Here is a 144,179-nt window from a genome sequence, read left to right on the forward strand (position 1 = left end):
GAGGGGGTCTCATTCAGGGGTTCTGATCCCGGATCCCGCTTACTGTTTTGTCAGGTTCCTGTATCCCGCTTACACTATGTACGTAAGCAATTCTCATTTTTTGGTAATTTCCTGTGTCCTGGGTACTGAAGGGTGTTAAAATATCCATATCTACGGATATGAAAATAGATAATGAATTGATCTCCGGTCTTAGTCTAAATCTGGCGATTTTTAGAGAAATTTGAAAAAAAGTTGAACGTGAAAGTAACGTTTTTTTCGTTTTTTAAATATCTTTTATTGAAATTTGGGATTTTGACATATTTTTAACGGGGTATAGGGTTCTACCATGAAACTAAGGAAAACGCATGTGAATTTCCCGATGTAAATAAATGGGTAGCAACGTCTGGGATATGGGTTAGCAACACTCAGGGGCTATGGGTTTTGTAACAACATGCGTTAACCAATCAAACTCCTAGAAATATACTAAGCTGGGGATAATGTTTGTAAATTGTAATTCAGTTTACTTTAATATTTGTTTAATAACTTGGTGATTCACATACTTATTTCTAGATGGAACAGTTCGACCATTATCTAGTCTGGCGGAGCTTCCAGAAACCCATCAGATGTTACAGAAAACATGTAGAGATTTTGCTGACAATGAATTAGTTCCTATTGCTGGAAAGTTAGATAAAGAACATCAGTTCCCACTGGAGCAGGTTTGAGTTTTATTTACCTTGTGTTTCGCTTTGTTTAGTAACTAGTGTATGAACTTAAGATTATGAACCATACCCCTTTTCAACTGCTTTTTTGTTCTAAACTATATATAGATTGTTTAATTTTGTCCTTAAAATAATTTTCGTGAATACTTAATTTTGTGTTTACTCGGGGCCCTTTCTAGCCCACTTCACTGGGTTTTATTAAGAATGATTTTGAAATTTACTGGGTGGACATAAATAAGGAAATATCAAACTTTTATGTAATCACAACTATTTATATTCGCAATAAAAGCCATTATTTTTCAAGTTTCGAAAAAAAAAGTTGATCACAAAAATTAGGTTGTTTACATAATTTTACATTCAGATGGGGAAACTAAGTGATCTTATTAGTTTGTGTGTAGTATATCCATTGAACTTCCAGATGGAGGAAATATGAATAATTGTTTATTTTTCAGATAAAGAAGTTAGGAGAACTTGGCATTATGTGTGTAGATATACCAGAGTCTCATAGATAATTAGATAATTGTTTATTTTTCAGATAAAGAAGTTAGGAGAACTTGGCATTATGTGTGTAGATATTTCTGAGTCTCAACGATAATTGTTTATTTTTCAGATAAAGAAGTTAGGAGAACTTGGAATTATGTGTGTAGATATTCCTGAGTCAGAAGGGGGGACTGGTTTAGATTATCTTGCCTATGCTATAGCTTTAGAGGAAATCAGTAGAGGTTGTGCATCAACAGGCTGTATAGTCAGTGTTAATAATGTAAGGATAATTCTAGTAACTTTTCAAATAACGCTACATTGACAAAAACACTTAAGCAAACTGCGTCTTTTATTCATGACATGTTTCACCAATGAGATTGTCATCCTCAGGACAAAGTATACAAAATTAGGACCTCTAAGGGACGACATAAAAAAATCAATGAAGGATTAAAAACTTAATTCAAATAGTTTGGGGGTGGAGGGGTCAAAATTGCTGCAAGTTTTGTTTAATTGACATCGATTTTATATATATCCTTATTGGTCAATCAATTTTTCCCAAATTAAGTTAAGAGGGGGGCAGCGGGGTCAGTGAAAAAAATATATGAATTAAGTATTTTATCCTACATTGAACTTTTGATGTCGTCCCTAAAGTACCAAAATATGGTATCTTGTATGTGATGTGATAATTGTCTATTGTTGACGTTGCTATAGGATACTCTATATCATTAAATGTAATGTTGAACAGAAAATGAATCAAACATAGTACAATGCAAATGAAGTTACTACATTTAGAGTTAATCTATAATTGTTCTAATTGTCTTTATCTTAAAAATGGTTGTAAACTTTACTGGTGGTATAAAGTATATAAATAAAATGTGTTTTTAGAAGTTCTTTGGGATTTTTTTTAAGGGTATCAATTAATGGATGAATTTGGTATTCGTCAGTGAGACAGGAATCAACACAAATAAACAAATAAATGTTTTGAAGTCTGTGTACTGTCTGCAACAACAACACACAGATAATTATTAGAATTTTCCCGAACACAGTTTTTACATTCTGCAAGATCTGTTTCTGTCAGTCATATGAGCCATTTAAATGATACATGTATATATAATCCGGCCTACAGTAGGAAAGATTTATCAAATGGATTTTTTTAAAGTCTGTAAATTTCACTGACCTGTGGAGAGTGTTTTTGTGGTTTAAATTAAGTTGACATTGTCTTTTTCAGTCATTATATTTAGGACCAATCAAGAAAAATGCTAACCAAATGCAGAAAGAATTATTCCAGACACCCTTTCTGCATGGTGATAAAGTTGGATGTTTTGCCTTGAGTGAACCAGGTACAAAATTAATAATGTAATGCATTTTGTAATTTGCTGTTATATATGGCAGTGTAATGTCATGATCATGTCACCTTTTTTTCTGGATTTGATTTTGTTTAAATAAAAGACAAAAAGTGTCAGACAGAAGAAAAAAAAGGGAAATTCTAAGAATTTCTATTTTCTAGCACAGGTAAGTCCTGGAAGAGATAACCTTCACTGTTCTGTCATATTTTGACGTGTTGTGAGCAGCATGTATTATAATGTATCTGTCTGTCTTTTGAAAGTTTTTTTAAACACAAACTGTATTGCTTTTTGAAATAGAAAATTACTTTTAAAGGTTTTAAGTGAATTATTAGTTTATACAATGTTAGTAACAAGAGTTCACTGGTATAGAATTAATGGGGATCACAATATTATACTTCAGTAAATTTCATATTGGAAGCTATGTTCACTTAAGCTTGGAAATTAAAAAAAAGGAGATGGCATTTCCTTATAGCTGATGTTCAATTGTGTTGATAAATTCTTTCAACATCCTTTGTGTAACACAATTAAAGGGAGATAATTATTTTCTTATTACAGGAAATGGTAGCGATGCTGGTGCTGCTTCAACTACAGCAGTATTACAAGGAGATCACTATGTATTAAATGGAACCAAAGCCTGGATAACAAATGGATACGAAGCAGAAGCCTCAGTGGTATGTATAAGAAGAATTTTGATGCTTAATTTCAATATTGAAAATTGTCAAACCTTATAAGTAAAACCAAAATACTGAACATTCAGAATATCTGTGTGTATTTATTTTCATGATGCATACAAATAATTAGAACTATCAAAATTAAAATAAACCTGTTTGTGGCATAATTATAAATAAGAGATGTTGTATTAGTTAGAAAACAACGAGAAAGCAAGCTAACAATAAAATATACTCAAAATATTTTTTTTTCAATTAAGTATTCACCTCATTGAATCATTGATGGCAATTTAAAACTTTCTACCAAACATGTAAATTTAGAATGTTTCTGGGAATCCATATACTGACTTACTTAATAAAAATATCTGTTTACTTGTCATTTTATGTTTGAGAAGCCATGTATATATTTGTTGCTGAATATTTTCTAGGTATTTGCTACAACAGATAAAAGTCAAAAACACAAGGTAAGTTTATCTGAACAGAATTATAGACACAATTTGAGCAACAGTTACCTACCTTTGGTCACCATCTCAGAGGTCTTAGTTCCTGCAAATTCCTGCATAAATTAGCCTGATTCTACTTTTAATACTGACCACTAAACTTTGAAAACCCAAATTATGTCAGTCAAAACCTATTTATAATTGAGATATAAAAATATACACAAAATTGTATTACTGTAAATTCAGAAATTGTTGCGATTTTTGAAGAATGCCGAATGCAAGATTATTTATTGTGATATCTGAAAAATTTGCATCCAGATATCAAATATCACAATCAATTTCTTATTTTTGCAATCCTCATCCATTCATATTATTCCCATGAATAAAAACCTTGCAATAATTTCTGAATTTACAGTAACCAGCATGACAAAGTAAGACAACAACCTTACAGAAATTGATAAAGATGACGAAAAAGTGATTTGAAAATAAAGTATAGTACAATGTGAAATTCTGAAGCTTTGTGAAGTGCAGTGATAATTGGCAATTTTTTTGTTAAGAATAAGCAATGCCTTTCCATCAAACTCATTGTCAGAATGACATTTTTACTTAATGTTTAATCAACTATATTGTGTTAACAAATAATATGCTGCTTTTTTATCTTCAGGGCATAAGTGCCTTTTTAGTTCCTAAACCTACAGAGGGTTTATCACTTGGAGTGAAAGAAGACAAATTAGGGATTAAAGCTACCTCAACATGCTATCTCATATTTGAAGACTGTAAAATACCCAGAGAATTCTTGTTAGGAGAACCTGGCATGGGATTCAAAATTGCAATGGTAAGGTTTATGTTTACTTCATTATTGGCCATGTCTGTTAACATTGTTAACCAAATAATCATTTATTTTTACATAATATGAAAAAAGCATATGTGGTATGATGGCCTATAAGACAACTCTCCACAAGAGACCAAAATGACACAGAAATTAATAACTATAGGTCACTTCAGTTCAATAATGAGCAAAGCACATACCCCATAGTCAGCTATAAAAGGCCCCGAAATGACGATGTAAACCAATTCAAACGAGAAAACTAACTGCCTTATTTATATAAAATTTTTATTGCTTTTTCTCAGGTGCAAAGATTAAGTCTTTCAGTAATTTGTAATCCAGTTTCATGTGAGCATGTTATAAGGTTTGATGTGTTTCCACATTAGTATCTCCCTGTTCACAGAAAACTAACAGCTGGGGTATCATTAGTGAGCTGTACCTTTCTGTAAAGGTTGGAAAAGTTTGGATATGCAAAGCAAAGAGCCACACAATTTTGAAATTAAAATTATTTTCCATGTTTAATTTTTTAAATCTTGTTTAAAAGAAATCACTGTTCACATTTGTGTGAACTTGATAAAGAAAAAGGTTGTGTGCATGAACAGTTTTTACTATTTGCATTTAATGGATTGATTAATATTTACAGCAAACGTTAGACGCTGGAAGAATAGGTATTGCAGCACAGGGTATAGGAATTGCTCAAGTAAGTGTTCAAAAACTTAGTTAGCAAATAATGTCGTGTTTTATTTGTATTTCTTTTTTTCTGACTGTTACCATATTATTAAACTGCAGTGAGTTTTTTATTCTTTATCTAGCTAATATAATTATTAAGCATCAAGTTTAAGTATTATCTACTGTATATGATATATATAAAAAGACTAAATAAATAGTCAACGATTAATCTTACAGGGCGATGGATCATGTAACATGATTCTGTACACTACAAAATATAATATATAACAAGTCAAAAAGGGTACAACATCACCATTAAATAACTATAAAATGAACAAATATTAGATATTTCGGATAACAGGATCGGTTAGGGCATTTTTGATTTTTTTGTTTGAGGACTGCCCTCCATACAGTTATAACATCTAAACTGTCACAACCTTTGGAAATTTAGAGTTGTGCCAGTTCACATTGCAAATAACTATTTTTATTTGGCATATCTTTGTAATCTTTGCGCCGTGTTTGGAAATTTTAAAATTGTACCAGCGTGTTCGCTTGAATTGTATAAATTTCAAGATTTTTATAGTTTCTCAGTTTGAAAATATTGACATGATTCATTTGACATCGTGCTATTATTGAAGAAGGATATCTGTTATCTGAAATATCTAATATTTGTTCATTTTATAGTTATTTAATGGTGATGTACCTTTTTTGACTTGTTATATATTATATATAAAATATATAAAAGAAAGAAAAACATTTTTAGAAAGGCTAGTTGAAATTAGTGTTGACAAATCGTACACTTTTGCCCAACCGGTTACTCGGATAATCGTTCGACTGATTAACCGGTTAACTGGTAATTTAAGTTGGTAATTGAAGCCTTATCAATAGAACCCTACACATAGATATAAGATGTGGTATGGGTGTCAATTTGACAACAAGTCATAAATACGCTTTTAGAATTGAAGTTTCTCCTTTAGCCTTATAAGGCTTGTCTGTGAGGATTCCTGGCGAAGTTTGACTTTTAATAATCAAATACACCGTATCAACTATATAGGGTTTGTACCAACTTCAGATTAAAAAATCCCCCAAAAAAATCTTAATCTCGTAGAATTGAATATGTCATATGTCTGAAACCGATTATTTTTTCCTTTTCTCTTGTTGTCTCCGAAAATAATGGGGTGTGTTTCAATTTGAAATGATTAATTATAAAAAAAAAGAAGATGTGGTATGATTGCCAATGAGACAATTCTTCACAAGAGACCAAAATGACACAGAAATTAATAACTATAGGTCATTATACATGCTGTATGACCTGTTTCTTCACTGGGTTTGCTTTTTTCTTTAAGCATGTTACTCGTACTTTCACGTATACATTGAGTACATTCACATTGGTTTGCATTTCACAATTTTTGAATTTAAAGTAAGACTAATCCTAGCACTACGGAGATTGCACATTTAAATGTAGGTTTACACAATATTAGATCAATAACGAAATAATGAAGTAATTAGTAAAATTAAATCTCATTACTGATTTAAAGTTACTGTTAAAAAAACATGTTTACTCATTATGTTTCTTAAAGATCCTGCCCCAAACTCTAATTAATTTTATGTTTTTAGGATTAACAATAGCAATCAATATACTGGACAATTGATCTGTCAAACTAATTACCAGGACGACAATTTTTAAATAAAACAACTATTTAATGATTTGATTTTCAACACAAATTTATATCAAATCTATTGAAATTGAAAAAAGTCCGGTTAACCGGTTAGCGATTTTAGTATTCGGTATTCGGTCGTTCGACCGATTAACCGGTTAACCGTTGACAACACTAGTTGAATAGCATTTTTTTTTCTTCAAAATACTATTAATTATAGAATCAAGAAATGTGTTAAGTAATAAGTCCCCTAATTTAGCCCCTTGAATAACTTCAAATGTTGAAAGTACACATTTTACTTGTTAACATTGTTACTTTATTGATTGGTACAATGATTTGAGACTATAGTTTGATTTTAATCATATAATGTGAAAAGTAGTTTTTCAAATACATCAACAAAATTTCAGGGGTTATGCCTCTTTAATTATCAACTTATGATTTTCACATTTTACTAACAAAAATAAAATGCAGCTCATATTTGATTTGTTCTAGAGTTAGATCCATGAAGATTTTTAAAAAATGTGTTGATTTATAAATGGTATTCAAATATAAGTTGTGTATAAGGCTTTAATACTAGATAATAGGGCCAAACCAATACTGAATAGTCAGCTGTAAAAAGGTTGTTTCTAGATGATAGTTTCAGCTTTTTTGGTGAGCCTATTACCATTGTTCTGTAGAACCTTCTTATTTAAGTTATAGTACAAATACCTAGTGTTATAACTCAATATTCCTGTACAAATCCTTTAATGTACTACTTTTTGTTTCTGGAGGATTTGTTGGCTGTTTCATCTTTTTATACGACCGCAAAAATTTTAATTTTTCGTCGTATATTGCTATCACGTTGGCATTGTCGTCCTGCGTCGTCCATCGTCGTCGTCGTCCGAATACTTTTAGTTTTCGCACTCTAACTTTAGTAAAAGTAAATAGAAATCTATGAAATTTTAACACAAGGTTTATGACCACAAAAGGAAGGTTGGGATTGATTTTGGGAGTTTTGGTCCCAACATTTTAGGAATTAGGGGCCAAAAAGGGCCCAAATAAGCATTTTCTTGGTTTTCGCACTATAATTTTAGTTTAAGTAAATGGAAATCTATGAAATTTTGACCAAAGGTTTATGACCACAAAAGGAAGGTTGGGATTGATTTTGAGAGTTTTGGTTCCAACAGTTTAGGAATTAGGGGCCAAAAAAGGGCCCAAATAAGCATTATTCTTGGTTTTCGCACAATAACTTTAGTATTAGTAAATAGAAATCAATGAAATTTAAACACAAGGTTTATGACCACAAAAGGAAGGTTGGGATTGATTTTTGGAGTTGAGGTCTGAACAGTTTAGGAATTAGGGGCCAAAAAGTGGCCCAAATAAGCGTTTTTTTTTTTGGTTTTTGCACCATAACTTTAGTATAAGTAAATAGAAATCTATGAAATTTAAACACAAGGTTTATGACCATAAAAGGAAGGTTGGGATTGATTTTGGGAGTTTTGGTGTCCCAACAGTTTAGGAATAAGGGACCCAAAGGGTCCAAAATTAAACTTTGTTTGATTTCATCAAAAATTGAATAATTGGGGTTCTTTGATATGCTGAATCTAAAAATGTACTTAGATTTTTGATTATTGGCCCAGTTTTCAAGTTGGTCCAAATCGGGGTCCAAAATTATTATATTAAGTATTGTGCAACAGCAAGAAATTTTCAATTGCAGAGTATTCAGCAATAGCAAGAAATCTTCAATTGCACAGTATTGTGCAATAGCAAGAAATTTTCAATTACACAGTATTGAGCAATAGCAAGAAATCTTCAATTGCACAGTATTGTGCAATAGCAAATATTTTCGATTGCACAGTATTGCGCAATAGCAAGAAATATCTAATTGCACAATATTGTGCAATAGCAAGAAATTTTCAATTGATTGGAGTTATCTTTCTTTGTCCAGAATAGTAGTTGAATCAACTTAAATCATTGTTTTATACAATATACAATGTATATTTTTACTTTTACTACCAACTGATAAATTAAAACAATCTTTACATTCAGTGATAACAAGCACTTTTTTTACATTTTAATATTTTATGATGTATTTAAATGAGTAGTTATTGCTATTTCTTCAATTTTTTTGAGAGGATTAATATTCAACAGCATAGTGAATTGCTCAAAGGCAAAACAAACATTTTAAGTTCATTAGACCACATTCATTCTGTGTCAGAAACCTATTCTGTGTCAACTATTTAATCACAGTCCAAATTTAGAGCTGAATCCAGCTTGAAAGTTGTGTCCATACTTGCCCCAACTGTTCAGGGTTCAACCTCTGCGTTCGTATAAAGCTGCGCCCTGCGGAGCATCTGGTTATTTGTTGTATTAGCTGTTCTAGAATTAGCTATGTGAGCCATAATATACAAAGGAAATGCATATTTTTTCCATAAACACATTGAAATAATTTATTTAGATATAATTTGTATGTTTTTTAGGCTTCTTTAGAATGTGCCATTGACTATGCACAGAAAAGAACTGCCTTTAATCAACCTATTTCAAAAATGCAGACAGTCCAGGTATGATATATACAAAGTTTATAATGTGTACCATGTTAATGATAATTAGTCTTTACTTAAAATTCTTCCATTCAACATTCTTATCTGTTCATAAAAGCTGTATGGAACCTTTGTGGCATAAGTCCTACAGTTTGGGATATCTGAAGTCAGTAACTTAATACTGGCTCACTGAAAATTAAGTCTAAAGTCTATAAATCTATATGTGTAACACTTTTTTGCATTTTGAACAGAACTCCATTATAGTTTTATGTTATAATTATCTTTCTCTATTTCTCTGAGATAACAAAACTCTAAAAAAAAAAACTAAAAAAAACCTACATGCATGTTGTAAGATCTGTGAATCATAGAGAAACTGACTTTCAATTTAATTTGGTTTTCAGTTTTATACAGCTTGCAATAGAACTCTTAAAACATTTTTAAATATTTTTTTATGTAAGGCCAACTAAAATTAATTAGTAGATTTTCATCCAAATTTTTAAAAAAAATGGGGCGGGTGGGAGGATTTTATTTTTTAAATTTTATTTCATATGAAACCCTCGTCACGAGTTCTTCATACCGCGGAGTATATGCTAGTGGAAAACAAGTTGTATAATGTATATACATGCTGTATAAGGAATCCTACACTATTTTTTAAACTCTTAAATAAAAATCCCTAATTGGCAACAACTGTTATACATGTAATTGCCGCTTTAGAAACCTATTTATAGTATACATCAAAGGGAAGAGACCTACACCAAATTTATTTTGTTTTCTAAGCAATGGTTTGTAGTTCCCATAAAATCAATAAAATGTATTGGTACAATTGTATGTAACACAAGTATTATGAGTACAGAATAAAATTTTTACTCAGTGTTGAAAGTAATTTATATATGATGTAAAACATAAACTTAACCAAAAAGTAGTTGTTATTTAATGACTAAATTGAGGGTATTGGGACAGTAACAGATAGAGGGTGTTTGCTGATTGTCAACAAAAACAACAGCCATGGGTAAATATAAGGGCTTGTTATAATTAAAATGCGTGTTTGTCGACTTTTTTTTTCTCAATATACGGTCATTAATCAAACAAGTTCATGCTTGTGTCAATTTCTTTAATCCAGTCATGTTTTTTTGTACCTATTTGTTCTACAATTCTTGCGCTTCATTCAGTCCAAATTTCCTGACACAAAGTCATTGTATAAATAAAGTAAAAAACACTGTTTTTGATTCACTTGTGACTACCGCAATTTGCGTTCAAGGACAAGGGGTTTTACTCGTAACTCGAATATTTCATACCCTTCTTGATATCAATCTCTATTCTCGGTAGATGATGTCGTCATCATAGAGCAGCAGAATATGTCAACTTAATCATTTTCGTTAGATTACTCGAAGAAATACAAAAACGAAATTTGAAACAGGAAGTATTAAATGAAAAAAAATTATCGATGGTTCCTGGTAACGACATGAACAAAATCCGGAAATCGTATTTTTGTTAAATAAAAAAAATCAGGACGGGACGATTTCAGAGGGGAGGGCGGGGATGAAAATCTAGCTATTAATTTTAATTGGCCTAATACAGCTTCAGTTTCTCTGTAAATTTTGAACATATATTTCTAGAACTTTATCATTGATGATGTATTGTAAGAACTTATGTTTAATATTTCCACTTGTAAGTCTGTTCTCAGTTATTGTATGTACATTCTTTTGACTGGCTCATTATTTCCAAGAACAAGTACATATCATAAAAGAATAATACATATATACAGCAAGTACACCTTGCAACACATACTTTTAATGTGACATTAGTTACTATAAAAATATTTAACAAGATTTTCTTCTATTCCTTTTTTGCTGGTAGTGATGTTTTATTATATCTCCTATTTCTCTTTTAAGTCTAAATTAGCAGATATGGAAATGAGAATACAAAGTGCCAGATTACTTAATTACAAAGCTGCCTTACTGAAAGATGCTGGTAAACCATTTACAAAGGTAAGTCAATGATAGTTTCGTGGTAGCCTTGGCATAAACAGATCCAATGGCGGCAGGGAGCACAGGCCACCCCTTGTGTAGGAAAAAAATTGTTGATTATGTAGATAATCACTGAAGCATGGCTGGAGCAGGCCCTCTCTTAGGACAGTCAGTGGGCTTCCTTTATGACAATTTTTGGATCCATTACTGCTTGGGTATGCAAAGTCATGGGTTCAAACCTCAATAAGGTCAAACCAAAGACTCTAGAATTGTTATTTGCTGCTTCTCTGCTAAGCACACTGCATTAAGAAATAAGATTAAATACTTGTCGGTTAGGAGAAAGAATTATGTGTCTTGGTAAGATGACATGCCTTTCTGTGGACTGTTACCTTGCAAGCTAGTCTGTAAAAAATCTGGCTCAGCATGGCAGTCTAGTACAAAGCAGGGTTTTTATTAACATTACATTTACTCGTTCTTTTCATGATTATGCATTTAATTTGCCCCTGAAAACTAAAATGCCATCAATAATCTTTATCATCCCTGAAACTTGTATTTCTTTGATATCTAGGATGGCGTAAGTGGTGTACTTATAATTGAGGCCATGTTCTATATTTTGATTTTCTTCTGTAAATTGTCAAATTGAAAGTATGTCAGTTTAATATAATTTAGATGACACTTTTATGCATATAGGATTGTATCTATCATTCTCTTCCTGTTATAATTACTTTGTGACCATGTCAGCCTTAATAGGGTATCTCTTTACAAATGTACTTATTTTAAAAGTACTGTTTTATGTTTGAAATTTTAAGTACAAGTACAGTTGGTTCTGAATAGATATAATTCTAAATCAATTGACAATGATGACAATTCAAAATATGTTTTAAGAGCTATTCCAGGAAAAATTTATTGAAGACTCTTTTTCGGGTGTTGAGGTTTAAAAAGGCACCCCCACCCAACCTTCCACTCTCATGTACATGTGTTCCTGGTTAGCCCTTAAAAAACTCTATTTCTTTGATATCCAGGATGGCGTAAGTGGTGTACTTATTATTGAGGCCATGTTCTATATTTTGATTTTCTTTTGTGAGTTGTCCTATAGTAAGTATATCAGTTTAATATTAGATGACACTATTGACATGTACATGTATATAGGATTGTATAACAATATCTACCATCCTCTTCCTATCATAATTACTTTTCTTTTTGACCATGTTAACCTTAATTATTATATCTCTTTACAAATGTACTTATTTAGTACTGTTATATGTTTGAAATTGTCAGTACAGTTGGTTCAGAATAGATATATTCTAAGTCAATACAATGATGAGAATTTGAGACATGTTTTAAAAGCTATTCCAGGGAAAATATATTTCTTTCTGGTGTTTAGGTTTTAAAAATGTGCCCCCCCTACTTTCATCTGTTCCTGGATAGCCCTTACTTAGATTTTGTAGTATAAATATCTGGAAAAATATCACTGTATTAAATAAATGTGATAAGTAATTAGTTTATTGATTCAACCACAATTGCTCATTTCTAAGATTGATTTCTTTTATCAATTAGAAAAATGGTAAATTTCTCTGTTGTTATAGTGGAGGGGGAGGACAGGGGTAAGGGAGACAGGGAGAAAGGAGGGTAGGAGAAAGGAGAGGAAGGCTGGGAGAAAGGAGAAAAAGTTGGAGAAAGGAGAAAAAATAAAATATCTCACCTTTTAAAAAATGATCTAATATTTCAAGAAAAAATATCTCAAAAGGAGATGTTTTATTCTAATGGGAGAAAGGAGAACGGGGGTAGGAGAAAGGAGAAGAGGGATGGGAGAAGGGAGAAGGGTACCCCCTGTCCTCCCCCTAGTGATCTATGAATGTCTGACATTCAGTATGCCATGTGTGTTGGTTGCTTATCGACATAAAATTTGCATTGACCCTCTATAAAATATATTGTATTATGTAAGAATTTGTATATTGTAGGAGGCAGCCATGGCCAAGTTAGCTGGATCAGAAGCTGCTACATTCTGTAGTCATCAGGTAGAGTATATAATCTTAAATATTATACCCTACTCTGTATATAATCTTAAATATTATACCCTACTCTGTATATAATCTTGAATATTATACCCTACTCTGTATATAATCTTAAATATTATACCCTACTCTGTATATAATCTTAAATATTATACCCTACTCTGTATATAATCTTAAATATTATACCCTACTCTGTATATAATCTTAAATATTATACCCTACTCTGTATATAATCTTAAATATTATACCCTACTCTGTATATAATCTTAAATATTATACCCTACTCTGTATATAATCTTAAATATTATACCCTACTCTGTCGTGATCCGTTTGTCTAACAAATATTTTTGTCATGTTTTGCAAAAAAGAAATCAGCAATGTAACTATACTATAAACGATTAAAACCAAACAGTTAATTATTTAAAAGACACACAAAAAAACAAGATTAACTTCCAAGTTATATTGATGACACTCTAAAAATACTTTTCATTACGATTCAGATAGTTTACAACTTACAATAATATACTTAAAAACAAAAAAACAAAGATTTTTCATGTAGAATTTCGTGTGTGTGTAATGTCTGGAAATTTTTTGTATATACATGTACACAAATACAAAACATCCATCTTAGTTCCATTAAAATCAAATGAAAAGAAGTCATAAATGTTTTATTATGTATTGTAGGCTATACAGATCCTAGGTGGTATGGGATATGTGTCAAGTATGCCAGCTGAGAGATATTATAGAGATGCTAGAATTACAGAAATATACGAGGGGACCAGTGAAATACAAAAACTAGTCATTGCAGGTTGTCTGCTCAAAGAGTACCAAGCTGTGTAACGTTTAATTATTATGTAGATATGAAATAAATAATATATTTTTGTATGATTTTTTATGAAATTTAAAATGGTTGTTACTCAAGATATAAATAATATTGGTCGATAACATATCTCTTCATTGAAAGGTTCAGGGTTTATAATTATAACACCATATATTTTTTTTCCTCTAGTCAGACAATCAACTTAATAATAATATTATAATTGATGAGTATGTGAAACAATTGAGTCTTATTCAGGTTTTATTGGATGTTTGATAGACAATTAAATTCATGTACAAAATTTTGTTTTTTTAATTGACTTGAAGCTAAGCTTTTCAATAAAATATGATAAATAGAAGAAGAAGAAAAAATACTTTAAGCTAAGTCACATTGTTTTTCATTCAGAATGTGCATAGAGTATATAAGTTTTTATTCCCTGTCAGTGTATTATATCTCTTGAGCTGTCAAGGAAAGCCTCAAGGGGATATATACTATATTAAGAGTACTTACACAGAATATGAGCCCATATCCTGGTGATACCTGAATTACAATATATTAAACTGAAGTGTCCTGATTTTATCATTTCTTGCCATTCTTATCTTCAGATCTGTTTACAGAATATTGAGGCTCATATATCCTGTCAAGGTCACAATCTAAATTGCATGATTGCCAAGACTCCAGTTATATATCAAAATGTATGCAATAGAAAAGAGAAAATTGTTGCTGTTTTACAATCATATAAATGATCTCCCATTGATATATACACATATGTTCAAAGTTATCTCCCTTCCTGTTATTGTCACAGATTTCTTTTATTGATAAATTAGTAGTTTTAAAGAAAGAGGGGTACTATACTTATAGTGTTCTTACTATAAGATTGAAAACTTTACATACATTGTACTATTGACAAATGTTTTCAGTATACAAAAATTCATTTAAAATTAGATTGGAATATTCACCTTTTATGAATCAACAAACTTTCAGGTAAACAAATACTTAATCAATTTGGAATTTCAATGATATCCTTTTCCCTTTTTGACTTTTTTTTTAACTGTTCTAGATACGTAATTTGATTGGCTGATATAGTAGTATGTAATAATTTATGAATGATATAAAAATATTTCTTAAAAATATGCAATATAAAACAGAATGAGACAACTCTCCACAAGAGACCAAATGACACAGAAATTAACAACTATAGGTCACCGTACAGCCTTCAACAATGAGCAAGCATATACCACATAATCTTTAATGAACATGTTAGCTGGTTCCCAATCCCCCCCAAACAGCTATAAAAATCAGTTGAAAAAGGCATAACTCTACACGTAGAAATATGCAGGTATTTCAAAATAAAGTGTTTTGTTTATTAATATGAATTTGCTCCTTCTAATTCTGGCTTACCCCAGAGGTCAAGGTTTATAGTGTATAAAAATGATTACTTGGACTTTTCTTGACCTGCATGGAGACCATTTTTAGTGACCTCCCTAATTTACTTATTGTCAGTTTTGTTTGTTGTAACCTTCTATGCTTAAAAAACTTGCTGTTTTACTATAATCAAAAATATGTCATTTAATCAAGCATTGGTGTTTTTCAAAGACTTTGGATGGTAGTTCAAATACTTATGTAATGTGTCACTTAAGAACAAGTGGACATAGTTTTGGTGAATAATTCTTTCTATGATAGGACATACTATGATTTTGCCAAAAGGTGAGAAGGTTTAGGAATGGTCAATATTAGACCTAATTGACATAAAATTATGTTTATGAATTCTCACTAATATTTGGTGAAAAAGTATATGGGAGCTATGTTGCATTCACCTCGTCTTTTTCCTGCATCTGTTGACCAACCATTATTTCCATTGCACTTTTCTAAGGTATTTATGAACAGAACGACTTCATATTTGGTCGATCAGCAGCTTATAGTGTATGATATAAAAATGAGGAGGTGTGGTATGATTGCTAAAGAGACCAACTGCTAAAGAGACCAACTATCCACCAGAGTTGAATGAAGTGGTAGTAAGCAATTTTTGTTCAACATACGTCCTTCAACAATGAAAAAACCTCATATCTGTTAGGGTCGCTAATAAACGTGGTTCATCTGACATTGACATGTAAATTGCTCATTGGTAATGTAAGGATTATGGGATACCTTTAGAAAGACTTCAAAAGAGCATAGCCTGGACAATTTTGTTTTTATAAGACCGCAAAATATTTTTTTTTTGGTTGTATATTGGTATCACATCATCGTTGTTGTCTGTGTTGTCGGTGGCGCCGTCCGAAGATGGATGATTTCTGGATAAAATTTTTAGTTTAGTATAAGTAAATATAAATCAATAAAAATTTTAAAAGAAGGATTATAACCACCAAAGGAAGGTTGGGATTGATTTTGGGGGTTTTGGTCCCAACAGTTTAGGAATTAGGGGCCAAAAAGGGGCACAAATAAGCATTTTTCTTGGTTTTCGCACAATAACTTTAGTATAAGTAAATACAAATCTATGAAATTTAAACACCAGTTTCAAAATCACTAAAGGATGGTTGGGATTGATTTTGGGAGTTTTGGTCCCAACAGTTTAGAAATTAGGGGCCAAAAGGGTAAGTAAACTAACAGTGTATTTAATTTTTTGTCCCGTTTTCAAATTGGTCTACATTAAGGTCCAAAGGGCCAAAATTAAACTTAGTTTGATTTTAACAAAAATTGAATTCCTGGAGTTCTTTGATATGCTGAATCTAAACATATACTTAGATTTTTAGCTCACCTGGCCGAAAGGCCAAGTGAGCTTTTCTCATCAATTGGCGTCCATCGTCGTCGTCCATCGTCGTCCTGCGTTAACTTTTACAAAAATCTTCTCCTCTGAAACTACTGGGCCAAATTTAACCAAACTTGGCCACAATCATCATTGGGGTATCTAGTTTTAAAAATGTGTCTGATGCCACGCCCAATCAACCAAGATGGCCGCCATGGCTAAAAATAGAACATAGGGGTAAAATGCAGTTTTTGGCTTATAACTCAAAAACCAAAGCATTTAGAGCAAATCTGTCAGAGGTAATATTGTTCATCAGGAAAAGATCTATCTGCCCTGAAATTTTCAGATGAATCGGACATTTCGTTGTTGGGTTGCTGCCCCTGAAATGGTAATTTTAAGGAAATTTTGCTGTTTTTGGTTATTATCTTGAATATTATTATAGATAAAGATAAACTGTAAGCAGCAATAATGTTCAGCAAAGTAAGATCTACAAATAAGTCAACATTACCAAAATGGTCAGTTGACCACTTCAGGAGTTATTGCCCTTTATAGTCAATTTTTAACCATTTTTCGTAAATCTTAGTAATCTTTAAGAAAATTCTTCTCCTCTAAAACTACTGGGCCAAATTTAACCAAACTTGGCCATAATCATCATTGGGGTATCTAGTTAAAAAATTGTGTCCGATGCCACGCCCAACCAACCAAGATGGCCGCCATGGCTAAAAATAGAACATAGGGGTAAAATGCAGTTTTTGGCTTATAACTCAAAAACCAAAGCATTTAGAGCAAATCTGACATGGGGTAAAATTGTTCATCAGGTCAAGATCTATCTGCCCTGAAATTTTCAGATGAATCGGACATTCCGTTGTTGGGTTGCTGCCCCTGAAATGGTAATTTTAAGGAAATTTTGCTGTTTTTGGTTATTATCTTGAATATTATTAGAGATAGAGATAAACTGTAACAGCAATAATGTTCAGCAAAGTAAGATCTACAAATAAGTCAACATGACCAAAATGGTCAGTTGACCACTTTAGGAGTTATTGCCCTTTATAGTCAATTTTTAACCATTTTTCGTAAATCTTAGTAATCTTTTAGAAAAATCTTCTCCTCTGAAACTACTGGGCCAAATTTAACTAAACTTGGCCATAATCATCATTGGGGTATTTAGTTAAAAAAATGTGTCCGGTGACCTGCCCAATCAACCTAGATGGCCGCCATGGCTAAAAATTGAACATAGGGGTAAAATGCAGTTTTTGGCTTATAACTCAAAAACCAAAGCATTTAGAGCAAATCTGTCATGGATAATATTGTTCATCAGGTCAAGATCTATCTGCCCTGAAATTTTCAGATGAATCAGACATTTCGTTGTTGGGTTGCTGCCACTGAAATGATAATTTTAAGGAAATTTTGCTGTTTTTGGTTATTATCTTGAATATTATTATAGATAAAGATAAACTGTAAACAGCAATAATGTTCAGCAAAGTGAGATCTACAAATAAGTCAACATGACCAAAATGGTCAGTTGACCACTTTAGGAGTTATTGCCGTTTATAGTCAATTTTTAACCATTTTTCGTAAATCTTAGTAACCTTTTAGAAAAATCTTCTCTGAAACTATTGGGCCAAATTTAACCAAACTTGGCCATAATCATCATTGGGGTATTTAAATTAAAAAAAAAATGTGTCCGGTGACCCGCCCAACCAAACAAGATGGCAGCCATGGCTAAAAATAGAACATAGGAGTAAAATGCAGTTTTTGGCTTATAACTCAAAAACCAAAGCATTTAAAGCAAATCTGACATGAGGTTCAACAGGTCAAGATCTATCTGCCCTGGAATTTTCAGATGAATCGGATAATCGGTTGTTAGGTTGCTGCCCCTGAATTGGTAATTTTGAGGAAATTTTGCTGTTTTTTTGCTATTATCTTGAATATTATTATAGATAGAGATAAACTGTAAACAGCAATAATGTACAGCAAAGTAAGAACTAAAAATAAGTCAGTATGACCAAAATAGTCAATTGACCCCCTAAGGAGTTATTGCCCTTCATAGTCAATTTTTAACAATTTTCTTAAAATTTGAAGATTTTCAATAACATTTCCCACAGATAGTACTGTTATAGATAGAGATAATTGTAAGCAGCAAGAATGTTTAGTAAAGTAAGATCTACAAACACATCACCATCACCAAAACACAATTTTGTCATGAATCCATCTGTGTCCATTGTTTAATATTCACATAGACCAAGGTGAGTGACGCAGGCTCTTTAGAGCCTCTAGTTGATTATGATCCCAGTTTTCAAGTTGGTCAAAATAGGGGTCCAAAATTAAACTTTGTTTGAACTCAACAAAAATTGAATATAAGGGGTTAATTGATATGCTGAATCTAACCATGCATTTGGATTTTTGATATTTGGGCCCCCTTATCAAATTGGTCCACATTGAGCTCTAAAGGGTCCAACATTGAACTTTATTTGATTTCATCAAAAATTGAATTCTTGGGGTTCTTTGATAAGCTGAATCTAATATTTAGATTTTAGATATTGGACCATAATAGGTAAATGTCCATTTTCATTTTTTTTAAAGTTCTTAGATTACATTCTTTCTGTGTCAGAAACCTATTCTATGTCAACTTTTTAATCACAATCCAAATTCAGAGCTGTATCAAGCTTGAATGTTGTGTCCATACTTGTACCAACTTCAGGGTTCGACCTCTGCGGTCGTATCAAGCTGCGCAATGCGGAGCATCTGGTTGTAAATGTTGCAATGAAAAGCTTGTACGAATTTATGTCAACTTTGCCTTGAGCAGTTGCCACAAACAAATAAGCAACATATTTACGATAATGGAACCAAAAAAAATCATAAAATGTTACTCTGAAACCTAGACGTAACGCACTACAATTGACAATGTAAGCATGTTTTACGCATTAAAATATACTAACAATCTTTAATAGTTCAGACCTTCACCTATATATATGCCACTCTAACGAAAGACATGTTGAAGCAGTTTACTTAATATGACAGGTACTAAGTTTCGAGCGACTGTCTCAAATCATTGCTTTAGCCATTCATATAGAATGATATATTGCATTTAATACTTATAGCTGTTAGCTTGAACGGATAAGCACGATAAGACCCCGCTTTGGGCTCATTTTATGAAAGTTCTTAAAAAAGTATTACATTATCGACTAATCCATTTAAAAATTCAGCATTTGAGATAAAATAAGTTTGTATTACGCAGGTTTGCTTTTTTAAGGCTTAATATTGACAACTTAATGCAGTCTATATTTTTACTAATTCATGAAAAGCCAATATTGTTAAGGTTATATTTCACAAGATTGCTTGTCCTACGTCAACAATGCAGGATTGTACTGTAATATGCATTATACCATTATTGCATAAAATATGTCGTCGTGAGATGTCAGTATAACAAGGGAACTTGCTGAAAAAAATCAATATCTAAAATTTTAAGAAGTTCACATATTTTTCATTAGGAAATCGTCCAAATCAAATTCAGAAAACACAGGCGGATCCAGCCATTTTCAAAAGTGTGGTCCCAAACAAGGTTAAAAGGGGGGATTACAACCATATATGTTACTAATTAAATTCATTGATCGTCCCAAAAGGGGTGTTCTAACCGGACCTCCTTATCAACATAAGATATAATAAAGTGACCTGCATGGTTGCAATGTGACAGAAAATATCAATTTTACAACAAAGAGTTGAACCCTTTAATCAATTTCAGACAAAAGGTGGTTTAAAATTGAGAAATCCGAATTTTATATTCATTCTGAATGACGGAGATTTTAAGTTGGTCTGGATTGGGTTTATAGAATAGAGAATACTGGACCAACTCAATAAAGAATAGAGAAAGTACAGGCATAAAAGTTAAAGAAATTAGAATAAAGGTCAAAAATATTTAAAAATAGATTAAAATGGCCTACAAATACAGAAATGAAGAGCCCTTCCAAATCATCATGTAAATATAAAAAAAAAGAAGATGTGGTATAATTGCCAATGAGACAACTCTCAACAAGAGAACATATGACACAAAAATTAACAACTATATATAACCTCTTTCACTACCGTCATCTTCCAAGCCTCTTCCTATATATATATATAGTTCTATATATGCCGGGTTTGCTCGTCTAGTCATAGCATTCGGCAATAAAAAAAAACAAACCATTATTCAAAATTTAAATTGACTTCTTTAGTTAAACAGAATGAATCATTATTTCCTAATTTTGTATTTTAAAATATTTGTTTGATGTTTGAAATGAACTTAGAATGATTATTATCAAATTTTAAACTTGAATCAAGATGGTGCATGCCTATCTTAAAGCATTGTCCATTCCCAGCTGTCTACGTTAGATTATGACGTAACTGTTTGCTTAATGCAGAACCAATTGTGTTAGATAATTGTTAATCACATTTCTTCCATTAAACAAATAAAGTATAATAATATGGATATTGTTCAACCAAATATTTGATGTTATAACTTGCAGTATTTGGTTGGTATTTCTGTCAATGTATGGATATTTCTAAAACGACATTATCTCAATATATAATGCACATCAATAATATCTATTAAACAATTGAGATAAATGATATTAGTGATATGACTATTGTATGAATAATCAGTTGTGCATCGCAAAATTGCATTTACATTCAAAAGTGCATGTAATGGGGCTCATGCGATGGTCCCAAGACGCTTAAATTTTGTTTGAACGCATTAAAGTTTCTTATAGATTATGTATTTCATTTTGCAAACATTCGCTTAGAAAGAGATAACTGTCTATACTGCAACTACGGGGCGCCGAATGGGACTCTTGTGGTTTTGTACTCAAAATTCAATTTTGTACGGACAAAAGTGACTTTTGTTCAACAAAAATAAGTTCTGTTTAACAAAATTTGTATCATACTACAAATTTAAAATTTTGTCATACAAAATTATCTATCAGCGGACAAAAGTCACTTTTGTCATGACAAAATTCATTTTTGTTACACAGACTTGAATTTTGTTACCTAATTTGAAAATTGGGCGACAAAAGTCAATTTTGTTTTCAAATTAGTTTAGTTTGGTTTCTGTGAACTAATTTGCATACAAAATCGACTTTTGTTACACAAAATTAACAAAAATGAATTTTGTCTCAACAAAATTGACAAAATTGACTTTTGTTTCAACAAAATTGACAAAATTGAATTTTGTCTCAACAAAATTGACAAAATTGACTTTTGTCTCAACAAAATTGACAAAATTGACTTTTGTCTCAACAAAATTGACAAAATTGACTTTTGTGAGACAAAATTGACTTTTGTCTCAACAAAATTGACAAAATTGACTTTTGTCTCAACAAAATTGACAAAATTGAATTTTGTCTCAACAAAATTGATTTTTGTCTCACGAAAGTCAATTTTGTCTCACGAAAGTCAATTTTGTCTCATAAAAGTCAATTTGTTGTTACAAAATTGAATTTTGTCGTCACAAAAATGAATTTTGTCGTCACAAAATTGACTTTTGTCTCAACAAAATTGACAAAATTGACTTTTGTCTCAACAAAATTAACAAAATTGACTTTTGTCTCAACAAAATTAACAAAATTGACTTTTGTCTCAACAAAATTGATTTTTGTCTCAACAAAATTGATTTTTGTCTCAACAAAATTGATTTTTGTCTCAACAAAATTGATTTTTGTCTCAACAAAATTGACAGAATTGACTTTTGTCTCAACAAAATTAACAAAATTGACTTTTGTCTCAACAAAATTGACAAAATTGAATTTTGTCTCACAAAAGTCAATTTTGTCTCACAAAAGTCAATTTTGTCTCACAAAAGTCAATTTTGTCTCACAAAAGTTAATTTTGTCTCACAAAAGTCAATTTTGTCTCACAAAATTGAATCTTACCTCACACAATTGACTTTTGTGATTTAATTTCCATATCAGGTAACAAAAGTCAATTTTGTATGCAAATATGTTTATATTTGCATACCTTTTAGACAAAATTGACTTTTGTCTTGAGAAATATGAATTTTGTCTACAAAAATGAATTTTGTCATGACAAAAATGAATTTTGTCTACACAAATGAATTTTGTCATCACAAAATTGAAGTTCTCACAAAACAAGTCTGTAGCACATAGTTTTGTAAGACAAACATGATTTTGTTATGACAGAATTGAATTTTGTACAAAACCACAAGAGTCCCATTCGGCGCCCCGTAGCAACTGCTTACAGAAACGAACAAGGAATGACTTTCATATCATTTATATGTACAAAAATTATTATTAGAACAATATATTCAATATACCCTAAGGATGTATTGCATGGAGTAGAAAAATATGGTCACCATGACTTCGCCCTTCCGGTTTCAAAATCGATGCCTATTCGTGCGTCTAGTTTGTCGCTGACTTTTGCGGTTGAAATCCCTTTTGGTTCTTTCTCCTCTACGGGCTCTAGATCTTTGCTTGTGTTTGGTGTTTTAATACGCAGCCACGTATGTTATTGTAAAAGGTTGTGGTAGTTTAATTTGATGTCGTGTGTAGGATGTGTGCCCTATCTCTATGTGCGTTACAAAATCATTGTAACAAATATTTGAGGTGTTCATATGTAGTTTCGTGCAAGTCAAATATTCTTTCCCTATGTAACATACCATCTTTTTACAGTATAAGTTTAAATGTTCCTCCCTTCATCTATCAACCAACTGTGCGGAAACCCTTAATTTGAGATATTGTTGAACTGTTTTTTACATTTAATATGCATGAACTATTTGTCACTAAGCGTTAATATGAAAACAAAAAATCATTTATATTATCTTCCCTGCTCCGATGGAAAGATTTGTAATTCTATTCCTTCAGGCATCCGTCAGCTATCCATGATTTTTTCATAGTTTTGTCATCTGGGATATTCCACTTACGATACCTCGCCGTTTTAAAATTGAAAACAGTTTTTTCGATTTAAAAGGGTATAACCTACCAAATAGATCAGTATGTACTGTTGTGTCTTCATCCTTCATATTTATGAAATAGTTGCCGCGGAACTTTTCGCAAACATCAATCAATTAACGATAAGACTACAATACAATGTAAGATTGAACTCACATTGGTTCTACGAAAACTATGTAGAGTTTAAGTATAGTTCATGACCACCTCCGGGTGCGGGATTTTCTCGCTGCGTTCAAAACCAATTAGTTGTCTTCGGTTGGTGTCTGCTCTTTGGTCGGGTTGCTGTCTCTTTGACATATTCCTGATTTCCATTCTTAATTGTTTACTTGTAAACGTATCAATATTAATTAGCTTATAGGTCTTCTTTTGAAAATCTGGAGTGTATCATAATTTGTCCCGGCTTCACCATCTGAGTTGCATGACTACCTCGGATGCAGCACCCGTTTGGTTGTTCGGTTTGGTTTTGGGATGTATAAATACGCAGACACGACCAATCGGAATTCGAATTATTCGGTCATTTAATTCGATGCCATATATATAGAAATAGTGTCAGTCTCCTTCCCTCTCCCTGTACGATTAGAAAACACTTGCAACAACTTTTTAATCTTCCTTGTAACATTTGTTCTGAAATGCAATTCAGTATACCATCATTTTCAGTCCAAATTCCCTTTCCTTCATTACGGTCGAACTACTTTGCCAGCCTACCTTTCTTGCTTTTTTTCTCTTCATGAACATGGATGATTTTTTTTTTGCTGGACTATATGTGAAGAACACTCGATCAATCAGTATACTTACTAGTAAAAGGATATTTCCTATGTTTATTTTGGACTTTTTAAACGAGAATGTGTGTCCTTTTGACACTGTTCCCCTCTCTGAACCAAAACATTAATTAGACAAACATGTAAGAAAGTTCACATCGTAATTAGGATATGTACTATAAGCTTCAAGTTGATATGACAATAACTTCATTATAAACTACCTTAAATCCAAAGTTTATCATGAGAATGTACTCATTTCACACTGTTGTGAAACCCTAATTTGTTATTATTATGTTTAAAAGTTCATATCATAATGAAAATGCTTACCAAGTTTCAAGTGATATGACCGCATATACATGTTTATAAAATAAGATGGTTATGACGCCTTAATATAATTATATTTTTGTACAGTAGTTAGATTAAGGTTCTAAATATCCAGTGGCTAATATTTCAGTCATATTCAAATTAAGAGTACTTCTAATTGGTATGAACGAAATAGTTGGTGAACCTCGAACTGGAGTTGATACTAGTATATATATGCTGAACTTATACAAAACAAAAGAGGCTATAAATGATCAGGGAAAGACAGTTTGTCTTTCAAAAGGTCATCAAGGTATCCTTCCGAAAAGTAAGGTAGAGGGTAACTAATGGATATGTGGGTAATTGAGGAATCACATGGGTAAGATTAATTGATTCTTTGGTGCTTAATGTTCAGTGGCAAATATGTCATTAATTTTAACGACAGATATACCAATCAAGAGTACTTTTAATTGGTATGACAGAAATTTTGGTGAACCTTGAGCAGGAGTTGATACTTTTAACTGCGACTAAAAAAGGTTATAAATTGTACGGACAAGACAGTTAGTCTTTCCAAAGGTCACCAATGTACCTTTCGAAGAGTGAGGGATGACATGCGTTTTGGATGTGCTATATGGAGGGTATTAAAGTGGGATGTTGGATATATGGGTCATTAAAAGTGCATGGGATCTTGGCAAAGGAAGGGGGAAATGGGAAGTGGGACAACATATAAAAAAAGCTACATTTGAGAAATTAGCCCCCCATGTAATCCCTCTCATAAGTTATTATGAGAGAAAAAAATATATAAGAGAGTTTTTTCTTCCTTCCTTACAAATATTGTCAAAAAGTTAGACTTTGTTCCCAGCTACAGGTTGTGCAAAATTCTTGTATTTGTTAGAACTAGACGGAAAATCACATTATTTGACATGTATAGGAAATTATAAATACCACAATTGTAGAATAAAATACCAGAAAGCACTTAACAATGATTTGGGGAAAAACAAAGCAGATGAATTTAATGTTCCTTACATTTTAAAAACCTAAATACTGTTAGTTGCTCCTCCTTATAAAGCAAGCGTTTATTTCTTATAAGCAATCATAATTTATTTTCGTTTCTGTCAAAAATATGAACAGTGATGAAAAAAAGCCAATATAAAGTTCTTAATTTTAAGGAAAAGTGACACAAATACATTGCCTATTTGAAGCTAGATTGGACAATTTCAGTAAAACTTCAGTAACCGATAGCATCTGCGATTGATCGACAATTTGTACTGAAATGTGTATGATTTATGAGTATTTTCACTCTTCAGAAAAGAGCCGCAGTATGGTGAAACAATGCCTAAGTACTTTATATTCTTAGCTTTTCATTATCCCAACACCTTTCTGTGAATTAAGTTTTCAAATTAGATCGACCGAACAGCTGCTAGCAAGGTAAATAAACTACTAAAAAAGTGTAACAGATACTTGTATTCGTAATAAAATTGTATGTATGGTACGTTTGTAAGGGGATAAGTGTCAACCAACTCCTACAATGCTGATTAAATGAAACCAGATGCTCCGCAGGGCGTAGCTTTATACGACCGCAGAGGTTGAACCCTGAACGTTTGGGGCAAGTATGGACACAACATTCAAGCTGGATTCAGCTCTAAATTTGGATTGTGATTAAATAGTTGACACAGCATAGGTTTCTTACACAGAATAAATGTGTTCTAATGAACTTAAAATTTTTGTTTTCTCTTAGAGCAATTCACTATGCTGTTGAATATTAATCCTCTCAAAAAAATAGTTGAAGAAATTTTCTTTTTTATTTATGAAATTTCAAATGAGAAAAATTGAACCCAATTTTTTTAATCACATCCCCCTTTCCCTTATTCCAAAACTAATCTCAATTAAAATTTCTAATCGAGTTTGCAACAATAACTACTCATTTAAATACATCATAAAATATTAAGATGTAAAAAAACTGCTTGTTATCACTGAATGGTAAAGATTATTTTAATTTATCAGTTGGTAGTAAAAAGTGAATATACATTGTATATTGTATATAACAAAGATTTAAGTTGATTCTGGACAAAGAAAGATAACTCCAATTAAAAAAAATCTTGCTATTGCACAATATTTTGCAATTAGATATTTCTTGCCATTGCGCAATACTGTGCAATTGAAAAGACTTGCTATTGCACAATACTTAATATAATAATTTTAGATCCTGATTTGGACCAACTTGAAAACTGGGCCCATAATAAAAAATCTAAGTACATTTTTGGATTCAGCATATCAAAGAACCCCAAGATTTCAATTTTTGTTAAAATCAGACCAAGTTTAATTTTGGACCCTTTGGACTTTAGTGTAGACCAATTTGAAAACAGGACCAAAAATGAAGAATCTACATACACAGTTAGATTTGGTATATTAAAGAATCCCATCTATTCAATTTTTGATGAAATCAAACAAAGTTTAATTTTGGACCCCGATTTGGACCAACTTGAAAACTGGGCCAATAATCAAGAATCTAAGTACATTTTTAGATTCAGCATATCAAAGAACCTAACTGATTCATTTTTTGTCAAAATCAAACTAAGTTTAATTTTGGACCCTTTGGACCTTAATGTAGACCAATTTGAAAACGGGACCAAAAGTTAAGAATCTACATACACAGTCATGACAGTTAGATTCGGCATATCAAAGAACCCCAATTATTCAATTTTGATGAAATCAAACAAAGTTTAATTTTGGACCCTTTGGGCCCCTTATTCTGTTGAGACCAAAACTCCCAAAATCAATACCAACCTTCCTTTTATGGTCATAAACCTTGTGTTTAAATTTCATAGATTTCTATTTACTTATACTAACGTTATGGTGCGAAAACCAAGAAAAATGCTTATTTGGGTCCCTTTTTGGCCCCTAATTCCTAAACTGTTGGGACTTAAACTCCCAAAATCAATACCAACCTTCCTTTTGTAGTCATTAACATTGTGTTTAAATTTCATTGATTTTTATTTACTTAAACTAAAGTTATTGTGCGAAAACCAAGAATAATGCTTATTTGGCCCCTTTTTTGGCCCCTAATTCCTAAACTGTTGAAACCAAAACTCCCAAAATCAATCCCAACCGTTCTTTTGTGGTCATAAACCTTGTGTCAAAATTTCATAGATTTCTATTGACTTAAACTAAAGTTATAGTGCGAAAACCAAGAAGATGCTTATTTGGGCCCTTTTTGGCCCCTAATTCCTAAAATGTTGGGACCAAAACTCCCAAAATCAATACCAACCTTCCTTTTCTGGTCATAAACCTTGTGTTAAAATTTCATAGATTTCCATTCACTTTTACTAAAGTTAGAGTGCGAAAACTAAAAGTATTCGGACGACGACGACGCAGACGACGACGCCAACGTGATAGCAATATACGACGAAAATTTTTTCAAATTTTGCGGTCGTATAAAAAATGCGATTGTTTTTTCCCTTTCTTTCTTCAAGATCCATTCAGCTCTTTAAACATTTATAACACCAACACAATATAAGTCTTCATTTGTTTATTAGCATGGTATAACATAGTTAGAACATCATGAATATGTGAAATGTGCTATAAAAACAGAACATGATAAAACTGTGTAAAACATTTATAGCTCTCTTTGAACACAATGAAAGGAAGCACTAAAATGTGTGTAACTCAAACATAAAACCGACAGATATTAAAACTGGATAAAAAATGCAATAACAATTGGAAATAAAACCATAAAAGATGATTTGTCATAACATTTGTTTTTCTGAGTTTTTGCAGAATGCGTAAGGTTACCCGGATGTTTATATAACACGTGATCGTAATACTGCTCTTTAATGCTTTGTGTCTATTTTTATCCCCTAGAAGATGTGACTAGAATACTATCTTATTTTGATTCATCTTTTAAGTATTGATTGATTGACAGAGTACTTAATGTCGAATTAACCAGCAGGAGTTTTAAATAAAGCCGAGAACCTTAATGACTATAATCCTATTATAACACGACATGTTGGAATGACTCTATGATCCTCTATGTATCATGCATTCTCCGACAATGAAATGGGTTTAATCATATAATATATGTATATAGTTTGCATGAATGAGTATTTAAGTTAAATTGTATTATGACTTATACGTTTGGATTTCTGTTAAGTTGTAAATTTATCTGAAAATGATTTAAAAGACAAATAAAAAAATTACATTTGGCACAAAAATACGTTTATACATATATATAATATAAATATATGGCAACAGAACAATAATGGGACTTTCTTATCATAAAAGAATTATACATCAGCTACATAATAAATGTAAATAAAATATGGCAAGACAAAAACAATGAATAATGAGGTTTAATAAATATTGCACATATTGAAAACTTTTAACTTTCCCAATGCTACCACTTAAACACACTGAAAGTGAAACGGTTTCAGGTCCTTGTATCTAAGAATGAAGTATTATAATACTTCCATGTACTCAGTATAGAGATTTGTATTTAAACTAAAGATGGTTTTGGGCAATGAAAATGAAACTGTTACTGGTAAAAAGTAACGAGCACTTCTATAACGTATACAGATTTTTACTTACAATAATAGAGATTATTTTGGAAAAAATAAATTTTAAGAATTTAGTTTGAAATTCAAGGTAATATATTGTAATTTTTCGTCTTTGTTTCATGCGTTTTGATAGTAAAATAGAGTCAATCTGAAGTCAAAATTTAATGCATTTCTTTCCCAAAATGTTTTATTTGGACTGTTCCACTTTCAACAAGCAGTGATAGCATTCTATTATATACATCAACAGGCACTTCATGGGTACATCACACTAAATATCACGTATAGATTCTCTATTTGTAATAAAGAAAAATACATCGTTTACTTATTTACAATGTATGATATGGTAGGAGCACAGTCAAGGCAGGTGATATTCGTGATTAAATCATAAAATACCTAGAAAAATCACTAGAAAGAAGACCGGTTTGTGTGGATATCCGTATAGTTATTTCAAAAGGATTTTATCTAAATGGGCCCGATTTCCATGTAAATTACAAAGGTTATTTAGATTTTAAACTAAGAGGGCACTATGTCTGATCCTTGGTCTGATCTCATACTGCACCGGAAGTCACATTTTTTTGGCAACTTGATTTTTATTCAAACTGGCCCTGGTTAATTGATATTTCAACAAGACTTATCAAAAACAATTATTTCATTCGTTTTCTTTATGAATGTTAACACTGTCATGTCAACACGTTCAAATTGTAAAAGACTTTTGAACTTTAGTATTTCATGGAAGGTTATACTAGGAACACGTATCAAATGCACTAAACACTGATATCACACATTTATTATTGGGTGTCTGTAAAAAGTACATTGTACTTTATGAATGAATATGGAAAATTAAAAGATGATTTCCTTTAAGGAAAATTAAATGAATGATATAAACGTTTTACAATATCTATAATTGTTAAGCACGAGTATTAATGTCTTGTTGAGTATATGTATTAACATATTACTACTTTTAAATAGCACATTACAGTAAAGTCATATTGCGGTATCAAAATCACATAGCAAACGAGTAAATAAGTAATAATTTCTTCAAATGTACACTAAAAGCATCGTTACTCTTAATATAGATATTTACGGTCGTTATAGAAGGACTATATCATAATTCTTAGTAAATCGTATACAAGTTAGTGACTGTTTCTGGGTAAAAAAATATAATGTCAGGAAATTCGATTTAATTTCAAGATATTCACTTTAAAGAGTATTCGAACTAACTAAAGGAAATTTTTTTTTTTAATCTCTTTCTATGTTTAACATTATAAATAACATGACCCCCCTCAAACATAATACAATTTTATATTATCTGACTTTTTAATACTTTTGTGGGGTAGTATCGATTTGTACAAAGTAATTAAATTAAGATGCCGATATTTTCTGCTTGGTTTATCGATATTGATAAAAACTGAATATTACCAGTTTGGTTTATTCTCCCAAGTACATTGATCATATTGATATAAGTGATTTGATAACATATAAAACACAGGGGGAGAATATCTATCACAAAATGTTCAAGAGTATCATGATTCAATTATATGTTCAATAGATAAAACAAAACTTTGATTATCTTAATTATTTATATAAAAAATGGAGATGTAGTGCATACACATTGGGTATTACGAGACAGCAACCCAAAATAAAAATTAACATGGAAGAATCATAGAACGGTCAATATTTATAAATATTTTTTGAAGGTATTAGATTTGAGTCAATTCAGAGAATTCTGCAATAATGACATTATGTCATAATTTCCCTCGAAGTAACATTAGTCTTTTCTCTTTTGTAATAATGACATGACTTCAGATATAGATGTGAAATGATATGAAAACGCTGATCTTATCAAACGATTATTTTTTAAGAGTTTGTTTATCAGATTCAACTGTTGCATGATGATTTTTTCGCCTCCAATCATGGTTATTTCTGTTATTTTTATAATATTTTTACGACAGACACGTTAATTACCAAATTGGTTGTAAGGTGATATATGTCAAATTTTTAATTCATGAAAACTATTGTTTTTTAGTTTATGGGACCTTTTAAAAAGACAGTTTTGAAATGTTTATCAGGATACTTATCTAATGTTTATTACTGTAACCTTTTAAGAATATGATACAGCAATAAATATCTGTATCGATTATTATAAATGTTATACCATATAATATATGATTAGACATGAACCTGGTCAATTTATTATTCATATTATGTCTAGATAGGGAAAATGTCTGGGGCAATTGGTCTGTAACATGCAAAGTTCACATTACAATGAGATAAATTAGTCTTAACCAATACCATGATTGATAGTAAATGTCTTATATATAAATATGTGCACCAATTTGCCTTGGCATCCATCCACACTCGGAAGCATACAATTATTAACCACGTAACATAAATAGTCCCAAATACAAACACCACTTGCATTACTTTCATACATTTCAAATTATAAATAATAAGCAAATTACAGGCAAAATATGGTAAAACTCGTTTATAACTAACTCAATTTATAACTAAGTGCATGATGACCAAAAATACTAAAATAGTAATTGGATTCTACTGACCTAGATTTTGGCCATTGTTAGTACGTTTCGAAATGCCTTTGGAAATATAATTTTGCAGTTAACATAATTGAGATTTATACTGTAATACATATACTTTGTAAACCTCGTCAAGATGTACAAATTCAATGACTAATATTTTGCTAAAACATTGCTAAATTGATTAGACTTGATAGATTCTACTACATTATTCGCTTGAAAACAAATTGTATCCAATCGAGACTTGCCGAGCATTTCTTTATAATCTAATCATGAACCATAACCGAGTTTTACCCTCTCCAGGTGGGAGTTTGCTTTATCATACATAATGCCAATAAACTACGAGTCTACATCACAGTATTTTGATTATAAAAGGGGGAACCTTTTTGATAACATACACTTTCATTCTAATACACAAATCACCGGTATCATACTTGATCTGATATCCACAATACACCAAACAAACCACTCGTTCGAGTATCTATCTCCTTTGCAAAAAAAATATGCAAAGAATAGCATGAAAAAATCAATATATAGCACCATTAACCAAATCGCCGTTTCAGAATCTAATGCATCCTGTGTAATGTACACCAAAACGTCGTCGTGATTGGTTAAATATGAAGGAAAATTCAACCAATGACGTGAAGTTTTTTTCATTTTGGGGTACGGAACAATGAAATTACCCATGATGCTTTACATTCTGAAACGGCCAAATGCATGTTGACCAAGCATAGTCATGTTGTTCATATTATTTCAATAGCACTAAGTTTATAATTATAACAAACATTAATGATAGAATGAACTTACAGACAAAATAAGTGTTAAAATTATTGTTAATGATGGGAATACACTGGCACTACCACTTTCGCCTGGCGATTTTATGGATTCTACTGACTTGTAAGAGTTTTTGTCATAAGTGTCACAACCCAACCAATGTTTCTTAATCAACTTTGGATAACCTTTCTGCACTCGCATCTTCTTGTCGTTGAACTGGTAATAAAATTGTCCTTTGAAAAAATACGTTTTTCCTGAAAGAGAAAATGACATCTTTGACTGAAAAAATAACATTTAATAGCATCCAAAACCAATGTGAAAAGTAATCCAAGGTTCATTTAAAAAACATGAGGATACCAAAGGTGTAATCTGATATTACAAGCCAAAACCATAGAGACATTACACACCAGGCTAGGAAATCTCCGATGTTTGTTTTCTTTTTAGGGGGATGGGTCACGACGATTTGAAGTTGACAGTCAATGGCTAATCTTCCCTTCGACTTCGATGTGAACTTTGTTTTGTTTTTGTTTTCAAGGGGATCGGATGGTGTATCCGTTATCAATGATTAACAATACCCATTACCAAGAGAAGACGACATCAATACCAAGAACAATTTCCATCATTTGTCCATGCACAATATCACACAAATGACGAGACAGCATGACAAACCGGGTTGGGATGGGGAGGGATTCACGAGCTCCTCACGTTTAAGCAGTTTTTGCTCATATTGTGGCATAAGTCCAATTGCTCAAAATTTGCAACAATCCGGTGATAATAATCTTCATTGTTAAATCTTATCAATACACTTTTCTGTAATTAAGATTTTTTGCTTATAAATATTTCTAAACACCTAGGAAGATCAGCGTTTTTCTACATGTCTGTTTATATATCAATCATTTCCTAAGATAAACTAAACGATATCATCGATTAACTTCAAAGAATGAAACCTAAGAAAGATGTCTACAGAGAAATTTATATAAAAAGTATGTCTAAAACAAATGTATGGCTTATTTTATGTCCTTCCTGTTCAACATAAAATTGGTTTTAAGGTTTAGCCCTAGCTTATAATCATATCGATGTACATTAATCTTGTCAAATTTTAACATGCATCAGACTATTTATAAAGCTGCTCAACTTAAAGGGCTTAATTTGAAACACATACTTTCTCAACTTTTATTGATTTTAACATATATAAAGATAGCTGTTCGATCATAATAGAAAATTATAACCAACTAGTTTGTTCAAAATGATATTCTTTGTCTCAATGTTTGTTATCATTTATAAACAATAAAACCAATCAATAGTTTGTTTCAAGTTAACTGTAAAATCCATTTAATAGAGAACAATTAGATTACCTTTTATTTTAAATCTATTAAACAAAGCAGTATTATCCTCCTCGAAAACACAGTTATAAGTTTGTTTTTTTATTTCATTTACTCGCAAACCATTGTGAGTACTTGCATTATTGATATACTCTTATTTATATACTGGTTGATACAAATCTTCTAAACCAGTGGCAAGTACATTTAATTTACCGTTATTTCTACTAAAAAATGATAGAAGGACTTACCATCCCAATATTTAAACGCGGAATCCAATGGAACCGGAACCTTCCGCCAGATGCTCATGTCACGTGGGTAGTCTGGTTCTATAAAGTCGTTCTTCTCGTTGAGCTTCCAATACATGTCGCCACTAATAATATAGGTCCTGTTGTTGAAACCCCAAACAAAAACAGCATCGATCTTCTTTACGTCTGCCGGGAGGCCTAGTTCTGTGAGGGGTATGCCGGTCTTAGGATGGCCTGGTATAAGACTGTTGCCATTGAAAGTCCAAAACTTGTCGCCTGAAAGGTAAATGGACGCATGTTTTGAGAGTAGGAAATTACTAAACCACAGTAAATTGACAATTGTCAGTACTAACTTGCAGATCATAGTCATTATTTTTTTCAAAAAATTCCAGAATAGTTCATCACAAATGTTTTGATTTTCTTAGTTCAGTTAGTATTTTGACTTCATGCTCATTAGCAAAAGCTTCATGCTTTTACCATAAAGGGACAAATAGAAAAGACTCTAAACTATATGTGGCCATTTTGAATTTGGCGGTCATGAAGGATTTTTTTTTATGATTCCATATTCAAAAATACTTTTAATCATTAAAACTAACGCTGTGCAAAATTTCATGCTTTTACCATATTTTAGTGATCAATAAATTGACCTCAGCAGCTGGACTACATACACCGGAACTTTACATGTCTTTCCAGTCCGAGTGTTCCATCTGTAAGTTATCTTGAAACGGGTGTTGTTTAAATGAACTCATATTTTTTGTGTTACAGATTTCTAACTTCTGGATTTTATACTAATTTATATTCAAGTTATTACCCAATAAATTAAACAATAAATACAATATGTATGAAATGTGAAATCAGTACGATAACGTGAGGTTTCATGAAATATTTTTGATTTTGCTATTGGAATCGTCACGGTGCCTTAAAACAAGGTGGCGGTTTAAAAATGGTACAACGATTCTATTTAAAATTACTGGTTAAGAATAAGGGTTCATATGCATTAATTGCTGTAATTTGCAGAAAGTTATCTTTGAATTTGCCAGAAGATATTCTTTTCATCAAAACTTTTAAAGTGGTATTAACCAATTTATTATAAGATACCTCTTTACAAAATTAACCTTGAGATAATGCGGCCCTTATTATATCTACGCGCCAGATGTCAAACTTATGTCTACATGTATAGGAAATCCTGTCAATCAAATTACTGTATATAACATTTATATTATACCTAAGAAAAATAGAATCCTCCCGTCGCTCTTCCGCTCAAAAACTGCGTCAACATGATCAGCTGTGTCAGGGAAACCATACCAGAAGGAGTGAATCTCTGTTGGCTTGCCTTGGATAATACCTCGTGAGTCTAACCGCCAAAATGTCTGTAAACAGAATGCAATAGTTGAACCACCTAAATATACTTTCAAAAATGCATGTACTGAACGCAAACTGACCTTGCGAGGGCTGTTTAGCCAGTCAATGTAGACAAACAGACCTTGTGAGGGCTGTTTAGCCAGTAAATGTAGACAAACAGACCTTGCGAGGGCTGTTTAGCCAGTCAATCTAGACAAACACCACCATCATCGAGCTTAATAAAGTAAATTAAAAAAACTTTTGTACGGATTTTGATACAAATTAAAGAAATTTTGCATGTTTAAAAAACAATTACACAGAAACCGAACATTCCCACAAAACCCCATCTTCGCTTTCCTAGGGTTACAATCCATCACACATGCCCCTCCTCTCCTCCGGGATAGAATGGGAATGAATTGTAACCATTGGCTAGCGAAGATGACATGTCCCACAAAACACATACAGGAAAACTGCACACTTTTAGACAACCAACAAGCATCTTTCGTAAGCGTCAGGTGGGGCATATTTTTTTTTATCATTGATTTTAGAAGGATTAAGATACGTACGTCTAGATTTCAATCAAATTTTAATTTCTTTTTTTCTTTTAAATAGTACAAAGCAACGATGCTAAACATTTGCCCTGACTGAAACTAAAAAAGGTATATGATCAACCTATACTTGTCTTCAAGGTTTTGTCAATGATAAAACTTTTACCTAAGCGCCAACTGCACCATATAAAACAATGTGTATATAGATAGCTTTATCCACGATACTATAGACTTAAGTTTATAGTAATAATATTCATTAATGGGAACACTAAATTTAGATATAAAAACGTCGAGATAAGCAACTATAAAGTTACATACGTCAACAGTCACCTATAAAACTGCAAATGTCAACAAGTTTATAAGGTTTCTTAATTATGATACTTTGTATATTTAACTTGGAGATATTATATTCGGCTACATGTAGTATAGCTGTATCTAACACTATAATATTTGTTCTGTTTTTCGTTTATGTTTTCTGTTCTTTTGGCCAGTGATAATTGCACAACATATCATATTTAGAAGACTTTGTTCTTTAATCATATTAAATTGTGTTTAATAAGAATTTTAAGATTTTTCAAGTTATCGATATTCAAATGTACATTAAGATCAGTATGAAGATTATATTCAAATTATAGAAAACCCATGGCATTTTAGCTGGAATTTACCTTTATAAACATAACACAAAAGATGTGTGTATGTTTGTGTGTCGGGGGTCCAACTATAGATCCCTATTCAAATGAATTGAATGTCAAACAAGACGTTTCACTCTCGGTTTCACCCCATCCAATTGGATCCTCCACTATAACATTAACACAACATACCTGACCCATGAATAAGAAAACTTCTTGACGAAGAACAGCAATGGCTTCAAACGCATGTTCACAAGGGTTAATAGTGGTCCCATCAACGCGTGGTCTCCTTGTTGTTTGACGTGGTCTAGGTGTTGATGGTTGAGGCTGATAGCGAGGAGTGACGGGTCTGTCTTTTGTTGGGGGTCTATAGCCGCCAGATTTACCACCTGTCAATTACATAATGTATCAAATGAAAGTAAAGATCAAATTCGTATTAACGTAAATTTCAGTTTCAATCAGTTAGTCATGAGGTTTTGTTTACAATGTCAAATCTTTTTTTGCTTTCATTATTGACAAACAATACATCTTAGTCATAAAAAACAAATTTGAAACCACAGAATACGAAAATGCCTAAACAGTTAAAAAATCTACTTTAAATAATCCTATGATTGGACATAAGAGTAAAATTATCAATTTGTTAGTATACTCACTATATTTTTCATGTTCACCAGAAAACCAAGAAACGTTTTTGCGATGATATAATTACTTTCTGTCTTATAGGCAGCATAAACTTTCAATTTTAATCTTTAACGATTGAGTCATTTGTCATTTGGAAGTCAAAGGTTCGGGATTTAACTCTATAATATGTAGGTGTACTTACCATAAAGAGTCTGAATCCCTTGTATATCGTCATGTGGAAGTCGGAAGTTTGGAATGTAACCTTGGTACCATGGATACATGAGGGCTCCAGGCTGGTTGCTATGGCTGAGACCTAGGGCATGACCGAACTCGTGGGCTGCTACCATAAACAAGTCCACTCCTAAAATTAAAAATGGGACCATTTTAGTATTACATTGAATACCATTGAAAGTATAATGAAAAGAGACGAAAAAGAAAACATCAATGAAACCACAAGTGAAGTCTACTCAATATTAGTCTGTGAATGCAATACAATACACACGATATTGCTTCAATGATGAGTGTATGTACAGTAAGTATAGGCAATTTACTATTATTTCAAATGAGACGACAGAACTGTTGTGATGCAGTAATTTTTCTTCTGGCAGTATTTTTTAAATGAACTCGGGTTTCATATAAAAGAAGAAGATGTGGTATGATTGCCAATGAGATAACTCTCCACGAGAGACCAAAATGACACAGAGATTAACAACTATAGAGCATACGGCCTTCGACAATAGCAAAGCCCATACCGCATAGTCGGCTATAAAAGGCCCCGAAATGACAATGTAAAACAATTCAAACGAGAAAACTAACGGCCTCATTTATGTACATAAAATGAAGGAAAAACAAATATGTAACACATAAACAGTCAAACGACAACTACTGAATTACAGGCTCCTGACTTGGGACAGGCACAAACATACAGAATGTGGCGGGGTTAATCATGTTAGCGGGATCCTAACCCTCCCCCTTACCTGGGACAGTGGTATAACAGTACAACCATAGATGTAATACCCATGCATTCATATTACATCTATGGTACAACATAAGAACGAACTATAAAATCAGTTGAAAAAGGCTTAACTCATCAGATGGATAAAAATACAAGTGGACGTGGACTGGTATTTGTACATCCCAACAACAACAACAAAAAACCACGAGGTGCAGATATGAGAGTATACTCGCAGTTTACTGACAGCTAGTTCGTACATTTTTTAAGATATTTTCAGTTACGTAAAGGCATGTTGAATTTCCATTCTCAATTTCATGTAGAAAATCTTTAAAGAAGGGATATTATTTCCCCATGTATTTGTACAATAACTCATCATTTAAACTAACAATAAATGTAAAATCCAAATATGAAAACAAAAATTTGATTTATTTTTCTTCTTAACCCAAATGTACCTCATACTGGTGTTAATTAAGAATTAACCGTAGTTTTATTGGTTTCAAACTTGCTTTCTTTTAATTATTACTTTTGACTTATGATCTGTTAAGGTTTATCATAAGTGATGACTAAATTATACACTACACATTACTCATCTAGACAAAGGATTCTATCTGGATACGATTTTATCTGTATCAAATACAGCCAGTCGATAATCAACAGATTTTCATCAAAGAACTTTATTTTTCTAAAGACCTTTGTTTCTTAATTCTAATCTGTCATTTCAATTAAGACAAAGCAATGCCAACGCACTTCCTACAATTGATGAATTAGTGCCAGTTCCTGGTTGTACGATAACCTATTTCGCCAGGTACATATATATAAAATCAAGGTGTCTGTCTCGGTAACCAGATGTTACTATTGATTTCCGTTCAGTTTTGCAATTGTACATACCAGAGAAAAAACATTGAAGTTAAATATTTCATTTTTTCATCAATAACTAAGCACTTAATGAACATGGCATTTATTGATAAATTTGTCAATTTACTAATGCAGTTATTTGATCATATGATGTCATTTCTAACTTGTGGGACCAGCGGTTAGTAATTAGGATTGCCATACACAAAAACTATTTATGTGTTTACCGATTTTCTAGCAGTTGATCAAAATAAATCAACACATGTTTATTTAATGCACTGGATCTTCAAACATTCTCAGGGATTTGCAACATGCTTGGAATCCACAGCCGAAAATAATTTTTCATTGTCGAAGGCCGTACGGTTGCTTATGATAGCATATGACATCAACTTCATTTGAACTTTATGAGTCCTTGTTGAAAACTTATGTCATTTGCAATCATAACACATCTTTTATTTTTATATAAAAAAAGAAGATGTGGTATGATTGCCAATGAGACAACTCTCAACAAGAGACCAAAATGACACAAATTAACAACTATGGGTCATTATGCATTTTTGAATTCAGTATTTTACTCTCAATTTAATTTGTTTTACGTTTGTTTTTCAACTTCTCTACGATGATATAGCTGTACATCAACAATTGTATAAGTATAGAAAAAGAAGTATAGATACCATCAGAATCGGAGTTAAAAGTCCAGGTTTCGTCATCATCAAAATGGGTGTCACCGCCTTTATCTGTCCCTGGGAAAAAGGCATGGGCTAAAACTAAACCTGCAAATAAAATAAGTTTTAGTTATACACGCAAGAAATGTTAAAAGATTCTTAAAAATAAGTGACAAGTTTTTTTTCTTTATGAGATAACACCGATATGACGGTATGTTATCTCGAGCTGGCCTTGTTTTCAATGTGTCGCTTGATAAAAATGTCACAATATATCAATGTTAAAGAGGCATCAGAGTCGTGCAATTCCTTTCAGTGTGGTTATTTCTGCAAAATTATCAAATTAGATCCATTTGTTTCCATGCTGTTCATGGTATTTTATTATTTTCTATTATGGAAAATTTACCCCCAAAAAATAGTGCGACGAATAGGCAGAAACTACAGGAATCGATGCTTAAAGGGAAATTCCCTACTTTATAATTGTATTTTCATGATATTCATGTTACATCTATTGATCATCTATTGTCTAGATTGCTTGCATATGTTATCGTTTATAATGATATTTTTTATAAGCTATATGCCCTCCTAGGGCCCTAATGTGGTGAAATCTATTCAATCGCATACCTTTGCCATCGAAAGGATAACCATCTTGATGATATAGTCTGGCGAACTGTATAATGATATCAGCATCTCCACCTCCAACTTCGGTGAACCGAAGGTCTGTTACACCTTCCCATACCTTGAAAGCTTCGGTTATTGCACGTCTTACTGTACTTTGAGGTAAATCAGGAGTGTAGTTTGTGATTCTGAAAAAGAGAGAGCTGTTGTGTAACTGTGACAAAATGAAACAAAATAGGGGAAAATCTGAAAATCTCAACACAGCCTCATCGTTTTAAAAAATGTTTATGTTTTTGAATGAATTTTGTGATACTGTTGATGTGAAGAAGCTTATAAACAATAACATGGCAAAAACATGTGATATTTTGTTTGATTCAATATAGTTTTTCATTGGTTGATTTAAAGGTAGTTTGGTATTTCATAGATTGCTCAACGGGTAGCAACTGATGTACATGTTACTAATAACAAGCTGGCAAAATAAATATCAGTAGTTAAAAAGACAATAATTACATAACATTCAGTTTAATAAATCTGATAAGAAATATAGCTATAGAGGGAAATGGAGCGAATCGTTGCATCTCACGGGAAAACATGTGTCAACCTCGGCTTTGACTCGGCTGAGTGACAATGTTATTTCTCAAGGTAACGATCTGCTGTATTGGCCTCTGATCTATCATTTACTTATATAATGGTTCTACGATCAAGTGTGGTCAAATATATTAGTTTGCATGGCATCTGTTTTGGCAGGACAATTTGAAGTTTGAATTAAAGAAGACGTGCACCGATGCATGGAGAAGACGTTAACGAAACGGACATCAAGCGACATCAATAACAAAACATCTAGGGAGAAACAAACAGTCTTCAGCTGGGAAACTTGTGTATTAATCAGTTATAGTAGAATCATTCAAAATCTCAAAATAAAAAAAAATAAAAAAAATAGCATTAGATATGACGTTGCACATCCATTGAAGAGGTTCCTAGCTTGAGACTGGCACAGCTTTCACTTTTAAATCTTTATTTTCAAATGCTTGGAAGAAGAAAATAACTAATCTCATAGAATTTGATAAAAATGTGTTCAAAAGTTATTTTGACATGAAAGCGTTATACATATGATCATAAAAATTTTGGAAGAAGAAAAAAAAACTTTTTCGTTTGTTAATATGAAAAATAGACAAACGCTGGTTCGTGACTTTTTGACAAAATATTTGTATAGTGCAGACAAGTCTATATGCATTGCAATAACTGTGCGTTCAGTGAAAAGTTTTAAAAGATATTTTCGGTTTACACAAAGACATTTAGTTATATACCACATACAGTGTAGTCAAATGTTTTACAACTATCGAATAAATTCTCAACTAAATCTAATTAACTACAATAAATTACAGAATTATATACATGTATATATCTAACATGCACAATTATATAAAGATGTTAAAACACTTAACATGAAACATATAACTAATAGTAAAATGATATTTGATCTACTTTTCGTGTAACAGGTAGGACGCATTACCAATTTTGCTTCACGGCAAAGTATGATTCACTACTACAGTCAAACCTGATTTTTATACAGGTTTTACTGTACTATACATGTGTAGAAAATATCTAAGTGATATCATGTCGCACTTTTTGATGGTTAAGAGACCACTTAAATTGTACAAGCTATACGTATTTTTCTAACATGTGTATATTTATCCAGCCTCCAGCTGGAGCTTTATTCACAAAACCTCTTCACTTATTCTTCTTCCTCCACTTTACAATATTTCCTCATTCAAATTAATATATAATTTTTTAAAAGATTTTAACTAAGCACTTTAATTAAATTGTTGATGACTGTTTAATATTTGGAATTGACAATTTCTCGAAATACTTCTTCATTCTATAAAAAGGAGAGAACGCAGACGTTAAAGCAAGCCACGTGTTTAAACAAGAACTGTCGCTATATAGTAAATGTTTGAAATAATCTAAAGGGTTCCTATTTCTTGAACGTTTGTTTCCGGTTTGACGGGCGCCAAATATCTTTCAGACGTTTATAATGTCCCTCCACCAGATAAAAGGTTTTGGAACGACCTCTATTGACAGTTTTATCTAATACGTGTGAAATCTGTTTTCTTTCGAGGAGAGCCACATTGCATGAAAATGCATAACTATTGCTTTATTAATAGTGAATTACAGCTTGACCATGTATCAATCACAATTTTACTTTTGCAAACCATGTACACATTACACATGATGCTTCTCCTCATAAAATGCCCAGTTATAACTTACACATGGTGGTAATCATTATTAACTTTGACAACTGTTATATTACATACTAAGTAGATTAACAACAGGAGAGATAGAGAGCTTCTCAATTTTGAGCAAAATGCTTCCCTTTGTCTCTAAACTGACCCGTATAACAGCAGGGGCGGCTCCAGCCATTTTAAAAGGGGATCCCAACACAGGACCAAGGGGGTGGGGGTGTTCCAACTATATGTCCCCATTCAAATGCATTGATAAAAAGGGGGTTCCAACACCGGAACCCTCCCCTGGATCCGCCACTGAACAGGTAAGGAATGACATTTAAATCCGTTTTCTAGGCTTTATATAAGATCATCCACTTTTAATCGTGAAAAGACAAAAATTGAAATAACCAATAAAAATTATTTGATACGAGAACATATAATACCCATGAAAAAAAAAAGAAACATCAAACAAAAATCAACATAAAACAACAAATAGAACTAGAATTTTTTTTTATTCATGTTTTATATCAACTACTGAACTGAAAGGTTATCGTTAGCTGTAGTATAATGAATTCCGATCGCCACTGTAATGGCAAGAGACAAAGTAGGGGTAACGCCTTTCCGTTTGCTGATTAGCGAAAATTGAATATGTCATTGATATTGTATCTCAAAAATTAAAACTGCTTGAGCGTCAAAGATCAGCTTGTTTTATTCATCCATTTAGATTACCTTCAAATCAATATATTATTTACTGATATAACTCATAAAAAACCCTCTTTGAGCAGAAAAATCAACATGTTTATAAATCAAATCAGACAACATGTACCGTGCCATACATTCAAAGCAAAAAACGAGATTCGGTAACCAACTAGTTCGCAACACTACAGAAGGCTGGATTCATTGAACTATGCAATAACTACTTGATTTAAATGATAATTTTTCGTTTTAAGCTTATTGCAGTGGATACTGCTTTGTTTTTGTAACGACGACAAATCCAACCATTGTATTTGAATACTCTGAAAGATGAGCGATCATACCATATATTACACGTGTAGCCTTTCTTCATTTTTACATGATCAATATTCAAACAATTTGAGATGAAGAAAAACGCCTTTGAAAATAAAGTGGTTGCAACAAGTTAAGTTCATTTAAAAGTAAAAGGAAATCACTGTTATTGATAAATAGACCAAAAGATACAAGCATATTGAACAAAAGACATATTTCACACCAGTGTCAGGCTTGGCTTTTGTTATGTAAAAAAAGATTTAATAAAAGTACTGAACTAATTTCTTTTCTTATAGATCTTCGAACAATCTAAATTGAATACAAGAATAAAATATGATAACTTCAAGAAAATCAATACTTTTATGTAGAGGTTTATTCGAGAATTACTTTTTTTGCTAGATTGACAATATTCCATGGAGCGTTAGTGATTACTGGAAAACACAGATAATATAGAAAACATGCTAAAACACGGAAACATAAAACCGGTATCAGGGTTTCATCCAATTCTGTCCTAATGAAATTATACAACTTTATTTCTGCAACAATAATTTTCACTTAGATGCTAGACACATTTCGAGACTGCTAATCAAATGCAGAAGGTGTTCGACATGAAGCATATATGTATAATGACGATTAGTATGAAATGTATCACTTTGTGAAAGAGTCACTTACACAATAACTTTTGAAACAAATTTATTTTTGAATCATCAGTGGTTTCCACAATGTGTGTGTGTGCTCGCGCCTTTTTTTTTTGTCAAAAAAAAACCCTCACAAGTATATATATGTTGGTTCATTTTATACAAATAAAAAACAAAACTTATATACGAAAGTCTTTTCCCATGAAAATTATTGCAAATCGCACCTTTATGTAAACTAAATCCCCATGTGACCCCAGAAACATTAGTCTTCAACAGTTCTAATACTCATTAGTTCCAGATGTTTTCTATATTTATTTATACTGAAGCTAGGTCGAGTGTTGGGGCTCAAAACGGGACTTAAAAAATATTTTAAGTAAAGTTTTTGCTCTTGTGACACACTTTTCAACTTGTTACGAAAATGACACAGAATGAGGTATTTTCGTCTGTAAATTTTGTAATTTAAGAGAACGACAAATCGCAGTATCCTGCCAGTTTTCAATAACACATACATTATTAAAACACGTGCACGACAGAAAAGAAACAAAGAACTACGCATTATAAACTCCACTAAAAGAAACTAAAAAGTATCGCTAATAAATCAAAGAAAATTTCTACAAACAACATAACTTAGCTATTCTACTTCCACATAAGATTTTAATCAAATACGTATAAAAAGTCCGTAAAAGACGCCGGTCACTCCAGAGTTATTCCATTTGTCAGTAGATGGTCAGCTATTGTTGTCAGTCATTGCCGTATGCCCTCATTCATGCAGGTTGTGATGTTTCTTATCTACATGACAACATGATGAACAAGGGTACAGTAGCAACAATCGGTTGATGATAAATCCCGCCTAGAACGTGACATCTTCTGCTGCTAAAACCTAAAAGCAAGATGGCGGCCCCAACTCGCAAATCACGACTGTTCTCAAAGTAGTGTGGAAGTGAAATATTAGATGTCATAAGACATATGATTTTACCATGCACGTGGAACCGTGGTATAACATGAATTTTGATTGGCTTAACTGATGCTATTTTCCCAAATCTTCTCACACTAAGAAGTGAATGTCCTTCCACATGTTAGTGATTGAGGTGCTCAACAGGGGTTCTTCATCTAACGCGGTCAGCTTTTGGCATACTGAGTACCAGAGATAATTGGTATACGATGTTATCTCATATTCTTGCAAGATATGATGAAAGTGCGTTTATCAACTTGATGATTTTTCCGATATAAATATTGAAGGATAAAATCACTCGGCTTAATCCCTCCTGCCTAACTATCTTATGATTATCAATGACGGGAAATCTACAAAGTGCACTTCGCTTTCTCAAGGATTGTATGCTTCACCATTTCAAATCTTAAGGGTAAACTTTGTAACAAGTAGGTAATTAAAATATGAAAGGAAAGCGGTCCTTTTTGTATTGAAATTATATATATGTAAGTTTTATAATCAGATGTATATACTAGTTGGTATTTTTCATCCTAACTGTATTAACATTGATGTATACATCTATGGTATTATCAAGGTCTCTCTCAACACAAAAAAATCTACTATCAATGAATGTAAGCAGTGCATAGTATACATTATTACCTTTATCATACAAAGAAGATTGGTTTTTTTGTGTTTGTTTTCTCCTCCTTTTACATTATTGCCTTTAGCTCGTTTTTTTAGGGGTTCATACACTAGTAAAATGTAACATTTAGGAGAGAGTGCTAAGTTTAGAAATATCACTTCCTTAGTGCACCTTTTATGAAATTAAGATTTTTAGTCGAACAAGTTTTGCTCAAATTATTTCAGTAAATAGATCCATCTTCGCGAACTAAAATTAATTTTGCTGATTTCACATTTAAATTTCTGTTTTAAAGAATCGTTTTTAAATTTGACCAATCAGTCTAGATATAAATAACAGCCAAAACCGCATCCGGACTGTAACAGAATTATACCTATTAGATTAAGACTTACCTATACGTAAGATCTTTTTTGTCCCACTTTGAAGGTGCCAATACGTAACGACGCATGCGTTCTTCTGTGTCTCCAACAGTATCTTTGTTGCCACAACGAGGTTTCAGAATCTGTTCTTTGGTACGTTGGTCTAGAACACCAGTCTCGGGAATATTGGCGAATTTCTGGAAGTTCCTGATGGCTTTTGGGAATTCTGCTGGGTCCATGAGGTTACCCGTTTCACTAGATGGACCTTCTAAATACCCAAACCGGCTAAAATAATCCTGCAAAATCAAAAACGGCGTTTGTCAAATCTTTTTATAAGAACTCAAGGGAAACTTGTTCGATTATTTTACAATTTTGAGTCTATTAATGTAAGATAAAAGTGGTTTACAAATGTATTGATGCATGTGTATATCAATGACAAATTGCTACACACCCTGCAGCTGGAAGCGTGACTTTTGCAACGTTAAGGAATATACACTAGATGTGAGAGTATAGTGTACTTTTCAAAATTATATAAAGTTCTTAAGAGTAGACTGAAAAGATTGGAGGGACGTTCTGTTAGTGACGAGCAAAAGCAACAAACTATTATATAGTCTTATAATCCAAAAGTTAGTCAGACTGAATCTCCTCTTCCATTTACATTTTGTTAGATCAGTAATTTTCTTTACAATAAATGGAGGGAGATAGTTGTTCAATCCGTTTTGAAAGTTTTGAAAGTTGGGACATTTGCCCACCTTCCTTACCGGCTCCTATGTCTCAGTGTTAGATATGATGAATCAGTTCCAAATACGTTTGTTTTTAACTAACCATTGAAATACTATTGCTTTTCAATAACTAGTATTAAACTAAAGCCCAAATGCTAATTAAACATACATTTAAAAAAAAATCAAATACCGTAAGCATCTTGATACCATCATTAATGATTTTTGTTACTGTACACATTTTAATAAATTGGTAATAGGGAAACATTTAATGCATCTTATACATGTATCATTTGATAAAAATGAAAACCTGCATTGATGAATCTTTTCAATGATAATATATTCCAAGACGTTACAAAAGAGAGGTTCATGTAGAAGATACCATGTGTTCATCAAACAATGCGTTGAATACTAAAGCCAGGGCAGTTGTGTTTATGTTCACATAAAACATGTCTTTACAACCAACCGCCCAACAGCCCTTAGCTTTCTGAGCTAGATATGTTTTAAATATTTGCCATAAGACATTTAACAGATATTTATCCATCATTCGATAATATACTTTGTAGTGTTTCTTATTTTTATGAACTTTCGCTAATGCATGTTCCGCACGCTATGTACAGTCACTTCCGAGTCTGGCAGTTGCTTCAAATATATGTACGTCTTATATAAATACACAACTTGACAAAACGTGTATGTTATATATGCTGTCGGCTTCAAGACAGAATTATTTGTTTCTAATTATTGTCTTATTATCTATTTATATCATTCATTACAAATACTCCTACAAGCCATGCACAACATCTGTTTCTTTTAATCAATCATAATTGTGCACTGTTCATAATATGGGGATCTACATTGATATACAAATTAAAGATGTGCACGTCAGGATGGGGATAAAGCAATTGAACTTTTTTTTATATACTTTCCAAGTTGGTGGGTGTACTATTAATCCCCATGGATATCGTTCACGCAGTGACCAGAGTGACAATTCTTCAAATACATGCAGAGGAGGATTTAGTTTGAAGTCATATGGTCCGGGTACCCATTAGGGAGCTATATATTCAATTAATGCATGTATAGACTTTCACTATCCAAACTTTTTCAAAAGCCTTAATCCGCATCTGATATGTACATTCTATGTACAGTATACATGCTGTACCATGTGTACTGGTACTTGTATTTTATATTATGGAAAGTGATTGAAGTTCGTTTTCGGGTTTTATTTGTGTGTCCAAAGTTTTTTTTTATAGTAGGAATATAATGAATGAAATATATATATTTATACAAATCAAGTCTCTTTAGTGGAAAGTGAGGCCAAATTAAAAATTAATTCGAAATTTAAACTAACGTTGACAATATAACAAATAAAAAAGAAATTAAAATATAGCTAAACCCCGGTAATAATCAAGAATAAATATATATATACGAGAGAGCTCGTGAGAGAGATACATTCCCTAATTTCAAAGACTTTTACTAGATTTATAATTTCAATAAAACAGTGTCCTAATATTTTCATTGTTATTGAATTATTAATACCCTACATGTAAGTGAGAACGTAAAAAGGGTAAATAACGTTAAAAATGAAATCACTGGAATTGCAAAAGAACCCCAAAAAATGATAAACTTCTGTTTCAAAGAATCTTCTTAGCATAATATTTACGGTACAGTATGTATATTTTTACGGTTGCCAAGGATATGTTGCATGCATTTTTAGCCACATTTTATGTAATTTATTACATACTGTGCGTTTGTCGCTAATTATTCAACAAATTGTGTTTACCCATCTGAAAAAGTCGTATAGTGTACTAGTAACCTGCAGCAATATAAACATGCATTCTTAATCTTCAGTAATTTTAATAAAAGTTTTGTTGATTTTATTAGCAATCTTTCAGGTAAGATCATTATGGACCATTATAAACGGAATTGTATGTTCGAATTTACCCTCAAATACAAAGTGAATCATACACTGCAACTGAGTACCATGACGAATTCTGCCTAGAAAACACGTTTATGACCTCTTTGACATTTGATATCCCATCTGGTGTGGTAAAATTGGGTTAGAGGCCTTAAAAATACAATGTTCATACATTTTAAGTCTTCTCTGAATACAGATGATGCAATATTAGCACTTGAGGGGAAAATGATTAAAAATTATGGACGAAAATGGAATAAAAACATCTACAGGGTATGAAAAAAGTCCCCATGTGCTGTTCACCCTTCTGCAAAGATCATGGAGGTGAGATAAAAAATGTTACACAACCTAAATTGAACAACAGCCTATAGTTCAAACATTTTATTGGGTCACGTGTCGTCGAAGCTTACAGCTGGAACTGTAAAATTCACAGAATTCCATGAAACCTGTAACTGCAGTTATGATAACAGAATAGATACATATATGTATATAATGTTTGGTTCTTTTGTTGTTTTTGTATTGTAAAATATTACTATGTTGATTTATGTATGCCTTCAACCCATATGGGTACAAATGTGCATTATATTCAATTAACACATGACAGAGGCAAAATCCCTTTGATCTTACTGTGGTATAATCTGGATAATGCACGGGTCAGGTGTGCATTAACTACTTCAGTTATTGCACAGGTCACGTCCTTGACAGATGATTATTGTACAGTACTTAATGTTTATTGATTCCATTGCTACTACAGATTTTTGTTTTTCTCTTTTTTGTAAGAAATATCAAGTGGATACATGTATCTATACTCGGACATAACAATAAGTCACTTGATAAAACATCAGAATAGAAAACATACAAAACAATTGTAGTAGCATTACAATCAACAAAATACAAATCTAAATAAGATAAAGAACACAGTTTGATTTAATACTAAAATTATTTTTCCATCAATAAAAAAAAATTGTCATTAAAAAAAATGAAAATAAATTATCATCGACATCTTCCTCATTGTAGTCTTGTTATGTAAGTTATCAGTGTCACAACCTGACTCAGTGAAAAATACCCGCTTTTCATACATTTCTATGTACGGCTTAAAAACAACGTAAATTAACAATTCAGTGTTAAACATTGAGAAAAAAATCTGTGAGGTTCACATCTTCGTTACAAAATTGAACACGCAGTTTTGAAAAGAGCTGTTGCTTGGCAGTCCTCGATATTTTCCTTCTGGTTTTGAAACATTAAATGCATTTTCTGTATTTTCAATATCAACTTGTTCAGGAAAAAACTTTCGGATGAATGATTACCAAACACAGACTTGTTCCACAAAATTTCTTCCTGTTCAACTGAAATTGGATCTGCTTGTTTAACATTTATACCATACCCATCTGCTGTTAATTTTTTCATCTGTGCGTCAAGTATTTGTCTAAACCTCAGAAATCTGTCATCAGACTCGTTCAAAAAGTTAAGATTAGAAACACCTTGTGACCGCATTCCTCTTAGAAGTCCAGTTACAAGAAAATAAAGTGTTTTCGCTGGATATTTCTCTCCATTCTTTTTTCGAACTTCTACTACAAATTTTCCTAAAATGCTGTTAATATCTTGAACAGACAAATCCTTCAGGTTTGGTATAATTAAACCACTACCAATTTTAGAATTCTTCCAGTCTTCATAGACATTAACTGCCCATTTTGTGGTTTTCTTTGTGTTTTTGTTCTCAGCATCTTCAATAAGTGTATCAATTTCATTGTCTGTCATTTCTGCAAACCTTGGTTTGACTCCTTGTTCCTGATCTTTAGGTTTTTCATCCTAAAATGAGATAATATCACATAATTTAACACATCGCAGAGGCAAAATCCGGCAGTGGCAAATATTTCATGAATGTTCCGGATGAGAACAATTAAACAGTAAAACTAGTCGGAAGTTTCCGCAAATGATTTTACAAGGGTCTAAGTAGCGGATCCAGAACTTTTTATTAAAGGGGGAGGGCTGACTGACCTAAAAGGAGGGGGCGCGCGTCATGTTTCAGTGATTCCCTATATAATTAACCATTTTTTTTCCACAAAAGAGGGACCCGGGACTCAATCCCTTGGATCTGTCTATAGGTCCACACCTCAAATCATGAAATAATGGGAACTTTTTAATTTTATTAAAGGGGGGGCTGACTGACCTAAAAGGAGGGGGCGCGCGTCATGTTTCAGTGATTCCCTATATAATTAACCATTTTTTTCCACAAAAGAGGGACCCGGGACTCCATCCCTTGGATCCGTCTATGGGTCCACACCTCAAAGCATGCAATAATGGCTCTGCGCGTGGCAGATAATTCTAAAAAAAGACGTACCTTGACATTTTGGATCTTTCCGTTTTCCGAAGGAACTTGCAACCATAAATCTAAGTCTAGTCCTAGGTCAAATGAAACAGCTGAGGTGTTGATTAAATCTCCAGATGCATTCTCATCCAACACATTACTAGGAAACTCTCCAAAAAAGTCCTCTATATTTACATTTCTCAGTTCCATTTCATCCTCCAATGTTTCTAATACTTGTGATAAGATCATATCATCCTCCGATAATTCATGATGAAATCCATCCATTGCAACGTCTTGTTGGGCGGATGTGATTTATGCGGGAAAATCGTTGACGTCGTTGACGTCATGTGTTAAAACAGTTATTGGCCAATCAAATCGGTATATGTTTTAATTTGCACAGCACGAGATGACCCAATAACCCGAACTCCTTCGTCGTTCGGGTTAAACAGGGTCACTCGAGCTGTGCAAATTAAATCCCATATACCGACTTGCTTGGTCAATAACTATAACTAAACTATTAATGATAACCATAAACAATGTTAATATAAAAACGAAGATGTGATATGATTGTTAATGAAACAACTCTTCACAAGAGACCAATAACATACATAGAGAGTTCTTTTATTCGCTGGTATTATTTTTTTTGTTTCACCGCACGGCCTTCAACAATGAGTAAAATTTACTTTTAGGAGGTACAATGTATATGATTTTCATTATTTCCTCAAATATATGGCAAGTTTCCCGTCAACTATGACAAAATCCAATCATTATGAACTGTGGGAAACTAAATATTACAAAGTCTTCATAATATACTGTGAAATATAAATAAGAAGATTTGGTATGATTGCCAATGAGACAACTCTCCACAAGAGACCAATAACATAGACACTTCCTTTATTCGTTGGTATCAATTTTCGTATTTTCGTGGTTTTGAGCACATGTTTGTGTGTTCTTGAATTCGTTGATTTTAGTTAGAAGAATATTTCGATAAAACATGCCACTTTTTACATGGTTTTAAAACATTTTCTATCGAAGCACACCCTTAAACCGAAATGATTACTTCGTATCTGCTAGAGGATAGCTTTAATATGGTATCAATATGTCCATAAATGGATATATACATTAATCTCTTAAAATCATAAATAAACTTTTGAACTTTAAGTAATCGCTTCCGTGGTTTTATTTATGTGTCAGTCTGTGGTTTATATAACTTGTGTCCACTTGATGTCTGGTGCATCATAGAATAAGATAAACAAATTAATACGCGGAAGGTCAAAAAGGAAGGGCTACCAATCGGACTCGCATGTCTTGAAATATTCTATTGCATTTGTATTTATATCATTTAAAAAGCTGTTTCTGATGATTGTTGCTCCTCAGACATGTCAGACATCGGAAGAACCCCAGGTAAAACAAATGGTTTAAAAGGAGAGCCATCCCATATGTATATATGTATCCTATATATACAAATGTATGCACATAGTGTATCTAGTTGACATTGCATTACATACCATTACATAACATATAATAGATATGCATATTGCACATGTTGCAGATTGATATCTGCGGAATATTACGTAAATATAAATTGGAATTTCAATGATGAAGAAATAAATTACAAAATCATTCCAAAATCCAAATCATGAAAGTGAAATATTTTTCGAAATTTCCTTAATAATAAACTTTTAAAACAGTGGAGAAAATCACTCTTTTAAACGAAAAGTTAACCTTGAAAGGTTCAGACCCAGTTTTTCCAAGGTGAAAGACGAACGTTCAATATTACTAAATAGTGCCTTATACATCATCTTGGTCATTTATCTTCATTATTGGACATTGCGGCGAATGCCCATCCTGAGGGTATCATTATAAGACAGAATATTCAGTGTTAGTTTTCACGTACCAAATCAAAGACAAATATGGTATGATTCAGAGCCCATCAGATAGAACTTAGTCAATAAAAACTCATTATTCAGGGTGGTTAAAAATTGATTTTACATTCTCCCAAGAAGTCATATGACAATGCAGTTTGCTTGTTAATCTTTCATCTCGTAAGTTTTTAATTAAAATGAGACTGGAGAGAATATCAGATTCATCTCTGCATCATCAGAGACATCTAAACATACATGTAACTATGATGCAATTTCTTTGACCGATTTAAGAATTTATTCATCAGAGGAAGCTGTGACTGAGTCAGTTTCAGCTGCATCATTGTGCATCAATTAAGATTTCCTGGTGCATTTTATTCATACTTTATTGAATAATTGATGAGAAGGCAAGGAGTGACATTTTCAAATCTATACCAGTTACGTGTATATTATGGAATTTTGAATCTATAGAAACAACATGAACAAGCTGGTGTTACAGACAAGTCATGTCACACCTTATTTTGTGAAGACTGCATTCTTCGTCGTTATAAATGATTTTCGTGCAAGGTCACCTTTGATATTTCAAACTCTCACCGCAAAGAAAAGTTGCAAGAAGTGAAAAGTATACCTAAATAAAAATTACGCTCATTGTTAAATCGATTGCATGAATCAGTTATCACTTAAAGGCGATATGCACACAGGTAAATAATGCAAAGATGCAAATTAATAGATCGTTTTATCTTTACATTAAATGACTTTTATGGGAAATTAAGGTACGCACGGTGTTATTGAACCTTAGAATTAAATATTTTTGATTGACATGTCTTAAAGATTGTTGTCACACCTGTGACATGGATTAATATTTACATTATCATCTTCTCACCTGGCTCCAATACGTAATGTCATTCACATGAAATCTACACTTAACTGAATTATCACGTTGATATTCAATACTCATCACGAATTAAAAGTAAATATTTGACAATTTTGCATAGACTATCATAACATTTTTCTACTTTAAGAGATTTAATACTGTCTTTTGACTTCTTTTAATTTCCTTTTTATATTTTAATCTATTAAACATTGATGAATCATGAAAATAGGAAGTAAAAAATTCTTCCGTCAACAACGTAAGATGTACTTGTAAGATACATTGTAACTGAAAACTTGCAATTCCTCGAATTTAAAATGACTCAAACCAATTAAAAATTAAAAAGTTAAAATAAATATAAATTATAAAATTAAAATTAAGATTAGTCATGTAAATTATGGGATTGACTCGAAAAAGCAACCTGGGGTATATTGAGGATCGACGAAGTACATATATGCCTCACAGAAATTAAAACTATATTTCATACATGTCTTACTAACAGACACCCTCCCTCTATTAGTTTGACATGCAGTATTTCATCAGGTGCACCATATGTTTTTACGGCCTGTTTCATCTTTGGCACGATTCAATGAAACGTTCTATGAAGATTTGTAAAACTCATTACACATAAAAATAATTGTAGGAAACATCTGGTTATAATGTTTGCTTTTATAGTAATGCCAAGTTTTTACTTGGGATATGAAAAATATATAATAGGATGAACGTCTTTAAGTCATGATTTATTTCATATGTAAAATACACGAATTTCAGATTTAAATTTTGTATACATGTATCATAAAATGAAAATGAGTGCTCATGATCTTAGAATTGAGAAAGATAGATATAGTAAAAAATACATAGAGAGAACTCAACGTCTATGTCATCACTGCTTATCACATGGATCAAATTCTATTGAAGATGAGACCCATTTTACAGTAAATTGTCCATTATATGATGAACAGAGAAAATTATTATTTGATAAAGTTATCACTTTTTGTACCAATTTTAAAGAACTACCTAATGATAAGAAATATTTCTGGCTGTTCACAAATGAGCATTTACCAACTCTCATGTGCCTAGGAAATTACATTATTAAAGGTTTAGAAATAATATCCAGATGAGGCTCTGATCCTGTCCATAATGTTATAGTATGGTATTAGTTTTCTGTTTTGCTTTTTCCAATCATATTGTGTTGTAAAATGATGCCCTTTATGGGTTCTTGGTTAGATTAATAAAATTCTTATCTTATCTTATCTTATCATAGATATAATAGCCATATATATGGCTATTATATCTATGCATGTACAATAGAAATAAGATGATGAAGTATAAGTGCAAATGAGACAACATCAAGTATAAAAAGAAAATATAATAGGGCAAAGTGCGGCCTTTCAATATTTGGTATGTTTAGGGCTACAAGTGAAAGAAACCTACATAGAATGCATAAATTTAGGTACATTTTTGTCTTTATGTATATATTTTGATAAACTTTCAAAATCATAATCATAATACCAGTTCTCTCATCGTTTTGAAAGCATACTAAAGAAATATATATCTTTTGAATGAATTGTAATACACATTGGACGAAGTTAAGTATATATGAAAACAAAAACATTAAGAAGAATCAAAATAAAAGATATTAATGATTTGCTTTCTATTATAATTTTAGAGAATATACATCCGACATTAACAGACACAAAATACGCATGAGATACATGCATAGTCCATATTTAGAGGGATGCAAAATACAGCAAATCATAACTAATGTCTAGTATTCCTTTAATTTCCTTGTCAATTAGTCAATGTCCATTACCCCAAAATTATTTATAGTGTATAATCAAAGACATATGCATATAATTATATATCTCTTATTTAATCAAAGAATGAAAACTATTTCAAATATGGAATAACCTTGCTTCCGTGGGAATATTATAGTAGATGTAACAATATGTCATGCCCCTGTCCTGTAAAAATATACATTCTTATGATATATAAGTAATCTTACCAATGCTTGTGTAGATGCTTGATCTTGCTTTGTAGGAGAACCCGTCAAACATGGAAATATACTACACAATATCACACATATCACTATAGTCACACTTAATAAATTACTGCATGAAATATACATTTTGGACGAAGAATATGCACAACCTGTACGATAAGATTTGTTCCCTGAAGTCACAGAAACTGGACTTAAAACACGTTTAGTCCGAACGGAATGGTAAGAACACAGACAATCCAACAAGTTCATTTTAATTGTATCACATATAGACAACACACTTCCAATCCCTATGAAATTCAAATGTTGAATTAATGTAATAAAGCGTAAATCCGTTTTATCTGGTTTACGAACGTTTTCTCTGCGGGTGTTATATTACCTACTGACCCCGATTTTATTAAACTGATTACTCTAATCCTAGAAATAATTGTTTATCTTTTTTGAAGATGCTCTATACACATCTGTAGTTATGTTATGCTTGGATTAATAATTAACCAATGAGAAAACATTATTTCCTGTACCACACTCTGATAAGTTTATTGTCAGAGGAAGAACAATAAAGAAGGTTTCCGGAGTCAGCCCCCTTTGACACAGATGTTAATTCGAAGTAAGTATAATGTTTTTGTTTATTAAATAGTGTCATCACTCCTCAGTGTCATCTTTTGTTTGTTTACACAAGAAACATACTAGTCAACATCATCCGGAAACTGACGCGCCGTTTTTATCCTGTACAAAAATTGATTTTTGAAAGATTATAGATTAATATATAAAATACTCCATGCACACACAACAGTTACACTAAAAAGCACATGTACAAGTTAATTCACACATCAAATATTTTTTTAATCTTCTTTTAATGCCATCGTCTGACGTAGCATGAGTCATTCATTGTAATCAAAACACAACATCTTCAACAGAGAACTGCCACGCGAACACCAGACGATAAATAGCTATAGTCGTCTGCTGCACGGTACATACATTGTAACGTTTAATAACAAAATGAAATCGATTATGATAGATCTAAATTGTTCTTTTCATATTAGATAAATGTCTGAAAGAATTTTTATTGAGGCAATTCAATAATAATTATATTACTATTTGACTTTCGTTTCCTTAGTAACTGGTGATGCTTATCCAATTCGGCATAATCAAATTACTAGTTCATCTTTATTCAGATCAACTGTTAGATACTTTTACATAATTTTAACACACCTATAATTTATTTCCGATGATTAACTCTATTTTCTACCCCAAAGCCATTTAAACGGGATTGTTTCTCCACCACAAATTAAACATTACTATGTTTAATCGTTACTTATATATACAGTATTTACATTTATAAAGTACCAATAAACTGTCGTGTGCGGTCTTTTGATTACGGGTCACGGGTGTATATTGAAATTACCAAAATGCCCTCTCCCTCTTACAAACCCGTTGCGGTCAGTAAATGCTTATTTAAAATGAATACCTGAATTAGTTCCATTTATTTTTATTGGAAAATCAGATATTTCGTTCTAGTCACAAATCATATAAGTTGATGTATATATGACCATAAAGTTTTAATTTGAATTTAAACATGAACAAAAGGGATATTGAACGTACGTCGCATCAGTTAATTTAATAGTATAAAATAAACATAAAAGAAAAAGTAATACACTTGTTATTTTTACTCTACATATCGTATTTTTTGTGTATTCATGTAAAATTGTGAAAAGGCCAAGATGATTTCATTTTTTAATTTGACTTGTATGTAAGTAAAACATACAACATCATTTTCTTATTTAAATATTTGTCAACAAAATTAACATCTGTAACCATATCATATGTTGTTATTCTATATTTACTGATTCATACTTCATAAAAAACCAGGTGCGAATTTATACACCTTGAATAAAGTCATTAGACATTCAACATCTTGTATTACAAATATGTACTTTATTTTTACTCTGGTCGGACGCTTCGTTTTCATTGTTAACGGCCATTAAAAATCAGTGAATCAGAATATAATTTCTTTTTTCTGTAATTTTCATAATTTTAAAACAGTTATTAATCGATAAAATGGACATGTTAATCATCACATAAAAAGCCATATGGTGGCAATACAACATTTTTTACGAGAGACAAGAATCATTGGAGTGTAGAAGTTTTAACGGTTACAATATTATTAATAATTAAAAACGCCTTTTATCTTTTCATCAAATTTTTGCGACAAAGAAAAATTCGAGAAACGCTTGAATTCGTCGCGAGTTCGTTGTCTTATTAAAGAAATAGAACGACTTGGTCATGTTGCTGAATAGACTTCCTAGCTAAAGCTTTGAAACATTATAACAAATTTTGCATCACTATGAAACAGGATACAGCTGTCATTTGTAAAGTTACTTGCTGCTTGTATTCAATTTTCAAATAGTCAAGGTTAATTTAAAGTTTTAATAATATAATAAAACTGCTTAAATTAAACGAACTATTTTTTGTCCTGCTACTTACTTGTGTTGACTAAAACGAATGTGTAAAGAAAGAAAAGGCACACGAAAAAAGGCCACGAAAAAAGTTTGAAAAAATTTAAATAAAAAGTCCAAAGAAAATAAGTCGTCGGAAAAGAAATTTCACAATATTCAAAATCTTTATACTATAGTTACTCAATATATTGGCATGTAAACTCAGTATTGAAATCAGTATCCATCAAATAGTGGTTTTAAATGAGATTTAATTATTTATGACTTGTGTCAGCATCCCGGCTGAGTTTGTGCATACCGTGTACTGATACTTCCATTGTTTATGTTAAGAAGCCACCAATCAATCAGTCGGTTTGTGAATTCTTTTTTTGTTTGTTTTTCCCTCATCCTCTTCACTTTCGGACTATCCTCTTGACTTTTGGAAAGTAACCTGTTCAAAGTTTGTCGTCGGTTCATCATCGTATATTTTTAAGTCACCTGTTTTCATGATGATTCAGAAAAAATATAAACAACCGTAAGATCAGCATGAGAATATGGTTCACCTGAAAACCTTAGGAAATGGCCTATAAAGGATGTAAACTTGAGATGAAGTGGTTCAGAGCTTCGTACCACATTCTTACACTGCTTGACATCCAATGAACCCTTTAAGTCTTAGTTAATTATTTCCTTTATATATACTTATTATTAGAACACTGGTAATTATGGTTCAGGTTAACATTAGGATTGACTTAGGTCTCTGCTTCCTTTTGTTAACAAGACAATCAGAAATTAGGTTAGATTTACAGCGGATAAGTATATTTTCTATGTCAATGGGAAGCGCATGTGATATTTTATACAATACATTTCGGTGAAGATTGTGTTGACCAAAAGCATAACATTTATTACTGATTAAAATGTCACTAAAATTTCAACTTGATTTACATTGACGGTGGACAAAAATTATTCATCATGCGTGCAACACAAATGGATAGATGTGTGTCCGTTTAATTTCTTATACTCGTACTTTTGTTTCCATGATACCAAATACCTTTCACAGAAACAGCAAACCTAGAAGCATTAATGTATGCGTATAAAATCAATTGCAATGATTTAATAGAAGCTGAATTTTCGTCAATCTTTTTTTGCATTATCCCCCTTTTTATGATACTAGGTCGACAGAGTTATCTGTGTATATCAGCTAAATACACCAGTTGGTATTTCAGATATTAATACTAGTGCAATTTGCTGTAAGCCTTTTTTGTTATTTGAACTGCATATATATATACATGTACAGTTAGTCAACACGTTTAGTGGGTACTATTTCAGCTGTGTAAGTACTGTATATCAAATAGAATCTGCTTAGACGTGACATAAAAAAATACAATGATAAAAAATAAGCTTGAAAAAATAGAATAGGAATTGACCAAATATTTCTACAATGTTTGTAATAAACAAGAGATACATTATAAAAGTAAAAATGATACTAAAAATGAAGCAGGAGATAGAAATGACTATATGTATACACAAACAGATAAAAAGAACATGAACCCGAGCAAACCATGAGGGTGATCTAAGGTAATGGGATGCAGCTAATAATAATAAGAAGAATACGAATGTCATTGAACCTAGCATTTCGTGCGCTACATGCAGTTTCATGCCTACAATTTATAACTCCTAAGCAACATTTCTGAGATTTCAATAAAGCGATTGATTTGTTTATATAAAGCATGATAAGATACGTATGTGAGTGTTTCTCGTTTTGCATTTTATATAGATTAGACTGTTGGTTTTCCTGCTTAGATTGTAATACAATAGTAATTTTGGGACCATTTATAGCTAGCTGTTCGCTGTAGGCCAATACTCTTTGTTTATGGCCGTACTTTGACCTATAATGGTTTACTTTTTACAAATTGTCACTTGGATGGAGAGTTGTCTCTTTGGCACTCATACCACATCTTATACTAGTACTTATATATATAAGTGTCGTGTGTCCGAAACGATTTTCTGGATTGACCTTCATCATTGAAATGGAAAATAAAAAAAAATCTGCATAAAAGTTTATTTTTTTTACAAAAATGTGTTCAACAGCTGTCTTTACGAATGATTAACACTTTAAAATGACAGATATTTGTAAAAGTGTTTAAATACCTTTTGAGCATATATAATTATATAACACTTAGTGTAGTATTTCATATCCAAATTCCACAAATGCCGACATTGTATGTGATACAAATACATGGGAATGAAGTCAGAATTAATTGTCCTGTTTTGAGTACTTGAGTGAATCAGGGCATTTTTAAAAGTTATATTAGCCAACGTCAAATGCATAAATTCATAAGGAAATGTAAATTTGTTTTTCTTTCAACACAGATACATGCATGCTGATACAAGCGACAGTTTGTCTTCGTGTGAGGGATGTATAAATACGCAGTCACGTGCACGTCTAGATTATATGAAATACAAATAAGAACCTGTAGCCTTAAATGTAAAATTATTCTTACGATAAAAATATTTAGTTGCATTGTTAAGGAATATTTTAGACTTACGATACATTTTATACTTAAGATTTTTTGTGAAAAGGGGTACAGATCAACACCTTTTTCGAATGGGTATCTGTTTTTATAAGCTTGTCTGGTCGTACATGCAATACAACTTTATTTGTCGGTTCAGGATTAACTAATAAATGTTATATCCCGTAATTATAATTTTGAAAAAATTATTTGATAGTTTTGCTGACTATTATTTTTTATAATTTAAAAGAATATTTGGTGGTAATACGTGAAGCTTAACCCTTATGAAATATCAGAAAAAAACTCTCATATATGAAAGCGACATGATCCTCATAAATGTTCTTCGTCTTGGTCATCGCTAAGATATTCAAAGACCGATATTACACAAGAGATGACAACTTATATCAAAATCAAGATTGGTCCTTCTGAGAAACAAAAAAGAGGAAAAATGGTCTAGAAGAGAACACATTAATGAGTATACAGTAGTATTCTTTGAATACTTACCGTCTCCCATCTGTTATTAGTTCAGTCTCATAAAGATAATTTCAGCCAAAAGGCAGATTTGATTTACAGCTGAACAATGTTATTTTTGCTTCAGAGGATGTTTGAAAACAAAATATGAACTGTCAGAATTTGATAGAATTATATAAAAAGATCTTTGACGCTGCTTATCTTCTTCCGAAAGAAATTTCGTTATTTTACTTCCCTTCTCTTGCCTCTTATAATTCGTTTCATTTGAGTTTCGTTATTAATAAGTATATACTGTGTTCGAACGTTTTATTTACTTTTAAATAACACATAAAAAAAACCGCAATATTTTATAAAAGAGAACGAACTAATGATAAAAAACACGAGATGGAAAATGACGCGCAAATTGCTGAATTTATACATTATTATCTCGATGGTTTTGCTGTATAAATGATCAATTTCTATAATATACGTATAGAAACAAACAACTAACATCATCTGATTAAATGATGTCTGATGAAGTCTTGCAGAAGTCTAATTGTTTTTTTGAACGAGGAAACAACTATAAACATTATGAACTATGAATTAGAGCTCATATTCATAAGGTTATTTTAACATTAGTTTACAAAATAAGAAAAAATAGTGAAAAAATAAGAAAACATAGTGAAAAAATAAGAAAAAATAGTGAAAAAATAAGAATAATTGTTAAAAGACTAATGTTACAATGAAATTCTATCTTCAAATTGATTGACCCATGGGTATTCTTGCTTATAAATGTCTGAATGAGTAACCAAAGAGGAGGTCTTAGAGATTATTAATTTATTGATGCTGATTAGCATAATCAATAATAGTTTTCCCTATACACATTTGTCTTCTATCCAATACTTAAATGGAGTCTGACATTTTAAAACTTTCAATATTCAAATGCTGTTATATGATACACAAGTTATGCCGAAGTGGCGTCTTGCTTCTTAGAAGACTGTCAAAAACCACAGAAACATCAATAACCGATTCAATCTGTGCAACAGAATTGATCAGTGTAAATGTCAGAAGAAAATAGTTTGTTACACCTCAGAAGAATGAGTTTCTTGAACGCATTATATAGGTGCAGTTGCTACTGACATCGAGTATTTAAAAAGGAACTGTAGGGTATATGTCAATTAGACAGTTACCCAACGATACAAATAAACGAAGTTCTAAAAAGACGCGAGTGTTTGGAACAGACTTTCAACGGTCTCTCATAAACAATACATGTATATTCCCCAAATGACATGAATGTTAAATTGTGATTTAAAAAAACATGTAATTTAAGATATAACAAAAACACCACAAACAGAAACTTATTCAACCATGTACTCTTATCACGCTATACTTTCTGTGCAACAGACTATATGCGTTAAAAACCATTAAATTTATTCACGAAATTTTCTTCACAGTTTAAATTTAATTACTTAGTTTTTTTCTCTAAAATATTGTCAACACAATCCTAGTTGAGACATCAATGCACACCGATTTCGAAAATGTTTTTTCATATATTATGCCTTTAAAACCATTTGGATTTTCATATCACTCTTAAAGTTGGTCTTTCTTGATTTTCCTTCATTTAAAGTTTTTTTTCTAGTTGTTTTTTTCTAACACTGAAATACATTTGTACTCGATATGCATTTTACATTAACTTCATAAAATTAAGCTTTGCCAACTTATTTGCAATTTCTCGATCATAATCTTAGATACCGTGTTATGAATGTATAAGTTCCAAAGTAATAAATACTTAAATGTATATCGTATTCTTTTCCGCGCAGACTTGTCTTTCTTTAAAAATGTTGCACTTTGTATTTTTAGACTTTTCTAAATACTAAAAATTGAAGCTTGCCAAAGAAACAATTTTCCATAAAAGACCAAATGACACAGAAACTAACAACTAACAACTAAAGGTCTTTGTAAGGCCTTCAGCAATGAGTAAAACCCACACTGCATAATCAGCCATAAAAGACCCAACACAAAATGTTAACTCTAACGGCCTGATTTATGTACTAAATAATTAACTAAAACAAATTTGATGTATGCAGCAACAAGAGACAAACACTGAATTACAGATTCCTGGCTTTTATCATGTTTATATACTTATTTTGAACATTCTATTTTTCTTAATTATCTCAATGTTAATAAATATATGACGAAGGATTTGTTGATCATAATTATTACAAACGTATAATTCTTCTAGTGTTATACTTTATTTGGATGTTTCCTTTATTGCAGCAGTGCAATTCAGATAGTAAAAGTATGTTTATCTTTCTTAACATTAAAATTGTTATATTTCTATGGTTTTTTATTTGGTTTATGTAAAAAAAATAAAAATAGCGTGAACCTGCAACTAACAGATGCTTCAATAAAAAAGTGTTATTTGTTGTGTACATTTCAGTGGTTATGCCTGCAGGATTCACTGTGCATTATTCATCTATCTGAAATCTAAGAAACACTAGATGATGTGTTTACCTGTAACTGTAATTTTCTGCACATGTATATGCAGATGCTGAACACATTTACACACATAAATAAATAGGTATATAACTTTATTACACCAATATATATACTAAACATGCAGCATCCGATACTCTATATCAAAGCTAGTTGCAGTTCTGTAAAATTATAAAAGGGTAGTCAAAATGGTATCGCCGATGAAAGCAAAAAGTTAAAAAAAAACTTATTTACAAACAGACCAGATAAGTAATATTGCAATTTCAAAACCATTAACAAGTTCGGCTTGGAACATATCTTAACTAAGTTTTGCCAATCTATAAGTACGAAAACAAGTAAAGTTTTCCTTCCAGACATTGATATGAAATAAATGCTTAGAGAAAGTATTAGTCATACAGCCCTTACTATATGTTTTAGATATCAATCATTGTTCTCAACTCCTCAGAGAGAAAACATCAATATTTAGTAGCTGTCTGTTTCATGTGATATTTGTGCAAATTGGTTTCACCCCTACCTCTACCATATTGATTAACCATCTATCAAACTTCTGTGCAACAAGTCATGATGAAACGGTACAAACCACGTCGATCTATCTAATTATATAATTGTGTATTGACATTTTTAAGCAAGTAGCAATTTAGAAATGTTAGAAACCTAATAAAAGATCACCAGAAATGAATGATACCGTTTATGCTCATTTAGACGAGCTTTTAGATCCCAGATGATTACATAAATGGAAATGACGTTTTCTAAGCCAATACATCATTGTGATATTGACTTATGACATCAATTCTTAACAATCGAGTGAGTTTGGATACTTTATTAATCCAATTTGTACAAATTACTACGCAGAGTATTAGATTCGGTAGTTTTGACAATTTGTCCGTCCATCCTTCATGTCTTGTCCGTAATCGACCCATCGATTACATGACTCATACACGCCATAAGAACTGTTGATATTTCGGAATTTGAATTTATAAGATTTCGGTTATAATTAATTTTTATCATAACAATAAAACCCGCATATTAAACAGTGTGCAATTATGTCTTTTAATCAAGTATTTTACAATATTCAAATTACATCGAATATTAATGACAGCTATCCATAATCTCCACAGATTACAAGGATTCAATCATGCCAAAAACATAAAGCTGTCGATTTGACAAGTTCTGATTTTTTTTTTAACCTAGAAAGAACAAAATGCATGTATAATTCATAATTCATTTTGTTGTATTTTCGATAGACATATAGCCCATTCAAACCGTATACCAAATGACTTCAGGTTGGTGTAAAGCGGAGAATAACGCATTGTATTTTTTATTTTAATTTTAAATAAGATATAAACAAACCCGAAAAATAAACCTTTTATCATTTTTCTGATAAACAAAAATCGTACATTACACCAGCCTAACCCTTTTGCTGAAATATATTCACGTAGAATTCATTATCATAGTATGGGTATATTATGCATCCTAAAAATGTGCCCATGTAAAAGTATTAATAGCAAAAGTAAACTAAGGTATTAAGCTGAAAACATTTTTCCTGTCTTTTTATATAAAAAATACCCCGTTTATTAAGTTTCATCGGACACTTTTATCCTAGAAGTAGAGGGGAATATTATTAATGTTAATGCAACTTACATATTCTATACTAAAGAGAGTGAATGCACATGAACAATTATGTAATGACTATTTGCCGAGACATATACTATTCTAGTATAGGATATATGGTATGTGTCTCTGCTTGTTGCTAACATTACATTTAATAACATAACTTCCATTTAATGATTTAACTTTAAAAAAAAACAGATTAGCTATTTACATTTTGAAACATGCTTATTTGTTTTGGAACGCTTGACGCGTTGTGTATAAAAAGTGGCGCTAAAATCAAAACAGTTGGAACGTCAAATGAAAATACGGATTCGAAGAGATTTCAAAAATCACGAATTCCAAAATGTTGAGACAAAAGAGGTAATCTTTGCCAGTCATTATTGTTTCAAATAATTCAACATTTTTATTAGCATATCAACGATATTTTCAGTCAACACAAAAGTGCTTTTTTTTTAGTTGGTGATATCCTCGGGATATAACAGAAACTGTGACGTGGATGTGATAGCAATCATAATCGCATGGAGTCGTTAAAATCACAAGATAAGTAAAATAAAATCAGAAACCAAATTAACACTATGGACAATAATAAAATTGACAATGATACATACAATGACAAAACACAAAAAGATGAGATATTACAAAGCTCACTACATAACAGGGGTGATTAAGTGCTCCGGGGGTAAGCAGTTCTTGCTTCACAAGTAACACCCGTTGTGTTGCTCATACAATTACGAATCGGGTAATAAATAAAGGCAACAGTAGGATACCGCTGTTCAAACTCATAAATAATAAGTACGGAATTGCAAGTTTCAAAGGCAGGCATTCAGATGATCGTCTTAACTTTACTCGAAGTTTTGTTTTACATTGAGATTAAAATGTAAATAATATATCTATATTTATAACTAAAACTGCAAAGTAAGAATTATATCGTGTTTATTTTAGAAATTTAAACCGAATTAAAAGCAAATAACGATCCTTTTATTTTAGCAAAATGCAAAGTTTACTTGCTTTCATTTCGTATGAAAAACACTATTGCATTCCATTAACTATTAAAACAGTTTAAAGCATAACATGAAATTTTGTAAATTTCAAACGTTTTTCAAAAGGGTTGGAGGATGCTATCTCACTAACGTTTTTTTTATATATAAAATATAGGGGAACACCATCAATTCATACGTGATACAAATGTCCCATTATTAGATAAAAGTTCAATCGGCCATAATTTGTACTGTTGTATGGTTTAATGCAAATGCCGAAGATCTGTACAGATGAACAAGCAATCAATACACAAAAAGTTTTAATTACACAACATGAATAGATATACTATAGGATATGATGATATAGTATTTGGACAAGTAACTAATACTAGTCTAGCAATTTATCTTATTGTCATTTTTACGTTATAGAGCCGATATTAGATATAACTATGTCCATTTCATATCTGAAATTGGTCTGGGTAAATAACCATTGTAAATAAATCTGTATTGAGGCAAGTTAACAACGTCAAATAAACATAAAGATGAATATGATCAAGCTCTCGGTTGATATTGATCATCGCTACAAATGAGACTTTATTTATGGCATATTAGATTTTCTTCTTATGATGTTTTGCCAAATAAATATCGTTATAGATAATTTGCTATAACAAAAACCACAGTTCTGAAATCAAGTTTAAGCAATCAACTTATTGGAGTAAGAATTATATCTTATTTTATATCTGCATCGTCAGCTGCACGTCAGTATGATTCACATCCGGTACGAAACAGGTTCGATCTTAAAAAGGAGTGAATGCGTAAAATCTAATGTCTTTGTTAGAAGTTTGAATTTAGAGTACAATTACGATGATCAAAGTAATAATTGACATGCGGGTCAGGGAGCAATTAATAAATGAACATATTTTTTTAGTTGTAACATAATCGGAATATGCAAAGGAAGAAGGCAAATGACGAAATCATGTTTGGAGTCACATGTTTTATTATTCATGTTTACATATATAACATAATAAATGTCCATCCTCCTAAAAGCTTTAAAGTTGTTTACGTCAAATGACATGGTCTACTAAAATATACCGGCTTCTCTCGAATTACAGGTATTTCTTAAAAAGATTTGTTGCATTCCATCAACATGTTGACCACTTAATTCTTGAACCATGCCTCCAAAAAATGATTGATTGAAATAATCGTCTATTTAAAGTCCCTTATCAAATGGCAAAATCAAAAGCTCAAACACACCAAACGAATGTAAAGCAACTGTCATATTCCTGTCTTGTTACAGAAATTTCCTTATGAAGACAATGGTGGATTAAAACTAGTTTTATAGCCAGCTAAACCTCGTATATCATTTAAGATTGTATGCTGATTTTCTGCTACTGATTCAACCATCTCGTCTGACATATATTCACTGAATAAATTTAACCATCATGTCGAGTCTTTCAAACGGAGATAACCAAAAGGCTACTTTTGTAATACGCCGAGGTCAGTACAGTCACTGACTGGTAGATATGTTTGACCCATATGTAAACATTAGTTTCATTTTTAAATGTCTTCATTACATTTAAAAACCTTTTGTGAGTACGGGGTTTTCTGAAAAGAGGAAAAGAGGTTATCACAAACTTAAATTAGTTTTTTCTATAAAAAAAAGTTTTCGAATTTGGAAAAATAGATGCACATTGTGGCCTGACTTTTTTCAATGGTGTTTGGTTTCGGAATCAAAATTATATATGTTGATGCGACCTGAAACTTGAAGGCATAGTTAAATATTGCAGTTTGCAGATGAAATCGGTAATTTGCCAGGATTAGTGGAAACCATCATAGAATTAAGACGAACCTTCGAAGTTTGCCATCCAGCTGGTCATCCTGGCTCTACAGGGTAATACGAATCTCTCTTCATGATTTTCTGCATGTCTTTTGTCGTGATAAGCTGTTTCTTCTTATTATCTGTAAGACAACAATTATCAGGGAATTGAAACAAAACCAATGTACATTCAAAGACATTACTTTAAAATAAAATATATAAATGATGTGTGAGAGACTTTTTAAAGAGCCAAGTACCAAAGATGTGAATCAATTATGGTAAAGCACTCAACTTATTCAGGAAAATTAAAACGACTATAATATATATTTCTGAGGGGAAAATGCTAATATAGATGACATACTTGATGTACAGTCTGGGATGTGATACTGAAGCAACATTATCAAAAAGTGAATCAACAGACATCCGAAATATACCAAAAGAATATCCGTACTCATGAATCGACGACAAATTGACAATTGCTACAAAACATGCTACTAGTATAATCAGAATGAAACACTCATCATATAACTTGTTGGTCATGATATTAGGGGAAAAAAAGAATCGCATAAAGTAAAAGAACATGTAGCACATAGCAAGTCTATAATTAGTGACGCAATTACCTCATCTAGAAAGACCAATAGAAATAAGAATATGAGGTATGAGATAAACTTTCCATTCAAGTCAACAATAATAGGTTAAAGTACGTCCACCAACACGAACCTAGGCTAGATTAGAACAACAAGCTATAAAGGACCCAAAAATAACTAGTGTAAAATGATTCAAACGGGAAAACCAACGGTATAATCTATGTAAAAACCGAGAAACGAGAAACACTTATAAACAACACAAATAAACAAAAAATGCAGCTGGTTTAAACGACTCGTATAGCAACTTTAGATTGATGGACATAAATTGTGATACTAGTATATCAAAGGAGTATTGCAACTTTGAATGTAAAAAAAAGCTTGTTTTCATATATATAACAGTTATATGTAAATAGAAATTAGAAGAAAGCACCATTTAGGTGATACACGAATTCAAACATAAGAAGATGTGGTATGAGTGCCAACAATACAGGTCTACACAGAACTGGGATTCCATCTTTTTATTTTCTGTTTTAACCAATACAGTAATGTTGTTAATTCCATTAATTAAATCAATTTACATGGACTGTTTTACAGTTGGTATCCACAAGTCTGACGAAATATCTAACCATTAAGTGAAATAACACTTAAAGATGAAACAGCTGCGGATATTCGTTCACATTCTTGTTCGTATGAAACCTTACGAAGTAAATCTTTTGTCTTTCTGAAACTAACCTCCAGGGTTTTCCGAGGATAGGTATACTGACATATATAAATAGACTTCTCCGTTCTAAAGCTTGTGCTGAAGTAGAGATGTTTCCTCTTGATTTGTGGAATGTAGTTTTACGCAGAAATATACACAGAAATGTACGCGTCGAAAAAGGGACGTAATATTATTTGCCAGATTTTGGGAGAGTGCCAAAAATAAAACACTTATTGACTGGTTATGAGGATAATAGCAAGTTTGTTGTCTCTTTGATACCAACTATTGCCGTCTTCTTCGCAATAGTTGATTTCTCAGGGATAACAAGCTGGCAGTCAATAGGTGTATATTATTTTGTTACTATTGGTCTTCGATGTTTTACTACTAGACTTATATACCTACAAAAATACATGTGTTTTCTCCTCCATCTCCGTGCAATAAATTTCTAAATATGGAAAATACATCAAAATTTGCATTTCTTAGAAATGATAAAAATAAACACCTTAAATACTTTATGTAATAATAGTGTAAATATTTGTTGAGTTTAAAGACTATAATACATCAATTCATATTAGTATGTTTTAGCACAAGTCTGATGACAATTCAAGTCTGTTTTATTTTACCATGTTTTGAAAGTAAAAAAAAGTGGAAATTCTACGAAACAGCACAGGAAAAGAACTGATTATCAATGAAAGAAATGTTCTGTCTTTTAAGTGAGAGATTAAGCTAGCTATAAAACAAGGTTTAATCCACAATTTGCGACATAAGAAAGTGCCTGTGCCAAGTCAGAAATATGACAATTGTTATCCATGTGTTTGAGGTTTGAATTTTGCAATTTGCTTAGGGACTTTCCGTTTAGAACTTTCCTCGGAGTTTAGTATTTTTGTTATTTGTACGATAGTATGACGAAAGAAATAACCATCAAGTTATATAAAAACTTAAAGATAAAAAGCTGCGGATATTCGTACACCTCGTTCGTATGAAATCCTACAAAGTAAATATTTTTCTTTCTGAAACTGACCCCAAGGGTTTCCCGGGGGATATGTATACTGACATATATATAGACTTTCCCGTTCTAAAAAAAGCTTGTGCTGAGGTTGAGATGTGTCCTCTTGATTTGTGGAATGTAGTTATAAGCAGAAATATATGCGTCGAAAAAGGGACGTAATATTATTTGCCTGGTTTTGGGAGCGTGCCAAGCTTGATGTTCTAAACTTGTCATTTGAAATGGACACAACCAATGTTAAACGATTAATAATCTTGATACATTCAAATTGTATCATCAGCATGTATCTACGTGTTTAAAAAGAAAAAAAGTATTGAAGATTTGAATTTTAATTGTTGTTGCCACGAAATGAATACTCTGGATGAGAAAACAGCAGTGACTTTATTTAGTAAGTCTGTATAGTGGGCTTTAAGGGACAAAAGGCGGAAAATAAAGACAACAGAAGTAAACCGGTGTTAAATAGTCATAAATTGATAAAGCGAAAACAAATCCGAGTTGGAAAATAAAAGCAAGGTGAAGACATTTGATATAAAGGTACAAAAACAACAAAAGCAAACACCACTATTCCTATAGAAACGGACGATATGATAACAACTGACATATTCCTGACTTGGTAGAGGACATTTTACGAATGAAAAAGATGTTTATTGAACCTGGTTTTATGGCTAGCCAAGCCTCTCGCTTATATGACAATTTTAAAAAATACCGCTAAAATTACAGCATTTCATGACATGAATACAATACAAACAAACGCAAGAACACCTAACACAGAGAAAAAAATGACCTTCGAATAAGATATTATTTTTATTAGTGAGTCAGAGGTTTTGCTATGTAGCAGGTAATCTGTGAACTCTATTTTAATCTTTCGTAGAGAATAGCATGTAATGTGTCATGGTAATGTTTTATTAATATCTTTTGTCTATAGAGTATTTACATGCCGCTTGTTGTTATTTGTTGGCATAGTTGTTTGTTCTATTGACTGTTGTACCCCATTTTTTGTTAGCTTAACTTAAAAGTGTTGGGTTTTGTTTTCTTTCACACATTGTTGTCGATATAATGGAATTGTTTGCGACTGTCATACACGTTAGAGGTTTAGCCAGCTATAATACCGTGTTCAATCCACCATTTTCTATAAAAGGATGTCTGTACGAAGTCAAGAATATGACCGTTGTTTTTCTCCATTCTCGGTTGATGAGATTGAGCTTTTTGATATTGCCATTTGTTAAGGAAAAAGTAAAATCACAAAAATACTGAACTTAGAGGAAGATCAATTGGGAAAGTCCATAATCACATGGCAAAATCAATTAACAAAACGCATCAAAAACGAATGGACAAAAAGTGTCATATTCCTGACTTGGTACAGGCATTTTCAAATGTAGAAAATGGTGGATTAAACCTGGTTCTATAGCGCTAACCCTCTCACTTTAATGACAGTCTTCAGTTTAGAATCTTCCTTGGTGTTCGGTATTATTGTTATCTAATTTTTGTCTACATCCAACACAGCAAAACAAAATCTTCCTCGTCATAATGGTTACAACCACATGGTAAACGCAAATCGATACATTTACCACTTAAAGTTGTTGCATTTACAAAACAAGCTAAAATAAGCAGAAATCCTTTGTACTATTTTTGTACTGGAATGAAAATAACACATCAAATTACGTATATTATATATGATTTTTAGTCTAATATTTGTAGTGATAATTGTTGATTGCGACCCAAACATGATTGATAAACCACCAAGAAAAAAAGCTAAAAGTTGATAAATTTTGTGATTTGTTTTATCATATTATTTTAATGTTTATTTATCTAGCGTCTGAAGGTTAAGAACCTTGAACTTGTCAAAGTGAGTATATATCACTTCTTAAGTATAGGAAAAGGATTAGTAATAAAAACAATCGGATATTGTCAATAGTGTCACCAGTCTTACAAACCTTAATAACCTTCAAGTAGACAATAATCTAGGAGACGACATCAATCTAGCTACGTATCAAATACAACGTGATCATTTGTCAGTGGTTTCCGTCAGCAGTTGTCGTTCCTCTTCCTGACAGTAACCACATCTTCATCCATTTGTAATGTTATTGTTTACTATTGGTCCTACATTTATGCTTATCATTGGACTTTCATACCTACCGAAATATAAGGTGTCTTCCCTGCATCTCCGTGCGTTTTTCCAATAAACACCATACAATTTATAAATACATTTAAATCATCGTATTTCTTTAAAATGTTACTAATACACGATTTTGGCAATTTCTGTATATAATTAGAGCGAAACTATTCGAAGAGTTTAAAAATGACTTTTATACCTTAATTCGTGTATGAGTAAGCTGAAGTCTATTATCTATTCAAGGCGGATTTATTTGGCCTAGTTTTGATGAAATTAAAAAAAAAAAAGGATAAATTTCGAATGATCGGAGTTCCTTCAAAACTTGTCAAAAACAAGAAGATCAAAGAAGCCAAGTTATTTGATTTCACTTTCAGATGTATTGATCATATTTTTTCCATTAACAACCCGAACTTTTCTGATTGAATTCCATTAATATATCCCTCAGGATTAGAAATTAAAAAAACAACAGACACGGCTTCCTCTGCCTCATTTTTAGACTTATATCTCGAATTTAACATACAAAGTCATCTCAATACTAGACTCTATGACAAACGAGATGATTTTATATTGAAAAGATCAATTTCCTGCACCTTAGTAGCAATATACCCACTTCACCTGCATATGAGATAAACATTTCCCAACTTATTCGGTATTCAATTTGAAGAGTATAAAATTAATTTTATGGTTCAATAAATTCAAAATAAATAATAGCCATTCATTAAGGTGGTACCTAACACTACAGGGTAATAACTCTGAAAATCAGCCGAACGTTTTAATTACGTTGTGTAGTTAACGGAATAATATTAGAGATTTCCAATAAACTGACATACGTACCTAACTCGACGTACGCACGTAACGGGACCGGTTATTGCTAACCAATTAATTTTGTTAAATGCGTTACTCAGGTTTTAATTAAGTATTCCTAAACTATGATACCCATTCGTAATACATTTTATCAATATCAAATATTTCTTAGATGATGAAAAACGAAAGAAATCATGATTTTTATGTATCACGTGATTATTGAGTTTCCCGTCTAAACTTTACTGTCATAAGACCACGTATATATACGAATCTTTACCTATCATACAATTCATTTGAGTTGTCTTTCATGGTTTTGACCATGACTTTGTTTTTCCGATATACTTTTGCAAAATTTAATGAACCGTTCATTATTTGATATTTGTATTGCTTTTGTTTGTCGTTATTAGATTAATGTCTCTTCTTCTTTTCGTTTTTTAATGTTTGATAATATTTAACTTCCGTGGGTATTTATTATAAGATCGATTTTTTTTAGCAATTTCAGAAAAAAATGAACTCAAAGTGTTAATCAGAGTGCGTCTCTGTTAAAGTTGATAATTGGGATGGCATCATACTTTATTAAGCATCATTTTAAACGCTCGCTTCTTCTGCAGTTAATCTCCTTAATTTACCATCTCCGATTTTTTTTTCGATAGGGAAAACATACGTCAACGGGAAGTGTATATTTAAAAAAAATTAATACAGTGCTTGTACATTTTTTAATTTTAATAGTTGACATACACTTCTCTTTCAAATGAAAGTCAACGAACATTAAAAAAAAAGGATATTGTAATTGAAAATAATGTGTGTAAATACATATGTACATCAATTCGTGATATAGATTGTAATTTGGAAGGTGTACTTGATTCGCAACTGATAATTAATAATCCGCATATAAACATTGACCACTGTGGATAGTAAACAATAAATTTATAGTACATAGTAATTGGCTAAAAAATATCCTGTCCCAAAGTATCTCTGATTAAAAATGAATGAAAATGCCAATTTACATAGTTGCTACATTTTTCAGTCTTTACGGGACTTTTCTTGTACTCTTACTTGTCCAAATAGAAGTAGAAACTATTACGTATATTGATTGATTTTGCGGGAATTTTTAGTTTCCATTTTTGTTTCGCTTTGGGGTATATATATATAACTATGCCACAGTTCCATGGACAGGATCACCAGTGAAGGTGTTACACGACTGAACAAAACATTTTATATTCATAATTATATACTTGTACATGGCATTGACTGGTAGCAGGCTGGCTGGTTTACTCGTAGAAAGACAAGTGTGTCTTTATAGTGGTTACGCTCTCCTGTTACCTAAGCATATGAAAATGTGGCTCTAAGTGTTTGGCATGTATAAAAAGGGATATGCATTTATCATTATCATTTCATCATCCTTAATATATACTAATATGTAACATTTGTCGCTGGATAAAAGACATACATAAGTATGATCATCCTCATAAGTACTATAGCTTGAGGCGAAATCTCCGTCGTAAGTACATGTATTATATATATAGCTTGAGGCTTCTTTGTCGTAAGTATTATAACTTGAGGCTTAATTCTAATCTGATATTTCAGCAAATTAATGTCGAAAAGTTATTTTCTATTTATAAATATCAAAGTTAAAGCCAATAGAGATCATACAAGTATGTTTAGCAAATGGTCATGTTACAATTAAAACAGTAAGAAAGGGCTGACTTGTGAGACTGAAACGAAGCATAAAAACAGCAATTTCTAGTTTTTCCAAATAAACTATGTATCGATCTGATAGTAACCAGAGCCGCTGAACACTATCTTAAAAACAACTACAACTTATAAATAAAGAAAACTTATCAAGCTTATAATACTGATCAATTATTTCTTACTGTTACAACATTGATCTAGTACGGATGTGACTGTCCCAAGTCAGGAACCTGTAATTCAGTGCTTATCGTTTGTTGTTGTCTTTTCGTTATTTTTTTTAACATTAATTTGGCTGTTAGTTTTCTCGTTTTAGGTGTTTTACATTTGTCATTTTGAGGCTTCTTATAGCTGACTTTGTTGTATGGGCTTTGCTCATTGTTGAAAGCCGTACAGTGGCCTATAGTTGTTAAAATTTCTGTGTCATTTGGACTCTTGTGAAGAGTTGACTCATTGGCAATCATACTACGCCTTGGTCTTTGTACACATTACATATTAAGTATACAAAATTCATTGACAGTTTAGAAAAGCAAGATCTTTCGTCATGTCAAAAGCACAGTGTCTGTAGGACCATTAGTGGTCATAACTGTATAGCAGATCATATGTAGTTTCCATGTGTCCATTAGATTACACGTCAGTTTCACATTTTCTTGCAATACAGTTTGTGATTATGGCCGGATCCAAGATATTTGAAAGATGTTGTAGTTGTCAATAATTGAATTCATACTGACAAGCGGAGCGATGCGAAAAATAATGCTCATTAAGGAATACATGGACATAGTACATTTGTATAGGTAAAGACGAAAAAGTACTATTTAATAAATATATCAATGATATGAATTGCTGTTCACATCAAATTATCTTCAAGTAAATTATAAATAGTTGAGTACACCTTTTACATTCGGGTGTGTTGGAATCTTCTTAAATGTTAAAACTTGTAAAAACAATTAAAAGGCAACCTTCTCGCTTCGGAATTCATTAATTTAATATTTTCATGCTAAATATTGTCTTGAAAGTGTTTAAAATTCATAATTGGAGAAGAATTAAAATATGGGTCAAGTGAAATGACAAGAAATGATGGGTGTATTTGATTACAAGTTTCTATCTTTCTTATTCCATTATAATATTTGTGTCAAAAAAATCGTTCTAAGTTTAATGAACAAATATTTAAAGATAAAAAAAAAAAATTAGGGTTGATTTTACTTAAAATATATTCCAGCAAACAATGCGTGTTCAAAGAGCAAAACATGCATGCAGTGTATGCTCCCCTCCGTCATGCTTCAATGCAATAGGACGAAACACGTTGAGTTAGGTCGGTTATGTCGAGTAAAGTCATTTTATTGGAAATCTCTATTAAGCTTCTCAATGATCAAAACTAGTGTTTGTGAACATGCTATGAAACCAGTGTAATTTTTCTGTTAAAATGGTTGCTTCATTTTTTTTTTGAAATTTTTATGAATTTATCAAAGGGTCAAAGTCAATACTTTGTGAAAATTAATGAAAATTAATCGAGCCAAATTAATTTTAGTCAAGGTGTTGGGTTCCACCTTAAATAAACTTTAAGCAAATGACAATCAAGTGTAGATATATTTTTTTAACACATTATGACTTTGATTGAAAGTTGTTTCATTGACACTCGTACCATATCTCATTCTATCTAGATGGATGCACAAAAAAAATGATAAAACTAAACATGTGTTATAAAATGTTAAAAACAAATAATTATATATAAAAATTAACAATTGATCTGTTTTATACGAAAAGTTTTATTGCGAACATTATACTATAATATAAAAACGTGAAAACTGTGATATCATTGCAAACGAGACAACTATCCATCAGAGTCAAAATGAAATGAAAGAAATTATATGTCGTCGTAAGTCTACTGTTTGATTTTACATGGCATCCAGCCGATGACACCATACAAAGACATAATAGGCGTATATTTTCCTACACCCCTGAAAAAACGCATGGCTCTATTTTTAATTCTATTTATACATGAAAATCACGTGTTCCCCATATAGAGGCACCATAATCTATTACAGACCATACAAGTGTATCAAATAATTTTGTAAATGTACAATATTGAAAACCACCATTAGCTTTACATTTAGATATTAACAAACCCAACGATCTATTGGCGGCTTTAGCAACTGCTTTTACCATATTATCATAGCTTAAATGCTCAGAAAACAATACAAATATAAAAGGCCATGACATTAACATAAACACACTTCTACAAACAATTCAGGTGACGATAAAGCAAATTGAAGATCTAACCAAGAAAAGAATGAAAATTCAAGACCCAAGAAATTGCGATACAAATAAAGGTAGTATCGCATAGACATTTATCACCTATAAAATTAAATTTGATCTATCTTTCCCCAAGAATATGTATACAAATTCTTACTCTTCCTAATAATATTTCAGCCTTAAAAAAAATGCTTTCCTATAAAACATTCGGTATAATAATAAATAGTAATACAGTAAAACGACATGTAAATCTGATTATTGTTAAATGCTATAAAAAAAAACAACAGAAAAGGAAGCATAGAATAAAAAAAATGCATGAGAGCAGTTGAATTATGGTAATGTATGTACTAATTAATTCTGCGTTAATCATATCTCTTCGATTATCCAGTCCCCAGATTATACAAACTTATGAATAGTGCAAAATTTATTCAGACATTAGTCGATCATCGCATCGGGGTAAAGTCACACACAATCGCTTTAAGGTCGTCGAATTCAGAAATTAAACATTGATACATTTTTTATATATCACAAGGGATTTGTATAGTATTATACAAATCCTTGATATCACCAACATAAATTAAGTCTTCATTTAAGTTGAGTACACACTATTTCTAATGTGCGAATTTTGTACTTTTCTAATAATCGAAATAAAACAATTTTATTGAAATCAAGCAACTCGAATTCACTTCAAATTTTTGAAAAATAAAGGTCAAATAAATATGTTGGTATCTTTAAAAGGTTTACGTCGTGTCCATTAGAAGCTTTAATTGCTTTTTCAATGCAAAATATTCGAAAACCATTTGGCAGATTACTGGTTGGTGCGTGTGCATGTGGTTGCCGTTGTGACAACTACTAGCCATTTTCGGATCAAACTAGTTACGATGGTTCTTAATTTCAAAATTTCTTAATGAGCTAGAGGCCTCACAAGACACAACACTGATAGTTATTTTAGCTATATTTTCCTCCAAGCGAACATCAGTCAAGTGATGAACTTACAATTTTTACATTAAACTGCTCGTATTACATACAAAACTTGCAATCGCCCTTAATATTTTCATTCGCCTATATCTGTAAAATGTTAACTTACGTTGCTTGAATCCAGTTTTTCCATCTAATTAAATTTCAAATATCGCAACTAGAACTAGAATGTTATAAAACTAAATAAAAAGTGACATTAAAAATGTTCATAAGAAAACAAAGATACCCTCTGCGCACATAATAAACCTATGTCAGTCATAACTGACAGGACTATACAAGTAACATAGGAACCGATAATTCTGTTTCTGACATTTAATGACTTATGTAAATCAGGTGTATTGGGGATTCAATGTTTTCCAGGGGAAGTTAAAGGGACAGTTTAGACTTCATATATTCTTTGAATGTGTCATAATCAATACAGCTCATTAATGGGTGATTAACTGTAAAATAATGAGTAAGACGGGAAACCAGTCAAAACAAACTCTGATAAGACAGCTTAGTATATAGTTCTAGCTTATGTTTCATATACAATGGACAAAGATGCATATAAGACAGCTTAGCTCGAGCAGCTTAGATTATAGTTCTGGTATTAATAAGCAAAGGATGATGCGTCATACCAAATATTTTTGAGAAATAATAATTAATGATTTTTATTCACTAATCTGCTACAGTTTTATGAACTAATTGAATACAGATTTTATGCATGATTAATTTGGTTTAATTTTTGAGAAACATAATTGAATAAAGATTTGATGCTCTTATTTGTTTGAGTTTTGAGGAGTATAATTGAAAAAATACTCTATTGCACTAATTGAAGTGCTTTAGTTTTTGGAATTAGATTGAGATTTCAATGCACTAATTTTCTTTAACTTGGACATTATTTATAATAACACAAATGGCTTTAATTTACGACACCAGATGCACATTTCAACAGTTAATGTTTACTCAGTGATATTCGACGTCAAATATGTAAATATCCTTATCCTAAGCTAGTAAAATTAATAAAGAACCGAAATCAAAGACATACTTAAAGACGGAATCAGAACTTTGCGTTAACAGTTCGAATTGGAGACCTGAATATACGTTAAGAAACTTCTCAAATTCCGAATAAAAGTTAATAAGTTATGAACCAGTTGATATGCATTTGTGCTTTTCGTATCACTGGTAAAAATTGACAAGGAATAAATAAGGGACTCAAAGATCACCAACAAGTTACAGGTCATTATGCTTGTTTTTTTTTTTATAGATATAAGCTATTGAAAATGTGGCGGGATAAAATTTTCTCTTCATTTTCCATAGCTTCATAATTGACAAGTTTTATTTCTCAAACAAATTAGTGACTAACAAAGATTTTATAAGATTTTTACAGATAACTTCTTATCTAATATAAAAGTTTTATGGAAAGAATACTATGACACGGTATTAAGATGATAAACAACGTCAGTACCCAGAATCTATACCCTAAACCATCGTGTATTATTTGTGAAGTTGATAAGCAATATTTATCAACAAGGCTTTGATACCTTCTGATGAAATTTTTTGTTTTTAGAAAAAGGACATACCACTGGTTCATCAACTTTCTGCTCAAAATATACATGTGTAAACTGAGTTCATAAGAGCTCAAGACTATTGTACAACACAACAAAAGGTGCAGCTTTAAGATAGCAATCTGACTTCCATTTCTTAAATAAATATATAAATATTGTATAACTTTTAAACTTAAAAATAAAATACATTTCTAATAACTCAACCATGAAAGTAAAAAAGGAAAGTCAATATAATACTTCCATGCCCTTGCCTATAGTTAATATAAAGACATGTGCAGTGTGTTCAAAATACCCTTTCTTTTTAAATCTCCAGTAAATAGATATGCATTGTAATTTGAATAAAAGAGAAATACATGAAATTTGATAAATTTACCAATTTACCAATTACGTAAAAAACTTAACATTTTTAAACTCACTGGTGAAATGGTTGTTTTTTTTCTCTCTCAACAATTGAAAACTTATTAGTATAAAGTGAATCCTTCGGTATAAATATGCTTTTAATAATTTACTTCGTTTATTCTATTTTTCATGTTTTGGGTAAATAGCTTTTGTCCCGTTTTGAAAAACCCCCTAATGTTAATAGAATCTTAAACTATTTCGGTCATCCAACTTGGAAGGTATAAGTATAGAGTTTTATAATAATTGTCTTATGTTGTTTTTATTTCTTTCTCTTTTTTAACAAATCTAATGCAAACTCTTGAATTTTCATTGCATTTAAAGTTGGAAAAAACAGTTAAAATATTGCCTTTTGATTTTCATCGCTTTAACAACTTTTAATGACATGATGGTGGGCAATTCATTTAATAATTTTTCTTTCAATGTTGGAAACAGTTTAATAAGGGAACGTCTCAATTTCAAATGCTTCTTTTAAATTTATATATTTTTTAAAATATATTAACCTCAAGTTTTTTTATACTAAATATATGTATATAATGCAGTTATTTGAATGATTCTAAATCAATACTTGAATATTTTTATATATTTGATAATAAGAGGCAACTTAGATACTAAAGCGAAAACTGTAAAACATCTTTTTAAATTAAAAAAAAGATGTATTACATCTGATCATGCTGCTGTAAGTTTCTATACGTATTAGTATACTTTCACTCAACAGCGATTTTGGTTTGCTTTGTGTATTTTCCTTCATTTCGATTAACATTATTGTCAATGTGTGAAGTCGTTCATAAATATAAGTCAACTGATACAAAAGGCAAACAGAATAAATCACTTTTGAACATTAGATTGTGTGATTTTTCTATCGCTAAAAAATATTTTATTAATAAATTGAAGTGAAAGCACTAAGACTCAATGATAAAAATAAAGACATTATTTTAATTGATCTTGATAAAATTCATGCTTATCTTATTTTTTGTGTCTGAAATGTAGTTGTTGAACTCTAGTTTGATTAACGAGTTTCTTTTCATAGTATGTTATGGCGAGTTGCTTCGGATTTTATAGTGATTAAAAATAACAATAAATTAATTTTTAAATATAAGTAAAAAAGATAAATGAATTAAATGTTGATAAAAATTTGTTTCTTAAATAAAGACCACGCATTATTATCATGAAAAACAATATTAGTTACTCTATATTTTTTTTTATATATCTGTGCCCTTTATCTATATAGAATATATATAATAATCTATATTAGACACAAATTACATATGTATTTACATTTAATATACATTACTACATAAAACATGTAGGCTTTTTTCCCAATATCCAATGAAAATTGTGACAATGAAACTAACCTTTCGATGACATCTCTTGGTATGCTTCTTTCATCCCAAATGAAGCTCGTCTCTTTCCCCATCACCAACGCGTAGCTCAAATACATTCTGTGGCTTGCTTATCATTAAAAATACCAAGCACTGCAAAGCTTTGATCAAATCAGAACATGGGCATCTATTTATCGACAAAATGACAAGTAGTAAAATCAAATAACATTTCTTTTGTATTTGTTAGATTAGCTATCCAGATTTGATAATTGGCTTCATGCAATATTCAACCAGTGGGAAAATTTTGCATTGCTTAACATGTAAGATAATAGCACACAAAGGAGCCCTCTGGATTTGTTAGATAAAGTAAGAGCAATTTCATTTCAATTATCAACATTTAGGGAAAAAGTTATCGTGTTGAAGAAAAGGAAATGTATATGATTAATGGCTCGTATGAACATTAGAAAATACACAATGAGAACCGTTTTTGCATAATAAAAAGAAAAAAAAGAAAAAATAGGCAAATTTTAATTGCATTGATAGAGCTTCATTGAACATGTATTGTTCTGATTTAAATGTGTGGAACCACTTTTAAAGATACGCGTGGTACGTCTTAATTTCTTTTATGGAGTTTTGTTATTTTCATTAGAAACACTTTCATTGATAATAGAACATATCAATTTTAAACTTTTCCTTTTATGTTTTCTAACATCTGCAAATTAAAACAAAAAGTAAAAGGAATCACCAAAAATACTGAACAGTGAGACAGATCACAGCATTCACAAAATCCCGACTCCTCCGAAAAAAAAACCCAGTGTATAAATAAAAGCAAACAATAACGAACAATAAATAGTCTAAATAGCATGGACACATTTTTTTTACGAAGTTATGGTTTTCCAAAGAGCAGTTTTCAAGGACGACTGAACCCATACATGGTTCAGGTAATATTTAGTTTATACAAGATTTATACAATTTATAAACTAAATTGGATCAGGCAACAGGAGATCTGAGATCGAAGTTGTTTAAATAGTGGGGTTAAAAAAAGATGAAGAATCTGCCTCCGTTCTTCGCATATGCTGTAGCTTTAACATTGCGCGAATTGAGCAAACTTTGTACTATTTTTGACGTTATCACAAGACTGTTTTGTGTAAAATGAGATCAAATTCGTGAAAACAGACCGTAATTTTGAAGTGTCATGATTATTTCACAATTGCTATGTCGCAATCAGTAGCTTTTTGATTGACGCAGCGCTTCGGTGTTTCTACATTCTAAAGGCAATTCACTCTGCTGTCTTTCATCTGAAATCAGTAGCAGCTTGGAGAGGCGGATTTGTACGGTACAGGGGTCCAGATCCTCCAAAAAGAGCTATATATATGATAAATGCATTTACGTTTTTCAATTTTCACTCCAAACATTGCCAATATTCAAACCTCTTTTTTTCAAAACCCTGAATTCGCACATGGTAAAAGATACAAAGAGTAAACAAGACAAATAACAAAAAGTGATTTTGAAGTCTACATACAGCCTTAAACAAAAAGGACAAACATTTTTTTTGGTTCCGAGAACAAAAATGTTATATGAAAAATAATACAAAAACTTCTGTCATCAACACAATTTCTTCAAATAACAAAATACAACAAACAACAACAAACAAAAAGCATAGTAGTAAATACTTATCCTGCTGTACTAATTAGTCTCAACTAATCTTTGACATCTGATGAAAGTGACAAACAACTATTTTCAGTGTACATATACATTTATACTACTGGATACGGTTTTTATTGGATACGTTAGAAAGTACAAACCATTTCCTTAATATTTATGTTTAATGATTATTTATAAGTTTTCATTTGTATTTTATTTATTTTGATTAAAAAAAACGATACTTAAACACACTATTAGACAAATCATGAGTAGCAAATTTAAACTGACAAATTGTATAAATCAGAAAAAAATCGAAATTACGAGATATATTGATTGCCGAGTTTAGACAAAATATATGTTGTAAATATTGAAAGTTTCAGATGCAGGTTGTTGTGGAGAGTGCTTGGTGTAATACTTGAAATTTATCCGGAATACATTTATTTGCATTGCATACAATTTACACAAAAGTTTTGAAATATCAAATCTTTTCAAAAGGATCTTTGACTGATACGGTCTAACAGTAAACATGTTATTTAATTTCATAAAGTTAAAAAAACAATATCTAGGGAAAAAGTTATCATGATGAAGGAAAGCAAATGTTGATGATTAATGGCTTGTATAAACATTAGAAAATACACAAAAAGAACCGTTTTTGCACAATAAAGAATAAAAAAAATTAGGCGAATGTTAATGCATTGATAGAGCTTTATCGACCATATATAGATATAATAGGAAGATGAGGTGAGAGTGCCAATGAGACAACTCTCCATCCAAATAACAATTTAAAAAAAGTTAACCATTATAGGTCAATGTACGGCCTTCAACACGGAGCCTTGGCTCACACCGAACAACAAGCTATAAAGGGCCCCAAAATTATTGTTCTGATTTAAATGTGTGGAACCACTTTTAAAGATACGTGAGGCACGTCTTTATTTCTTTTATGGTGTTTTTTTTTTTAAAGTTTGAAACAGTTTGATGATAAAACATAAATTTTAAACGTTTCTTTTAAAGAAATATATTTTAGCATCTGTAAACTACAATAACAGAATAAGACAAATCACCAAAAATACAAAACACACCAAACGCTTAGATAAGACTCCTTCGAAAATAAACAGGCCAGATAGCATGTGTTAAAACACTTTTTAGACAAATATAATTTGCCAGAATGCAGTTATCTAGAAACAGAAACAAGAGACAATTCGCTCTCATAAATCTACTGTCTTTTATATCCAAAATCAGAAGCAGATTGCAGAGGCGGATTTATAATTTACGGGGGCCTAGACGATCATTATAGAGCTTTATATAAGATAAATGTGCAGACTTTTAACAATATTACAGAACAAACATTGGTTTGTCAGTGCCCCAACCCCTTTTTCAAAATCCTGGATCCGTGGTTCACATGGAGTGTTATTTTCCCCAGAGTCATGACACTTGCTACTGTATAAACATTTGACATGCGAGATACTTATAATAAAAGGAGATGCAGGTTGTGAGTAAAATACACAGGCAAACAAGACAAATTACCAAAACATACTCTGAAGTATACTGCCTTAAACAATAGACATGTGTCTATTTAATATCGCAAGCCCTTTTTCGCTCCGAGAATAATTTATATAAAAAAATACAGAAACTTTCAAAAACATGCCATTAACACAACTTTTCCAAAAGACAAACACAAAAAAAACACAGGACGTATTCATCCTATTGGACAAAGTATTAATCCAATCTTTGACATCTTATGTAAATTGCAAAACTGTTATCTTGGTAGTGTACATATACATGCATATGATACACCTTTTCTTGTATACGTTAGAAAGAACAGCACTTTTCCTTAATATTGCAACATACGAAATCATTTATGTTTTATTTCAGTTGAAAGTGGTTCAATACATTTTATTCATTTTGATTTGAAAAAAAATACTGAAGTTGAAGAACATGGGATAAGAGTAGATTAGAGAAATCCTATATAGCAATTTTAACGTGAAAAATTCTATAAATCAGAGAAAATTCGGGGTTAACTGCTAGAAATACTTATAGCAGATTTTAGACAAAACATATGTTGTAAATAATGATAGTTTCAGTTGCAGTTGTTGTGGAAAGAGATTCTTGTAAAGATAATTTTTTTAATTTTATTTCATATAGTTGGACGAAACTCTCTTGTGCAAAAAGTTATGTTATAAGCAATTTTCTGTTTATTGCTTGTATATCTTTGCTATTTTCGGTTTTTTACATAATGAAATTTGACAAATCTGTAATGGTAGACCCATATGACTCAAACATGTCGATCGATCATAATTGCTTTACTATATGACATGATTATAACAGAATATATTTAACAATTTATTACAATTTTCAACCGAAGGCAGGGCTTCTACTGGATCCATCACTATCACAGAACTCAAATTCGGCCAGGTCTACGTTACCAATACTACATATGAAAGGTTTTTTACAAGCTTGAGAAGAGCAATGCGTAACTCTCCTATCGTTAGAAGCCCCTCCAACATAACGTCGCATGGCATAGTCTGTGAATTCTGCGCTACCCTTTGATTTCATTCTTTCTAGAAGACCATGAAAAGAACTTGGTGTTAAGTCTTTCATCTGATAATCTGCAGGCATGCTGTATTCTAGCGTCCAGTTGGCTACTTTATTTACATTACTCAATTTAAAGTCAAGATGGTACTGTCTAACTTCTTGTGGCTGACCAGTCATTCTATCATATCGGACCAGCCTAATGCCAGGATTTCTGGTTGGTTCTCCATCGCCTTGTCCTCCCGGGATGTACGTCCATGGAGTAACCGAAGGAGCACATAAATGTACTACAACTGGCGAACCTACGGGATAAACAGTAAACAATACTAAAAGTACTTGACCTCGTCAAAACTATAATTATATGAATATAAACAATAAATGAGCTATTTTAATTCAATTTTTTAATAAAATAACGTTACAAAAAAAGATTGTGTTTGAGGATACAAATTCCCTAGTTCAAGCTTTGTAATTCTTTCAGTTCAAAAGGAGCATAACTCTAGAACGGTAAATGACTCACAACCCAAATTCGAATGTTGTATGCGTGTTGCGTTTTTTAGCCATTGTTAGATTATTATACAATACAGTAACCTATAATTGTGAGGCATTGACAATTCATTGTTGATGGACATGTTTTCTGATTAATGAATATTTTGATGCTAAATCTCTTGATTAAAAAAAAACCAGATTGAAAAATAGGTTGTATTCATTAAAAAATGATGGGAGAGGGGGTGATTAAATAAAATTTTGAGATTTTCCAATATTCTTGTTCTAGTCTTGTTATTGTAAAGACTTGTATATAATGTTTTTTTTTATTACAGTCGTAAACATTATTTGCCTAAAAAAACAAAACAGATCGTTGTGATACGTACCAGATTTGTAAGATATCCGGAAATTATCCATATGTTCATGTCCGAAATATAAACCTGAAATAATGTCTGAATACTCCAATATGATTTCATTGAACCGATGGTTAAACTGTGGGTACATCCATGTTGCCTTTTCTGTCGCTATAACTCCTGGTGGTACATGAGACATTATTATCACCTTAAAAAGAGAGAACTTTTTTTAATATGACACTTTTTATTAGCAGATAACTTCGGATTAACTCTAATAAATACTAAATGTTTTGTCAAGTAAACAAGAAAACTGAATAGTTGGAGTACTATACTGCACACACACACACTTATATTATACAGAGATTACTTAAATTTTATTTTACAACATTTTAAGACTATCCATTGTGCGTTTTTTGTTCTTGTGAATACTATTTTCCAATAAGATCTACATGATAGCAAAATTGAATTCATTTTAGAATAATTATTTAAACAAAAATAACAATCCACACAAAAAAGACAGCATTATCCCTTATGTTATGATAATTTTATGTATTATGTTCCTGTTTGTATGAATAAGTGTGGTAAGACAACATTAAAATGCATGAAATTTCGAACCTCTTACGATTTCATGTTATTTTATTCTCAATATATACTTATCAAGCCTCTGGTCTTTGTTAGTTTCCATAATTTTTGATTTAAGTTCATCTACTGTGGATTCATTTATTTTCGTGGGTACCAATTTTCGTGGGTACCAATTTTCGTGGATTGAGTAACAGTTGCATTTTCTTTAAAGGCCAACTGAAGCATGCCTTCGTGTGTGTGACTTTCCCGCTATGACGAGGACACGGCCTTCGGTTGTTTTATTTTTTGCTCTTAGGTCGGGTTGTTGTCTCTTTGACACATTCCCCATTTTCATTCTCAATTTTATTATAAAGAACAGGTACCCGTTCACTGTTATTTTTAGCATGTTCTAGAGTTTCAGCCATCCATTGGAACTGGTCTGCTGGGTCTGAATACCTGTACAACCGGGATATCTTATCTGATCTGTAGTATAGATTGGTATTCAGAGACATTATTCGGAGTCCTGTTGATATCTTTACAGTATAATATGCTCCTAAAAACATAAAATATGCAAATAATTTGCAGTAAGAGTTATGTAAATTAAAGAAAAAACGATTAACAACGACATCGTTTTTTTTTAAATATATTACCAAGCGATTGTAATGATTTTTGTTACCTTAAAACGCAATAATTCAAGTCAATCAATTCAAAAAGTACTTACTACAACTAGTATAGCAAATATCCGAGATTTCTTTAAATCTACAACCAACATATTTTTTTACAGATATTTTCGAAAATAAATTCAAGTAAACCAAGTTATACATTTTATAACTGTTCTATCCATTCAGACATTATTTGGTTTTGCTGTTGCTAGTTTAAACGTAAAACGTAGTAATTTGTTTTAGAATGGTAAACATAGAAAATCAAAAATTACCCTGTGTTTCTGTATTTAAATGCGAAAAGTCAAACCGTTTTCGGAAACTTGATGTATATATAGTGAATGTGATGATTTGAGAACGAATAACGTTTACGGGAAAACCATTTTATTTTTTGAGATACACTTAAACAGAAAAAGAGTCCAATCTCTATTCAAGTTGGGGCCATAGTACTACATTTTTGGCGGATGTTATTTATTTTCTCGCTGTTTGTATTTTACACCTTTCAACAAAAAAATCATTTGGTATTTCTGCATTTCGTCGAAGTATGAAGTTTAACAATAAAATGTACTAGTTTACATTGCATTTGATTTGGTCAAATGGTAAGATGTCAAATCATGTTCTAATACAATAAACAAGAATGTGTCCATAGTACACGGATGCCCCACTCGCACTATCATTTTCCATGTTCAGTGGATCGTAAAATTGGGATTCACACTTCAATTTGGCATCATATAATAGGGAATATGTGTACTAAGTTTCAAGTTGATTGGACTACAACTTCACCAAAAACTACCTTGACCAAAAACTTTAACCTGAACTTCGCACTATCATTTTATATGTCCAGTAGACCATGAAATTGGGGTCACAACTTTAATTTGGCATTAACATTAGAACGATTATATCATGGGGAACATGTGTACTAAGTTTAAAGTTGATTGGACTCCAAATTATCTAATACTATCTTGTCCAAAAACATTAACCTGAAGCGGGACGAACGGACGAACAGACGAACGGTACGACGGACGGACGGACGGACGCACAGACCAGAAAACCTAATGCACCTCTACTATCGTAGGTGGGGCATAAAAATAAATCTTCAGTTTAGCACCAAATAAAATAAACTTATAAGAAAGAATCAGAAAGACAATAAAAGTTTATATATCCAGAATGAACTAAAATTCGAATACCTTTCTGGAAGTTTGTTTTCTGTCCATCGTCATTTATCCAGTCTTTCCAGCCATCATAGATCTCATTGTACATCAAATTGTTATTTGGCGGGAACTGATGGGCGGGATAATAATCGTGATTCCCAAAGACAGGATATACTGGAGTAGAATTGAACTTCGATTTCAATTCTCGTGTGATGTTACGAACGATATCTCTGTACATGTCATGACTAGCTACGTTGTCTTTTATATGTGGTGTACTATCACTAGAAAGGAAAGAAACATCATATAAATTATTTAAAGAAAATGCAATCCCCTCGGATGTAATGAATAATATCTGTGTTTATGACTGTATAAGCAACGTTTGTCTTGGATATGTGATGTTCTTTTACTAGCGAGACAACGCTTGTTCATGTATTTTTATTGTGTTGGCTTAACAAGGGGTTTTCATTTTTTTGAAAATAAAAATGCGTTCAAATGCATTTCTAAGTACAATTGTGTGTACACCTGGAAAAAACCTAAAGATTTGCTTTCACAATAGGTTAATTGATTGGTTGATTGACTAGATAATCTCAAAATGATTGTAATAATAAATTAAGATGACTAAAGGAAATTAATTTGTTGACAGCATAATTTTGCTATCGGGCCGATCAAGTATCCCTCTTCCCCCCAAAAAAGAAAACAACACCCAAATTACTTCAATAAGAAATTCATACAGTTTCCATAAAAAAAAAGGGCAAACATAGATACATATACACTTTGGAAATTTTGCTGGTGTCACTCTTAGTAAGTGATAAAACATAATTTACCCTGTCCATATAATAAAGTCAACATTTGGTTCTTTATCTCGCATTGCCTCAATACTGCTTGTTACCAGTTTCCATGGAGAATCACACCAGCTATGTCCGAACTCGCCTCGTTCTGATGCATTCCTATTACAAGACAATGCTACATCAAGGTATGTAGGGTCGTAATGAAAATCTGTCACGTGCCAGAACCAACCTAAAATAAGCAATGGTTGTTTAAAATTTATGAATAAATATAAATATTTAGACATTTTCAAAAAAAGGCAAATTGTTGCAGGACATAATGGTATGTATCAGTAACATGTCAATACTTGAACAAACCCTATCGGATTAAGAAAAAAATTAAGCAGAGAGACAGTTCTGTTCAGCATTCACATGTCTTCTGGTTTACTATTCACAACATATACATGGCCTGCAATAAAAAAATATCGTATGATTAAAAAAATATACTGAACTGTGAATGACTAAAATGATCAAATTTTGCGGTACCTGTGAAATGCAGGTCAGATCCCAAGTTAGTAACGACGAATGCAACTGCTTCTCATGAACATGTGAAACACAGACAAGATCCGTAGTGAAACACGACGAAAGAAGATGCATAGTGAGTTACGTTGGGTGCAACTGATACTGTTTAACATGTGAAATGCAGGCCAGAATATTAGTGAGTCAAGTCGAAAGCAACTGTTACAAGTTAAACATGAACTAAATTTGAAGTAGTACTTAAACTACTTACCATCATCGGCATAAACAAAGCTAGTGTATAATATAATAGCTAATACAAGATAAACTGTCGCCATTATGGTTGTCGTTCTGTGTAATCTGGTTCGATCTTTACAAGGTAATATAGATAGATAAGGTATCTGTAAAATAAACTGCACGGAACGCACTTACTACGAAAAATTTGAAACACTTTCGGGTGCCACACACAATAAATATCATTTATCAAAAAAAAATATGACCATTTGAATAAATGCTAGCATGTAACTCTTTTATTTGTTCTATAGATATAGGAAGATGTGGTGTGAGTGCCAATGAGACAACTCTCCATACAAATAACAATTTAAAAAGTAAACCATTATAGGTTAAAGTACGGCCTTCAACACGGAGCCTTAGCTCACACCGAACAACAAGCTATAAAGGACCCCAAAATTACTAGTGTAAAACCATTCAAACGGGAAAACCAACGGTCTAATCTATATAAACAAAACGAGAAACGAGAAACACGTATATATTACATAAACAAACGACAACTACTGTACATCAGATTCCTGACTTAGGACAGGTGCAAACATTTGCAGCGGGATTAAACGTTTTAATGGATCCAAACCTTCTCCCTTTTTCTGAAACAATAGCATAACATCACAACAAAGAAAAACATACGATAAAATATCAATTGGCAGACTTAACTCAATCAAAAAACGTATGATTAAACAATGAACGAATAAATTTGATCTGCGATATCTGAATACAAATGCACAGTTAATTAAATATTAGAGACAAACATTCATGACCAAAAAGCTAACAAACAAATTCAAAAACAGGACATGACTGAGAAATATTTAACCAATCAATGTTCACTTTAGAAAAAAACCGGTTTTTTAATAATCTTGAAGTTTATACAAATGTTGTAAGAATAAGTGAAGATATTACAAATAATCAAAGCTGGTGTACAGACAAGATCCGTATAAATAAAAAATGACAAAAAAGCATTATAAACAGTATCAACAGGTCGAATTAATATGATTGTTTTTATTTATTTTTATTAAAGACTGATTTTACAAGTTTTATGTACATTACTAGTATCCGGAAGTGAGATGTTCCTGTTATTCTTACAATTTGATTGGATAATTTGACAGTCAAGACACACGATGAAATCCGGGTACTCCTAGATAATAGCAATTGTTAATCGGGTTTTTACAGGGGATGTCCTTTTGACAAATAGATAACAATGTAAAAAAAAAACTATATGGACAGCGAAAATCACAAAATTATTGCTAAGTTTTTAGTTTTCTATGTTGTGTTTTGTGTACTATTGTTTGTCTGTTGATCTTTTTTCTTTTGTAGCCATAACATTAGTGTCATTTTCTGTAAGTATAGTGACTGGAAGGGGAAACATGTGATGTAACCATTTGTGTAGGTTAAAGAACAAATCAAATAAAACAGTTATAACTAATGTCTAAAAATATCGCAATTTGTGTATCCAACTTGTCTTCAATGTTTACAGTAACTGTAAATGGTTGAATGATCTATACTATAAACACCTTAGTTAGTTCCACGCTGAGAGTACATTTATGTAAAATCAAAATGTAATAGATAAAATGAACCAACAATTTAAATGCTATAAACAGTATGAATCAAGAAAGATGTGTGGTAAAGCAAATACAAAAGCCTAGCAAAGACACAAAATAAATCTTCCCAAAAAGTTTTACCGCGCTGAAGTACGTCCATTATTCATTTTTCATTTTTCAAAATTCAATTCAATGTTTTAAGTGATGAATAAAGAATAATGAAATAGTTTGTGTTTCACTATTCAAGTTGAAGCGGTGAATATTAAAATAAAAATCCAAAAATTGACTGACACTATAGCTATATCCCGTATTTCTAAATTCGTCACTTTGGTGTTAAATAACGAATATTTACATTATTATCAACACAAAAAAACACTCTTTAAATCTTTAATTGTATATATTGATTTAGTTTCGGAGGATAAACTAGTGGATTTTCCAACTATTTTAACAAAAAATCCTTGCTTAAATGCATTAACGACCTGAATACCAAAACATACATGTAGAAATTAAAATACTGTACGTTGTCTTTTTTTATTTTGCTATTCTCAAATCTCTGATTATAGATAAAGAACAAGTTAGTTGTGCAGCAATGGCCATTAGAGGGGTTACGGAGGACCTAAATGCCAAAATACGCGTGAAAATTAAGAAATAGCCAATTTTGAATAATGAAATGGATATTTTGAATAATGAAATGGATATTTTGAATAATGAAATGGACTTCTGTAACCCTTCAGCTCTAATTACAGATATACCTTATACCTCATTCGAAAGCTTATTATTAGAGGAACAAAAGGTATATAGCCAATATGTTCCGCAACGCATATAAGAGGAGTAACAAAGGACCTAAATATCAAAATACGCTTGAACATTAAGAAATAGCTTATTTTTAAGAATGGAATAGACAGCTGCAACCCGTCAGCCTCTAATCAAGGAAAACTTTATACACCAAATTAAAGCTAATTGATAGAGGAATAAACTGAGTATAAACTATATGTGCCGCAATGATCATTAGAGGGGTTACGGAGGACCTAAATGCCAAAATACGCGTGAAAATTAAGAAATAGCCAATTCTGAATAATGAAATGGATATTTGGAATAATGGAATGGATTGCTGCTACCCTTTAGCCCCTTATTATAGATATACCTTATACCTCATTCGAAAGCTTATTAAGAGAGGAACAAAAGGTATATAGCCAATATGTTCCGCAACGCATATTAGAGGAGTAACAGAGGACCTAAATATCAAAATACGCTTGAACATTAAGAAATAGCTTATTTTGAATAATGGAATAGACAGCTGCAACCCGTCAGCCTCTAATCAAGGAAAACTTTATACACCAAATTAAAGCTAATTGATAGAGGAATAAACTGAGTATAAACTATATGTGCCGCAATGATCATTAGAGGGGTTACGGAGGACCTAAATGCCAAAATACGCGTGAAAATTAAGAAATAGCCAATTCTGAATAATGAAATGGATATTTGGAATAATGGAATGGATTGCTGCTACCCTTTAGCCCCTTATTATAGATATACATTATACCTCATTCGAAAGCTTATTAAGAGAGGAACAAAAGGTATATATTCAATATGTTCCGCAACGCATATTAGAGGACATAAATATTGAAATACGCTTGAACATTAATTTATAGCTTATTTTGAATAATGGAATAGATTGCAGAGACGCTTTAGTCCCTAATCATAGATATACCGTATACCTCATTGGAAAGCTAATTAAGAAAGAAACAAAAGGTATATAGTCAATATGTTTCGCAACGCATATTAGAGGAGTACCTACGGACTTTTATATCGAAATACGCGTGAACATTTTAAGTAATAGACAATTTTGATTAATGAAATGGATATTTTGAATAATGGAATGAACTTCTGTAACCCTTCAGTCCTTAATTACAGATATACATTATACCTCCTTTGAAAGCTTATTAAGAGAAGCACAAAAGGTATATAGTGAGAAATAGCTTATTTTGAATAAGGGAATGGACTACTGCAAACCGTCAACTCCTAATTAAGGGAAAAAATATATACACCAAATGAAAGCTTATTGATAGAGACTAGACTCAAGCTGGCAGCCACTTTTAGCAGCCAATCAAAATAGCAGCCACTTTTTTTCCAGCAACCAATTTTGATGATATGTCTAAAAACCAAAAAACAGCATGAGACTTAAACGTTCCAAAAATCCCTAAATCTTAGTTTAACATAATTTAAAGGGACACTTGCTACGAGATATATAAAAAATCTAAAGTAAGATTTTTTTTGTTCAATCAGTAATGAAAATAAAATAATGAAATAATTAATTCGCTTTTAGCAGCCAAAATGGTTTAATTTTGTTAAATTAAGCTAAGAAACATTGATAATTAATTATTCACTTACAAGATACGCCTGAAATCGTTGTTTATCCCTTCAAGCTGTCGTAAATTCTCGTTGTCCTCGAAAATAAACCCTTATAACGTTGTGCACGATGTTCCTACAACACGACGTTACACTAAAAATGCTGCGTCAAAGAGGGTTTTTGACTTTGATTAATTTAACAAATTTTATTCGTTTTTTTTTATATGTTGTTGGTTGATTCTGGTTCTGTTCTTTTTGTGATATCATTTTATCATAAATTACTTTAAGTTGTGGAAATCGATTTAATAATGTTTACCTTTTAAGTTATTTCCCCTAAAATGCAGTGCTTACTGTCGCAAGTAATGTAGGAAGGAAAAATTGGACGGAAGTACATGTATACGGTTTCCATAAATAATGTGCAAAACTTTTATCATAGGATGTTTAACTTTCATGGTGCATATCATCTGTTATTGTAAAATTTCTATATCTTAATTCAACCCCAATACAAATATATCTTACACTCTGCAAGTAAATCGAAACATTTTTAACCTTGATTAATTTGAATAGAATTGTATTTTTCTTGGCACATAATTTATCGAAATACACCCCTTCCAATACTTGAATCTTGGCTTGAGAATTATTTTCCAAGTCTTCTAAAGTTGCTTGCTTAAATTGTTTAACTTCTGATATACATTTTAAAATAAAGTAATCTTCTCTTGAATTGTCCGTAAAAACGGCTAATATAATCCCGGGTTTTATTAATTCAATGAAACGGTTTCCGTCGCTGTTTTGGATTTGTCTTTCAATGACCTCAATTTCATGCACAAGTTAATATTGACGAAAAGTTCCGGCTTCGCTAGTACATGTAGTACAGGAATAACTTTCAGTTATAACATGAAAAGCAGGACAAATTGCAAGGTAAAACATTCCGTGGATTTGTATTAAGTCTTTTAATATAATTGGTGAATGCACCTTACCGAAGAGACTACTTTAAAAGATCTATTTCGAAGTCCTTCCGCAACATAAATTAAAATTCGCATTTTACATTTAGAGGATTGTCTTGGTGTTTCCAATAAACGATCAATAAAAATGGCAACATTTAACCTATGTCGAATCTATGTCCCGGTCGGAGTCTATACATGTAGCAACATGCACTATTCTTTTTTTTTCGACAGCCATCAACATCTTTTTCCAAATTTCACCAAACGATTTGTTTAATTATCATGAACATTTAAATGAAACTTTAGGACATGTAACGTCGTAAATTAGCGTTTTTCGGATTTTTCGACGTTTTTCGACGTTTGGACAAAATGGCTACCGTTTTGTAATGTGTTGAAAAAATTTATTCCTTAAAGACCCAAATATGTAGTTAATAAGAAAAGAATTTTGGCATTTTGTACTCTTCGTGTATCTAACTTTTGTTTTGATCAATTATAAATAACTTATTGAAATATCAGTTTAAAAATACGCGTTAACTGCTTTGAAAAATGAAATATCAACTTGGACAAAATGGCTACCGCTTGAAAAACGTCTGTGTAGAGAAGATTTTATAGAATCTGCAATATTTGAACTCACGAACAATGAGGTAAATATTTGTACTTTTGGTAGATGTTGTTATTGTCTTACTCTTTTTATTCGTTTTCCGATATATCTACTTATAAAATTCACTTTCAGTCGTTAAGTTACCGAAAAACGTCGTTGGACATTTTTCTTATTCAAGCTTAATATGCGGTCACCGAGTCAAATGAAATTTGGCAAAATAACGGCTTTAACGCCACAAAGAACCGACACATACCGTTGTTCCTGCCAAGTTTCCAAAATATCAGAGAATAAGAAATATGATCACTATACATAAGAGTCAAAACCGTTTTTCATAAATGTAACGTTGGACATCCGTTTTTTTCACATAGCTTTGTTATTTTAATCCTCAAATATACTAGATATTACTTAGTATATGATCAAGAGCTATAAAAACATAATTTAAAACATACATTGAATTTGTTTTATAGTGGTTCGTGTTTGCTAACATTTTTATTTTGTTTGCGGAGGAAATTTCGAAGATTGTGTTACAAATCCTAGGGGTTGTAGGAACAGTGTGCGTAATACCCTAGTCCCACTAGGCCACGATCGCACTACGATCTGTGAATAAAATGCAAATTTTGATGATCGTAGTGCGATCGTGTAGATCGCAGTAAGGTCGTATCACGGTCGTGGTGAGGTCTTCAAGATCGTGAAGAGCGTGGCCAACTTTGAACATGTTCAAAACAATCGTGGTGCGGTCGTGGCGAAATCAGGTCGTAGTAGAAGCGTAGTGAGAGCGTACTAAGATCGTAGTAAGATCGCAAAGGTCGCTGAACAATCGTAGCGAGAGCGTAGCGAAAGCGTGGTTTTATTCGGAGAGACTGCGCTACGATCGCACAGCGACGTTATTACGACCTCACTACGACCATCACGTTCTCACTGCGACCCAACTACGCTTCTACTACGACTATACCACGCTGTTCACGACCATAGTACGATTCTAGCACGCCCTTGCCGTCCTCATCACGCTCTTCTTACGACCTGACTACGTTCACACTACGACCATCATTCTCTTTGTCATTTTCACATTAAATATATAAAAAAAAGCGCCCTAGATTTTGTTTGTTTGAATGTAATTATCCATTTGCTCTAACGGCTAAACCATGCTTCTCGTTTTTATATAGATTAGACCGTTGGTTTTCCCGTTTAAATGGTTTAACACTAGTAATATTTTGGGTCCTTTATAACGTGCTGATTGATGTGAGCCAAGGCTCCGTGTTGAAGGCCATACCTTGGCCTATAATGGTTTACTTTTATAAATTGTTACTTGGATGGAGAGTTGTCTCATTGGCACTCATACCACATCTTCCTATATATATTGATACATCTATGTCATCTCTGCTATCGTTCACTAAAATATCGTCATTGAGCTTTATGGACCAGCAATAGGTTGTAATTTAGGTTGGATTGGTCGGTCCGACATCTCTGCTTGATCAGGATTCGTTACTTTGCTCCCTCTGCCTCTACATCAACTCCTACCACCATGCCCACGTGTTCTGGTAGATGTTGGTGGCATGACTGTATTGTTTCCGAGAAATCTACGATTTAATCAGAAATAGAAGGAATTGAACTGTATTGATATGGAACACGATGTTGACGTTATTGCTGAGAACGTAGTAAGATCGTGCTATGAACGTAGTAAAATCGTGGTAAGAACGTGTTATAATCGCAGTAAGATCATGTTGCAATCGGATAACTCGTGGTATGGTCGTAGTGAGAACGTGAAAAGCGTAGAAAGATCTTGATAAGCGTAATGAGGTCGCAGAATAAGCGCGGTGAGAACGTGGTATAATCGTAGCGGGATCTTTGTAGAAGCGTAGAGAGGACGTAGTAGCATCGTGAAAGCAACGAAAATTTACATTTTCATACCGCTCATACTGCGACCTCACCACGATCTAAATTTATTTTAGATCGCGGTGAGCGTGGTGCGATCGTGGTCTAGTGGGACTGGGGCTTAACGTTTTATATAAGTTGAATATTTGTCTTTTTTTATATATAATTTTTTCAATAAAGCGACATCAAAGATTCATCAAAGATGTAATCTAATAAATATATAAAACAAAAACCGATCACTCCAGAAACATTTAGAAAAATAAATATAAATATTTATGGAAAGCCCCAAAAAATGTAGTGTATAGTGAAAACCTACTGGATACTGCTTAGATGACTGTGAGACATCCCCCACCCCTGGTTCTGCAATGTCCAAAATTCGACGATATTATAAGACTGTAATATATAAAATTTATACCAAATGGATGTAGAAGATACAAATGTGAGTGAAAGGGAACTTGGTTTCTGGGTATTTAAATTACCGTAAAGGGCAACTTTGAACCTCTGTGCTTGCCAGACGGGCCCAGATCCCAGAAAAATATTTAAGTGGGGAAAAGCCTGGGAGAATACCTTTGAAATGAGCTAGGTTCACTTCGGAACTTTGCTGTAGGGATATGCCGAACAGTATCGAATGTGTGGTTGGAATGGAAAATACGTAAATGGGCAACTTTGAACCTCTATAGAGGCTAGACGGGCCCGGACCCCAGAGAAAAATTTGGTGTATACATTTTGCCTTGACTAGGTTTGACAGATTGCAGCAGTCCATTCCATTATTCAAAATAAGCTATTTCTTAATGTTCAAGCGTATTTCGATATAGATCCTTCGTTACTCCTCTAATATGCGTTGCGGAACATATTGACTAAATACCGTTTGTTCCTGTCTTAATAAGCTTTCGAATAAGGTATGAAGTATATCTATGATTAGGGGCTGACGGGTTGTAACAGTCTACTCCATTATTCAAAATATCCATTTCATTATTTAAAATGGGCTATTTCTTAATTTTCACGCATATTTTGGCATTTAGGTCCTCCGTAACCGCTCTTATGGTCATTGCTGCACAATCGACTTGTTATATCTATAATTAAAGGATGAAGAATAGCAAAGGTCCAGTGAAAATTAAAAATAAGACCACGTAGAATATTTCAATTTTGATATATATGTTTTGATATTCAGGTCGTCCATACATTGAACCAAGGATTTTCTGTTTAATATAGTTAGGAAAACCCACTAGTTTATCCTCCGAAACTAGGAACTAGATAAATCAATTTGAAATTTAAAGAGTGTTTTTATTTATTTTTTCTGATATTAATTTGAATATTTGTTAGAGAACACCAAAAATACGAATCTAGAAATACGAGATATAGCTATAGTGTCACAGTCATTTCTTTAATTTTTATTTCACTATTCACCGCTTCAAATTGAATAATGAAACATAACTATTTCACTTTTCATTATTCATCACTTTACATTGAATAGTGAATAATGAACTATTTAATTATTAATTATTGAATTTTGAATAATGAAAAATAAATAATGGACGTACCTCAGCGCAATAAAAGTTTTAATGAACACATTTCGAAGCATTTTGTTTTATAGAAGATATTATCAAAATTGCATATATATGTGTACTAGCTATACCATTGTCCTCCATATAATGTGGTCAAGTTAATTTAATATTACAATTTCTTATTGCATCTGTACATCAAACAATATAATTTGAATATTATGACTAGAACATTAACAAGTTCATACTCGAAACATGAACTTAAGGAAAAGCTGAGAGAAATACAACATACAAAGCTGCTAACTTTAAATGGCGAATAAAAGCAGGAAAGAAAACAATTACATTTCAAACATCGTAACATGAAACTTTTTATAGAATGAACATCTCTAGGATAATGTGTAACAGTTTTGAACGACAACACGAAAAAAAATAAGGAAAACAGAATGCATCAACCAGTTTATGCTTTTCTGGCTTAGCTTCCATGAGATGGGATAACTGACAATTGTGTACAGAAAATGCACAAAACAGTCGAGCAAAATAGAAAAAAATGCAATACTTGTCTTAATTTAACTAAAATGTATCCATCAAAGAAATGAAATCATGATAAGATATCTGGTATTGACCAAAACCAAAACAGAAAATTGCTTTTGACATCATTACCCCGGAGAAAGACAGTGATAAATCTATAGCCTGTTTAAAGAACATAATAAAATCTGACTCTGCACATATCAAACGAAATATTGATCAAAATATCTATAAAACATGATGGACGATCTTTTTCTTTGACGCCGAAACGTCCAATGAAATTGTACAAATTTGATGTGTGTATTTACTTCGCCATGACAATCCCAATCTCAATTAGGAAATTCATTTCTTTCCGAAAGAATTATTTTTCATCGTTGTACAAAAAGATGATATCTTTGGTAGTATTGATATATTTTTGGCACTTTTGAGAGGAAATTAAAGACTTTTCTTATGATTCATCTTGTTGGCTATAATTCACTACTGCTTGTTGCTGTGAAAGGTCAAACGGGTCACTGGTTATCAAAAGAATATTGTAACTAACTTTCAACATCGGTAGCATGAACAATGATTAACATGGAAAGGAACTTTCAGCAAATAACGAATCACCAAGAATATAGCTCGCTTTGAAGAGTATTGAATGAGTTATAGGAAAGACGAACCTTGATTAGTGTTAATTAATATTTCTTTCGTTAATGCGCCATTTTGTAAGTGGTTTTCCTAATGTTTCTATTTTTTGTGCTTTTTTCAATATGCATACGCTTGATTGCAAATACTATATGATGATTTGACCAACCAATCTATGTCTGGATTAATGAAGTATAGTGTGCTTTATTTTTGAAAATGACACATTTGTACCAATTTTTAAGGATAAATCACCGATAATTTTTTTTCAACTAGATAATATGCAGCCAAAAATTGCCGGTTTTGTCAAAAATGGAGAAAATTCTATTTCTAAAATGGTTTTACTCAAATCCATTTGCGTTTTTTTTTAATCATATGTTTAAATTTATTAGGAAAAAATAGCTTGTATTCAAATTGTCGTAACAATATCACCGTGGGATACAATGAAAAAACTGTATCGGATGTCCTGAATGTTACAAATCTATACTAGGTATAATATATTTTTGTTCACACATCGTTGTCAATATAAAAATTCGTAAGGGTTCCACGGAACCCAATGTCTCGCCTACTTTTGCTGTTAATTGCAGACTCAACAAAAATGAGGAAAAACATCAATAAAAATTTCCCTCTCGATACTGTCGTTTGATTGAAAGAAGCTTCCAAGTTTGGTAAAAAATCCAGGATAGTTTATGAATCTAATAAATGTTTTATAAACTTTAACTGCAGACTGTATGCAATGTTAACTGGAAGAAAAACTAAGTCCATTTATAAGTAAAATACGGAAAAAGTGAATTTTTTTTTCACAAAATTTACTTCTGAATAATATCTTATGATCAGAAACAAGCTTATGTCTAAGTTTGGTAGAAATCCAGGATAGTTTAAGAACATTATAAAAATTTTAAAAACTTAAACCACAGAGAGTGAATGTTTTGTTTCTGGCCAAAAAAATAAGTCCATTTATAAGTAAAATACGGAAAAGTGGAAATTTATTTTTACAAAATTTTCTTCTTGATACTATCTTATGATCATAAACAAGCTTCTGTCCAAGTTTGGTACAAATCAAGGATAGTTTATGAAAGTTATTAAAATTTTAAAAACTTTAACCACAGAGTGAATGTAATGTTTCCTCGCAGAAAAACTAAGTCCATTTATAAGTAAAATACGGAAAAAATGGAATTTTATTTTTACAAAATTTACTTCTGGATACTTTCTTATGATCATAAACAAGCTTCTGTCCAAGTTTGGTAGAAATTCAGTATAGTTTAAGAAAGTTATTAAAATTTCAAAAACTTTAACCACAGAGTGAATATTTGTGGACGCCGCCGACGACGACGCCGACGACGACGGAATGTAGGATCGCTTAGTCTCGCTTTTTCGACTAAAGTCGAAGGCTCGACAAAAATCGTAATATTTTATGCGACTGTCATACACGTGAGAGGTTTAGCTAGCTATAAAACCAAGTTTAATCCACCATTCCCTAAATAAGAAAATGCCTGTACCAAGTCAGGAATATTACAATTGGTATCCATTCGTATGATGTGTTTGGGCTTTTGGTTTTGCCATTTACTTAGGGATTTTCCGTTTAGAATTTTCCGCGGAGTTCGGTATTTTTGTAATTTTACTTTTAAGATGCATAGACGTATCCAGATGTTTAGTACCCATATATAAGTTTTGTAAATTTCATATTTGTGGAATCAAATGAATTAAACATCTGTTTGATTTTTGTCAGTACATAAAACAATTGGGTTTTATTTTGTATTGTTAAATGTGTTTTATTTTTTAACTGATTTTCCCAACATATGTATAGATCTCTTCAATGTTGAAAAAAACGTGTTGAAGTTTTTTAAGTTTTACTGTAACAAAACTATTGGGGTTATTTTCTATTTACTCCTTACTTGTTTTTTTTAACCAATTAGTTTTCTTTCTTTGATAAAAAAAAAAAATAGAACTAAAAAATAAGGCTCACACGTCGTAACATAGATTTCACATTTTTATACAATAACTTCTGATATCTAGGTAACGATAGGGTTTTTCTACGCAAGATTAAACGGAATATTTTCTTGAACGTATATAAATATATAAGAAGTAAAAAAGGGCGGAAGTTTACTAAGTTAAGATCACCATCATATTCCTTTTAATTTCCCAACTAAACTAAAAGGACTATGCGATATTTTCGGGTGCCAAACCCTCTTCTAACCTAGACTATGGTGTAACACTGTAGCATAATAAAGTTAACTAACACTATAAATCAGTTGCAACTGGCAAAATTAATCAGATCGGAACAAAACATACACAGAAAATGGCAAAACTAATCAGATCGGAACAAAAAGTACACAGAAAATGGCAAAACTAATCAGATCGGAACAAAAAATACACAGAAAATGGCAAAACTAATCAGATCAGAACAAAAAGTACACAGAAAATGGCAAAACTAATCAGATTGGAACAAAAAGTACACAGAAAATGGCAAAACTAATCAGATCGGAACAAAAAATACACAGAAAACAGATTAACTTAGCTGTATTTGGCAAAACTTTTAGGAATTTTTGGTTCTCAATGCATGCTCTTCAACGTCGTAATTTATCTGGCATTTTGAACTTTTTTACATTCGAGCGTCACTGATGAGTCTTTTGTAGACGAACTGCGCGTCTGGCCCAAATAAAAACTTTCAATCCTGGTTTCTATGATGAGTTTAGTTACAAATTTTCAACTAAAAACAACAGTACTATACCGCTGTTCAATAGTCATAAATGGGTTAAACGAAAAATAATTAGAGTTTAAAAATTCAAATTATCTTATAATATTGAACCTACAAGCATAGTTTTTCCACATTCAAATGACGATTTGTATTTTACAATTAAAGATTTAAGAAGATTTTGGTGTTTTGATCTTTATAAATGATGATTTCTTCCTTTCCCGACAAAAATTGTACGCTAAACTAAAAAACTTTTCGAGTATTAAGATATATCTACAAGTGATTTCTTTATAACAATTTCAAGAAGGAAAGTGATTTGTGATACATTATAGAGCCCCGAAAAAGTATATGGCATCGACCTGTCAAAAAACTACAAATAATTAAGTCTTTCCACTTTTCTGTGGAAAGACTTATTGTTTTTCTTCTGATTATTATTATTTTTTTTTCCGCCACATTCTGAAATTTTTGTTTCGCAATATGTCGCTTAGATATTTTGCATAATTTATCGTATAGTTTATACGGTTTTAAATCTCACCCTGCTAAGACGAACAATTTTCTTTGTAAGAGTTATCTCCCTATTCACTGTTTATCATCTGTGTGCATCTCCTTTGTAACAGAAAAAGATAGCGACAAAATTCCTTTTACAAATTGTTCGTTATATCCTCAGCAATTTTTGGCTAATTTGGATCGAAGCGATTCGATGACATTTTATAGGAGTTATCTACCTTTACAAAATAAATTTGTCGGTATGTTTTTTTTAACTCATAAACAGTTAACTGTATAACCCTGGAATGTTTTTGTTTGTGGCCCCTAGGTCCTAACTTAGAAAATGAGGTCAAGGTCAAAGGTCAAGGTCAAGTTCTCAATTGTGACTTTTCCTTGTTTTTGCATTTTCTCTGACACTTTGAAAGATACATATAAAAGAACAAGTGCAAAATGTCTGCTTTATTGTAATGAAGATATGCTACATTTAGTCTTATACAATTTAATGGCATCTTATAGGAGTTGGTGCCCCTGAAATGTCATGATATGAGGTTATTTGATTATAACTTCAACTAAGTTCATTATAAAAGCATTTGACCTTTTACAAAAGGTAAGTTGACAAATGACCTTGAAAAATGACTACCGGAAGTGACCTTGAGAAAACCGGAAGTAGACTTTTTTGCAATTTTTACATTAAAAAGTACTCAGAATCCATATATTTTGTTATATAGATACATAAACTGATTACTGACGACTAAAAACGACTTCCAACAAACCGGAAGTGACCAATTATCTCCCATTCTACATACAAAAGTATATAAAAACTATATATTTTTGGAATCAGTGTGAAAGAAGCTATCATATGAGACCGGAAGTGACATTAATTTCACCGGAAGTAGCATATTATTTGCCTTATATCACTCAAAAATATATTTAAACCATTATTAATCGCATCAGTATGAAGAAACTACCTTCTTATCATAACTTCTTTGGTGTGGAAAGACTTTCAATTGTTCTCTGAACAATTGGTTTTTAATTGATCTTATTTTTTTTTAGAAAACAATTGTATTCTCCAGAACACTCAATCAGACGTCGTAGAAAAGTTTGTTGCAATTGTTACAAATATCACGAATTGTACGTTTGAAACCCAAATTCCAAGACGTTTCAATAATTCAGTACAACAAAATATGTACGTAAAATCAAGTTTTGCTTAGTCTTTGTCGGGAAAAGGGAGACAATTCCAATGTAATAGCTGATGATTACTGAATATACTTTGTGTTGAAAAAAAAATTCTTTTCGCACTTCGTTAGTTTTCACTCACAATCTCATACAAAGCAATAATATCTTTTGATGTTGTCTTGCAATTATTTCCATGGAACCTTTTGTGATTGTCTTGGCTTTTAATTAACTAAATCTGTAACGAGAAGTTACTTATTGGTACAATCGAAACAGTATGATGTTTGGCTCAAGTCAACGAGACACCAAAGAGTACTCCGGGATCAAACTAGAATGTATATAGAGGTAGTATTGTTGAACACTGTGTATCGATCTGATTGTTTTCTATTAACAGTAGTAGTTGTCTTTCTTACTAGATCAATTTTTATTTAGAATAGAAACAAGAATGTGTCCTCAGTACACGAATGCCCCACTCGCACTATCATTTTCCATGTTCAGTTGACCGTGAAATTGGGTTAAAAACTCTAATTTGGCATTAAAATTAGAAAGATCATATCATAGGGGACATGCGTACTAAGTTTGAAGTCGATTGGACTTAAACTTCATCAAAAACTACCTTGACCAAAAACTTTAACCTGAAGCGGGACAGACGGACGGACGAACGAACGGACGGACGGACGCACAGACCAGAAAACATAATGCCCCTCTACTATCGTAGGTGGGGCATAAAAATATATCGTAAAACTTATGAATGACCTCAAACTATTTATCTTAGGTCTTCTCGTTACACAATAAAGGAATTTATCATTATTAGTTTAAACATATTTTATTTGCTGAATTAAAGCAAAATGGATTAGACACAAGTAAATCATACTTATGAAGTCTTTTCCATAATACAATATAAAGTTACAATAATAGTATAATATAATGGACATGCATATTAAACAAACAGTTTATACAATATAATACTAGCTTTCATAGGTGAACAAAGAGGAGACAAAGTAAAAAAGGAAAAAGAAAGTTTGAAAAATCGTATACTTCTGTGACGATGACTTGTGGATTGATGGCAACGATGACGTCCTGTGTCAGCAATAATAATAAGAAATACGTGCAGGTCATATTTTACTTATAGAAAGGAACAATATTTATAGCAATGAATCATTAATCAAAGTGAAATTCTATATTTGAAAACCGTAAACCGTAGCTAAAACTATCTTTTGAGGTTCAGTCAACATTTTCATGCAGTTCAAGTCCACAGGTACCAAGCGACTTTAATACCCTAATTTGCATTTGCCCTCTAGATTGGAATCCGTTTTTAAAACTTTTGTAATCCTCTATAAGTTCTTTGCTATTTATAAATATAACGTCAATATTCAGGTTTTTAAAAACACTAAAAATAGATCATTATTTACATTATAGGAAAATTCCTTATAATTAAAGAACGTATTTAGAGCATTTAAAAGAATATCCGAATCCCAAAATATAACACATGTAATGAAGGAATGTGGAATTCCCAATAACTATTGCTTTGACGATACAACGCATGTCCAGGGGATCTCTTAAATGTAAAGTGCTTTACTCAGTAGCTTTCGATTTGAAAATAGCAGATTGAAGGTCTATGGTAAGTACGGAATGTTATATATGGTCATAATAAACGTCTTTATTTTTTTCATTTAGATTAAACAAACAAACAAATATATATGTTTTTGTTTTTTTCTATTGGATGTAGGATAAGATAAGTTTTGATTTTTTTTCGATCAGATCATTGCATTTTTAAAATTTTGTGATCTTTGTTACTTTACAAAAAAAATAAAAAAATAAATAAAAAACAACCAAAGGGACAACAAAAATATTTGTATTCGAGGAAATTTTTCCCAAAAAAGTCGATTTTACAAAAAAACTTACGACTAAGATTAATCGTAAGTCATAAACAATTCAGTATACTTAATTCAATCTTAGTCGTAAGTTTTTTTGTGAAATCGACCCCAGTAGTTTCGTCAATGTCGAAAGTTAACTGTTTTGAATAGTTTCTAGCAGAAACATTATTATTCTCAGGCAAAGTTGGCTTTAAATGAATTTGGCTATTTATTTTAGGTATTTTTGACATATAGCTCTTCTGACAACGGTTTCGGTACTTATACATCTTCGGATTTCAAATGTTTGGCTTTGAGCGTTCCTGATGAAGGTAAATTCAGAAAAGCTCTTCGGACGCATGAAATTATTAAACGTGTTGTTTTCAATTTTTCACATTAAATATAAGTGTGTTAAATTAAAACTGGAATGTTCATCTTGAGTATCATTTTGAGTTGTTTCCCTTTACCTGTGAAATGGTTTAATATGTTGAAAGCATCCAAACAATTTGTATTATCTTTCATTCATATTTTGATAATATAGTACACATCCCTATAATAAAGTAAGGTAAAGTCGGTTACCAGAACACCGTCTTAATTTACATTGCTAACATTTTACTTCTTTCTACTTAGAAAATTAATAGATGTGTATGTAATTTTGAATTCCGACTTGTGTTCCGCTTTTGTAACGTCTATCTCTTTTTTCATAATTTGAGACATAATATATATTATACACACATACTTACATGTATATGTATCTGTTACAACGTTTTTTAAAGTCTTTCACATTTTATGTAACCTATAATGCGACTTAAATATAAATATAACGTCAATCTTCAGGTTTTTAAAACGCTAAAAATAGATCATTATTTACATGATAGGAAAATTCCTTATAATTAAAGGACAAATTTAGAGCATTTAACCAAATATAAGTTCAAACAATATCCGAATCCCAAGATATATCACATGTAATGACGGAAAGTGGAATTCCCAGTAAATATTGCTTTTAGTATACGACATATGTGCAGATATCTCCTAAACGTAAATTGCTTTTAGCCATAAGTTTTCGATTTGAAAACAGCAGGTTTGAAGGTGTATAAGGGTAAGTACGTAAAGTTAATATATTTGGTCATATAACAACCTATTTTTTTTAAAACACATTTGTGTTTTTATGCATATATATTGATTTAGAAAATAGCTGATTATTAAAGACTCTTATCCTATTAGATTAAACAACCTCCAACTCACCTACACATAATTATACATGTCTGTTCTACCTACAAATTGATCATTGCGTCTTTACAAAAATAAATAGCAAAATAAAAAAAGCACTACCAAAGCGTCATCCTTAAATATTTTTAATATTCATTTTTCCCTTTTCTTTTGACTACAGTGAGACCAGAAGTGTTCTGAAGACATACGAGGAAAACATTTCAAGAATTCAAAGTGAAAAAAAGAATGGTAATTTTGTCAGAAATCTACCTGTTTTTAAACTATTATAGCTTCTAGCTGAAATATTATTATTCTCATTCAATATAAGTGTTTCACTTTCATTTTGTTATATCTAAGATTGGAAAGTTAGTTTCCGTTTCGTTGCATGCATGAGTTGTTCCCCGATCAGATGGTTAAATTTGTTGAAAGTTTTCAAACCTTTTCTATCAACTCTTTAGTAATGCGGTACACACGTGTCCTCTATAATAAAGAAATGTTGAATCCTATTTTTCGGGTTACCAAACCACCTTCTTAATTTACATTGTGCTAAGAAAATATCTTAATTGATGTGTATTGTATTTTGAATAGACAACTTTTGAGTTCGTTGCATTTCCGTCAAAAACTCTGGTTTTAGTGAACACCATTCGTGCGTTTAAGGGCGTGGTCACTTGCGTTCCCGCGTTAAGCGTTGGTTGAAAACATGATAATGCTATGCAAACTAAATTCTTATAATTGATAATCAGAACTGAATCATTAGGGAATAGTGATGTAGTACTTACGGAAAAATATTATTTCTAGTTAATACTGCATAATGACGATCACAAAGACACTTGATCGATACATTTTGGAAAAAAGGAATACAGGCGATCCCCTCTATCTGATAAAGACGTCACAAAGGCGCACAAAATTTACGAACTTTTCCGTTTATCTTTTCAGAGTAATATGCTGAGTGATAATAAGGATGTCTCGAAACAGCGAGAGTCCTTTTATAAAACGTTAGAGGACCAAAACAAAGATGTTCCGAACGATGCCCGACAGCGCCGATACTGCAAATACATCACAAACTTTGCATCTCATTTAGGTAAGGAAAAATGTATGGTGGTTGGGAGCACTACAGAAGGAACCAGACTGCGGTCAAACATAAATGAGGGAGATTTTGATTACCTGATTATATCAGGAGTATCCATACCCGTAGACGCGTTGGAACATAGAGAGGATCTACCGTGTTTTGTCCACATAAGAGGTGACAAAATTCAACATTCATTTTCTCACAATTTGGTAGACGGGAAATACCTGCCCAGTCGTATTCTAAAGGAGGTCGACAGAGATGCTTTTAAAATAATGAGAGGTCTATTCCATGTCCTTACAGTACCACGTGTTACCAAGGGGAGACAAACTCTTCACGCCGAATTCAACCGTGAAGCTAAACCTGGCATGTGTACAGAACATTATGCTGGCTTCGAGGTAGTTGGTGATGATTTAACTCCCAGTATGAGATCTCGCCTTACCGACCTTCTCAAGATGCTTGGTGAGACAACACAAAACGACATATTTAGTACAACAATAGGACAGATCCTTGTAGGGTTAATAGTTGCCTCAGACGGCGATCCGGAGTGTTCTCAGCCGAAAAGAAGAAAACAGGACACTGAGTCCACCGACGATACACCAAACGAAAAAGTATGCCGGGTTAAATTCAACTACAAATCAAGCAAAGATTTTATTGCTGCATTCCCTATTGATGGAAAGCTTACATGTCTGGAAGAATGGGAATGTAGAATTCTGAATAGCGACAAAGTATTTTGGCCGAGCTCCGAAGCTGTTGATAAAATCTGTCAGTCGGAGGTGTACGTTGTAGCCAAGCCGGCAATTGTTGACCCATGTACCGGTATTGACTTTTGCCTCGGGTTCAACCAAGCTGAAATGATCTTAGCTTCTGGTCTCAGCTCTGATCAAAGATTGTGTGTCCTGCTTCTTAAAGCTCTTCAGAAAGGTTATCTTAAAAAGTACTCTTCAATACTTACAACGTTTCACTGGAAAACTGCCTTTTACCACAAATGCGAACAAATTGATCCAGGTTTCTTTGATCGTTATTCGACTATATTGATTGCCCTTGAAAATGTATTGTCCTACATGATAGATTGCTTGGAGAGAAAATATCTGAAGCATTATTTCATAGAGAGCAATTTAATAGCCCATATAACTGAAACAGAAGCCAAAGAAATCCGAGAGAAGATTAAAGAAATTAAAGTAGACCCAGAAGCAGCGCTCAAAGTGTATTTCGATATGAATAAAGAATGCGAAAGTTCAAAACAAGAAGAAGAGATTTCTATGAAAGAAATGGAAGAATTGAAGAAATGTAAATTTGATACTGCAATAAGAATACCAAAAGTAATAACCATGATGTCAGATTTGCAGAAAGAAGCCAGTGACGGTTCTAAACTCACAAAAGCTATTTTTGATACCTTATTTATGGTAATTGAGGAGGAGACAGATATTCCATTAAAACGACCAGATACCCCAAAGAACCCGATTGACTTCATAAAAGAAGGTGTCAGACATAAGGCAACAAAATATAACACGCGAGAGGAAGAGAAGAAGGCCCTAGATAAGGTCAGGGCTGCTGGGTTTTCCGCACTTGGTTCAATTTTTGGTTTAAAGTGATGGTAAACGTGCTAGATGCTGTCTCTACTGCAGTTAAAGGTCGACTTACCTTTATTATGTTTATATGACTCTTAGATGGAACTCATGGCACTCAAAGCGCTTGTCTATCGTGTATGATTGTAAGTGAATGTAAATAGTTGGTTTCTTTTTTTTTATTTGTAGTTTAATTGTATGTAAAATATGTTAGATGTATAGCCTGTTATTGTTATTGTCTTCATTTTGGACTACTGAGTTTGAATTGAAGCACAAAATCTGAAATGATAGCACTGTTTTGTTGCTTTTCTTTTGTTGAATGCAAGTACAAGTATTCTCTTGCGACCTTAAATGCTCTTGTATTTTCCTTGTTTATTTGCAATTTGTGATATTGAAATGATTTTGTATAACTATATATTTATCTAGTTAAGATAAGAAACCAGTAAGGTACTCATATTTTAATAATGAACGATGATGTCATATAAAGGGTATTGTTTCCCGCAATTGACAATAATATAATATCTTTATTGTGGTATTTCGTTTTAAATTAAGTTCGCTAAACGGGTTAATTTGACAAATATGTACCTAGATTAACCTAATCATTTATATCACAATTTTGTTTTCCCTTTTCGGTACCTTTTGTTTTAAATAGTTTGGAAGTAATTGTAGTTTACTTTAATCCCTATACTCGAATATATAATTTATTTTATATTCAACTTTTTTTATATTTTATGTTTTTTTACAAATGTAATTTACCATAAACGTTTTGTGAAATTTCATTGTATATTTAGTGTGTGTCAGTTTTACAAATAAATAGCCTGTCTGTGTATACCTATTTTTGATATTACACTTTTCCTTCTTTTTTTGTACGAATATTCTTTTCATACTTAGTAATCCACCAAAAAAATACTGGATTTGATCTGAACAATTCGAATGTAGAAACATCTGGAGATCGTCACACGACATTCAACAGTTTATGTAAGCCATTGTCTTCAAATAATATATATAAATTATCAAGGATAATTAACGAAAAAGAGATAATACCGACTGATAATTATCATCATAAAAAATTCATGAAAATTCCTACCATATTCAAAAGTTTGCTCATCGATGAATGATTTTTCCGATGATCGAAGGTTTCTCATCGCGATAATTGGCGGGAAATTTAAAAGAGTGATGAAAGATACCAGAGGGACGGTTAAACTGATAAATCGAAAATAAACAGACAACGCCATGGCTAAAAATGAAAAAAAAAGACAAACAGACAAACAATAGTACACATGGCATAACATAGAAAACTAAGGAATAAGCAAAACGAACCCCGACAAAATCTGGGGGTGATCTCAAGTGCTCTGGAAGGGTAAGCAGATCCTGCTCCACATGTGTCATCCGTCGTGTTGCTCATGTTATAAAAAATCCGGTAAATAGTCTTATTCGGTAGGTCACCTTCATGAAAGGGAAGGGGATTATAGCTACTACGTAAGGAATATATCCGAAATCATCTGTGAAGCAGTTATTCCATAACGGCCAACCAACTCATGGTGGCGTCCGTAAAATTTACGAAGGGAGAATTTCAACTTCCCCTTTTGGAACTCTTGGTTTAATAGCTTTCACGTGAGCCGCTATCCTCTATCAAGAAAATCATGATAGGAAATGTCACTAAAATTGACAGTCATATTTAGGACATACAATATTCCTTTCAAAAATCCACCGATGTACAAATTGTAGTTATTGCTAGAGTTCTCTTAGAGAAGGGCGGAAGATAACAGAGGGATATTAAAACTGAAAAATCGAAAATAAACTGAAAACGCCATGGTTTAATAATAAACAGCTACGCCATGAGCGCATGATACGCCCGACGTCTGTTGTGGAAGTTTAATGCAATAATCATAGGAGGGGGGGGGGGGAGCTGACTGACCTAAGGGGGCGCTCCAGTCATGCTTCAATGATTCCCTATATAATCAACCAAATTTTTCCCAAGAAAGAGGAGCCCGCCCCCCAGCCTGGATCCGCCTATGGCTACTGAGAAAGTTTCAAGCAATAACCATATATTGTTTTTGAGATACAGCGAGACATGTGACCCCCCGCCTTTTTTTTTTTACAAAAAACTAAATATCACTCAAATAAAATTTTGAATCAAAACCAAAAAGTATACAGATCTTTAGATTAATATAACAAAGAAGTGTGTAAAGTTTTAAGCAATAATCATAAATTGTTTTTGAGATACGGCGATGTAAAAAAAACCTCCTCCTTTTTTACAAAATACTCAAGGTACCAGTCTTGTATTACAACTCCAGTTTCCAGTTTCAAAACATTGAGGGAAACAAAATAGTTCATTTTTTTCTGAATTTTTTCTGGACTCAATTTTTTTGGGTGATTATAGGTTTATGCTGAATTGAAACATATACATAGATTTAAAAAAATCTTGCTTTTTTTCGGGATATCAATCCAGGAAAGTGGAAGGATATCATGTTTACTGGAAGTGGTGAGGCCTAGTAAAAATAGCAAACAGAAAGTAGAAAAAAAAAATGTTTTGACTTCAGGTTACGTAACTTTTTATTCTTCGTCGCATAACCCAATTTTTTTCTCGATTAAACCACAATTTCACATTAGTACATACATGATATGAACATGAATTTTTTTTTCTATTATTGTTTTATTTTCAAAGATCAGCTGTTTAGCATGTAAGCCTATGGAGCAGTCAATTACAAGACTGCAACCTCAATAACTCAAAAATTAAATTTTGAATCATCACTAAAAAGTATACAGATCTTAAGATTGATATAACAAAGAAGTGTGTAAAGTTTTAAGCAATAACCATAAATCATTTTTGAGATACGGCGCGACATGTAAAAAAAAACTCCCCCTTTTTTACAAAATACTCAATAACTCAAAAATGAAATTTTGAATCATCACCAAAAAGTATACAGATCTTAAGATTAATATAACTAAGAAGTGTGTAAAGTTTTAAGCAATAATCAAAAATCGTTTTTGAGATACAATGCGACATGTGAAAAAAAAACCACACCCCTGTTTTAGTTACAAAGTGCCGTAACTCAAAAAGTTTTAATTTTATTTTCACAAAAAAGTATATAGATCATTTGACCATCATAAGAAACAACTATATTAAGTTTCATGAAATTTGGATAAGTCGTTCTCAAGTTACGGTGCGACATGTTTACACCGGACAGACGGACGGACACCGGACATTTGTATATACCATGATACGTCCAATCAAAATTTGACAGGCGTATAACAAGGAGAAAAAGTCAAACAGACAAACAATAGTACACACAAAACAGTATAGAAAACTAACGTCTAAGCAACTCGAACTAAAATAAAGACTTGGGGTGATCTCATGTGCTCCGGAACTGTTAATGGTGTTTTTACATTTAATCAATACGATGTTTAATGATCAAGACTTTTAATCTAAATTCAAATTTATTTGTTAGTTTTTACAGTAGCAGAGATTACTGTCATATCGGTCCTTTGTGTCTATTGGTTTTATGTTTATTTAGTTGGTATTCGTTCCTGCAACTGTTTTTTACAGTTAGTTCTTATGTTGTCCTGTTACACCACTGCTCTAGTGTCATATTTGTTTTTAGTGTATCGTAATTGTATGTTTAAGGCTTTTAATTTTCTCGTTTGAATTTTTTCACACTTATCATGTCGGGGCCTTCAGCAGATGACTATACGACATGTGTTTTTTTTTAATAAAGACTATATTGTAGCCTACAACTTTTATCTACATATTTGGACAGTTCTGGATAATTGTCTCTTTGGCATTCATACCACATTGTTTTACTGTTATGTTTTCTTTTAAAAAATATAGTGTTTATTTGACGGCTATCAATTTTGACTTACATAGTACAACCAGTTATAATTGATTGCAATTACGTATACTAAAAAATAATACCAAAAATAAAGCCGTTGCAAAACCATTCATCAAAGTTAAAATCTAATATTTTTTATCATGTCTATAGCGCAAACCGTCAAAAAACAATCATTAAAGTTCATATCTAAGACTATTTTTCTCTCATACGGTTTAAGTCCACTGGTACCAAGCAACTTTCGAGTTCTAATTTTCATTTTCTATCTTGATTGGAATCTGATTTTTTAATCTCTCGTAAACCTTTGATATTTTCTTTCCTATTTATTCTAAATAACATCATTCTTAAAATCTAAACACTATAAAAATAGATCATTGTGAACGTGATTGAATACCAATATCAAAGTCCTATGTTTTTATTTTAAAATTACCATTTAGAGCATATAAATCAATATGGATCGTATAATACAATATATCCAAACATATATACTATGCAACTATCTCAATTACTGAAGCGGATTTTCCAGTAACTTTTGCTTTTAAGATGTAACACGCCTTGTTCGGCAACTTTTGATCTGAAATATTTATAACGATTGTCAAGGTGTACTATTGGTAAGTATTGGTACACACATTTATATTAATTTAAGTATCAGATTTATTTTTGTGGGGTAAATCTCATCTTAAGCTTTTGACCTTTATTGGTTTAGAAAAGAGCTGAATTTTTAAAATCGTTATTCTGTTATAGATTTATTGAAGCGATACACAGGATAAATATACATAAACTAATTTCATAAGTTTCATTTGAACACGTTTCTTGATTAGAATTAAAAAAAATAATAATTCACCACTAGGATATAATTTATACATATAAATTTGAAAATTATATTTAAAATTGTAAGATAGAATTTTTAGAAAATCAGATTAATATCTATAGAAAATTAGATAGTTGTATATAGTACGTTTACTTTCGTTTTTGAACAGCTAGTGCTTCTTTCCTTAAAAGAAGCAAGTTGAACATAAATTAAATATTTTCTTATCCTTTGACTTCAATGAAAGGGACAACCGAAGCGTAGAACTAACAATAAACAAGCGATTTTTTTTGACAAAACAAAAAAGGAGACCAGTTATATATAGTAAGTATTACTGGTTTTGCTACCAAAGCTACTAGATGATTTTTTTTGTAAATATATCAACCTTATTTTGTGATATTGGAAACGTTGGAATCCGATTTTGTTATGATTTGTTTTTGTCCATAAGTTCATTGTGTTAAAACATTACAGTATTCGGATTACAGAATAGATTTGTAGTTATTGTCTTCTGAGTTGATATTTATAGACCTATTTTGTGACCTCAGTACATTTGTACTTGTTATTTACTACGTAGTATGTTATTAGCAGTTAAAGGCTAAAAATAGATCATCTTCAATAAGGTGGTTTTTCCAAATACCTTTAATTTGTCAAGGAGTATGGTGCACAAATAAATAATGACACCTTTGTATTCGGGACTGCCTATATTGAGTTTAAAACGAGGGATTAATTTAAGACTGTAAAGGTATAAAGGGACCGATCATTCATCTTTTGTGGGTATGTTTGTTTTTTTTGTGTAAATTGTGTGATTCTAGATTACTTTAAACAAATCCTTTCTTTTCTGAAGAAAAAATAAAATGAAAATGAAAATACAACATTGTTTATCAAGACAAAAGTCTTGTTCCTGCGTATAATTGATTTTTGTTTTCAATTTTATTATTGATGAACTTGAGAGAAAAACATTTCCAACAACAAATAATAAATTCTTTACGTATCCATGCGATCAAATTAATGCGCTCATAAAAGATATCATCCTTTACATACCTTCCAATTCGATAAATATAACCATTTTCGTTTTACGCTAGGATAAACACAGATGTATCTTTAAGTTTTATTTAAAAAGATTGACAATTTATAGATCACGTAGTAGCCTGTACAACGTACGTGTACTTTCGCATTAGAGTTGTATTTCCTACATTAAAATAGTGAACGAGGCCACACTATTATGAAATTATTACATTTTCTGAGGCATTTCGCAGACAACGTCATATGTTATTTTAAGACTACATAAAATCAATATATGAATATAATTTTTAAAAAAGAAAAACTAGAACTCGTTAAATAAGTATGGATAGAGACCAGAATGTGTGTATTTACTGCATCTTTCATAAGAAAAGAAGAAAAGAAGAGAAAAAATATTATGCTATGAAGACCATCTAAAACTATAATAGTTAAAATTGAGTGTTTCAATTTGTTTTTAAGTTTTGAAAATTGGGAATGTCAGTTTTGTTTTCAAAGAATGCTCGATTTGTCTCCCTTATCCCATCATGAAAAAATAGGAAGTTAAATATCATTATGTTATTTCTAATATTTAAGTTTAATTGATTGAATGATCGACCATTAATGTCTATTACTAATGTCACTTTAAGCAATCTCGCCTTATTCGTGGCTGTCACGTTTCAGGTAGAGACAGTTAGACTTCCAGGAGAGAACCACAGACCTTTGCATTGAAAACAAACTGACAATCAAATTTAACTAATTAACTGACAGGTGGATTCAATTCTGGTTTTGGTTTAATAAAACTGCCTTTACAAAAAAAATGTGACTGTCACGATTAAGGCAAAGGTGTTTAAAGTGGCATTAATCATAAACACTAATGGTCGAGGATGTAAAAGATGATAAGATGTACACATATTGAGTTTATCCTGAAATTACTCACCATACTTGACTGAGATACTTGATAATTTAGTTAATCATTGACTTAGTTTAAACGCGTACCGCGCAGATGACCCCAAAATGAACTGCTTATGAAACAGAAATATTCATATAACCTCTTGCTCAACATGGAAGTGGAGTAACAGTAGATTTTATTTGTACAAGTACAAATATAGCAAAAAATTATGTGTATACTTGTTACTTGTACAATAATTGGCATCTTGCAGGAAAATGCCAATTATTCAACAAGACCCTCATTTATTATTTGTGAAGTTAGTTCGAAATATTTGTATTGTGGCAATTTATCGTATACACATTCTCCATTCAATGAGTATTGTTTGACTTTCAACTTTGTAATTACTGTCTGATATATCGATATTATAGAGCTGAGAACTTTTTTTATTTGTAGTTTTTCTGTATACCCTGTTAACCACACGGGTCGATTAAAGAAAAAATGGAGGATTCTGAAAATCAGGTATTTTTACCTCTAGAGTATTTAGTGTCGTTGGGATACTGTCACATTGATGTTAAACCTAATATCCTTCATTTGATATATTAGTCTCACGGGTCTTAGTTTATCTGCAGTATGCAAAAGTATTTTAACTCTTAGGTTATAATTTCGAACCTCGCTCTTGGCTGTTGTCATTGGCCTTTGCTTTCACTATTGGCAGTTTTCCTACTGAAAGTCGATGGTTCTCTCTGGACATTCCGGGGTCTTCTACGGATACAAACTGGTCATAATTTTATAGCCACGTGTACTGAAAGTGGTGTCATCCCCACAATTAATCAATCACTTGGACGAAATCAAATACTTTCTGATTATGTCTTAAAAGAACCTCTATCATGAATATTTCAAATTGAAAAATTGAGAACAACACGTTTAATAATTTCATGCGTCCGACGCTTTTCTGGATTTACCTTTATCAGGAACGTTCAAAACCAAACATTTGAAATCCGAAGATGTATAAGTACCGAAACCGTTGATCAGTTTGATCACAAGAAACACCGACAAAGCTAGATAATACAACTAATTATCTAATTACTACTACAATTACATATTAATTAGTATTATAATTTTCACTGTTATCAATATAAGTTAGATATGCCATACAAATCTAATCTTGAATTTTATCCAAATTCGTTCTTAATGTTCGGAACACGCTTTAGAAATTCCAATGTGACGTCACTGTGTGAGTTGCAGTGGCTTTGGTTAACACGGCTGTTATTTTGTAATGTATTCGTTTTTATTCTATAACTAGTCACAACCTCAGTTTAATCTATATCTGTATATCTATTATATAGTCTTTCTATAAAATTTACTGTTTGCAAAACTATGTATTATTCTTGGTAAAAGTGATCTGTTTGTCCCGGGCTGATAATCCTGGCCGTATTGGTCACAACTTTTTGGAACTTTTGGTCCTCGACGATCTTCAACTTTGTACTTGTTTTGCTTTCAAACTTTTTTCATCTGAGGATAGCTTTGTGTGGACGTAACGCACGTCTGGCGTATATTTTTTTAAAAACTGGTACCTTTTGATTGCTATTATTCGTTTGTTTCTCTGTCCTATATTTTCTCCCATTTATTTATTGACGCCCTGAAGTGTAATGTTGTTTTTTTAATGTTATAATTAACATTGCCATTAAAGCGGGAGGTTTGGCATGCCACAAAACCAGGTTTAACCAACCATTTTTTCATAAAATGCCCTGTACCAAGTCAGGAAAATGGCCATTGTTACATTATAGTTCGCTTCTGTGTGTGTTAAATTTTGGTGTTGTGTTTCTGTTGTGTCGTAGTTCTCTTATATTTGATACGTTTCCTTTAGTTTGTAACCCGGACTTGTTTTTTCTCTATCGATTTATCAATTTCGAACAGCGGTATACTACTGTTGCCTTTATTTCTTACCCTTGTAATATTTTCTTACAATTGAAAGATATATATCTCGTTTTTTGTTGCAGAGTGCCTATGTGTACCTCCAGAGAAAACTGCAGTACTTCTACAAAACGTTAGAAGAACACTGCAAACAAGTGCCAAACGATGCGAGACAGTTCCGATACTGCAGATACATTGATAGATTTGCCTCTCATTTCGGGAAAGAGTGTTGTATGGTGGCGGGAAGCACAGCTGAAGGAACCAGACTGCGGTCAAGCATAAACGAAGGAGACTTTGATTATCTGATCATATCAGGAATATCCATACCCGTAGACGCTTTGGAACACAGAGAGGACCTACCTTGTTTTGTTCACGTCAGAGGTGATAAAATTCAACATTCATTTTCTCACAGTTTGGTAGACGGGAAATACCTGCAAAGCCGTATTCTAAAAGAAATTGATGGTGAAGCTTTTAAAATAATGAAGGGTCTGTTCCAGGTCTGTACTATGCCATTTGATTCTAAGGGTAAACATTCTCACGATGTTGACTTCAACCGTGAGGCTAAACCTGGTATATGTAAGGATCACTACGTTGGCTTCCAGTTGGTTGATAAAGATGCCGATAATTTATACATGAGACAACTGGACACAGACATGGAGGCTACGAACAATTATTTTCATTCGGTAATGGACTCAAGTGATTTATCTCCCAGGATGAAATCTCTTCTTACCAACATACTTGGTATTCTTGCTGAAACAGAACCAAACGACGATTCTAGTACTGCGATGGGTCAAACATTTGGTGGGTTGATCGAAGCAGCCATGTCTGATTCTGCGATCGCTAGATCAACTTCTTTTCAACCAAAAAGAAGCAAACAGAGTATAGAGGAAAATGACAGAAATTACATTGACGATTCATCCAGCAATAAAGTATTCCGAGTTAAATTCAACTACAAATCAAGCAAAGATTTTATTGCTGCATTTCCTCTTGAGGGAAAGCTCAAATGTCTTAAAGAATGGAGAGTTCGGATACTGACAAGCGACAACGTATTGTGGCCAAGCTCAGAAACAGTCGAACGGATATGTCAGTCAGAGGTGTACGTTGTAGCTAAGCCGGCAATTGTCAACCCTTATGCCAATATCGATTTTTGTCTCGGCTTCAATCAGGCGGAACTTATCTTAGCTTCTAGCCTTAGTTCTGACCAAACACTATGTGTCCTACTTTTAAAAGCCCTCCAGAAAGGTTACCTTAAACATTATTCGTCAGTACTTACCACTTTTCACTGGAAAACTGCCTTTTACCACCAGTGTGGACAAATCGATCCTGCTCTCTTTGATCGTCATTCTACAATGCTGATAGCCCTTGAAAGTGTTTTGTCCTACATGATAGAGTGCTTAGACAAAAGATATCTCAAGCACTATTTCCTAGAGAGCAATCTAATAGCCCATATTACTGAGACAGAAGCCAATGAAATCCGACAGAAGATCAAAGAAATTATTGCCGATCGAGAAGCGGCTCTCCAAGTGTATTTCGATATGAATAAAGAATGCGAAGGGTCAAAACAAGAAGAAGAGATATCTTTAAAAGAAATAGAAGAAATAAAGAAACGAAGAAATGATCCTTCAAATAAAAAACCAGCTGAAAATATAATTAGCATGTTGACAGAATTACAGAGGGTGGAAACCAAAGATTCTAAACTCACACAAGCTATTGTGGATACTTTATATATGGTTATTGAGGAGGAAACAGATATTCCATTTGTTAGACCTAATACCCCACAGGAGCACTATAGCTTGGACAATCTTATGGCACATGGCTCTAAATATTTAACAACTAACTTTCAATCTCAAAATGAGAAGGAAAAGGCATTGAAAGAATTAACGACAAAGGCTATTGCTACAGTCCTTTCTGATTTTAGTTCTAAATGACCGTGATTTATTTTAGAACTTTTTCGGCTATTCAATGTTTCTCGTTTTTTATATGGACTATACCGTTGGTTTTTCCTTTTAAATGGTTTTACACTAGTAATTTCGGGGTTCTTTATAGCTGTTGTTGGATGTGAGCCAAGGCTCCGTGTTAAAGGCCGTACATTGACCTATAATGGTTTACTTTTATAAATTGTTATTTGGATGGAGAGTTGTCTCATTGGCACTCACACCACATCTTCCTATATCTGTGTACCGTTTTATAAAATTAATTGATGATAAGCGTTCAAGGAGTTAGTAATATTTATTATTTTGACTCAACCTCTTTGTAATTTTGAATTAATCAGTCAATTAACCTTCATATTGTTGACTCAGTGATGAAGCGCAGCATTACAAGCATGAATTTTTCCTTGGTTTCTGATTTGGTAAAACGAGTGTAAGATTGTGAAGTCAGTGTATGGATCTAATTAAGTGAATATACGGATCTTGATAAATAACCAAAAAGATCTAGTTTATTGAGTGATGAAATTATGTTAAGTGAGTGTACACCATGTTAAATATTTCTTATTGTGTGTAGGGATATTGTTAGGTGATTGTACGGATCTTGTTAAGTGAGTGTAGGGATTTTGTTCAGTGACTCTAAGGATTTTGTTAATTATGTGCACTCCGTGTATGAATCTTGTCAAATGAGTAGAACCTTTGTTAGTTAATTTTATCGATCTTGTTAGAAATTGTTAAATAATTATGTATAAGATATTGTAAGGATTTTCAAAGGTACACTTCTTACAATATAAAAACACTGGGGTACGCTTAATTTACCATTTCATCTAGGGCATATTGCAGTTTAAGTAAGGCAATGATCGGCCCTCATTTATATGTATACCTTTGATATTACCTATATATTGATATTAAACTATTTGCATTGTCTTTATTGTAGCTTTTTATGTTTTTTTGTTAAAAGATTCCAGTTTATTTTTCTATTGAATCGGATGTGAATTAATTTAGATAATCATATCTTTATATTGTCATATCAAGCTTTTTATATTTGTTATACTACATATAAAATATTATTTGCGATATTTTGTTTTTTTTTTTCGGTTGGCCTGACGTGGCAATGTGAACAAAAAAAGGTTTGTGGTGAAATACTGTTTTTGTGGATTTCTTTTCCATCATGTTTTGTCAGCCAAAATGATGCGTCTTCTTTTCCTAGTCTCAAAGATCATTCCAAAATCCCCAAAGAATGAACCAAAGGTTAAATATGAAAAATAGAGGATATAGTAAGATTGTCAATGATCAATCTCCACCAGGAACTATATGCAAAAGAAGCTATATGTCACAGTAAAGCATTTAACAATGAGCTGAACCCATACCACATAAACCCGAAATTACAAATGTAAAACAAACCAAACAAAAAACTAATTAACGACCACTCAAACTTCTGTATCTGGGTGTCACTAGTAGTCTTGTGTGGACAAAATGCACTTCTGGCGTATTAAAATTTTAAACTTGTTGCCTTTTGTTAGCTAATATTCGTGTGTTTCTGTGTCAATTGTGTTCTCCTATTCATTTATATTGTAGTCCTGTAATGTTGTGTTGTCATTTTAATGTTATATTTCACATGGCCATAAAAGAGGGAGGTTTGGCATGCCACAAAACCAGGTTCAACCCACCATTTTTCCCACCATTTTTTCCTTTAAAAATGTCCTGTACTAAGTCAGGAAAATGGCCATTGTTATAGTATAGTTCGTTTCTGTGTGTGTTACATTTTAACGTTGTGTTTCTGTATGGTCGTTTGTTTTCTCTCTTATTTTTGAGTGTGAATTCACATTACTATAAGACGTGTCACGGTACTTATCTATCACAAATTCATGTATTTGGTTTTAATGTTATATTTGTTATTCTCAAAGGATTTTTTCTAATCCTTAGTCCGTTTCTGTGTGTGTTACCTTTTAATGTTGTGTCGTTGTTCTTCTCTTATATTTAATGCGTTTCCCTCAGTTTCAGTTTGTTACCCCGATTTTGTTTTTTTTTCTTGGATTTATGAGTTTTGAACAGCGGTATACTACTGTTGCCATTATTTACAGGATTATGACCTGGGACAAACATATATATATAATGTGTCGGGGTTCAACTAGTTTGTTGGCGCCTACCCCTCCCCACCCAAACCTTAACCTGTGATAATGGTGTAACAGTACAACATTAAACAAATGATAACAATCACATGAAAGGATTTATTCATCAGATCGACGCAAAGCAGAAAGACGTATAATAAAAACACATACCGGACGTGGCAGGGTATTACGATATTCCCTCAACAAAGCATCAAAGAGTACTTACTGTTACTTACAGCTAGTTCAAAGCAAATAACAACGTATATATACTAAAAAAAAGTTATGATAAAGTTCGTCTTTCTGATACTAAACATGATATTTACAGGTCAAGTTTAAAAGATAGTAGAAATATAATAAAGGGACATTCAGGTTCATTAATTGAAAATAAGATGACTGACAACACCATAGAATCCGTTCTCATGTTCTCATGGATTGAGAGAGAACTGAAATTATGAATTATGTATATCATTTTGAATATTCAATCAGCATGCATTTAATTCATTAATATTCTATGTCATTCCAATCATCATTAATTTCATCCTAGCAAGTTTTCTTGAAATATTAAAATTGTACAATAATAAAGCTTGACAGAGAACCAGATATATAGACTGTTCTAATAGGGAGACAAATAATAAATTCTAATGCAATTTGAATGTAACAATTTTTTTCATTGGCTAAAAGTTGCCGTCAAATCCACAGTTAACCAGGCGTAACTAAGGAGGGACCCGCCATTTTGAATTGATTGAATTAACAAATGTTCGATTACTTCTATATAATCGAAAATAAAACAACACCTACCTCGAGTTCGCCGTTTTAATGTAAATTTATCCGAATTTGAAGCGTACATGTAACGTAATAACCTCCAGTTTTTAAGTTTTCATTTGTATGACGTCACGTTTAGCCATGACGTCTTTGTGCCAAAATCGTTCATGAAGTTGCGTGGATTTTTTTCTATTTGTCAAATTCAGACATTTTTCGTATTTTTTCTTTTTGTAATGCATTAGAATCGGAATAACAGTACTGTAGTTGAAGTGTTGCCACCGTCAATTTTGATTTGACGGTCGCAAATCTCCGTTTTACTGTCTCCGCTACGTGTCGCCAGTGAAACTGCATTTGCGACCGTCAAATCTACAATTGACGGTGGCAACTCTTCAACTACAGTACTGCTATTCCTTAATTGCACAGCAAACGATACAGTAGAAATAAAAAAAAGGACAGAAAGAGACTGTTTTACAAGCTTTACAATTGCAGCTATTCGTTTTACAGCAGCCTTTTTAATTTGTTATTGACAACTTCAAGAGAAAAATGATAAATTGATACAGTAAAAATCGAAATGACAGAAAGAATCAAAACGACTAGGTTTCCTTTCTTGTTACTTTTAGTTAGAAAGAGCATCATTGATGTTATCTGCGGGAGTATATAAACTCATCATAGATTATTATATAGAGATTAATACATGGCCTTTTCCATATCAGCCTGGGTATCATCCCGAGACCCCCATATCTGCCCGAGACGTAGCTGTAGCATCAACTTTGGAATTTTCTGCAGGATTCACTGTTGATTTTTCTGCATTGTGCATGCGTTATGAAGAAATTGTACATCACATACAGTGACTGAATTATTTGGTTTAAGACATACTTTAAGTTTGTGGTAGTTTTGTAAGTCATCTTTCCACTTCACAATATAACGGTTATAGTTCAATGTTGACCATAATATTACAGAAAGAAATCAATGTTTAACTTTGAAATAATCTCAATCTACCTTTTACTCGTTTTCGGACGAGGGTCGGATTCAGACAGTTATTGTAAAGTGATAGGACCTGTTTATGACTTTTGAACAGTACCATCATAAAAAATTCATGAACATTCCTGCCATATTCAAAAGTTTGCTCATCGATGAATGATAGTTTTAATTTGATTTTTCCGATGAGGGCTTCTCATCGCGATAAGTGATGGGAAATTTAAAAGAGTGACGAAAGATACCAGAGGGACGGTTAAACTGATAAATCGAAAATAAACAGACAACGCCATGGCTAAAAATAAAAACAAAAGACAAACAGACAAACAATAGTACACATGACATAACATAGAAAACTAAGGAATAAGCAAAACGAACCCCGACAAAATCTGGGGGTGATCTCAAGTGCTCTGGAAGGGTAAGCAGATCCTGCTCCACATGTGGCATCCGTCGTGTTGCTCATGTTATAACAAATCCGGTAAATAGTCGTATTCGGTACATTGTAGGTCACATTCATGAAAGGGAAGGGGATTATAGCTACGATGTAAGGAATATATCCGAAATCATCAGTGAAGCAGTTATTCCATAACGGCCAACCAACTCATGGTGGCGTCTGTAAAATTTACGAAGGATTTCAACTTCCCCTTTTGAGAACTCTTGGTTTAATAGCTTCCACGTGAGCCGCAATTCTCTATCAAGAAAATCATGATAGGAAATGTCACTAACATTGACAGTCATATTTAGGACATACAATATTCCTTGCAACAATCCACCGATGTACAAATTGTAGTTATTGCTAGAGTTCTCTAAGAGAGGGACGGATGATAACAGAGGAATATTAAAATTGAAAATCGGAAATAAACTGAAAACGCCATGGTTTAATAATAAACAGCTGTGCCATGAGCGCATGATACGCCCGACGTCTGGTGTGGAAGTTTAATGCAATAATCATAGGGGGGCCGCTGACTGACCTAAGGGGGCGTTTCAGTCATGCTTCAATGATTCCCTATATAATCAACCAAATTTTTCCCACGAAAGAGGGGCCCGGCAGCTGAGAAAGTTTTAAGCAATAACCATATACTGCTTTTGAGATACAGCGGGACATGTAAAAAAACCTCCTCCTTTTTTACAAAATACTCAAGGTACCAGGGCCCGTATGCATAAGGCTACCTAAGTAAAGATTTTCCTTAGTAAACACTTAAGTTAAGGAAACTCCGCCCTTTTTATCTAAGTGGTATGCATAAATAATCTTAAACTAAGTATTTCATAAGTAAAATCTTAGTTGTTTTTAGTCACGCCCACAAACTTAAGTGGTATGCATAAAACTCCTTATACTAAGGAAACGCCTAAGATAACACTTAAGTCTAAGGTACATATAGAGCTACCTTAACTTTTCAAAAATAGTAAAAAATCAGTCGAAAGTTTGCGTTTTTTGGTAGAACATTAATATGTTACCTACAATTTGATTGATCAATATGTATATCAGTAATAAAATACTAATTATTCGTTTATTTATTGCTAAATAATAAGTAAATATTAACGATCATCGTGATTTTCAAATCACGTATAATCAACAAATCAAGAGATAACAGTGAGTAGTTATATATACTATTTCCCAATCTCGTTGTTAAATACCGAAAAGTACTCAATTTTTACACACATGTAGTTCATGGTACTATTTTCGTTTGTTTACTCTGTACGTGCACGTTTTTTTAGCTCACATGGCCCGAAGGGCCAAGTGAGCTTTTCCCATCACTTTGCGTCAGTCGTCCGTCGTCGTCCGTCGTCGTCCGTCGTCCGTCGTCGTTGTTAACTTTTACAAAAATCTTCTCCTCTGAAACTACTGGGCCAAATTTAACCAAACTTGGCCACAATCATCATTGGGGTATCTAGTTTAAAAAATGTGTCCGGTGACCCGGCCAACCAACCAAGATGGCCGCCATGGCTAAAAATAGAACATAGGGGTAAAATGCAGTTGTTGGCTTATAACTCAAAAATCAAAGCATTTAGAGCAAATCTGACACGCGGTAAAATTGTTTTTCAGGTCAAGATCTGTCTGCCCTGAAATTTTCAGATGAATCGGACAACACGTTGTTTGGTTGCTGCCCCTAAATTGGTAATTTTAAGGAAATTTTACTGTGTTTGGTTATTATCTTGAATATCATTATAGATAGAGATAAACTGTAAACAGCAATAATGTTCAGCAAAGTAAGATTTACAAATAAGTCAACATGACCAAAATTGTCAGTTGACCCACTAAGGAGTAATTGCCCTTTATAGTCAATTTTTAACCATTTTTCGTAAATCTTAGTAATCTTTAAAAAAAATCTTCTCCTCAGAAACTACTGGGCCAAATTAATCCAAACTTGGCCACAATCATCAATTGGTATTTTGTTTAAAAAATGTGTGGCGTGACCCTGCCAACCAACCAAGATGGCTGCCATGGCTACAAATAGAACATAGGGGTAAAATGTAGATTTTGGCTTATAACTCTAAAACCAAAGCATTTAGAGCAAATCTGACATGGGGTGAACTAATCTATTAGGTCAAGATGTATCTGCCCTGAAATTTTCAGATAAATCGGACAAACCGTCGTTTGGTTGCTGCCCTTAAATTGGTAATTTTAAGGAAATTTTACTGTTTTTGGTTATTATCTTGAATATTATTATAGATAGAGATAAACTGTAAACAGCAATAATGTTCAGCAAAGTAACATCTACAAATAAGTCAACATGACCAAAATTGTCAGTTGACCCATTAAGGAGTAATTGCTCTTTATAGTAAATTTTTAACCATTTTTCTAAAATTTTAGTATTCTTTTAAACAATCTTCTCCTCTGAAACTACTGGGCCAAATTTAACCAAAGTTCGCAACAATCATCCTTTGGGTATCTAGTTTTAAAAATGTGTGATGTGACCCTGCCAACCAACCAAGATGGCCGCCATGGCTAAAAATAGTACATAGGGGCGAAATGTAGTTTTGGCTTATATCTCTGAAACCAAAGCATTTAGAGCAAATCTGACGGGAGATAAATTGTTAATCAAGTGAAAATCTATCTGCCCTGAAATTTTTAGACAATACAGACAGCCTGTTGTTGGGTTGCTGCCCCAGAATTAGAAATTTTAAGGACATTTTGCAGTTTTTGGTTATTATCTTGAATATTATAATAGATAGAGATAAACTGTAAACAGCAATAATGTTTAGCAAAGTAAGATCTACAAATAAGTCAACATGACCAAAATTGTCAGTTTACCCCTTAAGGAGTTATTGCCCTTTATAATCATTTTTTAACAATTTTTGTAAATTTCTATTAATAGGAAATTCTTAGTGAAATATAATTTTAAGGAATACTTAAGTTAAGATGTTTTATGCATACGGCCCCAGTCTTGTATTACAACTCCAGTTTTCAGTTTCAAAACATTGATTTTTTTCTGGACTCAATTTTGTTTGTGTGATTATAGGTTTATGCTGAATTAAAACATATATATAGATTTAAAAAAAAAGGCGTATAAAAAGGAGAAACTGACAAACAGACCAACAATAGTACATACAAAACAGTATAGGAAACTAACGACTAAGCAACTCCAACTAAAATAAAGACTTGGGGTGATCTCATGTGCTCCGGAACTGTTAATGGTGTCTTTACATTTAATCAATACGATGTTTAATGATCTAAATTCTAATTTATTTGTTAGTTTTTACAGTAGCAGAGATTACTGTCATATCGTTCCTTTGTGTCTATTGGTTTTATGTTTATTTAGTTGGTTTTTGTTCCTGCAACTGCTTTTTACAGTTAGTTCTTATGTTGTCCTGTTACACCACTGCTCTAGTGTCATATTTGTTTTTCGTGTATTGTAATTGTATGTTTAAGGCTTTTAATTTTCTCGTTTGAATTTTTTCACACTTATCATGTCGGGGCCTTCAGCAGATGACTAAACGACATGTGTTTTTTTTAAAGACTATATTGTAGCCTAAAACTTTTATCTACTTATTTGAACAGTTCTGGATAATTGTCTCATTGTCTTTTATACCACATTGTCTTACTGTTATGTTTTCTTTAAAAAAATATAGTGTTTATTTGACGGCTATCAATTTTGACTTACATAGTACAACCAGTTATAATTGATTGCAATTACGTATACTAAAAAATAATACCAAAAAATAAAGCCGTTGCAAAACCATTCATCAAAGTTAAAATCTAATATTTTTTATCATGTCTATAGCGCAAACTGTCAGAAAACAATCATTAAAGTTCATATCTAAGACTATTTTTCTCTCATACGGTTTAAGTCCACTGGTACCAAGCAACTTTCGAGTTCTAATTTTCATTTTCTATCTTGATTGGAATCTGATTTTTTAATCTCTCGTAAACCTTTTATATTTTCCCCCTATTTATCCTAAATAACATCATTCTTAAAATCTAAACACTATAAAAATAGATCGTTGTGAACGTGATTGAATACCAATATCAAATTCCTATGTTTTTATTTTAAAATTACCATTTAGAGCATATAAATCAATATGGATCGTATAATACAATATATCCAAACATATATACTATGCAATAATCTCAATTACTGATGTGGATTTTCCAGTAACTTTTGCTTTTAAGATGTAACACATGTAACACGCCTTGTTCAGCAACTTTTGATCTGAAATATTTATAACAATTGTCAAGGTGTACTATTGGTAAGTATTGGTACACACATTTATATTAATTTAAGTATCAGATTTATTTTTGTGGGGTAAATCTCCCCTTATGCTTTTGACCTTTATTGATTTAGAAAAGAGCTGAATTTTTAAAATCGTTATTCTGTTATAGATTTATTCAAGCGATGCACAGGATAAATATACATAAACTGATTTCATAAGTTTCATTTTAACACGTTTCTTGATTAGAATTTAAAAAAAAATCACCACTAGGATATATACATATAAATTTAAAAATTATATTTAAAATTGTAAGATAGAATATTTAGAAAATCAGATTAATATCTATAGAAATTTAGATAGTTGTGTATAGTACGTTTACTTTCGTTTTTGAACAGCTAGTGCTTCTTTCCTTAAAAAAAGAAAGTTGAACATAAATTAAATATTTTCATATCCTTACTAACTTCAATGAAAGGGACAACCGAAGCGTAGAACTAAAAATAAACCAGCGATTTTTTTTGACAAAAACAAAAAAGGAGACCAGTTATATATAGTAAGTATTACTGTTTTTGCTACCAAAGCTACTAGATGATTTTTTTTGTAAATATATCAACCTTATTTTGTGATATTGGAAACGTTGGAATCCGATTTTGTTATGATTTGTTTTTGTCCATAAGTTCATTATGGTAAAACATTACAGTATTCGGATTACAGAATATATTTGTCTTCTGAGTTGATATTTATAGACCTATTTCGTGACCTCTACATTTGTACTTGTTATTTACTACGTAGTAAGTTATTAGCAGTTAAAGGCTAAAAATAGATCATCTACATTACAGGTGACGTGTAAGGTGGGTTTTCCCAATACTTTTAATCTGTCAAGGAGGATGGTGCACAATGAATAATGACACCTTTGTATTCATGGTATTCGGGACTGCCTATATTGAGTTTAAAACGAGGGATTAATTTAAGACTGTAAAGGTATAAAGAGACCGAACATTCATCTTTTGTGGGTATGGTTTTTTTTTATTTGTGTAAATTGTGTGATTCTAGATTACTTTAAACAAATCCTTTTTTTTTCTGAAGAAAATATAAAATGAAAATGAAAATACAACATTGTTTATCAAGACAAAAGTCTTGTTCCTGCGTATAATTGATTTTTTTTTCAATTTAATTATTGATGAACTTGAGAAAAAAAACATTTCCAACAACAAATAATAAATTTTTAAGTTTTGAAAATTGGGAATGTCAGTTTTGTTTTCAAAGAATGCTCGATTTGTCTCCCTTATCCCATCATGAAAAAATAGGAAGTTAAATATCATTATGTTATTTCTAATATTTAAGTTTAATTGATTGAATGATCGACCATTAATGTCTATTACTAATGCCACTTTAAGCAATCTCGCCTTATTCGTGGCTGTCACGTTTCAGGTAGAGACAGTTAGACTTCCAGGAGAGAACCACAGACCTTTGCATTGAAAACAAACTGACAATCAAATTTAACTAATTAACTGACAGGTGGATTCAATTCTGGTTTTGGTTTAATAAAACTGCCTTTACAAAAAAAAATGTGACTGTCACGATTAAGGCAAAGGTGTTTAAAGTGGCATTAATCATAAACACTAATGGTCGAGGATGTAAAAGATGATAAGATGTACACATATTGAGTTTATCCTGAAATTACTCACCATACTTGACTGAGATACTTGATTTATAATTTAGTTAATCATTGTCTCTAATTTCTCAAAGAAATCGACTTAGTTTAAACGCGTACCGCGCAGATGACCCCAAAATGAACTGCTTATGAAACAGTAATATTCATATAACCTCTTGCTCAACATGGACGTGATGGAAGTGGAGTAACAGTAGATTTTATTTGTACAAGTACAAATATAGCAAAAATTTATTTGTATACTTGTTACTTGTACAATAATTGGCATCTTGCAGGAAAATGCCAATTATTCAACAAGACCCTCATTTATTATTTGTGAAGTTATTTCGGAATATTTGTATCGTTGGCAATTTATCGTATACACATTCTCCATTCAATGAGTATTGTTTGACTTTCAACTTTGTAATTACTGTCTGATATTTCGATATTATAGAGCTGAGAATTTTTTTATTTGTAGTTTTTCTGTATACCCTGTTAACCACGCGGGTCGATTAAAGAAAAAATGGAGGATTCTGAAAATCAGGTATGTTTACCTCTAGAGTGTTTAGTGTCGTTGGGATACTGTCACATTGATGTTAACCCTGATATTCTTCATTTGATATATTAGTCTCACGGGTCTTAGTTTATCTGCAGTATGCAAAAGTATTTTAACTCTTAGGTTATAATTTCGAACCTCGCTTTTGGCTGTTGTCATTGGTCTTTGCTTTCACTATTGGCAGGTTTCCTACTGAAAGTCGATGGTTCTCTCTGGACATTCCGGGGTCTTCTACGGATACAAACTGGTCATCATGATTTAGCCATGAGTGCTGAAAGTGGTGTCATCCCCATAATTAATCAATCACTTGGACGAAATCAAATACTTTCTGATTATGTCTTAAAAGAACCTCTATCATGAATATTTCAAATTGAAAAATTGAGAACAACACGTTTCGTAATTTCATGCGTCCGACGTTTTTCTGGATTTACCTTTATCAGGAACGCTCAGAACCAAATATTTGAAATCCAAAGATGTATAAGTACCGAAACCGTTCCTTAATGTTCGGAACACGTTTTAGAAATTCAAATGTGACGTCACTTTGGGCGTTGCAATGGCTTTGGTTAACACGGCTGTGATTTTGTAATGCATTCGTTTTTATTCTATTACTAGTCACAACTTCAGTTTAATCATGTATATCTATTATATAGTCATTTTATAAGATTTACTGTTTGTAAAACTGTGCATAATTCTTGGTAATAATGATGTGTTTGTCCCAGGCGGATAATCCTGGCTGTATTGGTCACAACTGTTTGGAACTTTTGGTCCTCGACGATCTTCAACTTTGTACTTGTTTGGTTTCCATTTTTTTTTTATCTGAGCATAGCTTCGTGTAGACGTACAACACGTCTGGCGTATATATTTTTTTTAAACTGGTACCTTTTGATGGCTATTATTCGTGTGCTTCTCTGTCCTATATTTTCTCCCATTTATTTATTGTAGCCCTGACGTGTAATGTTATTTTTTTAATGTTATAATTAACATTACCATTAAAGCGGGAGGTTTAGCATGCCACAAAACCAGGTTCAACTATTTTTTCATAAAATGTCCTGTACCAAGTCAGGAAAATGTCCATTGTTACAGTATAGTTCGCTTTTGTGTGTGTTAAATTTTTGTGTTGTGTTTCTGTTGTGTCGTAGTTCTCTTATATTTGATACGTTTCCTTTAGTTTGTAACCCAGATTTGTTTTTTCACTATCGATCTATAAATTTCGATCAGCAGTATACTACTATTGCCTATATTTCTTACCCTTTTATTTTCTTACAATTGAAAGATATATATCTCTTTTTTTGTTATAGAGAAATATGCAGAGTGCCTATGTGTACCTCCAGAGAAAGCTGCAGTACTTCTACAAAACGTTAGAAGAACACTGCAAACAAGTGACAAACGATGCGAGACAGTTCCGATACTGCAGATACATTACTAAATTTGCCTCTCATTTCGGGAAAGAGAGGTGTATGGTGGCGGGAAGCACGGTTGAAGGAACCAGACTGCGGTCAAACATAAATGAAGGAGACTTCGATTATCTTATCATATCAGGAATATCAATACCCGTAGACGCTTTGGAACACAGAGAGGATCTACCTTGTTTTGTTCACGTCAGAGGTGACAAAATTCAACATTCATTTTCTCACAGTTTGGTAGACGGGAAATATCTGAACAGTCGTATTCTAAAGGAAGTTGACGGTGAAGCCTTTAAAATAATGAGGGGTCTGTTTCAGGTCTTTTCAATGCCATTTGATTCTTCGGGTAACCATTCTCATGATGTTGACTTCAACCGTGAGGCTAAACCTGGCATGTGTAAGGAACACTACGTTGGCTTGCAGTTGGTTGATAAAGATGCCGATAATTTATACATGAGACAACCGGAAACAGACATGAGGGCGACGAACAATTATTTTCAATCGGTAATGACCTCAAGTGATTTATCTCCCAGTATGATATCTCTCCTTACCAACATACTTGGTATTCTTGCTGAAACATATCCAAACGACGATTCTAGTACCGCGATAGGTCAAACATTTGGTGGGTTGATCGAAGCAGCCACCTCTGATTCTGCAATCGCCAAATCGACATCTGCTCAACCGAAAAGAAGCAACCAGAGTATAGGGGAAAACGACAGACATTACATTGAAGATTCGTCCGGCAAAAAAGTATTCCGAGTTAAATTCAACTACAAGTCAAGCAAAGATTTTATTGCGGCATTTCCTCTTGAGGGAAAACTGAAATGTCTTGAAGAATGGAGAGTTCGGATACTGACTAGCAACAACGTATTGTGGCCAAGCTCAGAAACAGTCGAACGGATATGTCAGTCGGAGGTGTACGTTGTAGCTAAGCCGGCAATTGTCAACCCTTCTGCTGATATCGATTGTTGTCTAGGTTTCAATCAGGCGGAACTTATCTTAGCCTCTAGTCTAAGTTCTGACCAAAGACTATGTGTTCTACTTTTAAAAGCCCTCCAAAAAGGTTACCTTAAACGTTATTCGTCAGTTCTTACCACTTTTCACTGGAAAACTGCATTTTACTACCAATGTGGACAAATCGATCCTGCTCTCTTTGACCGCCATTCAACAATATTATTAGCCCTTGAAAGTGTGTTGTCCTACATGATAGAGTGCTTGGAGAAAAGGTATCTCAAGCACTATTTCCTAGAGAGCAATTTAATAGCTCATATTACTGAGAAAGAAGCCAATGAAATCCGACAGAATATTAAAGAAATTATTGAAGATCCAGAAGCGGCTCTCCAAGTGTATTTCGATACGAATAAAGAATGCGAAAGGTCAAAACAAGAAGAAGAGATATCTTTAAAAGAAATGGAAGAAATAAAGAAAAGAAGAAATGATCCTTCAAATAAAAAACCAGCTGACAATATAATTAGCATGATGACAGATTTACAGAAAGTGGAAACCAGCAAAGGTTCTAAACTTACAAAAGCTATTGTGGATACGTTATATATGGTTATTAAGGAGGAAACAGATATTCCATTTGTTAGACCCAATACCTCACAGGAGCATGATAGCATAGACGACCTCATGGCACAGGGCTCTAGATATTTAACAACAAACTTTCGCTCACAGAAAGAGAAGAAAAAGGCAGCAGAAGAATTAAAAGCAAAGGCGTTTGCTACATTCCTTCCTGAATTTCGTTCTAAGTGACCGTGATATTTGTTTATTATTTTTCAGCTATCAAATATACTGTATCGTTATAGAAAAATAATTGACTTTTAACATTCAAGAAGATTGTCATATGTATTTGTTCGACTCATCCACTTTCAAAGGTTTAATTAATCAGTCAACTAACCCTTATAATGTTGACTCGGTGGCGTAGCAAAGCATTAAAAGCATGCATTTTTCCTTTGCTTCGAATTTTTTATAACGACTGTTAGATTGTGAAGTCAGTGTATGGATCTAATCTAGTGAATGTATGGATCTTGATAAATGACCAGAGAGACCGATTTAAGTGAGTGCCGACATTATGTTAAGTGAGTGTATACCGTGTTGATTTTTTCTTATTGTGTTTAGGGATATTGTTAGGTGAGTGGACGCATCTTGTTAAGTGAGTGTAGGAATTTTGTTCAGTGACTATAATGATTTTGTTAAGTGTGTTCACTCCATGTATAAATTTTGTCAATTGAGTGTAGAAATTAAATCAAATTTTGTTCTGTGTATGTATTGATCTTGCTCTTACGAATTTAATAATTATTTTGGAGAAATTGTGAAGAATTGTGAAGTGGTACATTTCTTACATTATAATAGAAACACTGAGATACGCTTAAAATACTTACTTATCTAAGGTAAAGGGCATTATACGTTAGGCATTGATCGGCTCTAATTTTTATACCATTGATACTACCTATATATTGATATTAATTTTTTTGCAATGTCTTTTATTGTAGTTTTGTTATGTTTATTTATTAAAAAGGTTTCAGTTTATTTTCTTTTGATATCGTATATGAATTATTTTAGATACTAGTAACCTTAGTATTATCAAATAAAGCTTGTTATATTTGTTATACAACTAGTCCATCAGCTAGTTTTCAAAAGCGCTCTAGTTAAGGAGTTTGTGTTACACCCCAGGGTACCGCAATTTTTTTGGATAGAATTCAACTTCAGTATCTTATTGATAAAATACAAGGTGTTAGACCAAAAAAAAGTGTCCAAAAGAGGTTTAAAAATGTCCCTGACAATGGTCCCCTTATTTAACTATCACGACTAAGTAATTTTTGATTAAATCTTTTAATATAAAGCGATTGAAAAAAAAATAAAGTATAGGTTAAAACAACTAACACAGATATAAAACTATCATATTTAATGTAAAACTAAAGATTTTTTGTTTAAAAAAAGTGTGTATTTACATTACAAACAATGCTATTTTTTGGGGTTAAAATTAAGGCATATTTTCTCATTTCATAAAGAAATTCGTAATACAATTATCCGTTTTTGTGAATTAAACTTTAAAATTGACCAGTATGCAATGTTTAAACTATTTGCAGTATGTATATATCGTCTAAAATATGAATTATTCAATAAAACATATGTACGTGCAAATACTCGTGAAATACCGGAAATCATCAAATTACCGTCTTCGATTCAGTTGACAATATATTCACACATACGCACTTTAAGCTTATCAATTTGCAACTGAAATCAAACATTTAGTTGTCGATTATGTTGTTTTTCTGAGACAAATTATTTTATAAAGTAAATGTGTAACAAAATATTTATGAAAAAAATACAAATTAAAGTTAATTTTTTGCGTTTTGAAAAGGTGCACTCTATCGAACTCAATAAAGGTGTGCTTGTTTACATTTTATGTTTTAGCTATGTGGTGATTGAGTTAAGATTGTTAAGTCTTTCAATCGACAAACATTGCTTTGAACGTAGGTCAAATAGTCAGTTGGGGAATTTGTTTAGACTTTTTTACTTTCTTTGGCACACAATTATGTCGATTTGACATACCATCTGGTTACTATTTATTTGCTTTTCGTAATATTTACATTGTTCCTCATTTGATAGTGCTTTTTATCATTTTTCTTTCCTTTTTAATTGGATATATTGCTTCACTATTGTTTTATAAATTGTGTACATATTGTCACACTACATGTGCTTTTATAGCAGTCATTGGGAAACGGTTTGACGATGCAGGGCTGGGCGATCTCCTGTTTTAGTCTGGAGTTATTGGGTCAGGTTCTTTGACTGGTGTATTTGAAGGTAAACATTATAATCGAGCGCTGCGATTGCTCAAAATTGTATCTGAAGCTTTTGAACGATTACGTTGGGAAGCATTTGGTTCTTGTCTTAATTCAAATGATGAGAATGAATTTCTCGATCCTAATTTTCAGCATCTGCTTTGTCAATCTTAGTTCAAATCAGACAAAATTAACAGAAAACAACTTAAAAACCTTGCTAATTTCACCTTCTGTTGGTAAACTATTTGAGGCATTTAGTGTATATTGCAATCTAAGTGAGGGACTAATGAAAAAGTTCTGGAATTTTTACATAGAAATGGTCGAACTTTTATTGGTATGTATAAGAGCAACAAGGGAAGGTAAGTGGGAACTTCATTTGGCATGTGTTGAAAAAATGTTACCATGGTTTTTCGCATATGACCGTCAAAACTATTCCCGATACATGTCAGTATATATGCATCACATGCAAAATCTGCAAAATACATATCCTGATGCCCATGTATATCTTTCATCTGGTGGTTTTTGTGTTCAGAGAAGCTCTCATGGATTTTCTAGATCTCCAGTTGACCAAACAATCGAGCAAACGTTGAACAGAGATACCAAAATAAGAGATGGCATTGTTGGTTTCAGTTTGAATAAAGGTTCTGTTAAACGTTGGTTGCTAAATGCACATGACAGAGCTTCAATATCATCAAAATGTCGAGATTTGGCATGAATAGTTAATCCTGAAACATCGACACAAACAGAACTTGACAAAACTCGAATGAAATGAGATGAAACTGACGTTTTGAAATTGGTTCAAACACTGCAAAGGTAGACAAACCCATTTGAGACATATGAGCAGCTATCAGGCTTGTCCTCGGGCACCGTTTCTTCCTCTGAATTAATGTGCGACGCCTATAAAAAGGAAATGTTGGCATCAGACAATTTATCAGTGAACGGCTTGTTCAAAAGTCAATCGTCAAATGCAAGCTATTCCTGAGGAAAGCATGTGGATATTTGATTGCATGGCAGTCATTCAATCCATCACAAGGATACCAAGTACTTTTTCTGATTTGGCAAATGTTGCTTTTAAAACCATCCTTTCAGTTTCAAAAAGAGCTCCCCGCATTGATTTTGTCACTGATCAGTATCCCACAATATCCATAAAAAAATAGAACTGGATCGCAGGTCCTTGGGAGGGCAAATCATAACAATAATTTCGAGACCATCACAATCGTGTCCTCGGCAATGGAGGAAATTGTTGTCAGTTGGTAGAAACAAAGTTGCTCTTGTTAAATTCTTTGTGTCGGAACGGATTAAACAATCCTATAGATTTACACTTGAAGGAATTGATTTATTTGTATCACTGTTGAAAATGAAATAGTGACAAGTGTAAAATGCACTGAGCTTCTAAGCAAACAGGAAGAAGCCGACAAAAAAATGTTTCTTCATGCAAAACACGCAGCTGACAAAGGTTACGATTCCATTGTAATAAAATCAATCTGATGTGGAAGTATTGGCCTGCTATTTTCAGAATCGCATCAGTTCAAATATTATTCTTCTGATAGGTACGTCTTCCAAATGCAGATTATTAAATGTGCAATCAATGTGCGCAAAATTTGGGGAGAATTTTTGTAGAACACTGACAGGATTTCACGCCTTTAGTGGTTGTGATTCAGTTAGTGCTTTGTCTGGTAAGGGGAAAAGCAAAGCATTTGGCGTTTTGAATCGTTCTGTGGAGTTTTCAGAAGGTCTATCCCGTCTTGGTGAAAATTTTAAAAGAGGTAGGCGAAGGACTGTCAAAAACACTCGAGAGGTTTTTGTGTGCTATATATGAATACGATTATAATAGCATCAATGAAATTCAGATTTTTTTTTGCAATGCAAAAAACATTCATTGTCATCTACTGCCCCAACAAAAGATGCAATGTTAAAGCACATCAAACGATTCAACTTTCAGGCAAAGATTTGGAAATCTGCTCTATAACACAACACTGTTCCATCGCCAAACAATCATGATTGGATTGTTAAGAACGATTTGATCAGCATCAATTGGCTAGACCAACCGCCATGATTCCATGTTTTTCCCTTTCTGACCTTTGAATTTTGTTCAACTGTCTTTAGTTACTTGATGTTCTATGTTTTAATGTAAAAAATATACCTTTTTTTATCAAGAAAACTAGTATGTATGCTTTGGTTCATTCAACATCATGAATTTTGGTTATTACCCTCCCCCTTTTTTTCTTGGTCCTATACGATTTAAAAATTAAATAAAAATTAGCCTCCGTATTAATAAGATATGATTTGTTCAATTTAATAGAGGTAATTGTACCGAATACTTGGTTATTTTTTCTTTTTTCTGTATATATGTGTGAAACACAATTTTTGATATACTCTTAAATTAGACCCCTTTTAACCCCTTTTGGACACTTTTTCAAAAGTCTAACACCTCTTAAAATATTCTTCAGACATTACTCTTTAAACTTATACCAAAAAATTGCTGTACCCTGGGGTGTAACACAGAACTGAAATTTTGCCTTACCAGCTGATGGACTAAACATTTAAAAGCTTATTTCGCGATATTGTTTTTTTGTTCAGTTTGCTTGAGGTGGCAATTTTGAAACAAAATGGTTTGTGGTGAAATCTGGTTTTGTGAATTTCTGTTCCATCAAGTTTTGTAAGTCAAACTGACGCGTCTTCTATTTCTTGTCACAAAGGTCATTCAAAATCCCTTAAAGAATTCACCAAAGATTAAATATAAAAATAGAATATGTTGTTATATTGTCAATGGTCAATCTCCACCAGCAACCATATGCCAAAGAAACTATATGTCACAGTACAGCATTGAACAATGAGCTGATCCCATACCGCATAACCGCGAAATTACAAATGTAAAACAAACCAAACAAAAAGACTAATTAACGACCACTCAATTACAGGATTTTGACTTGGGACAGACGCATATATATAATATGGCCGGGTTCAACTAGTTTGTTGGTGCCTACCCCCTCCCCCTAGCCTTAACCTGTGCTAATGATGTAACAGTACTACATAAAACAAATGATAATAATCACCTGAAAGGTGTCATTCATCGGCTCGCGATCGATGCAGAGAAGAAAGACATATAATACAAACACATACCGGACGTGACAGTGGCAGGGTATTAATTATTTTGTAGAAATTCTGGACAGACCAGTTTTCATTCTGCATGTTACTCTAAAAAATACAATTAAGATATCTAATGGATAGAAAAATAAATTTGAAATAATCAGGATTGACGATCTTCTCCTTTTCATATGTGACACAAAATCAATTTTCTTCGTCATTTTCATTTTCATTTTTTTCCTATCGGTTATATTCAATAAAAATGCCTTTCGATACCATCTTTGTCATGAATTTTTTTTTTGAGGAGTATTGTGGAAAATGTGTTTTCTTCTTAGAATTGATGTGTTCCCCTCGGATTTACTTTGTAAGCAGATTTTTTTTTTATCTCAATCGGTTTATGGCTTTTTAGCACCGGTAAAAAGTAAAATCACAAAAATACTGCGGGAAAATCAAAAAGACAAGTCCCTAATCAAATGGCAAAATCAAAAGCTCAAAGACATCAAACGAATGAATATCAACTGTCATATTCTTTTCACGGTACAGGCATTTTCTTATATAAAAAATGGTGGATTAAACCTGGTTTTAAAACCTCTCACTTGTATGACAGTCACATCAAATACTATTATTTTGACTATAATATGTGAACAAGCAGACATTATGGGTAATATGTCAAAAATAATTTTAATCATTATAAAAACAAACAAATATTGAACAAAGAAGCACAAAATGACATATAGACCAAGCAAAAACAACTGTTGCCTTTTCGTATATGTTTTTGTTATGTATGGTCGATATTAACCGTCTTATCGTTATGTATGGTTGATATTAACTGTATTATCGTAATGTATGGTTGATATTAACCGTCTTATCTTTATGTATGGTTGATATTAACCGTCCTATATTTGTGTATGGTTGATAATAACCGTGTTATCGTTATGAAAGGTTGATATTAACCGTCTTATCGTTATGAATGGTTGATATTAACCTTATTATCGTTATGTTTGGTTGATATTAACCGTCTTATCGTTATGTATGGTTGATATTAATTGTATTATCGTTATGTATGGTTGATATTAACTGTATTATCGTTATGTATGGTTATATTAACTGTATTATCGTTATGTATGGTTGATATTAACCGTATTATCGTTATGTATGGTTGATATTAACCGTATTATCGTTACGTACGGTTGGTATTAACCGTATTATCGTAATGTGTGGTTGATATTAACCGTATTATCGTTATGTATGGTTGGTATTAACCGTATTATCGTTATGTATGGTTGATATTAACCGTCTTATCGTTATGTATGGTTGATATTAACCGTGTTATCGTTATGTATGGTTGGTATTAACCGTCTTATCATTATGTATGGTTGATATTAACCGTATTATCGTTATGTATGGTTGATATTAACCGTATTATCGTTATGTATGGTTGATTTTCACCGTAGTATCGTTATGTATGGTTGATATTAACCGTATTATCGTTATGTATGGTTGATTTTCACCGTATTATCGTTATGTATGGTTGATATTAACTGTATTATCGTTATGTATGGTTGATATTAACCGAATTATCGTTATGTATGGTTGATATTAACCGTCTTATCGTTATGTAGCCGTATTATCGTTATGTATGGTTTATATTAACCGTATTATCGTTATGTATGGTTGATATTAACCGTATTATCGTTATGTATGGTTGATTTTCACCGTATTATCGTTATGTATGGTCGATGTGAACCTGCCTTCCGTTGTCTATGGTCGATATGAACCTTTCTATCTCTATCATGGTAACCCTTTCTTACTGTCTGAAAGATTTTATAACAGATCTTTTGTATGCTGTAAATATTACAAAAAGTTTACTTCCGAGACGGTTTTTTAAATTCCTTCAAATCCTCGATAAATAAAGGCAATAGTAGTATACTGCGGTTCAATAATCATAAATCAATATAACCGAAACGACTCCGGATGGCAACCAAAAACAGAGGGAAATCCATCAACTATAAGAGGAAACAAATAACCAAAAACAAAATCAATTAAGGAAAATGAACAACAGAAATATGGAACTGCTACAAAAACAAACGCCAATATACATAGACACGTAAAAGTGAGAATCAGTAGTGTTGCAATGTCAATTATTTAACAAATTCTTCGCTGGAAAAACTGAAGTCTGGCTTTCAGCATGACATTAAATTTTAGAAGCGGATAGAATAATGATAAGAAAAACAAAAAAACTCCCAGGAAAATTGAACACGGAAAGTTACTTATCAAATGGCAAAATCAAAAGCTCAGAGATATCAAACGAATGGTAGTCACAGTTCTTGAACTTCATTAACACCCTTACTGAACCACTAGAGTACATAATAGTTTATTCTCATAAGAAAGATGCCCATTACATGCTCATTCCAAGTCCATGTAATATATATAAAAACCCGTCAGTAAGAATTATTATATGATGTCAGAGAAAATATTTAAGACGGTCATAAAACTCATGTCAGTAACGAATATAACATTAATAGGTTGCGTATTTTTTTGTATTGTTTACAATTTATCTCTATCTATAATAGTACTCAAGATAATAACCAAATACGACAAAATTTCTTTCAAATTACCAATTCAGGGGCATCAACCCAACAACCGGTTGTCCGATTCATCTAAAAATTTCAGAGAAGATAGATCTTCACTTGATAAACAATGTTTCCATGTCAGATTTGCTCTTAATGCTTTAGTTTCAGAGTTATAAGCCAAAAGCTACATTTTACCCCCATGTTCTATTTTTAGCCATGGCGGCTATCTTGGTTGGTTGGCCGGGTCACCGGACACATTTTTTAGATACCCCAATGATGATTGTGGCCAAGTTGGGTTAAGTTTGGCCCTGTAGTTTCAGAGAAGAAGATTTTTGTAAAAGTTAACGACGACGGTCAACGACGGACGACGGCCGCCAAGTGATGAGAATTGAATAACAGCAGCAGGCTTATGCATATGAGTTTGTAAATGCTTATCCCATATGCAGGTGCAGTTGGTATTTTGTTCCTATGGTGGGGGAAAATTGATCATTTCCAAATTAAAAGCGTCTTTTTTGTCATTGATTTTGGTTCTGAGATGACCGCGTATGTCAATTGAGAGGGAACAGCCTTATAATGGGACAGACTGAAAGCTGAATGATCAATACCTATTAGGATAAGACTGCACACACTGAAATATATCGCCTTCTTTACTAACAATTGATTGCATGGTGATAGTCCTAAATATAAGGCTTCACTACCAGTAACATATAAATTTAACATGATCCAAGAAAATGAGGTGAAGTTCAGATGAATCATGCTGTGTACACCTTACAATCAACCAATGTATTAAATATAGTTTACCTATTGTTTATAGTATCCAAGGAACATGAAAATGAGGTCAAGGTCAGATGATACCTACCAGACAGACATATACACCTTACAATCCTTCAAAACAACAAATATAGTTGATATATTGCTAATAGTTAAAGAAAAACAGACCATATCAGAAAATGTTTACACTGAGAACTGAACCGTGAAAATGAAGTCAAGGTTAAATAAAACCTACAAGACTGACGTATATATCATACAATATTTCCATATACCTAGTATCGTTGATCGATTGAATATAGTATAAGAAAAAGAATTTAAAAAAACCTCAAAAACTTACCTTTGACCACTGAACCATGTAAATGAGGTCACGGTCAAACGACACCTGCCAGTCGGACATGTACACCTGACAATTATTCAATATACCAAATATATTAGAACTATTGTTATAGTATCTAATATATGGACTTGACCACGAAAACTTAACCTTGTTCACTAATACGGTCGAGGTCAAATGACGGGCATCAGGTTCGCAATACTACATATAGTTATGTTTTTTTTCAAGTAGTCCCTGAACCATGAAAATCAGCCAAAAGGACAATGGACATATGACAGACGGAAACCGTGTAACATAAGGCATCTATATACAAAATATGAAGCATCCAGATCGTTAAACTTCTAAAATATAAAGCTTTTAAGAAGTAAGCTAACGCTGCCGCCGCCAGATTACTATCCCTTTGTCGAGCTTTCTGCGACAAAAGTCATAGGCTCTACAAAAGCTTCATGTCTTAAATGATCAGCTATTTTCTATAGTTATACAGTCCTAAAGTTAAGGTGATAATATTTATGTACCTACCATTATTTTTGACAGCCGTTGTATTGATTTGAAAGTGA

At 32.1% G+C, this 144,179-nt stretch overlaps 7 protein-coding genes across 21 annotated transcripts in view; 4 read left to right on the forward strand and 3 right to left on the reverse strand.

Moving 5' to 3' along the window:
* LOC139528303 (short-chain specific acyl-CoA dehydrogenase, mitochondrial-like) overlaps nt 1-14,171 on the forward strand; it is a 14,578-nt gene extending 407 nt beyond the window's left edge. Inside the window, exons 2-12 of the mRNA XM_071324214.1 lie at nt 550-695; nt 1,309-1,458; nt 2,407-2,518; nt 3,080-3,195; nt 3,621-3,656; nt 4,297-4,467; nt 5,102-5,158; nt 9,245-9,325; nt 11,197-11,292; nt 13,233-13,289; nt 13,971-14,171. Of these exons, the coding sequence (XP_071180315.1) occupies nt 550-695; nt 1,309-1,458; nt 2,407-2,518; nt 3,080-3,195; nt 3,621-3,656; nt 4,297-4,467; nt 5,102-5,158; nt 9,245-9,325; nt 11,197-11,292; nt 13,233-13,289; nt 13,971-14,126 (1,178 nt within the window). The 3' untranslated portion in view covers nt 14,127-14,171. The remainder of the gene's footprint in view (nt 1-549; nt 696-1,308; nt 1,459-2,406; nt 2,519-3,079; nt 3,196-3,620; nt 3,657-4,296; nt 4,468-5,101; nt 5,159-9,244; nt 9,326-11,196; nt 11,293-13,232; nt 13,290-13,970) is intronic.
* A 14,185-nt stretch (nt 14,172-28,356) lies between these two features.
* LOC139528304 (matrix metalloproteinase-16-like) lies at nt 28,357-81,755 on the reverse strand. Of its 2 annotated transcripts, XM_071324216.1 has the most exons (10): nt 81,683-81,755; nt 68,288-68,397; nt 46,325-46,587; nt 40,503-40,684; nt 39,891-39,989; nt 37,612-37,770; nt 36,981-37,177; nt 35,496-35,640; nt 34,274-34,546; nt 28,357-32,957 (listed from the first exon to the last, which is right to left on the reverse strand). In XM_071324216.1, the coding sequence occupies exons 3-10, from the start codon at nt 46,528-46,530 to the stop codon at nt 32,716-32,718; spliced, it is 1,503 nt and encodes a 500-aa protein (XP_071180317.1). In that variant the 5' UTR covers nt 46,531-46,587; nt 68,288-68,397; nt 81,683-81,755; the 3' UTR covers nt 28,357-32,715. The 2 variants fall into 2 exon arrangements, with proteins under 2 accessions (XP_071180317.1, XP_071180316.1); XM_071324215.1 differs by lacking the exons at nt 68,288-68,397; nt 81,683-81,755 and adding an exon at nt 55,969-57,307.
* Nucleotides 49,959-51,644, reverse strand: LOC139528305 (uncharacterized). The gene is made up of 2 exons (XM_071324217.1): nt 51,264-51,644; nt 49,959-50,731 (listed from the first exon to the last, which is right to left on the reverse strand). Exons 1-2 carry the CDS (start codon nt 51,513-51,515, stop codon nt 50,087-50,089), a joined length of 897 nt encoding a protein of 298 aa, XP_071180318.1. The 5' UTR covers nt 51,516-51,644; the 3' UTR covers nt 49,959-50,086.
* Nucleotides 81,756-85,620: 3,865 nt separating the features above from the next.
* On the reverse strand, nt 85,621-90,849 carry LOC139528306 (acid sphingomyelinase-like phosphodiesterase 3b). Its single transcript, XM_071324218.1, has 6 exons — nt 90,584-90,849; nt 89,854-90,046; nt 89,066-89,310; nt 87,603-87,772; nt 86,692-86,866; nt 85,621-86,124 (listed from the first exon to the last, which is right to left on the reverse strand). The coding sequence occupies exons 1-6, from the start codon at nt 90,645-90,647 to the stop codon at nt 85,646-85,648; spliced, it is 1,326 nt and encodes a 441-aa protein (XP_071180319.1). The 5' UTR covers nt 90,648-90,849; the 3' UTR covers nt 85,621-85,645.
* A 15,471-nt stretch (nt 90,850-106,320) lies between these two features.
* Nucleotides 106,321-111,434, forward strand: LOC139528307 (uncharacterized). Of its 8 annotated transcripts, XM_071324221.1 has the most exons (4): nt 106,426-106,524; nt 106,998-107,088; nt 108,147-108,214; nt 108,902-111,434. In XM_071324221.1, exons 3-4 carry the CDS (start codon nt 108,212-108,214, stop codon nt 110,624-110,626), a joined length of 1,728 nt encoding a protein of 575 aa, XP_071180322.1. In that variant the 5' UTR covers nt 106,426-106,524; nt 106,998-107,088; nt 108,147-108,211; the 3' UTR covers nt 110,627-111,434. The 8 variants fall into 8 exon arrangements, with proteins under 8 accessions (XP_071180327.1, XP_071180320.1, XP_071180325.1 ...); XM_071324219.1 differs by lacking the exon at nt 106,998-107,088 and having other exon boundaries at nt 106,391-106,524; XM_071324224.1 differs by lacking the exon at nt 106,998-107,088 and having other exon boundaries at nt 106,403-106,524; nt 108,916-111,434.
* Nucleotides 111,435-114,802: 3,368 nt separating this feature from the next.
* LOC139528309 (uncharacterized) lies at nt 114,803-122,041 on the forward strand. Of its 4 annotated transcripts, none has more exons than XM_071324234.1 (3): nt 114,803-115,040; nt 117,579-117,644; nt 119,126-122,041. In XM_071324234.1, the coding sequence occupies exons 2-3, from the start codon at nt 117,624-117,626 to the stop codon at nt 120,965-120,967; spliced, it is 1,863 nt and encodes a 620-aa protein (XP_071180335.1). In that variant the 5' UTR covers nt 114,803-115,040; nt 117,579-117,623; the 3' UTR covers nt 120,968-122,041. The 4 variants fall into 4 exon arrangements, with proteins under 4 accessions (XP_071180335.1, XP_071180337.1, XP_071180336.1 ...); XM_071324233.1 differs by lacking the exon at nt 114,803-115,040 and adding an exon at nt 115,803-116,011; XM_071324236.1 differs by lacking the exon at nt 117,579-117,644 and having other exon boundaries at nt 114,929-115,050.
* A 7,301-nt stretch (nt 122,042-129,342) lies between these two features.
* Nucleotides 129,343-135,601, forward strand: LOC139528308 (uncharacterized). Of its 4 annotated transcripts, XM_071324228.1 has the most exons (4): nt 129,343-129,501; nt 130,302-130,475; nt 131,592-131,657; nt 132,968-135,601. In XM_071324228.1, exons 3-4 carry the CDS (start codon nt 131,637-131,639, stop codon nt 134,822-134,824), a joined length of 1,878 nt encoding a protein of 625 aa, XP_071180329.1. In that variant the 5' UTR covers nt 129,343-129,501; nt 130,302-130,475; nt 131,592-131,636; the 3' UTR covers nt 134,825-135,601. The 4 variants fall into 4 exon arrangements, with proteins under 4 accessions (XP_071180329.1, XP_071180330.1, XP_071180332.1 ...); XM_071324229.1 differs by lacking the exon at nt 130,302-130,475 and having other exon boundaries at nt 129,400-129,501; XM_071324231.1 differs by lacking the exons at nt 130,302-130,475; nt 131,592-131,657 and having other exon boundaries at nt 129,429-129,501.
* Nucleotides 135,602-144,179: the final 8,578 nt, after the last annotated feature.

The sequence above is a fragment of the Mytilus edulis genome, chromosome 6 (assembly GCF_963676685.1).
Source record: "Mytilus edulis chromosome 6, xbMytEdul2.2, whole genome shotgun sequence".
Lineage (NCBI taxonomy): Eukaryota > Metazoa > Mollusca > Bivalvia > Mytilida > Mytilidae > Mytilus > Mytilus edulis.

What these genes read in the sequence shown, in the direction of transcription:
- LOC139528305 (XM_071324217.1), bottom strand. Translation starts at nt 51,515, where the DNA reads ATGGATGGATTTCATCATGAATTATCGGAGGATGATATGATCTTATCA. An exon ending in GAAAGATCCAAAATGTCAAG is followed by an intron (nt 50,732 to 51,263) that starts GTACGTCTTTTT and finishes ATCTCATTTTAG; the next exon opens with GATGAAAAACCTAAAGATCA.
- LOC139528304 (XM_071324215.1), bottom strand. Translation starts at nt 56,214, where the DNA reads ATGAACTTGTTGGATTGTCTGTGTTCTTACCATTCCGTTCGGACTAAA. An exon ending in AAGCATCTACACAAGCATTG is followed by an intron (nt 46,588 to 55,968) that starts GTAAGATTACTT and finishes TTGATTTTGCAG; the next exon opens with GATTATTTTAGCCGGTTTGG. An exon ending in GAGGATTCTATTTTTCTTAG is followed by an intron (nt 34,547 to 35,495) that starts GTATAATATAAA and finishes TTTACCTTTCAG; the next exon opens with GCGACAAGTTTTGGACTTTC.
- LOC139528306 (XM_071324218.1), bottom strand. Translation starts at nt 90,647, where the DNA reads ATGGCGACAGTTTATCTTGTATTAGCTATTATATTATACACTAGCTTT. An exon ending in GACTTTATTATATGGACAGG is followed by an intron (nt 89,311 to 89,853) that starts GTAAATTATGTT and finishes TTTCCTTTCTAG; the next exon opens with TGATAGTACACCACATATAA. An exon ending in CTAAAAATAACAGTGAACGG is followed by an intron (nt 86,867 to 87,602) that starts GTACCTGTTCTT and finishes TCTCTTTTTAAG; the next exon opens with GTGATAATAATGTCTCATGT.
- LOC139528309 (XM_071324234.1), top strand. Translation starts at nt 117,624, where the DNA reads ATGGAGGATTCTGAAAATCAG. An exon ending in TGGAGGATTCTGAAAATCAG is followed by an intron (nt 117,645 to 119,125) that starts GTATTTTTACCT and finishes TTTTTGTTGCAG; the next exon opens with AGTGCCTATGTGTACCTCCA.
- LOC139528308 (XM_071324228.1), top strand. Translation starts at nt 131,637, where the DNA reads ATGGAGGATTCTGAAAATCAG. An exon ending in TGGAGGATTCTGAAAATCAG is followed by an intron (nt 131,658 to 132,967) that starts GTATGTTTACCT and finishes TTTTTGTTATAG; the next exon opens with AGAAATATGCAGAGTGCCTA.